This window comes from Pinus tabuliformis, chromosome 2_1 (genome assembly GCF_031772625.1).
Source record: "Pinus tabuliformis cultivar Carrire ecotype Pingquan chromosome 2_1, CPIR1, whole genome shotgun sequence".
NCBI lineage: Eukaryota > Viridiplantae > Streptophyta > Pinopsida > Pinales > Pinaceae > Pinus > Pinus tabuliformis.
Window position 1 is genome coordinate 245,781,621 of NC_142299.1, and position 144,179 is coordinate 245,925,799.

A 144,179-nucleotide genomic window follows, 5' to 3' on the forward strand; every position below is an offset into this window, starting at 1 on the left:
GGACAATGATTCCATGTCACTGACACATGTCATCTTGCATGGAAGTATTTGTTAAAATGGACATGCTATAAAAAGGTCACCCACTAATAAAAGATCTACTATAAATGGACATGCTATGAATAAAGATAACATAAATAGTCCTCCCAAACAATGAAAATGGTAAGAACATGTGCATCTACACCAATAATGAGTAGAAATAAATATGCTCCATGTGCCAAAAACATATAGTTACACAAGTGTTGCAGGGTAGTGTAGTCCCATTCAAGTGGAAATTATTATTTTAGAAAAATTGCAAATTGATAAATGAAGTGGAAAAACTTCATTTGTATTTCAACGTTACGAGTCAAACAAATGTATAGTTATAATGTACAAAAGCACTTTAATAAATGATAAGTGCGATTATTTATTTTTTCTCTTATTGATACTATTTCTACTTCAATGTTAACGAGACTCTAAAGAACACACATTTTTAATTTATTTCAACAACATATACACAAAGACACAACTATTCTCTTTAAATTCCATAGTACATTGAGGAAGATTATTTAGTTTGTGTCATTGATACCCTTTAACATAGCAAATTTCTATTTATTTAAACTCTCTTAAATCTTTTCTCTTCTTCTTATAATGATATTTAACATATGAACCCATTACTTCATTACCTACAAATTAAATGGTGGTGTATAAACTCCATGGAGGTTAATTATAATAATTCCACATTGCATACATGATCATGAAAACCTTTGAGAAGCAATGTTTATAAGTATGCTAGATTTGGTAATCAAGTTATTTGTTAGAATTGTCTTTTTCAAGAAATTGGATTAGCCTTGACTTCGGGCCAATACAAATATTCTTGTTTCCATGCATATCGAGGGGGATTTCAGTGAGTTCTCTTTAGGTCCAAAACATAACAATTAGTTGTAATGTAGTGGTGTATCAACTCCATGGAGGTTAATTAGAACAAGTCTGCATTGCATACAAGATAATGAAAAACCTTTGAGAAGCAATGCCTGTGGTTAATTAGAACAAATTTGCATTGCATACAAGATAATGAAAAAACTTTGAGAAGCAATGTCTGTATGTATGTTAGATTTGTTCATCAAGTTATATGTGAGGATTATCATTTTTAGGAAATTAGATTGCCCTTAACTTCGAGCCAATACAAATATTCTTACTCCTTTACAAATCGAGGGGCTTTCAATGAGTGCTCTTTGACTCCAGAACATAACAATTAGTTGTAATACAATATATGAGGCATTTATCAAGAAAAAAAAAAGAGTTGATATCTGTCTAGTAATATTTTTAATAGAGAAATGTCTATGTCCTAAATATATATATATAGGAGTATGGAATTTAGTAACTAGTATTTTGTAAAAAGTATGTGAAAAAAGAGTTGTGAATTATTTTTACAAATATTTTTTTGTTAATAAAGAAAGAGGAGAAAGTTGTACAGTAAACACACTCACATCTCAACTAATAAAATAAATTATTATGTTAATAAGAAGCATTATTCTTTTGTAATTACTTTCATTAAAATAGAAATCATAAAAATCATAATTTATAATATAGTGAAACTTATATAGTGAAATCAACTTCTCTGTATTAAACAACTTTAAAAATAATTTATATCTTTACCTTTTAAAACGATATATGAATCAATTCAATTTATTTTAGAAATTTGTCTCTATATAAATTAAATCAAGAATATCATGCATAAGGGGAAGCAATTCAATTTATTTTAGAAATTTGTCTGTATATATAAAGTGTTCAAAAGAAGAATGTAATACATGAGGTGTTTTTCAAAAACTTAAAAGGATGAATACCATATAAGCCAATTTTGGAAAGAAATATCTTTAAATCAATAATCTCATGTTAAGAAATATCTTTAAATCAATAATCTCATGTTAAGAATTTGTCTGTATATATAAAAAGTTCAAAACAAGAATGTAATACATGAGATGTTTTTCAAAACTTAAAATGATGAATACCATATAAACCAATTTTGAAAAGAAATATTTTTAAAGCAATAATCTCATGTTTGAGAATTTTTTTAAAACGATAAATCTTAAATGCTTAAATATATAATTTATGGGACCCAAGACATGTTTTTGAACAAAATGTGTATATCTTTAATATAATAATGACATATGTAAGGCATTTTCTTAAAAAAATATATAATTTTTTTAAATCAATAATGCAATATGTAAGGTATGTTTCATTAAAAAAAATATAATTTTTTTAAATCAATAATGCAATATGTAAGGTATGTTTCATTAAAAAAAATTGTATATCTTCGAATCAATGATATAAAATATAAGGCATTTTAGAAAATTTGCATATCTTTAAAACAAACAATAATGTCTTATATAACATTATTATTAGATATTTTTAAAATAATTGTGTACATATGGAATACTAATATAATATTTGAGTTATTTTTAAAATAAAATGGGTTTATGTTTATAGCAATGGGGTTTATTTTAAATGGTCAGGAAAAATGATTATTAAAATTATTTTGCGAAACACAAAAATAGTTTATGAAGCATAACTATTTTATAGAATAAATGTATATATTTTTAAAGTAAAATAAAATTAGATGTTTAAAACAATAATGTAATGTATCAAACTATTTTTAAAAAATCGAATTGTATATATGTAAAACAACAATATAGTTTATGACACATTTTTAAACAAAGTGCATATATTTAAAAAAAACAATGTCATATGAGACATTTCTCTAAATAAAACTATATATATTAAAAAGTAACAATGTAATCTTTAGGTAAGCAGATCTGGGCAATCTGGAAAATGTCATCATAGCAGGTGACCTGAACATCACACTGCACTCTTCTGAAAAGCGAGGAGGCTACATTGTGCGAAACCCGGCAAGGGAATGGGTAGAGGATCTCCTCCAAGACTGGGATCTACTAGATATCAAGCCTGTCTCAGGTAAGTTTACTTGGTCCAATAAAAGAATAGGTCCTGGACATATTGCAGCAAGGCTGGATAGATTCTTTGTGCATAGCTCCTTTCTTTTGCTTGGTTTAGACGCTAGCATGCACATTCTTTCTTGTAGCACCTCTGATCATAAGCCTATTAAGCTAAATCTTCGAGCTCACACTGACCTTGGCCCCATACCCTTCAAGTTTAGTCCTTTGTGGATCAAGGAACCCAGCTTCTTGCAGATTGTCAAAGAAAGCTGGTCCCAGCCAGTCAACGGATCTCCATTCTATATATGGGAAGAAAAACTCAGAAGATTGAAATCTGTCCTAAAGTGTTGGGCCAAATCTCTTGCTAATCCAGCAGCTGAAAGAAAAAATATCCAAAGTCAGCTTGACGCTCATCATTTGCTCACGGAAGAGGCATATATGTCTAGAGAAATCTTAGATAAAGAGGTTCATCTCCAATAGCATTATCATAAAACATGCATGGCCGAAGAGGAAACGTGGAGGATCAAATCGCGTTGTCTTTGGCTTAAGGTAGGTGACAGAAATACCTCATTTTTTCACAAACAAGCTGAAGCCAAGAAATGTTTCAATTCGATAACTAAAATTAAAGAAGGCGCTATCATACACAAAGACTTTGCAAGTATTAAACATGCAGCCCATCATCATTTCAAATGCCTGTATAGTGAAGAGACGAATACACACCAGAACTTTTGTCTGCTGGACGGGGTTCCCACTTCAATATCTGCTGAGATGAATCATTATCTAGAAAACAAAGTCACATTGGAAGAAGTCAAAAGTGCCCTCTATGGTATGGTCCCAGATAAATCCCCAGGCCCTGATGGTTTTTCCGCCTCTTTTCTCCAAACCCGCTGGCACATACTGGGGAAAGATCTATAAAAAATGGTTCAAAAATCGCAGGCTTGCCAGAAATCAAGAGGAAGCACTAACTCCTCTTTCCTTGCTCTCATTCCCAAGGAAAAGGGAGCCAATTCTTTCAATAGGTTTCGCCCCATATCCCTTTGTAATAGCTACAAGCTGATCACAGTAATTATTGCTAACAGGCTGAAGTATATTCTCCCTAAAATCATTCTAGAGAACCAAGGAGGCTTTATCCACGGAAGGCATTTGGTGGACAACTTCATTCTAGTTCAAGAGGCAATTCTGTCAAGTCAGCAGCGCAAAGAACAAGGTATGGCTATCAAATTGGATTTAGCAAATGCCTTTGACCGAGTTAATCATAGCTTTCTTTTGAATGTTTTGAAAAATTTTGGTTTTGGGGTGAGATTTATCAATTGGATCCGGGCTTGTATCTCGGAACCATGGATCGCTCCTTTAGTCAACGGTAGATCTGCAGGTTTCTTTAAAGCTACAAGAGGACTAAGACAGGGTTGTCCCATGTCTCCTCTGCTGTTTGTTATTCAAGCTTCAGTTCTCAGCTTCCATCTAAACAAAAAAATGCAAGAGAAGGAGATTTCAGGGATCTCCATAGCGGGGGGGGTCCAAAACATAAACCACGCCCTATTTGCCGATGATACTCTGCTTCTTAGGGCAGCTTCGATCCATTCAGCCAGAAGATTTAAAGAGGCACTTGATGAGTATTGTATGGAGTCTGGAAGCAGCCTCAACAAGAGTAAGTGTCATACTTACTGCTGGAACACTCCGCCCTCTTTGCTCAATACCATCACCAGATGCCTAGGATTTGTTGCCTCCACAGAATGGACATCGTTCAAGTATCTGGGACTACCTATTTTTCTCAAGAACGCCTATAGCAGGGATTGGTTTCCACAGGTAGAAAAATTTAAAATCAAACTCCAGGCATGGGGAATTAATTGGCTAAATATGGCAGGCAAGACAGTTCTCATTAAAGCCGTCCTTAGTAGCCACCCGCTATATCAGTTCTCAGTGCTTCTAGCGCCCATTGGTAATCTCCAGAAAATGGATCAACATATCAGAAATTTCTTTTGGAAAGGGGGTAAACACAATGAGAGGAGATTCCCACTGGTTAAATGGGAGACTGTCCTCAAGCCTCAGATGGAGGGAGGGCTTAATTTTAAGAAGCTCCCTCTGCAGAACATAGCTATGGGAGCCAAGCTCCTCTGGAGAATAATAGCACCCAATCCAGGCTGGGCCCAGTCAGCACTTTGGAGAAAATACTTTAAAGGCATGCGGATGAGATGTTTGGATGGGCCATTACCTCAAGGAGCCTCGCCCTTTGTCAACCTCTGCTCCAAAGCTGCCCCGTTGATTCGATCCAAAGCCTACTAGATTCCTGTAAATGGGAAAAAAAATAAGCATATGGAATGACCGTATCATGGACCGCAATCCAATTGGAGACTGTGCAAACGTGAAAGCGTTGAAAGACTAGTTGACGACAATTGGAAAAATCAAACTGTGGGACATATCCTCATAGAACGGATCACAATGGGCGGGCTGGAGTCTGTCGGATCTTCCTTTAGACCTCCACCAAGAATCCATCCACCTCCGTGAACTTCTGAACGGGATTGCACCCTCGCACATCCGCAGGAAAGACAGGCGAGGCTGGGGCGATCTGTCGACCAGCTATTCAGTTGCCCAGGGATATGCGCACCTTGCTTCAATCCCAAATGTGCCTTGTGACCCGGCCCCGTGGAAGGTTGTCTGGGGTATCTCCTCATTGCCCAAAATTGACATTTTCTGTTGGCTTCTATGCCACAGGAAAATTCTAACCGAGGACAAACGCTAGAGGTGTGGCTTCTACGACCCGTCTAGGTGCTCCTTGTGCAAAGAATTGCGGAATGTGCCACACACCTTTTCCTCAATTGCGAGTTCTCCATACAAGTCTGGTGAGAACAGATGGACTATTGGAACCCCAGATTCGAGCTCCCTGCCTCTATAACAGATCTGTTCGCCACTTGGAAAAACTGCTATCCCGGACCCTTCCCTAAAAATAAAGTGATCAAAGCAGCCTGGTCATCACTGCTTAAAATTTTCTACTGGAAGATATGGCTAGAGCGCAACAGCAGAATCTTCAGAAGCATTCAACACAATGCCAAGACGGTTGCAGCCAAGGTAAAGATTCAATTAAAAGAATGTTTGGGAGAACAAAAAGACGACTCGAACCTCAGCCAGCTAGACATAGATTGGGGGACCTCCTTGAACCTGCAATTCCACCAAAACATCAAAAGCATGGTCCCTCCCGAGGAATGGTAAATAAGGGGAAAAATAGCGAGGATTTTCAAAACTGGATCCCCAAGCAAAAGGTGCACTCCCTCTTCTTTGACGGGGCAGCAAAAGGAAATCCGGGCAACGCTGGAGCAGGAGGAGTTATTAAAAACATTGATGGTATATCGATCCTCCAGTTTGCCTGGGGTCTGGGAATCAATTCCAACATCCAAGCTGAGGCATTAGCCCTCTACCAAGGACTCAAGCTGCTCTTGAAGCTGGAAATCAAGGATGCAAATATTTTTGGGGATTCCGAAGTGATCATAAAACTCATGGTGACCAATTCTACACTGTGGGATTTAAGATTAGCAAGGCTGATCCAAAGAATCAGAAGCGTGGCGAAGCTGTTCCAAAATCTGAAATACTTTCACGTGCTGAGAGACAACAACAAAGAAGCAAATCTTGAAGCTAATAAACCTGCACATCTATCGGCCGGGGCAATGAAAAGAGATGGGGAAGAAACATGGGTCCCAATTCCTTAAATCATTTCAGCAGATATGTTTTTTTGTTTGATTCTAAAGCTGTTTGTTTGTATATTTAAACTTAGGCAAATTGTAGAAATAAGCTCAATTGCTGATCCCAAAAGGAGCTGGAAGTGAAATACAAGCCTCATAGTATCTCAGAAGGATGAATCCAATTGGATCGGGCCCACTCCTATTGTAATCAGAAAATTGGTATTCAGATTGACCCATTGATACAATCCATAACCGTTCTTGTGAAAAAAAAACAATGTAATCTTTAGCGTTTTCCAAAGAAAGATCATATATCTGTGAAAAAATCACATGAGAAAATTTTCTAAATAAGTTATATCTTTAACATAATAATGTAATATATCAACCATTTTTCTAAATAATGGTGTACCTTTAAAGCAAAGAGAAGCTATTGAGACTTGTTGAATGTCTCGTTTTAATCACCCTAATCCCTTATTGCTGAAAAGCTTATTAGATCTAAGTTTTCAAAATTAATGCAAATAAAACCATGTTTATCTTACATATTACAAAATATGCCAAGGAAAAACATTACGAAAAAGGCTATGGTGATATTCACCTGCTAACCTCGAGACTTGTGAAAGCACAATATGCTAATGCTTTTGGCTACCAAAACATCAAGACATGCTCAACTGTGACTGAATATATACACTTTCTCCAAAAATATTTAGTCGTAAAAGCGCATTTTAGCATACTTCAAGAAGAAGATGATATATATATATATATATATATATATATATATATACACACACACACTATTCTCTGTTACATGAGAGTTGTTTTTGCTTTGTCTGGTTGATAAAGTAAGCAGAAAGGAATCACAAACTTTTGTGATTCTTATCTACACTTCCCATAATATTCAAAGTCATATAATATTCAACAATAAACAATAATATATATGATGTCAAGGAAATTGACATTATATTGAAAAATTTAACCGCATGTGTGTACAACGAAGGCTAGATTAAAAAAAATTCACACCCCCAGCGCCGATCAAATTAAGCATATTGGCGATATACTACGAATGTATGGTAACATTGAAGGAAATAATGTATTCTTATTGGTTTCAAAATCACAAAGCTCACTAGCGACAAAGGTAGAAACAAGAGACAATGACTTCAAAGCTTCAAATTTATCTCTTGTACCAACAACTGTTAGATACGAGCAATTGTCAACAGGGTAGCATCACATCAATTAATTTGGAATGGAATATATTGAGATGGAGAAAATTCTTGTGAATAACCGTGACATCAAATCATTTGGAACCTAATATTTGATAGTTGTGTTCAATGTTTGCTAAAAAAGTTAAGAAAAATATTTTTAAATCTATCATAGATGTCACAAATGTAATAGATGAAATCGTGTGGGCACTAATTCACCCAAGACAACACTGCTCTTTGCATAGACATTACAATGCAAGACAATGATTTTTTTTTCCTTCTAATACAATTATCTTCATAATGTCCATAGGGCAAGTTATGATATATGCGTAAAAGGAAATATCAAACCCTATTTTTTTATTTTTAATTTTTATTATTATCTTATGCTAGACTAGCTAAAATATCTATTCAACAACCTAAGTGACTCAAAATTCTTTTATAGAGCATGATAAAATCAATTGTTGCAATATTTGAGATCTCTTGAAGTCACAAACACCATAAGATTCACAAAGTACTAAGATTATTATAGAAAGAAAATTGTGATAAAATGTTGCTTGTTGTTGGAAATATCAAACGGATTACAAAACCAAAACAACCCAAACCATATATGAAGGAATAGAAAATTTGAAAACTCATTGTGATACAGATAAATATTGACAGATTAAAACAACACAAGAAATGTCATAAAACACCATGTACATATATTTCACAATGAATGAAAGAACCTAATATGTTTATAAGACTTCAAAAAAAAAAACTCAAAAACCCATAATGACATGCTCATATCAATACTTACTATCAATGAAGAATCCGATGTTTTGCAATGATAACAGAATTAACTGCAATTTAAGAATAAAAAATAGAAGGACAAAACCAAAATTAAAATCTACATCCAAATAGTTAGGGCAACCATTTAGATTCTAAAATTGTAAGGCAAGGGTTGTTGGACATGACTCCCTCAACCAAGCATGTAGTATATGTGCTGAATTTATTTGTTTGGGGGGATGCTTCATTTGTTTGTCATGTTGTTTTAAATATATGAACAAAATATTATCATTTTTTATATCCTTAAAACATGATATAAAATAAACGAAATTGTTTATGTTCAAACATGAAAAGCCTTTATCCTTTAATTGCTTACTAAGGGATAAGGGCTTGCATAAATTTTTGGTGTGTAGTAACCACTACTAAGTTTTCACTTTTACACTTTTACTCCTACATGTTAAAGTGTTGATAAAACATAAATAATGGTAGGCAGTGACTCCCAATAGATATATTCATTTCCATCTTGTTTAGGTATTCATTTTTTATGCAAATACTTGCTTAAATTATTGTGGACAGTAAGTAATGGTAAATAAGCTATGTATGTGAGTATGCCCTATTTTCAAGGATTTTAATTTTAGGTGGTTTCCTATGAAACTTAACAATGAAAAATCATTGCACAAATATTTAAAATCACGACATAAATATTGCAATTACAACAAAAAAATTATCCACATAGCACAAAGATGCAATAATACCTTCAAATTATGGTCCAATCAAATGTTTGATTTTTTTCAATAATATTGAAAAATAAATATTTGTTTTTCCAAACTAAACATTGTAACTTGCATTCGTCAATGCTAAACTAATAGTGGTCAACAAGCAAATCGATTGCTAGAGTCCTGCCTTGGCAAGGACTAATAAAGAATTGACTAATAACTTAAATCACCAATTACAACTAAATCAATCCCATTTTTAAAAACATTGTTTAATTGATGCATGAATCTCCTCTTGACCATTATATCTTTTCAAAGTAATACTTGATTTCCATTAAAAAAAAATTATGAACCTAGCTAATCGTCTCGAAAAAAATCGTTAAAAAGATATTTAAAACTAAATGACTTATATTATTTTTGGAGCCAACTATCATAATGAGATTTATGATTCCCATGTTTAAGGTTAGGTGTAAATTCTATAACAAAGTGTAATTCTTAGTATAATTGTTTATTGACATCTCGAATCCTCATACATATTCAAGATCAATATTCATTGTTACTCGTACATATTCAAGATCTATATTCATTGTTTGCTACTGGTTGTGGATTTGTTCACTAACATAAATATTCTCATTTTTATTATTAATTATGGTTTTTATGTTGTGATTAGTTACTACATTCTATGGTGGGTTATGCATGTTGTGTATGTATAAATAGAATTACATTTATGTTTTTAAAGTTTTTTGTTGGGTTCAGTAGTAGGTATGTTACAAAAATGGCGGTGGTGGTGGTTAACATCTATTGAGATCAAATTTAGTTTATTAGATTTTAAGAAACGCAAAGATTTAATAGATTTATTTTAGAATTTTATTTATGTGGTAAATAAAATTTCAGAGAAGCTTTTGTAAATTACCATAGTTTAGATGAGTGGAAAATTAAGAAGGTTGTTGTTTATCAAATATTTTGAAATTATGACTTGATGTGGGTGTTTGCAACACATTGTAAAAGAAAATAATTTTCATCTTCAACCCTCTTAGTGTTACAAATATGACAATTCTTTCAACCCACAATTTGGAAATTCTCCAATGCATTGTTTCACTCTGGAGCTCATGTGAGTTTATTCTGATTTTAGTAATGTTGATTTTCTTAAAAATTAGGGTTGATAACCTCCTTATAGTATCTTAATTTTCATTTATCCTTTAATTCTTCATAGCACCACAATTTATCCTTAAATTTAGATGTAATACTATTTTTTAATATCATTGTTATTCTACAAAATGACCTCTTCCTTTATTCCCCGATGATTTAGTTAAGATTTATATCCTTATGCCATCATGTTTTGACTAGAGTTTGACGCAACCTTATGAAGCCTCTTATCTTCCATGCTATTTATCTTGTTTTTGTATATTATGTACTTACTCATAATTGTAGTATGAATAGGGAAATGCTCATATGAGGTGGATATGATGGTGAATATTGTTTTTAATTTGCTATAAAGAACTTTTGGATCTGATAAGAACTTTTGGATCTGATTTATCTCTCTCCATGATTCTTCAGAGTTAATGCAATCCCAAACTTCACAACTATGTAAGATACCAAGGTGACAAGTCTCTCACAAAGGAGTTTCTATTTATCCTTTAACCAATGATCCAATTATTTACAATTGTTTTTAAGTCCATAATAAATTCTCCACTCTCAATTTTATCTTTTTCTCAATGCTATAGTTCAAATTAAACTTGTGATGAAGATCTATTCCAAGATATTTAGATGAAGCCAATGCCTTGAATATGTGATTTATAATATATAAAAATTAGTGCAAGTAATCATTTTCCATTTAATTATCATAACCTTTGGATCTTTACTTATTTGTTGAAATCATCCTAAAGATTCCTTGCCACAAAAACAATATCATAAACATTAAGAAAAAAACACTAACTTTTAGCTATAAAAACAATATCATAAACTTAAAAAAAAATAATAAGTATTAATATACTCTACTTATTCAAAATAATATTCCTACTATTAATCATTTAAATAATATAATAAATAAAACAATATTTTTTTTACCCTTTCTTTTAAATATCTAATAATTATAATACTTGATTTAATAACAATATTAAATCATATTTTCTTTTAAATATCTAATAATTATAATACTTGATTTAATAACAATATTAAATCATATACACAATAAAATTAAGCAATGTAAAAGATCAACTTTCAAAAATTTTACATGAAAAACAAAACACCCACTAGCTTTTACTAATTTACCAAACCTTCTATTTTATAATCTATAACATTAAAATTAATTTTATAAAATAATAATTATATATAAGAGAAATTCATTTTACAAGGTTTATCAAGATACAAGGTCATATATACAAAATATAATATTTCCCTTCTCCAACATAGGTGAATTCTAAACCAACAAGCAAGTGAAAAGAAAGTGGTAGGAAAAAACAAAAACATAAATGATACCCACACACATAGATACACGATAGAGTATGGATGTTATTTTGCACATTCACAAGGAGAATTCCAGAAGAAAAGCCAAACGTAAAGATAAGTATTAAAGAAAATAGATTTATGATAAAAATGTATTTTGCGCAATAGCAAAATTAAAGTTATATAAAATTTATTATAAAATATGTTATTATTATTTTGAATAATGAATTGTTTTTAAATTTAATAAAAAATAATTATAAATAATAATTGTTTTAAGTTTTGTTCCTAATAAATTTCCAAAGTAATTTATGTTAATTATGTGTATCATTTAACATTTTTATTAAATTCACCTGGATGCGGGTGTCCACACTTGTAATTAAGAGCCCCATGACACAGCCACATGGAGGCAGAAGGAGGAGCCAGCCCATGCGCGTGGAGGGCGGTGGTGATTTTAAGTTTTTAAGCTGCAGGACGGCAGCATTAACTTCAACTCAGAGCCGACGGGACACTGCCTTCAGGCGAACGCAGAAGAGGAGTGGTGAGGCATTTATGCCTGGTATGTGGGCGCAGAGTTCTAAGGAGAGTAGGGGAGGCGCCAAAAGCCTCTCACACGCAGCAATTATGGTCATTCTCCTATTAATAGAGACCAGTAATCGATATATGGCTCATCGATGGCAGTTTCATAACCTTGGGCATTACAGTGAAGTTGGCTCTCAAGATTTTGGCAAAATGCCGCGGGATAGAGGCATCCCCAGAAGAGGGGGAAGATCCGGCGTGAGAGTTAGCTCGGAAAGGGGCAGTGTGCAGCGCATTTCTCCTGTCAATGAAGCGCCCCCTTCTCCTTCTGACACAGACAATTCTGAGCAGGAATGTTGGCTCCCATAGGGAACTTATCAGTCCTTCCGTTTTCGATTCCCAAGTCGCCTGGTTCGCCCAGAGGTAGTGGTGAATTTCTCTGTGTTCATAACGGAGGAGGACCCTAGCTGCATCAATTCGGGTTCCCCCTCCAGAGCTCATGACAGTGATGTTTTCGTCGGGGATATGGAGGGTAAAGTTTATAGAACACGCCGCGATTCTGAGATGTTTGCTCCGAGTGTACTCGCCCAGCCAGCAGAACATAGGGAGGATTCGGGAAACGATCTGTCCATCCAGGAAATCATGCAATTGCCAGATTTGAATGTTGTGGCAGAAGTCTCAGGCACCCAAGCTCCTCCTGATCCTGAAGACGGGATGGTCATCTGGGTAGATTCTCCTAGCCACGGTGACAGCGTCCAGACGGAATCGACTAGCCAGCATACTTAGTTCACTTCGGTCTGCAATCTTCTGTCTTTTGTCTTAATGTTTTCGTATCTAGTGTCTCTCTCTGATTTCCTCAATTTTCAGGCTCTCTACAGTTACTGCTGCTGGCTTCATGCCATAACAGCCAACTTTTTTTGCTCTACTCTTTATACTGTAACATGGCACTATCCTGTTAGTTGCCATAGTATCTATGTCAGTAGGAGTCTAGGTTCTATAATTTCAAGAAATCATGTGAAAGAATGGAGTTTTTGGTACCCAGCAAAGGCGGATAGACAGAATAGTCAAGCCTTCTCAGTTCATGGACTGGCCTAGGCCTACTTGTAATTTCTTCAGCTCTGTACATACTTTTCTCTTTTTAATATAGAAGTAGCATTTACTTAGAAAAAAAAAAAACATTTTTATTAAATTATATAGTAAGGAGAGTTATTGAATATAATTTACAATTATATTTAGAAGTTTATACCTAATATTATTTAGGTTAAATAGGTGTACTTACAAATTTCTCTATATATTTGATAAAAGTTAATAAATAAAATATATTAGCGTAATTATTGTATATATAAAATAATATGGTAAGTAAGTGGTTTTCTATCTAATATAACAAATATGTTATAAATCATATTGTCAATATAACATTATACTTAAAAAATTAAATATTTATATATGTATATAAATCGATATAAGTTTATTTGACACATTATATTAAAAAATAAATAAATTTAAAAATAAAATATATATATATATATATATATATATATATATATATATATATATCAATCATATTGTCAATATAACATTATACTAAAAAAATTAAATATTTATATATGTATATAAATCATTATACTAAAAAATAAATAAATTTAAAAATAAAATATTTATATATATAAATGAATATGGGTTTATTTTAAATTTAGATTTCTTATAATATTATGAAAGATTTATTTATTTTTAATTAATTAAGAAGTTTGATATCTTTTATTATTTTAATAAATAAAAATTTAAAGTGAATTTAAATTAGTATTAGTAAAATAATTTGAAAAAAAAAGAGATACTATCTTCTATATATTTAGATAATTAAGTAAATTAAGTATTAAGTAAAATAATTTAAAAAAAATAAAATAAAAGAGGTACTATTTTGTATATATATATAAGTATATATTTTCAAGTTTTTTTTTTAATAAATAATTATATACCAAATAAAAATACAAATTATAAAGATTTTTATCTAATTAAGAAAAACATAACTTCATCTTAAATTTAAAATTATTTATAATATAAAAGAAATGCAAATTTATTTATATTCATATATTATTAATAAAATTCATGAAAATGATTGTTTTTACTGATTTGAAATTGGAAAGAACTATAAATAGATCGCACTTAGGGTAACCATTTAACATTATCTACATAATGACTTTTATATCTAACGAAAGTTATTAGTTTTTTTAGCATGTAAACATGATCTAATAACAAGAATATATATATATATATATATATATAAAATTCAGCTTATATTTATCTTAAATCTAGATTTATAACATCTCTCCATACTCGTTGGAGATCAATTGGCCACATTGTGTGTAAATATGTGTAAATATAAATAGAGTTTTTATTTTATTTTTGTTTTTGATTAGTTATCAACTAATAAAAACAATAATCTTTTAATTTTATTAATCGCTTATACGGATCAAAAAGTTTTGATTCCTTTTCTTATTACAAATTGATTAATTATATTTTTTCTTTTATGACTTCCATGACTAATACATAATTAAAAAGTAAACATTTAATAATATTTTTTTTGGTAGGTAAGCATCTATAGGGGATTTGAACTAGTGACAGTGCTTTAACAATATTTTTTTTGGTAGGTAAGCATCTATAGGGGATTTGAACTAGTGACAGTGCTTTAATAGTGCACCCATTCACTGTCAATCCAAAGCTCTGTGGGCTAAATATTTAATAATATTATTAAAATTAATGATTTTTTTATTTTATTTTATTTTTAATTCTAATTCAAAAACATAAATCTAAACTTTACTCATATTTTAATTATTATTATTTTATTTATTTTATTTTAAATTTTAAAATTGATTTGTATTTTTAGCTCAACCCTTCTCCTTTGTGCACAATAACATGATAACATCCTTACTAAATTGCAAAGCATTCTACACTTGATAACATTACAATATCTCCCCATACTGAGTTAAATAATGACATCTTCCTTTACTAGATTGCATCACATTTAAACTTAATAACATAACATCCCTTATATAAAACTTGTCCTTAACATCAAATATAATATTTTCAATATTTTTCAAAGTTTTATTATTATTTTTATTTTTAATTATATAATTTTCCAGCTTGGGGGACTCATCTTCATTATGTGCAATATATCATTTTGATAACATGACAATATCTCCCCATACTAAGTTAAATAATGACATCCTCCTTTACTAGAATGCAACGCATTTAAACTTAATAACATAACATCTCCTATACAAAATTTGTCTTTAACATCAAATATAATATTTTCAATATTTTTTGAAATTTTATTATTATTATTTTTAATTATATAATTTTTTTTGGTAAACTTAGCCGGACTCATTTTCATTATGTCAAAATATATCATTTTGATAAAGAAGAAAATTGAACTGGTGACTTTACATCAAAAAATGTTTTAACAGAACACCCTATCAATCTTTAACTCAGTCAATTTATTAATTTGTATTTTATAGAAGAGACAAATAATACCCTATCTAAATTAACAAGAAATTGAACTGGGAAACAAATTGGTCATCCTCCAACTACCTTCCAGTACGTCACAAGCCACCATCCTGTGCAGCCCACCATAATCCATTGACTTCTTTATTTTCAAATTATAGATAGAGAGGCACAAAACATGATCAATTCCTTCAAATTAACCAGCGCAACTCATTGTGCGAATCTTATGGGATAATTGTCCTAGGTTCGAACCTCGAAACCCCCTCTGCCGGTGTTCTTAGACGGTACGCCACGAATGGCCGACACGAGGCGGTAAACAGAAGAAAAGAATATCTAGCCTCTTCACGCCCTTCATTGGTTCACCGTGTAAATTCAATCGATCAGATTTTCGTTCATTCTAGGGACTTGTGCACGCCACTGTCGGAGAACCCTCGTGTCTTAACGCGCACCGGATAGATAATCCTTTTATCGGAATTTTCTGTGTCTGATTCTACAGTTTTCAGCGATCGGGGATTGATTCATGCCAAGAATTTCTCAGGGAGTTATTTCAGCAGCGATCGGGGATTGATTTCTGCGAAGAATTTCTCAGGGAGTTATTTCAGCAGGTGCCATGGGCGCCAACAATATGTCGGCGAAGCTGGTAAGCCTTTTTCATTTATTTGAGAAATACATTGGGTCAGATTGCCAGGTTCAAGGGTATTTATATGTTTGCCTGTGAGAAACATATTGGGGGTAGATTCCAGTTTTGATGCGTATTTATTCTGCCACAATTGCCCGGATTTATAACAGGCGTTATCCATCTGTAAACTATATCAGCTGAACCTGTAAGAAACATATTGGGGGTAGATTCCAGATTTGATGGATATTTATTCTGCCACAGTTGCTCGGATTTATAACAGGCGTCATCCATTGTAAACTATATCATTTGAATGGGGCAGATGACAATTTTCTGGTATTTATCCTCCATCTCAATCTCTTTTTAAACGGGGTAGACCACGGCGAGAATGGAACTCTGCTGGATGACTTAATACTTCGTTGGTCTTACCAGTGAATCAAAACTTAATGGGCGGACTTTAACTCTTGAATATTATTCATGGACTTGCATCCTGAAACTTGCAATATCAATAGTTGATTGAGTCCAATAGATTAACCAGATCTAACATATTGATCATTTTGGAATCGGCCAACAAAATGCAGAATATCCTACAGTAACGGTTCAAAACGATATATTTTGCCTTGAATCTTGAGGCACACGGCTGTTTTTCCATTAAAATCATCTAGGTTGCCTTGAATTCTGAGCCAAATGGCTGCTTTTCCATTAAAGCGATCTAGGTTGCCTTGAATTCCGAGGCAAATGGCTGTTTTCCATTAAAACGATCTAGGTTGCGTTGAATCTCAAGGCAATCTTCAGCTAATTCCCCTAAAATAATTTTTGAAATGATTTGCAATTTTCAAGGCACTTTAAGGGAATCATATGCATTCAATGTTGTTGGAATTTTTCATATCCTTCAGGTCCAATCTTTATGCAATTTCATTAATTATCTTGGTAATGTTTGAAGCTGGGTCTCAATTCTTCTTATGAGCTATTATTATTTACAATGCCCTTTTCAAATTACCGCGTTGTCAAACGTCTACCTATCCTGGACTCTCAACCCTAAATACTTGTAGTGGATTACAATTTTTTTTCCATGCTTGACCCAATAGTATTTAGCTTTACATATGGCAGTCACCAGTGATCATTTGGTTCTGATTCCCAGGCTGCCTGTGTTTATCGTTTAAGATTGTCTATCTTATGGAACTTTATAGCCATAGATCGTTCACAAAGGGAAGTTTTGGTGTCTGTACACAAGGGCTGTAGCCAAATACAAAATCAGCTTGTACCATTTCACTATTTGCCATGTATAGTTTGGGTGGTGTGTTGAAACTATTCTTCCATCCTACAAGGCATTTCTGTTTTCTGTTTAGTGTTTAGGCATTAGTGACATGTTCATATGGTTTGACCATTTGCCATGTATAGTTTGGGTGGTGTGTTGAAACTATTCTTCCATCCTACAAGGCATTTCTGTTTTCTGTTTAGTGTTTAGGCATTAGTGACATGTTCATATGGTTTGACCATTTATAATTTGCCATTCATTGTCTTAGATCTGCCTAATGCTAGTGACTAAATGTTAATTATACTTGCCAGCGATTTCCTATTTTTTATTTTTGTGTTGGATGTGTTTTGAGAAACACACCCCAATCCGAGGGCTTCGCTGCATATTGCAGACTTCCTTTAGCTTAGTTGCCAGGTCTGGGTTAGCTATTTTACCCAATTTACTTGGGGATTTGCACCCAACGTCATCCGTTTGAGATTCTTGCCATTCAGGTGGGGTAGACCACAACATGAAGGGAACTATATTGGATGATGACCTCATCAGTGACTGAACCAAAGCCCCATTTGGCGATGAGATTTTACCTGTGGATTGGTTTCACATACATTTTTTTTATTAAACATTATGATTCTCAGTGCCTTTTTAATACTGTGGTGATACCAAGGTTACTCGGGAGCCAGAGCGACATTTTCAGAAGTTCCTGGTTTGGGAGCAATTATATATATATATATATATATAATATTTATATTTTTATATTTTGATGAATATATGTCAACAAAAGCATGTAGAATGATGAATTAGATATAAAAAGCATAAAAAATATAAATTGAACCATATAACAACAATCATTTAGAAGTTATAATTTTCATCAACCATGTCCACAAGTTAGTAACATAGTAACATCCAACATATTGAGTCTCATGATTCGTCAATCTTAAAGTTTCAAGCTTTCAAAATTCAATATATAACATTTATCATCATTGATCACCAAAGTTGTACTTGTAAGCTAAGTGTGACCATTACAACAAATAATATCTAACATGAAATGAAATGAAACAACTTTCAACTTTCACGAAGCATCATATTCATAATTCATTACTAATGAGTTATAATTGCCAACTTCAAACTTAAATTGTCATATATTGTTTACAAAAAATATCAAAATAAATATGAAAGAGGCAACAATTACAAAAACTATTAGAAACTAGAAAAGACAAGTAAATTTATTATCTATTGCTAATGCTTGGGCCTCTTGCTGCCACAAGAAATGTCTAATATTTTAGTCTTGTTGGAAAATGAGGATCTTTGTTATTAATATCACCCTCTAAGCATTGATATCCAGAGGTATTTTTGTCATTAATATCACCTTCTAAGAATTAACATAAGATAGAAAAAACATAGCATGTCAAGTCAAGATTTTGTTTGAGTGATGGGTACATTTTTAGTAGGGTCATGATAGAGGAGTTCGACAACCAATGTCATTAACATCAAGGTGCATAGAGGGATTGGTGCTCTTAATTAAATACGAGTTCCATACCTCAATACATGACAAAATTCAATGGAAACATTGCAACCCCCAATCCTGAAATCTTGAAAAACTAATAAGTCTGTTGGATTTTGAATGAGATCTAAAATTCTACTTTCTCCATATGAAATCCAATGAGGTCAAAACCACTCTCAAACATCCTGAGTCATTTCATGGTAATGTTACTTTAACAATTTAACATTACCATGAATCACATATCAATACTAGGGCCATAGGCTTGATCATTAGGCTTCCCCACTCAAAAATTATTTGCTTCTTTGAAAAAAAAATTGCATTTGGAATGTTACTGCAATTTTTTTTTCAAAAAAGACTAGGTAGCATTTTTTTTTAAAGGGAGCGTGCTCCTAAAATCGCTTCCCCTTTGAGAGCGATTTTGGAAGCGCGAATTGAGAGTGGCTTCGCGGGGGGGGGTTCGCTCCCCTGCAACCCTGGGTGATACATCAAGTTGCAATACATTGTCAATTTGCTTCACTCCAAAATAATGCTACCAGTGGCCTTTCAGACTTTTTCAGTCGATGGCCACTTCCTCTAGGCCCCTTCTCCCTAAAAAGTCTCCCTAGATGCATCAGGCCATCTTTACCTACTAGACAGAAATTGAATCAAGCCATCGGAGAAGACAGCTATAGATTGTATATCTAAGTTACTTAGACCTTGCCTCCAGAGGACCTAGGTGCTCAAAGATGTCTTTCTATCTAGAGCACATCTTGGAGTTGCAGAATGGCATTGTTGTTTGTCCCACATACATTTATAGACACTGGATGCATTCACTTAGGATCTGTCTAAGCTAGCTTCAAGTTGGCTCTTATAAACTTTGGGTGGACACCGCTCACCATATTCCTTGGCCAAATAGGATTTGCTAGGTTTGCCACCTTCCGGAGTGAAAGATAGTGATGCACCTCATTCTTAGGTGCCCCTTATACTATGAAATCAGAGGGCGATACCACTGTACCTATAGGGACTTAGGTCCTTTCTACTTTCTTTCAGTATTGTCACCAAAGATGCCTAGCCCTCTTTCACCCGGGAGATACTTAGCCATAGATCCCAGTTCTTGTATGCCTTGCCCTGCCATGAGATTATTAGGAGGATCATCTCATATTTCATGTTGCCTCATTGGATTGGGGCAGTAAGAGATAGAGGGATCTTCAAAGTATTCCAAACCATAGGGTGGTGAGACATTGTATCTCCCTTCAATGTTCCCCTTGGGAGGTCAATCATATCCTTGAGATTAGTTTGGAGATGGCGGACAAGCTCTCTAACCGCACATCACCATAGTGGCAGATAGACCAACACCCAATCGGACTACCTCCCAGCTTCAATAGAGTAACTAGAGTTCTATCTGGATCATATTTTTTTCAATCTTGGCTTTGTGAATAGTAGTATTGTTCATCTTATGCGTTTTGGGGATTTAAAAATAGGAAGATGGCTTTGTGCAATAGGTCTACATAACTGAAAGTTATAACTTGCGGTTTGTTTCTACAGAGAAGTTTTTTCCTGTGCAGAAACTCTTAGGAAACTTATGGGAAATAGTGCCCAGACGTGTCGTTCCTGGAAACTTTTCGGAAAGGCTTCCCAGAAGTTTTGTGCGAGATTCATGCATGGAAATGCGTCATTGATTTTAGTACGAGATTCATGCATGGAAATGCGTCATTGTTTTTAATTCTTTTTTATAAACTAATCGTTGATGGACCCCCACTGACCAACTAAAATAAAAGAAATGATTATTAATAAATAAAGAAGAGTTAAGAAAAGTGAAAATATGAGAATTCCTACCCATACATCTATATGCACGCTACGTATATAAAACAGTTTCCTTCCTACTAAGATATTTATATATAGATATCCCTTTCCTGCTTAAAATCTTGAAACTTGAAAGTGCCATTTCTGAAACCTGTATGGTTTTGTATCTTGTCTTTTTCTCTGCTTGAGGTGACAGAGAAATAGGCTGATATTCCATTTATGCTAAAATATCTACCCTATGAAAGACCACCCTTTTTTATGATATGACAGCAATTTGGTGTTATCTGTTTTGTCTAAGCCAAAGTTTTGATGAATGTGCACAGGACTAAAATAAGCAACTTGGTTATGGGTTTCTTGGTTAAAAATGATGTTCAATGCAATCACTTGGTCAAGTGTTTAACCCCCATCATATCTGTCTTGTACATACATGAATCCAACAGCATGGGTGGATGTGCATGGCAAAGGGGAATTGGGATGCATTTAACTTTGAAGTTTGCTTGCAGACCTACATTATTCTATTTTAAATTTTTATGGGATAGACTAAACAACCAAATCGTGTAATATGGCAGGTGCTTCTTGGTGATATGGGAGCTGGGAAGTCTAGCATGGTTTTGCGGTTTGTCAGAGGCCAATTTTTTGAATATCAGGTATTGCATAGATAGTATGCGTTTATCGACTGTGCACTATTTTTTCTTTTTCAAATGCATATAAAAATTAATTTCGAAGCTTATATAGGCATGTTATTGTTTCAGGAATCGACCATAGGAGCAGCGTTCTTCTCTCAGACTTTAGCTTTGAATGAGACTACGATCAAGTTTGAGATATGGGACACTGCAGGGCAGGAAAGATATCATAGCTTGGCTCCCATGTATTACCGTGGTGCAGCAGCAGCTATAGTTGTCTATGATGTCACAAGTTTGGTAAGCAATGCATTGTCGTTCAAATTGGTACTTAAATTTATCTGTTTTGTAAGTTTTATATCTCTGTTTTAGAACTTTGGTATATGTTTCTTAATCTAAAACATACTGTGAACTTACATGCCCTTTAAAGATTTTCAAAATCAATAATTTGACTGGAGCCAATGACACATTGGTTTATTTCCTACTTTACAAATTATAATTTCCTATTGTAAGCTTATGTCGATACAGTTTTGAATCTTGATCCTTATGTTTATGTTTCGAGGGGCATTGTGTTGCTCGGGAGGCTTGAACCTAGTTGAGGGCCGTAACAGCACCTTGTTTTCACTGACCCAGCGATGCAGTTTTTACTATGCTGATTGAGAAATAAATGTTGTTGTAGTTTAAAATAGTTTCTAGTAAAGACAATATTTCAAGCATTTCGACTGATACTGGCTTGAAAAGTTAAACCTGTAAGTGAAGTTCTGATTGAGGAAAGCTAAATACATGATCAGGAGGAAGATGTTTACCTTCTATAGTTAAATCTTAATTTATAGTTGTAGTCAACATTCATAATATCACCAGCTGTCATAGTGTTTGTTGAATTTTTGAATAGATATTAAAAACTATGGAAAATACCTATTTATGATTGTGGTTTTTATCAAATATAATTTTGTCTTGAGCAACCAGTCCCTGTAGTCTCCCCATATATCAACGGTATGATTGATTATATGAATTATTGATTGGATTGATGTAGTACCCTTCCTGATTCTATGCTAGGCATAGGTGCCTTTGAAATGGTAAGAGGTATATTTAAAAATTAATTTAATGATTTGATTGGAATTGTTTGAGCACTAGTCTTTTGTTTTCCTGCCTTTGTGAATTCGGTTTAATATATTGCCATGAGTCCCTGACTAATGAATTGACCTGGTTTTGAATGCTTCTGTTTGTATGGAGAGGATACAAGCAGACAAAAGTAGCTTTTTATGGCACTGTTAGTTCCCTTGCAGTATCTGGATTCTGTTCAATTTCATTCCATTTCATGGATTTACTTCTAGAGATTTGATGCTCTTTGTGACAATCCACGGGGCATCAAATGAGAGGAACATGCGAATGGATAACGACAACCAGATGATTTATATTACCTTGGAGGATGGATTACTACTCACAAAATCATCTTACTAAAAAGGGCCAATTGGTACATACCAATGTCCTGAATTATATAGGATAATTTACATGTCAAGTAATATGTTACAATATTCACACTAAAATTCTTTAAGTGCTTTACCTATACTGAAGAATAATTGAACTATTGACACTGAAGGCAATTTTTTTAACGGAATTATTTAACAGATTTTTGTTTAAAAATACATTAATAAAAAAAAGAGTGTACGCAACCTGAAGGGTTAGCTGGGTTGGTAAATGCTTCTTGCTTTTTTTTTTTTCTTTTTTTTTTTCCGCAAAATTTAATGGAGCTCTTAATATCAAATCCCATCGAGTCTGTTGGGGTTACTAGTCAGTAGGCTACATTAATAAAAAGATATATGCAACTCCAAGGCTTAGCTCGATTGGGAAATGCATTTTTTTGCAAAAGTTCACGGATCTCTTAGTTTCAAATCCCATCTAGACTGTTGGGGTTACTAGTCAGTATCTCCATTGGCAGTTACCGTTTATTGTTGTTGTCCATGGTGCTGGCAAGGTACCGGCATTCTCACTTGGAACGTTTAATACCTGGGTGGGCAAAGGACTATATTTCACTGGAAAAAAAGGGTGGACATGAATGAAATAATAAAGTCAATGGGCATGAAAAAAAGTATCATAGATCCATTTTAAATCTGGTTTTATAAAGCACTGAGAGGAATAACCGTCAACGAGGTCAGTTAGTCTTTGTGGATGAAAAACATTGAGATTTGCACCTAAAGTATGTTGCTCCCTCTTAACACATAATAGCTTTGGATTTAAGATGGATATATACTAATTATTTCAATTTTTTTGAATGTTCAAACTTCAACGAGGTCCTAAGACTCCTAAGTGAATCATTATCATTGTAAGTAAATTTAAGTTTTAACAGCATAACAAAAGCACCATAATAACTATAAATGAAATTTTGGTTGTTGTCATTAATTTGACTGATTAATTCACATTCATTAAGAATATAATTTTGTAGCCAAGTTTTACTTCCATAGAAAGTAATCCACTTTCAGGTGCTAACATTTGCTATACTGGATAAATTAAATTTAAAATTCTATCAGGCGCTTCAATCAAGTCTTAAAGCACAAAATATACTTCTGTATTCTATTCATATCTCAAATTAAATCCATTTAAATTCTACTGTGAAAAATATTTTTCTGTCAATATATATCATGCCAAGATTGCCAAGATCCAAGGCATGAGCCTTAAAATTTATTATGTAATGTCCAGTTCTGATTCGAAGGGTTTATGTGTGCAGGATTCATTTAATCGTGCAAAGAAATGGGTGCAGGAACTTCAAAGACAGGGTAACTATTTCTGTTCTCCACATTTCATCAATCAATTTACTCTCACATTGAGTTGTGACAGTAGGGCAGAATCTCATATGAGATTGCAAGTGCTAGTAGTGGTGAAATATTTCACTGTGAAACTTTTGTATTAGTCTGGATTTGGATCTCGACTTGGTTTTTGGTTTGTACGCTATAGTCAGTTAATTGGTGGAGTTGTGGTAGAACATGGATTCTGTCCATAATTGCTGAAATCTTCTGCCAAGCTGTCCAGTATTGCAAGTGCTTACACTTTGCTTTTCATGATCCATGCTTAAGTTCTATTCAATTGACTTAGCCTTGTAGTTCGTGAGTCTATTGCCAAAGTTCCTAAGCTGTTAGATCCAGGCTATGTGGCAAACATGACTTTGTAGCCATAACGGAGGTGCTAAACGTATTATAATTTATACCTAGTTCCCAAGAAATGGGTCCTATATCACTTTAATAAGGCAACATCACTTTGGTTTTATATCTGCAATGAGGTAAACAAGTAATTCTAATTCTACTTGTAACTATCTCTACCCTGGTTTTAGCTGATGTTCTTGGATGCAGGCAATCCAAACATGGTGATGACACTTGCTGGAAATAAGGCTGATTTGACAGCAAAAAGGAAGGTGGAACCAGAGGTATTTGTGAAATTTTCTCAACTGTATGTAAGCATTAATTTGATAATCAGCTATTTAAGTTTGTTAGACAAGCACAGATACACGAGAGAGATAAATTAGGAAATATATTATTTTTTGATGGAGGATTAATTCTGATCTGGGTGGTTTGTCTACCTAATAATCCCTAACTACTTCCAATACTAACAACTAATATTAATCTAACTGGTCACGTTACAGATGTGACCTTTATTACAAGCTGCCTTTTATATTAGGACTCCTAATCCGTATTATTGATTCACAATTATTATTTATCTTAACATCTCCCCTTAACACAAAATACTACATTTTATAAAACAGTACTTCTGAAAATTACTAGATTGAACAACTAAAACATGATTACAAACTTGTATCACATTTTTGTTGTCTTCAGAAATGTGATGTAGCTCTAGTTGTGGGACTTTTCCTGGTGCTTTATCTGACTAGCATAACTCTCTCTTTGAAGGTAGGCTTCCGTCTGATTCCCCTTGGCAGTCTCTCCCCTTAGTCAGCCATAATCATCTCTCTTTGAAGGTAGAATCTGATTGGACTTTATCATGATATTCATCAGCCTGTTTGTTGTTTGAATCTTTTTTGTCTGAAATTTAAATCTCGTTCTATATTGCAACCATCTTTCTGTTTTATGTTATCCTCGAGTTCATTACCACATTGGATTTTGTACTACCGGTACTATAGTGGTCGGTCCTGAAGCATTAAATCTTTTTACTTTTATTGCTGCTGCATCTACCTTTATTATGTGTTTTTGTTCCGTTGCCTTTATTGGAAATAGCATTCTCACCAACCTCCTCTTCATCCACTTGCTTTTCTTCAAACACGAGGGTTGAGTCATGGCTTCTAAAGATTGTGAGGTGATTTGGCTTAGTGTGAACACGATGTTGTTACAGTTTGATGGCAAATTGTTTAATAACATTGCTTTAGAATCATCATCCTCGATCTTGATGCCACTTTCAACCAACTCCTGACAAGTGTTTTCAAGTTATTTATGCGGCTGGACATAATTTGCCATAAGCCATTTTTAATTCCTAAAATTATTTTCTGAATATAAATTTGGCATTTTGTGCTTTCAAACCAAGAAACTTATTTATCTCATTCCAAATCTCTTTGTAACTATTAGCTATAAATAATGGAGTTGCGTATCTGACATACACTGTGTGATCATAGACTTAGCCTTGTCATCCTTCTATGTCCACTGAATTAATTTATCTGATTGTTAAGGGTTTGTTTCAACTCCACCAAGTCTAAATGTATTAATTATAGCTGTAATTTAATTTTCCAGGTATGGAGATTTCCATAAATGAATTTCTCTTATGCATATTTCCCTTGTTGTAGCCCAAATTGTATAGGAAAGATGCGGCAACGCTCAAGGCGGGGGCTGTCACTCTGATCCCCACTCTCTTCATTCTAGCTGTCTCCCAACAACAGGCTATGGGGGGTAATCCCTATGAAATGTGAAGATGAAAGACCCGTCAACTACCAACAAGTCCCGGGGACACAACTGAATGACCTAGCAACTTGGTTAATTTAGCAAGTTTAGTGATATAATTATATTATCTTGGAAGAACATTGCCTTAAATGGAGTCAAATTACTTGCTTAAAATGAATTATCTACCAAGCCACCAAATGAACAGTTGTTGCCTTAGGATGCTTCATCATCCTATATGAAATGCAATACCAAAAACTTGCATGAGAGTAGGATCTTGATTAATTTTAAGTTAAGATGCCTAACTAGATGAATCCTTTCCCTTAGCTATTTTGAAACTAGTCTCTAGAGTAGGTTGTGGAGAGAAGCCCAGGGAAAGATAACAATGACTATATTAATGATACCTCCCCTGGAAATCTAACCATTCGATGCCTCCGGCACTGCAGAGACTGTGGCTCTGACGACTGCAAGGTCGCCATGTTAAACACAAAAGAGGGTCTAAGCTTTGTTGAGAAATCTAGGGCAGCTAGGTTAGGTGATTTCTCTTTTTCGATAATTGTTTGTGATGTAATTATACGTAACTTAATTAGCTTATTTTCTCACTTGATTATAATTAATGTTCTTATCATCAAACAACGACCAAACAATAAAGAACAATGAGACAAGAGGACACAAGATATAGGCTATTAGGCAAGGCCTAAACCTCTTCTCTTGAGAGGAAAACCCACAAGAACTCTTCTCTTCTTATAGAACTTCAAATTGACGAATTCCAAGACCTATGACCCTTGGCCAAGACTCCTCCAAGTCCAAGTTAAAATTCTCCTTAAGTTACGCATAATTACATCACAAACAATTATCGAAAAAGAGAAATCACCTAACCTAGCTGCCCTAGATTTCTCAACAAAGCTTAGACCCTCTTTTGTGTTTAACATGGCGACCTTGCAGTCATCAGAGCCATAGTCTCTGCAGTGCCGGAGGCATCGAATGGTTAGATTTCCAGGGGAGATATCGTTAATATAGTCATTGTTATCTTTCCTTGGGCTTCTCTCCACTCCCTTCTCTCAAAGTCAACCCAAGTCAAATGTGCCTTCCAACAACATCCACTTCTTCTTTGACCAAGATTTCGAACCTGTAACTTTGACTGTAATTTCGGCCTCTTGCAATGACTGCTACTTCGCACGTGTGAGTTGATTAGGGCAAAATTAAGAGGCTCCTCTCCTTCTCTTTGCTTGGACTTTTCTTCTCATGAATTCAGCTTGCAAGAATGATCCTTTAATGCTAGGTTTTAACTTCTTTTGAGGTCTACAAGTTTTCACTTTAGAAACCCTAGCTACAATCCACACGTGTGAGAGAAATTGGTCCAAAAACAATCTTCGTTGCTTCGATTTTTCTCCTCCTTGGATTCTCCTCTTCTTTGCTCCTTCTAGGTCTTTCTTTCCTTTTAGATCGAACTTCTTGTGTGCTAAATTGATGATTCTCCAAAAGAAGTTGAGCTCTCTAATATAGTCTTATTGGTAGGTTGAATATCCCCTTCATAAGGCCGACTCATTCTTTCTTGAAGGCTGATTTGTTGCTTCTTATTTGACAAGGTCTTGGAGGGTCTTTGACTCTAATTTTGACTAAAATAAATTTTCTTTACAATATGTAACATGCCCAAAAGGGTCTTCCATACCTGACAATGACTCTTATGACTTGTAGACTCAATCACAAGCCCTAGAAACTCTCAATGGATGCTTGACCTATAAATCAAATAACCTTGAGCACAAAACCCATGCCTCAAGAATAACAATAATAATTTTATTCTTCTCTTTACATCAAATACATAAAATCATGATTACATATGTCATTATGAAGGCTGAACCTAGTTACATTTTTCAATAGGCTTCGCAAGTTGGATGAGAAAGGTGGTCTTATCTTTCTATCAACTAAGCTTATGCTTGAAGGTAAATTAATTAGTGCAGGATTAGTCCTAAAATGCAAGTGCAAAATATAAGTGATTACTCTTAAGGTGAAGTTTTTAAAATGTTTTAAGTACTTAGAGACAAATTAGAATGATATTCATTTTAAAACAATAAAGTAATTAACAATATGCAATGACAATATTCACCAAAATAATAGTGCTCAATGAACTAGATAGATGGCGTCAATTTTTTTTGCCAAGCTTACCAATAGACAATTGCTCACCAAATGACCATAAATAGGCAATTTCAATGCTTCTTTCAACAATGCTAGAATGCCAATTAGATAATGATGATCTTTAAACACAATTAACAACTCTTTGACATTAACAATAGAATACCAATGTGCCAATTAGATACAAACATAGTTTTAAAAACCGGAACCGGTGACTAGACCGATACACCTAATAAACCGAGTTTCAAACTGAAGTTGGTCAAACTGGGATTGGTTAGATCTCAATGAACTGGTTTAAAAAAAGCACATGAAATAATTATTTTTTATTGAAAAAAACTATTTTTAAGATTTAAAACTATGATTCCAAACCAATAGACGAAATATGCAAAGTTTACTCATATATATACCATATAAAGGTGAATATATCAAAATGGCACCAAGTGCAATACATATCAACAACAAAATATATAAAAAATTAGGCTCTAAATGGCCTTTAGAGTTCAAAAACAAAGCCTACAAACTTCGGGGCCGCTGACTTGCTACAAATCTACATATATGATATTATCATATTAGTGATCAAAATTATCACTTGAAACTTCTCATCATGATCAAACTCAGTTGGTTGAGTCTCGACCCTCGAACTTTGCAACTGCTTGATTAACAAACTTCTCTATTGGTTCAGTGACTTGTCTCAAAATTTTGAAGGTATCTTGCCCTAATATGCCTTATTAATTCATTTGGTGCTCCACATGGCTTTACATGGTCTCTTGTCCCAGCCATGTGTTGCTTGAACCTGTTAATACCCCCTCCTGCAATAGATTTTTGGCAATATTTGCAGATCATTTTGCCATCAATCACATTACAATGAGCCCATGCAGTATCGTTGGCTTTTGGAGGCTTGATGACTACTACTTAGCTCAGACTCTCCGCTGTTCCACTACTCGAGCAAAAAACTGTTAATTTTAGGTATGTTTTATACTTAGAGCAATTTATTTCAATTTTCATAGTTAGCTCAATATCTTTTCCAGATTAGCAATCACATCAACATTTAAAGTAAATTGAAGATAGAAAATAAACATAGATCACAGAAGACAAGCCAAGACAAGAGGACACAAGATGTGGCGCTAGCCAGGGACAAACCCCAATGTGGGGAAACCCTTGATCAATTCTTCTTATATGTTCTTCAATAGTTCAACAGGGAGAGAGATAGTACATTTGTAATAGAAGTCAACAATTTGACTTATCCAAATAAGAGCATAGATTATCTCTAAGAAGATGATACATGAGATAGCTAAACTCAGTTGAAGACATGCTGCTTCAATTGATTCTTCAAGGTGACTCCTTCACCTATCATTGTGCTGCACCTCGTTATCATTGCTGCACTTCACCGTGCTGCACCATGCTGCACCCATCATCACTATGCTGCATCTCATCATGCTTCATCAATCATTACTGGACCCATCGTTGTACTGCATTATGTACCATCATGTGCCATTGTTGCGCCATGTTTGCTTTACTGTCCCATGTGCTTGCTGCACCATGCTTGCCACCATGTGCTTATTACACCTGGCTTACCATACTATTGTTTCATTGTAAGCATGCCTTTTCTGTTGTCCCATTGTTACATTGCTGTCCTATGCCATCATTGTAACATTGCTGCTATGATGTTGTCATTGTAACATGCTGCCCACGCATCGTTCTTACCGTACCGCTATGCCAATTGGCAATTGCTACTGTCCCATCACAACTGCTATCCAATTGTGCCATGACAGAGCTGCTGTCCCAATTGTATTGCTGCTGTCCCATCAATTGCGCCATGCCATAACTGTTGTCCCAATTGTATGCTTTCATTGCTGGTTACACTGTGACTGGTCATGGCATCTTGTCATGTTGCAACAACCCTTAACCATCCACCAAGGTCCTCCACATATGTGCTATTGTTCTGGGCACAAATCTGACCCAAAACCTCTTCACACTGTCCCTGTTTTGAAGTGGTCCCACGCTGTCACCTACAACCCACTCAAAACAGAGTTCCCTTACCTTTTCGTTGCCCCAAACAGTGTTGCGTTCACCCTTCTTCAACTCGGCCTCCAAGCTCAGCTCTTGGGTCCTCTAACAGTAGCTCGGGTGGACTTGAACTAGACCTTAACTCCCTCGCTGCCTTGGCCTCTTCTTGTAGCATCATACGCTGCCCTTTCTTGCACCCAAGACACTTCAATATACTTGCGTCTAGGGCTTGTTAAGGCCTCTTCCATAGCTGCGTAAAATTCTTCCATGGGCTCGTTTAGGTCAACATAGATCCCTTCCATAGCTTTGATGCCCTGTCTTCTTTGCTGCGGCTAGGGCAACCTCCTTTCCTCCAACGTCTAGGGCTTCTTCCTCCTAGATTTCTCTCACATTAAAACCCAAGACAAGTGGAGAGAAATCAAGAGAGAAGTGTGTGTAAATTGACTTTCAGGTCATCTCCTTTTATACTAAAATGTTGAGCACATGTGGGGGTTATTTGGTTGTTGGCCGACGTTGACGAATTGTCCCATAACACAAATAAATTCATAACTCCATGAGTACTTATTGGAATCAGATGATCTTTAGATCAATCCTACACCTCTCGATGAGAGGGATCTAAGAAAAATATTAGCTGCCATAAATAAGATGGCCCACATGGAGTTTGGCCCTAGTTGCCAATTTTAACACTCCCTCTCAACGAGGGAGAAATCCATCTGCTAATCCATCTAAACATCGGTATTATCTCTGCCGTCAGTGCCCTGCACTGCTCTGCTGAACCATGAAGAAGAAGAATTGACCGAGAATGTCTCATACCATTCTCTGCGGACCCAAAGTCAGTTCCAATTAATCCCTGATCAATAAGAAAAGAGAATGTCTCGAACCACTCACACTGATCTTAGATCAGTTTCATTGATCCCAGATCAATGAAGGTCATCCTAGCATAGGGAGTATGGTAGATACAACGATGCGTCCATCGATAGTACTACTATGGTCCCTAACCCCATTTCCCTGCTTATTGGCGAGATGAGAGGTATTTCCCATGAGTCCCAGATTGCATGGGTAGGATGCCTCGACAGGGGAACCACTCATCCAGTCCCTAAGTCGTCATGGTGTATCACAAGGGAAGGCTGAGCCATTCACCTTGTACATAGTGCACCATTAGGGAGGGTGAGTCTCCCTATGGTCGCTTGTTGCTCCAAGAAGTACCCCAAGCCCCTGGAGCTCCCAGAGCTCAGTGCATGCATCATGCAGGACCCTCATAAGAGGGTCTCTCAATGACTCCAAGTCGTTCAGGAAAGTCAAAAATTTGACCTTTCCTCCGGGCTTCGGCAGAATGTTTGCGACTTGTACATTAGTTTCAATGCGATGGAGCCTCCTCGCTCATCGATGTACCATATCCCAGATAAGGTAGTATCTAATGTCTATATGCTGGAGCAACCATAGAATACTTGATTCCTCAACAATCGAATGCCCCCCTGGTTGACACAGAAGATTACGGTGGTATCCATCATGTGTATAAGCAACTCACTGAAGAGCGTTCGCAACTAGGCAACTTCTCACAAGGTCATACTCGTAGCTATGTATTTGGTCTCAACGATGCTCAAAGCAACCGTCTTCTGCTTCTTGCTCATTTAGGATATCGAGCAGAACCCAAAAAGAATAAGCACTCAGAAGTGCTCTTGAGATCCTCCACACTGCTTGCCCAGTCAACATTCGAATAATCATGCAGCTTCATATTTCCGGCAGTGTATCTCAATCCATGAGAGATTGTGTCCCGAAGACATTTGAGAAGATTCTTGGCACCAATTTAGTGAGGCTCAACCACTTATGAGCTCACCATGCTAACTGCAAAACATATATCCGGACGGGAGTTCACCAAGAACATCAATGCTAGTATGAGTTTGTGAAACTCAGAGGCATTTCACAAATCAGGTCCGGTATCCATACCACATAACTTCTGAAAATTAAGCTCCATCGAGGTAGTCACGGGCTTGTAGTTCATCATTCTAAATCCAGAATCCAAATCCCTCTTACTTTTGTAACTGAGAGGGTCTGCCCCTGTCAGAAAGAGGTCGTCCTCAGAAGGTGCCGGTATGAGAGGTCTATTATCCACAACCTTCAAGCAATGGTTTGGATCGACTTCACTCCTAGTGAATCTCAACTTCATTAGACAACTATCAATCCTCTCATACTACACCTGGGGTGTTTTGCTTCAAGCCATTGAGGGCTTTCTTCCACCTGCATTCATGAGATTCCTGATCATGAATCTCAAACTCCTCGGGTTGTTCCAAACCTATGGACCTGCTACATGAGGGGAATGGTCCCCTTGTAAGATTTTCCTTCAGTTCATCTCAAACATGTACCTTCATGCTCCTTTTGAATTCAGGCATCCCTGTCACCATTTGACTCACATCGGGTAGGGCCCCATAAAGTAGATCTTCGGTGCTATAGATGAGATGTGTCAACCAGTGTTGCAAAAATTGTGATATTATCGCAATAATATCGGAAAATCGCGATTTTTTGAGTTTGGCAATATTATTGCTTGATTTTTACGTTATTTTTTGTTTTTTTTCCAAAAAATCGCGATTTTTTGCGAGGACTCTTGGAATTTTTTCTTTTCTTTTCTTTTCTTTATCCGATTTTTTGATGAGGAGGATGAGCAACAGGAGGAGGAGGTGACACAACCTACCCAGGCTACCCTTGTCACCAGTAGAGGACGTGGTCTACCTCCTATAGCTCCAGTTCTTCAGCTTCTAGAGCACAGCAGAGTCCGCTGCCAACTCCATCGGCGTCTACATCTAGAGGGAAAGGGAAAGCTATTGCATTTTCTCACAAGAGGGGCAGAGGAAATCAGACTCAAGTTATTTGGTTCATTTCATTGTATATGACATTATGGCTCATGATATGAGATACATTATTATATTTTTTGTTGATATTTTGAGGCTGAGTTGGGACTAAGGAGTTAGGACTTACTATTCAGGACATGATTCACTGTTATGTGTGATGTAGCACTAGAAATGATATTACACATCTTATATATTAGTTCTTTTATCATATTTGTGTGTCAATGTATTTATTTTATGTTGTAGATGCTTTAGATATTAAAAAAATTGGAAAAAAGTGAATATTATTGTATTTTACAAATTTTTCCCGATTATTTCCCGATTTTTACGATTTTTTTCCGATTTTTTCCCTTGTCGATAATATCCCGATAATGATAACTGCAACATTGATGTCAGCTGACATGGTTCCCAATGGACTTCTTGCAACTTGATACAAATTGCCAACCCTGAACCCATGAGTAAAAGCATTTTTGAAAATTCTACTTTCAAACACGTACCTTTCCATCGATGAATGCCACCCTAAAACCTTTGACTAACATTTCCGAAATGGACACTAGGTTCTTGCGATCAGGTACATAAAGAGATTCTCATAAATGAATCGAATTACCCTCATTCAATTGAGGGGTAACATTCCCTACACCCTTTCCGGGATACGTGACATCGACTCCAAGTGTAATCCCACAATTGTTTCCATCTCTACCAAATTTAGAGAGAGCACCCTTCTATCCGATGAAGGGCCTTGAAGCACTACAGTCAATAATTCAGATTCCCAAAGAGTCTGAAGGAGAGGGCCAATACAAGATAACACTTGTTGATCTTATCAGAAACAATATTTGATTCTTCATACCTGGGGTTCCTTGCTTTCTTTGAAGAGCCGACTATTTCCTTGATGACCTGCATTACTTGTCATTCCTTCGATCATTGAAGATGTCCCTGGAATGATTTTCATTTTCATCAAGTAAGGTGTCCCTACTATTTGGACACTCCTTCGCATAATGGCTGAACTTATTGTAAGTAAGGCATTTGTCTTTCCTTCCACCTTTAGATCTAGACTTCTTATTGAAGTGATCTGTAGGCCATCAGGAGCTTCTGTTGCACCATTCTGATAATATTCTCTGCTTCGACTTCACCCTTGGTGAATTTGAAGAGGGATGAGGAACCCATTGAGCCTTTTGTCCTTTCCCAAATGTCTTCGGTGATTTCTCTTTCACTCTTGCTTGGGCTTTGTCTTCACCTCAGCTTCGATACCATGTTAATTTTAGGTATGTTCTATGCTTAAAGCAATTTATTTCAATTTTCATAGTTAGCTCAATACGTTTTCCAAATTAGCAATCACATCAACTTTTAAATTAAATTGCAGCTAGAACATAAACATAGATCACAAAAGACAAGCAAGACAAGAGGACACAAGATGTGGCGCTAGCCAGGGACAAACCCCAATGTGGGGAAACCCTTGATCAATTCCTCTTATATGTTCTTCAATAGTTCAGTAGAGAGAGAGTACATTTGCAACATAAGTCAACAATTTGACTTATCCAAATAAGAGCATAGATCATCTCTAAGAAGATGATACATGAGATAGCTGAACTCAATTGAAGACATGCTGCTACCACTGATTTTTCAAGGTGACTCCTTCACCTATCATTGTGCTGCACCTCACTGTGCTGCACCATGTTGCACCCATCATCACTAAGTTGTGTCTCATCATGCTTCATCAATCATTTCTGGACCCATCGCTATACTGCATCATGTGCCATTGCTGCACCATGTTTGCCATACTGTCCCATGTGCTTGCTGCACCATGCTTGCCACCATGTGCTTACTGCACTTGGCTTACCATACTGCTGTTTCATTGTAAGCATGCCTTTGCTGCTGTCCCATTGTTACATTGTTGTCCCATGCCATCATTGTAACATTGCTGCTATGATGCTGTCATTGTAACACGCTGCCCATGCATCTTTCTTTTCGTATTGCTGTCCCAATTGTATTGTTGTTGTCCCATCAATTGTGCCATGCCATAACTGCTGTCCCAATTGTATGCTTTCATTGTTGTTTATACTGTGACTGGTTAGGGCATCTAGTCATGCTGCAACAACCCTTAACCATCCACCAAAACGATTCTTAATCTCTGTGGCCCTACTAAGGAAGAGTCCTCCACATACGTGCTATTGTTCTGGGCACAAATGTGACCCAAAACCTCTTCACGCTGTCCTTGTTTTGAAGTGGTCCCACGCTGTCACCTACAACCCACTCAAAACAGACTTCCATTACCTTTTCGCTGCCCCAAACAATCTCGCGTTCACCCTTCTTCAACTCGGCCTCCAAGCTCAGCTCCTCGGTCCTCTAACATTAGCTCGGTTAGCCTTGAACTAGACCTTAACTCCCTCGCTGCCTTGGCCTCTTCTTGTAGCATCATACACTGCCCTTTCTTGCACCCAAGACACTTCAATAGACTTGTGTCTAGGGCTTGAATAGACCTGCGGTTAGGGGAAATTTAGGACAATGTTAGGGCTGCTTTAGAATTGTGGCTAGGGCTTGTTAAGGCCTCCTCGATAGTTGCATTAAACTTATTCCATGAGCTCCTTTAGGTCAACGTAGATCCCTACCATAACTTCGCTGGTTTGTCTTCTTTACTGCGGCTAGGGCAGCCTCCTTTCCTCCAATGTCTAGGGTTTCTTCCTCCTAGATTTCTCTCACACTAAAACCCAAGACAAGTGGAGAGAAATCAAGAGAGAAGTGTGTGTAAAATGACTCTCAAGTCATTTCCTTTTATACTAAAATGTTGAGCACATGTGGGGGTTATTTGGTCGCTGGTAGACCTTGACGAATTGTCCCATAACACAAATAAACTCATAACTCCATGAATACTTATCGGAATCGGATGATCTTTAGATCAATCCTACATCTGTCGATGAGAGGGATCCAAGAAAATATCAGCGGCCATAAATAAGATGGACCACATGGAGTTTGGTCCTAGTTGCCAATTTTAACAAAAACTCAACACTCTCCAAGCTCCCAATCAAACTCACAAAAACTCCAAATGAGATGTGACACAAATGGGACGAGTAAGCACCTTTTAAAGGCTTGGAGAGGGTGTTTTTGGAGGGAAACAACCTTATTTTCCCTCCAAAACACCTTGGAACCTTCCTAAACTGCACTGTGTGGGTCTGCCCCGACCTTGGCAGTGAACTGACTAGTTTAGTATTGAACTGGCTGGTTTGACCATAAACCGGTCGGTTTCGTCTTAAATCGGTCGGTTAGGACCGATTTTTGTGAATTTTGGATGAAGAGGAGGCATAAACCTGGTTTTTGTACCAGTTTGATCCGATCGGCCAATGAATCGGCTGGTTTGATTGGTTTCCGGTTCAAGCCGACCGGTTTTTAAAACACAAAAGAGAAAGATTGAATTCCTTATGAGCACAATTAGATTACTCAAAATTTCTCTTCTCAGAATTATGATTAGACAAGTGCTTTGAAGAGTGAATTAGGTTTGCAAGATTATAAACTTTAGTTGTGAAGCTTACTTGCAACAAGTTAGTGAATCCACAGGGAGTGCTTACGATAACGATGAAGAGCAACATATTCACTTGTCCATTAACCAATGATAGCAATGGCAAACTAGAAATATTCCTTTAGAAAAATTATCACAATAATACTAGCTATCAATGAGAGAAAGAGAGCATTAATCCACAATATGATTCTTTAGAGCAATAAGAGCGCTTATGTTTGTTAATAAGAATGCAAATAGTGATATGCTTGAGTGCAAGAATGCAATGAGATGCAAGAGATGGCAGCCAAGAGATAATTATTGCAGAAGCAAGAAAGACACCCAATTTCACTAGAAAACACGTATTCAAGATGCACAAGGATGCCAAATGAAATTAAATGACTATTAACAAATTTTGGCACTACTGTTATGTCTATAGCAGACAGATTTATATGGCAACCTTCAAGAAATGACAAAATATGCCAAGAAGTGCAAGCCCAACCAATGACAAAATATGATTGCAAGTTGATTATCATTGTTGTAGGTGATTTTAGATGATTGTAGCAAACATTATCAGATCTAGTGTTTAAAGGCTTAAGTTAATGATTAGTGAATTTAGGCTTATTTTGAATGTGTTTATGCCCTGAATACACTGCTGTCATAAAATGCTTCAGAATTCAAGATGAAAACAGTGATGACAATGAGGGATTAGGGAGCAAACCAAGAGGCCTAATGGCCTTGTAGATGAGTAGCTTGGCTTCCAATGAAATTGTTCACCTGCAACCACAACATTAGCTCCAAAATCGCTGCAAGACAAATTGTTAGAGATAATATACTAATGCAAACCAACTCAATCACTGAAGAATGACTGAATGAGGGCAAGAGGAAGAGGCTAGGGCTAGTAGAAAGCCAACGATGAGGCTAGAAAGGCTAGAGGAGGCAACGACTAGGGGAGACAAGCCCAATAGTGTTGTTGTCCAAGGAAAAGAGGCCAAAGAGGGGGGGCTGAGAGGGTTAGAGGTCCTCTAGGGCTCACAGCAAGGCCAAAAATGTCCTGCGACTTGAGGGAACAACCCTTTAAGGGCTGTGGAAGGGGTAGAGAGGCCCCACAAGGGGTTGCAGCTAGGGGCTAGGGCCCTTAAGGGTATGCGACCTTAGGAAAAAGGCCACAAATGCCTTGCGGCTCACCCAAACAATGAATAGAGGCTGACGTAAAGGGAGGAGAGACTACGACTAGGCTGGAAGAGGGGACGTGTAGGCCTTAGAGGCCTTACTTTTTTTTTAGAATTCTGCAATCACAAAAAAATTACCGCAAAATGCCAAAATTTGCTTCCTTAGGGCCAACATCTTTCATTCTGCATTGGATGCTGAGATTGGAGGAAGGCTAGAAGCTAGATCTTGCCTTCCTAGACCTAGATCAACCTCAAAACCCCAACGAAAATGCTCAATTAGGCTAGACGTCTCACTTGGAGGAGTGAAATCCATCAAACCCTAGCCTTAGGGTTAGATCTTCCACAAAAAAATCGATTTCCTTTGAGGCTTGAAGATCCACTTGCAAAATGAATGAAAGAATTTCCCAAAAACCCCAAATATATACAAAAAATTCAAAAACCCCCAAAATCCCAAGTGCTACAAAATAAAACAAGGGTTAGAAATAATTTTACAAATATTTACAAATGTACAATATTTACAAAATAAAATTATTTGCTCTCATTATCAAATTAAATCTTTTTAGCCCAAGATCAAATAAAATCTGGAGAAGATTTTTTTTGAATAAATTTTATGAATGAATGATTTCAAAAGATAGACCAACCAAAACCGTTCTACAAAATAATTCACCACAATGAAATCTTAGAGCCCAAACAAGGTCGACTCTTCTCAAGATAGACTGTTAGATCATATAGTGAATCAGATCACCTAAGATAACTCGTACCAATAGAATGTTCTTATCACTGACAAATGAAATAACAGTTAAAAAATATTTAGCACAATATAGGATAAACACATAGCTAACACATACCATAGATGAACAGATAGAAAAACATCATGAATTGAACCCCAAAGTCTTTCTATTATGATAAAAAATGGTTCCTAACAAAGCAACAACTTAGTACAAATGTTACATAATCACCTCATCGAAAGATGGGAAATATAAGCTCAATAGCTTCTTTATATAGAGAAAACCCCTTCAAGTGGAAAATAACGACTAGTTGGCTTGATCCTCGTCAAAATAATCTCGATTGTTGAAAATAACTTGATCATCTTTTAATCTCCACCGTCAAATTTTTATTTTTGAGGAAAAATTCGAATTTATCTTAAAAACCATTTTTTATTAATCCAAAAATTAATATTTTGGATTAATTTCCTCAAAAAATTGACTTTGACTTAACCACCAAGGTCTAAAGGCTCAAATTTTCTTAAAATATCCATTTTTCCCTTGGTGGAGGACTCTCCAAAATTTGACTTCTTTTTGACCCACGAATTTTTGATTATTTTCCACTTGGAGAGAAATTAATTTCTTTAAAATTATTTTTTGACTCAATTAATTAATTTTTAGGCTTAGTATTTTTATTTAATTTAGTTAAGAAAATTAATTAATTGACTCTAGTGGGTATTAACAATTTTTTCCACCCTCAAATACTTTACCCATGTTTTTTGATTGTGAGGGACTATGCACTAAAATATTTTTATATCAAAATATTACAATTAATTCAACCCTTAGAAGGGGAAATACACATTTAGACCAGACCCTCAAGACATTACCTAATTTTGCAACACAATATGATCTAGTATGCAACCAAGTGTGCTTATAATAAAATAATTTAGCCATGGTTTCTAATTGCGAGGGACCATGCACTAAAATTATTCCTAAACGCACTTTTACAATAAATTCAATAAAACAGTAGGACTCACCTAAGACCTTGTCAATGAATTCCACCCTAGCTTTAGGGTTTAAGCTAGAAGAAAAACTCTGTCAATTAGACATGTTTACAAACACACATAATATGGGGAGGGTAAAAAACTTCCTAGGATGAAATCCTTTGCCAAAATCAGAGGCTTACTTAGGTGTTGTTACATACTTAAATGGTCATACTAATATCATTTACAATAAACTTTGCAGAAATTGGGTTTACAATGTATGAATGATGGCTGTCTTTGATCTTTGAAATTTTTTCTCCAATTCTTTGAACTCTGCCTTCTTGGACAGTTGACAATGTGTGGTCAACATCTCCAATTTCAGAAATAAAAATAATGAAACAATTTCCTGTCTAGTTTTGCCCTTTACATTACTGAAATTTTTTTCAGAAAATAAAAATTACATCCAGCCTCCATGTGACATCTCTGCATGTTTATTTCTTTAGGGCAAAAAATCAGTGTGTCTTTTGGTGGTGTATGGTGCTTTTCTGCACCAGATCTGATATTCAACCTTGTAAGCATTCCTTTATTCAATTATGCACATCTTCGTTACTTCCCCTTGGCTTCTGCTGTACTCAAGGTTGCCTGACTCACCTTGAGAATGGCTTCTCCTATATATTTTAGCATTTAGTGTATTAGAATGGTTTCTGCAATTTTTTTTAGCACTTTGTGTCAAAGAATGTTGGGGTTATGGGAGGGTATGGAGCAACCACGTCTGAGATTTTATATGTTTTCTCTTCATGTTTAACATTAGGGTTTCGTTGCCTGCACAAGATAGGTGATTCTGATTTGTGTTGTTGGGTTGTCTGCATTTGTCTGTCTGTATGCCAGGTTGGGCATGCTTGTGTCTGTGTGTTGTAGGTTCTCTTGTTTCTTTGTCATTTGGGTTGGTCGATTCTCTTTGTTTAGTCCAGTTGTCATTTTGTTACATAGCAACCCCATTCTCTTTCTTTTTCTATAGTTCTTGTGGATATTAAGTGCACTTTCAAAGTTCAAACCCTCCATAAACTAACTTTTGTTAACTCCATAAAAATTTAAACATTTTAATGTTTCACTCTATTAAGACATTAAATTTCTATCTTGCCATATTTTTGGATATGCTTCGGACTTTTTTTCTACTACGAACTACACAGACTCCTTGCCTCCTCGGACTTCAGGCACAGATTCAAAGATTAATATCACTTCTCTAATACAATGTCATAAAAGAAATGATACACTATAGAGATTAATTAGGAACCCTAATATTCATTAATAGAGGAGTCATTGATACAATTCAAGTACATCCTTTTATTTGTGATCAATGTAATTGGTCTATGTTATGAATATAATTCATAACAAGTAATGAAATAAAATAAATATAAATATTAAATAATTAAATATTAATTAGGTTAAATAGTCATTAAGTTAAGTGAAAAGGCATGTCTAAAAGACATGCCCATTCACAAAAGGTCACCTGCTTAGGTATATAAATGCGGGTTCTCATTGTAAAACAATCATCACTTGTACATTTTTATATATATAATAAATTATTATTAATAAATATCTCTTGTATTTTTACATTCAAGTCTACAAGCTATCAATTTTTATGCTTCAGCGGTATCAGAGCCATGGCACATAATATAATCATGTGGATCTTTGAACGTTGTTCGCAACACAATGTGCCATTATGTTCACATCGTAAAGGCATTGAGCAGTTTAGTAAAATTCAAGAAGCATTTCAGCGTTTAGAAAACTCATGTGCAGAAGTTAAAGCATGTCGAAAGGAAAATGATCTAGATAATAATTCTGATGTAGTTGATATAGATCAAGAAGATTATGATGTTGAAAATTCAGAGGAAGTTGATCTTGAGAAGAAAGAAGACGTACAATGTCATAACAATGAAGAAGACATTGGTGATGATGAAGAGGAAAAAGTGAATTATGGGAAAGAGGAGGAAGAAAACCATGATAAAAATGATGAGAATGTTGTAAGGTCTCAAATGGAAGAAAGTACTGAACGTCATAACAATGAAGAAGACATTGCTGATGATGAAGAGGAAAAAGTGGATTATGGGAAAGAGGAGGAAGAAAACCATGATAAAAATGATGAGAATGTTGTAAGGTCTCAAATGGAAGAAAGTACTGAACGTCATAACAATGAAGAAGACATTGCTGATGATGAAGAGGAAAAAGTGGATTATGGGAAAGAGGAGGAAGAAAACCATGATAAAAATGATGAGAATGTTGTAAGGTCTCAAATGGAACAAAGTACTGAACTGAAGGATTTAGACAATGGAATAATTGAACTATTTAAATGGTTGGCATCCTCTCAAGTTGGGAGATGACTTGGCTAGAACACGAGCATTATGGGGTTCATTGCCCATAACTACTAGTGGCAAAGTTCAAAAGGATTCAAAAGTTTTAGGGGAGCAAAATTGTTCTTGAATTTGGAAAATCCAGCTAAAGTAAAAGGGCGGTCTAAAGGGTCCTTTTGTAACAGTAGAAGTGATCAAGCCAAAAAGAAGAACCCAAGCCATAATTACAGCAGTGCTTGTTTGATACAGCTAAGAAAATTACGTTCAATAGGGACTAGTTGTTCTGGTCGTGCAATTTCTGATTCTAATTTTGTTGGTAATCAACAAAGTGTATCAATTGTTAATGGAATTCATACCTTGTTTGGATTTGCACAACCTTGTGGGTGGAAAGTAAATTCAGTAGATTATGATGGTAGACTGGAGTTGCTAAAGCAGAGAGCATTCTATACGAATTCCTATTTGGCATCTTCAAGACAACAACTCATGTATTTGGACCATGTTGGGGATGATTTTACTTCATATGTCTTCTAAAAAAAAAGCAATCGTTAATTCTAGATTGTTGGAACTAACTCAAACTAACCTTAATTATCAGTTCTCTCAAGTGCCTTTCCAACATCATGCTAATGCATTTTCTAGAAGCCTAATTGAGCCAAATGGCTGGAATAATTGGAGCATATTGAGTTCTAGTGTTGAGCTTCAGCTAGTCATAGGAAGATTGGAACCAAGCCTAGTAGAAATCTCAACCAATGAAAGATATGGCAACGTGGATTCCAGATTTGGACCTATGGAAATGTTTTCAAAATCAATTTATGATGACTCCCAAGATTATGTTGTCTTATACATTGAGTGTGCCAAGGAATGCTCCAAGTGCTTGAAATGTGAGGGCATAGAGAAGCAGCCTCCTATGGTGGGGCAAGGCAATTCTGAGGGAAAAATAAGAAACCAGACAGACACCGTTGGCTCATGTATGCAGAGATCAAACGATTCCACAACGCGTCGACTATCTTCCAATCTTCTAACCAGACCTGCCAACTCATCTTTATTGGATTTCAATGATAGGTACCTTGTGTCCAAATCGTTCCTGTCCCTTGCTGTCAAAACCCCGATCACTGTTCAACACCCAATCGCATGTAATCATGAAACTTCGGCCTGTTGTCGCAAACATTTCCGACATTCGGCTACATCTGCTGAACTGCGTCCATGTCGTGCACCCCCGACAACTCCAACAACTCGGCCCCAACCATCAAACCTGCCATCCGCTGTAAAACATTCATTGCCGCATAACAAATTGGAGACCACTACATCATCATGCTGTCCAACTCGCTGTCCATTCCACTGCGTCCTCACCTCACTCCTAAATCCGTTCCGCTGTGTAAACAATCTATAGGTATGCACATACTCAGTGATTGCGGTGGAAGGCTGTCTGATAGCTGCTGTGGAACATTGTCTGAGAGCCGCAGCGGAACGCTGTCTTAGAGCCGCTGTCCAACAAAGACACAATAAATAGCGCAACCGTCAATCATCGTGTCCCGGTCGAAGGGTCAACGACGTAGGCGTCAATCATTGTGTCTCGGGTGGAAGGCTGTCTGATAGCCGCTGTGGAACATTGTCTGAGAGCCGCAACGGAACGCTGTCTGAGATTCGCTGTCCAACAGATACACAATCAATAGCACAACCGCCAATCATCGTGTCCAGTCGAAGGGTCAACGGCGTAGGCGTCAATCATCGCGTCCCGTCCGATGGGTCAACAACGTAGGTGGCTGCCTGCGTCGTTTCATACGAATGGATCAACAAATAATTATTTGCCCAGATGAATATATTACGTAGGTGCTCATTGTCATGCACTACGGTGGAACATTACAGTTATGTAATAACTAAATAAAATTTAATGACTACAAGCTATCAATTTTTATGCTTCAGTCTACCTAATTTTTAATTTTTGATCTACGTTGTTGGTCTACCTAATCTTCCCTAATTACCATTTCTAACAATTAACATAAACCTAATTGGTCACAAAATACATGTGACCTATATTACTAGCCACTTTAGCTAGGTGTGCTACTCCTAAACATTGTTATGATGATGGTGCCATATTACTCTAGCAACAACTTAGCTTGTTAGATGCAAGCATAAAAGAACAACAAAAGACATAAGAGGGATTATATCCTCACGTTAAATAAAATGTTAGATACCCCATCACAAGGCCTTCATAACATGCTACAAGGATTTTTATAATAATTAACAACATATGAAAAGTAACACAAACATAAAAGCCTCCATATGCCATGAATTCTATGCAAAAGAGGAGAACACTCCATTAAGATCCCAAATCACTCCCAAATAACCTTAATCATGCGTGAAAGCAAACCATTGAGGTAGGATGCTCAAATGATTAGCCTTCGCCGAGATAAAAATGATTAAATTAACCATTGAATGTTTAAATCAACCTCCACATGTTTGCACAAAGGATTATGCTTGAATATAACCATAGTCCACCTCCAAATAGTCATTGAATGATTAAATCAACATGAACATGTGCGCCACTAGTGTGATCCATCAAAGTGTTATACCTTGTAAATAAAAGTTGTTATCCCTAGCAAAACCTCACCATGATATCAATATAACAACAAAATAAAAGCTCTACCTATGCTTGAACCTAGGGCACACCACTACCAAAGGACTAATACCTCAACAATATATCATCAAAGAAGAAAATAGACCCACCATAGAAAGCCCATGTAGCACCCCCCTTCTAAAATACTAACATCGTCAACCCATGCAACACCCCTAGGTGATGTCGAGTGACAATGTTAAATCGCCTAGGAACATCATACTAAAGAAACATGTGTAACTACAGCATGTCAACACCATAGGACAGTGACATGAGAAAGTGCTGATTCCATCAAACATCCAGTATAGCCCCATCAGACACTCAATAAAAGGGGATCATGTAGAATACCCCTTCCTACTGATGTCGATAACAAATCACCATCATACTTAGTCACCAAAATGTTCCATGAAGAATATGATGCAACTACCTCACATCAACAACATCTAACCCCTTGGAGGGGCTACAACCATCATACATGAATAATGTGTATCACTCTTCAGATGAACATTGAACAGTTATATTAAGATAACACCATGATGAAGTGGCATAACCATCAAATCTGTTCCAAGAGGGTAATCCATCAATCAAAGGCATGCAAATGTGAGAGGACCAACCATAAATCATCAAGCATGATCACCCAACAAGGAGAAGTGAGTTCTCTCCAACCCAAAACACCAACTCAACCAAGAATTAGCATCTTACAAGCGAAGAAAGAGTGTGCACACCCAATCCGTCCAAAAGGCTCCAAGTTTATCAACAACAAGCTCCATCAATGTGGAACTTCATAGTATATACAATATGAAGTGTACCAGACCCAATTTTAAGTTTTCAAGCATTTACTGCTTATCAAGGGGTGTGATGCCCTTCAACTTATCAATGGTGACGTGTGGCTCGATATAATGGCCAAGCTCAACTGCTTTACAACAGTCCCCTTGCCAAAGCATGTTGGCTTGTAAGGGGTGGACATATCCCTGAACTAAGGGTGATATACCAATGCTCCACACTTACTGACCTGACACCCTCTAAATACGCATGCACATACCCCATGCCTTGTTTAGAAAATCTTGCAAGGTAATAGTGTCTGTTGAGAATACCAGTGTTATAGTTCAGTCAACTCTTAAGGCCAACTATCACAGCGATTCCAAAATCATATTGGCTCTCATCATACTAGGAAAATTATTAGACTTTCTAGACTTCAATTGTAATAGGTGTGCTGCTTCATTGAAGCTTTACTGGAAAGTTCCTATGGTAACATTGCCCACCTCTGTTGGAGACGTTTATGAAATGACACCCACTATATTGCTCATAAAGGAAAATTTTTCTACATATTATTTCAATACTTTTGTAAATTTTTGGGTTGATATGCATTGAGATATTTTGAATCACAACGTTACAGAATTTCTTTGAAATCCTGCAACTGCTATGATGACAAATCTTAAGCTAATTTCGTTACACCAAGACACAGGATTTCTCTACTTTAAATTTTCAGTGGAATAGAAACAGAAGTAAAAACACAGGCACACGATAACAATAATGCAATGGATTTTCTAGGGAACCCAACTGGAAAAACACTCTGCTAGTTGTATAATTTTATTAACAGAAAATCGAAAAATCAATCTCTTTACAAGGCAACACTATTTTACTAGAGAACAAGCTTGTTCTCACTGGTAACACTTAGCATGAAGTTCCCTGCAAACACACCTGATCTAGCTCCTACTCCCTTGCGCAGGACAGGTCCCTATTGTTTAGGAATTTCTTTCTAAATCCTAGTGCACTTCCTCAAGGAATTTCTCTGTTTTGATCTGTGTACAGGCTCCTCCTTGATACGCTCTTCCTACAACCAGCTCTCAAACTCATGCTCAACAATAATGGTACAATGATGTGCCTTCGTCCTCCTCTTAAGCTTTTCGACTCATGCTATATCTGGCAAGTTAAATTTCAGAACTCGGACTTGTGATTGATTTATTAACTGAGTCAAACTGACTCTTCTAACTCATCCTTGCCTCAATTAGACACTGAGGCTCTCACTCATTCTTTTCCAAATATAAACTCACACTTGGAAACAAACAAAACTGAGTCTCCAAATTCTGCACATGAGTTAACTGCTCCATGAACTCGTGCATGCTAAAGAAGGACTGGTCAAGGTCTTTCTTGACTAAGGCACAAGTCAAGAAGACCTTTCTCACTACTATTTTCAACACTCCCTCTTAGCAAGGAAGGGATTTTGTACAACTCCCAACTTATCTTTGAAATGAACAAAACTGCTTCTTGCCAATGCCTTGGTCAAAGATATTTGCTGTCCGCTCCTCTGTTGGAATGTACAATAGCTTCATAATCCATTTCGGCACACAATCTATGAGATGGTGATACCTGACCTCGATATGCTTGGAGTGATCATGAAACAATGGGTTCTTAGAGAGCTTAATGTTACTCTGATTATCACAATGTATCACAATAGGCTCCATCCCCTATCTAAAAGGTCCCACAAGCAACTTTGTCATCCAAATAGTCTCACATGCGGCCAAACTGGCAGCCATGTTCTTTGCCTCTCCTGAATTGAGTGCTACTGATCCTTGCTTCCTACTATACCAAGGAACAACTATTGACCCAATGCTGAAGACGCCACCTGAAGTACTCTTCCTGTTTGTGGGGCTCTCTGCCCAATTTGCATTTGTGAAGCCCTCAAGCCTCACTTCAACAACATGCCTTTACCATAATCCATAATCTGTTGTTCCTATGAGATACCTCAAAACATGCTTCGCGGCAACCTAATGAACTCTAGTCGGTTCCATCATGAACTGACTCAGTTGGTTGACTACAAAACAAATAACATGCCATGTGTTGATCAAGTACATCAACGAACCAATGAGTTTCTTGTATATTATTGCATCCACTCGCTTTACTCTACTAGCGCCCACCTTCCTCCAGTTTGTGACTAGAGGTGTGGCCAGGGCCTGCAATTTTGCATATGAAATCTCCGAAAAATCTTGGTAGTGTACTCCCCCTATACCACAAAGATCTCACCATCACCTTGCCAAACCTCGAAGGTAAGGAAATAGTGCATAAGCCCCAAATCATTCATCTCAAACTCCCTTGTAAGGTCCTCCTTGCAATCCTGGATCAAGCTATTGACTCCAGTCAATATAAGGGTGTCAACATAGGGTACTAGAATGAGCGGAAGCCCTCCAACCATGATGTAGTATAGGTTGGTATCCACCTCACTCCTAGTGAAGCCCAATTCTCGAAGGTAGCTATCAATACGAGTGTACCATGCTCTGGGAGCCTGCTTGAGCGCATAAAGAACTCTCTTAAGCCCGCACACATGTGTGCTTTTGGAGCCTGCTTGAGCGCACAAAGAACTCTCTTAAGCTCGCACACATGTGTTTCTTTGCTGAACTGCTCAAACCCCTTTGGTTGCTCCATATAAATCTCCTCCTCAACCACTTCATTGACGAATGTTGTCTTCACGTCCATTTGATTAATCTTCCACCCCATCTGTGCTGCAAGTGCCAGAATAGTCTTGATGGATGAATACTGTTCTATTGGGGCAAAGGCCTCATCATAGTCTATGCCCACAATCTGTGAGAAGCCCTTGGCCACAAACTTGGCCTTGTACTTCACACTCCTATTTGCTCCATGCTTCACCTTGTACACCCAACATGAGCCAATTACGGATTTGCCCTCAGGTTGTGGCACAATCTCCTAGACATCGTTCTTCATGATGGAGGAATATTCCTCCACCATAGCTTCCTCCCAAACCTATTGAGAAGCTTCCTCCTTATAAATAGAAGGCTTAATGTCCACCATCTCTGTCATCAGTGCCATATATATCCTGTGTACCTTTGTGGCTGCTTTCTTTGCCTGAACATGGTGCTAGGAGCTTCAACTTGCTCCTAGGCCTCTTGAATCAATCTATCAACCCACTTGGTTCTCTTCCTCCTTGTGATAGGTGTCTCTAACTAAGTAGCTTCCTGCGCTTACCCTGGTCTTTTCTCCTCATCATCTTGCTCGACATTCTGCTGTGCGACCCTCTTGCCACCTAGTTGAGACTCAATTTGTGATCTTGGCTGAGGCTCCTCCATCTCAGGTATTGCAACCCGATCTCTCTCTCTAAGGACTCCCTCAGAGCTCTGGACTCCTCAAACCTCACATCTTGCTTGAGAACTGTCTTCTTGAGTCCTAGTAGATACACCTTGTATCCCTGTGCTTTCTCATTGTATCCCATGAAATATCTTTTTCTACTGTGGGCTCCAACTTCTTCCTACTATGTTTGGGCACACGACAATAACATTTGTGCCAAAGATATGAGAGTGTGAAACACCAGGCTTTTTTTCCTGTGAAAGCCTCCTTTGATGTAACTCATTCAAGAACCCTGTGTGGACTTCTATTTTGCAGAAATACTATAGTGTTGCATGCCTTTTCCCACAAGAACATAGGCAGTCCCTGATCATGCAACATGGCCTTGGTCACTCCAACAATACTGTGGTTCTTCCTCTCAACCACCCCATTCTATTGTGGGTTATGGGGTGCTATCAACTCTCTCCTAATGCCCTCCTTTGCAGGAAAATCCTTGGAAGGCATTAGAGACATATTCTCCACCATTGTCACTCCTCACTACCTTTATTTTCTTCTTGGTCTAGCTTTCTGCCAAGGCCGTAAACTCCATGAACTTTGTTAAGGCCTCATCCTGCTTCTTCATAAAAAATATCCAAGTTTTCTAAGAATAATCATCAATGAAAGTAACATAATACTTGTGTCTTATAAGAGAGGGAGATGAGAAGGGCTGACATACATCTGAATGCACCGGCTCCAAAATCCCTTTGGCTCTGCTGTCTCGACCCTGAAAAGAAATCTTGGTATACTTGCCAAGTGTGCACCCCTTGCACACATCATGCTGATCAAAACTGCATGTTGGTAATCCTGTGGCGATCTACTAAAGAATCTTCAGAAGCTAAGTGCTTGAGGTATGCCTTACCTCTGCTGAAGATGACATCGTATCTCTTGCCATCAAGGGTAGCTATTGAAACAAGGTTCTTCTTCAAGCCTGGAACATAGAGGACATCATTGAGATGAAGAGGGCTCTCGGATCCCTCTCAAAGCTAACAATACCAACTCCCCTAGATGTGTACTTGCCATCATCCCCTAGCTCAATCCGAAATTGCACGCCCTTCTCCTTCATCTGGCTGAAATACTCCCTGTTTATGAGATTGTCTTTCAGATTAATCACATCATTAAGTTTTGGTCGAAGTTTTGAACCATCTAATGTGGTTCATCCTCAAGACAAAGGTGAAAAAATCAATCTATCCAAATGTTTAAATAACAAAGATGCATCCGGTTCCAGAGTTAGCAGTTAGAAAATAGCTATTAGGAGAATTGAAATAATTTATTATTATTATTATTATTTATCTGGCTCTTTAAAAATAAAATTAAGAATAATAATAATAGAGATAATAAAAATAGCAAGAAAAAAAGGGAAAGAAATTGGAGAGATGAGAGAGAAAAATGGATTAAATTAATATTTAATTATAAAATAAGAATTATATATTTATATATGTATATTAATTATTAAAAATAAGTTTAATATGATTCTTCCATTAGTTTTAAATATTATTATTTAATATTAAAATATCAGAGAATATTTTAATAGGATAAAGAGAGTAAAAAACAATTAGAGAATAAATTATAGAATGGACATATATATATATATATATATATATATAAATGAACATTCAAGAAGAGAGCAAGAACCCAACTCCTACTTAATTTACAACATTGTCCCTATTGAGATTAATTGCATGCTTCTCAATCTCAATGGCCTCTTTTAACTTCTTATGATGGAAGTGATCAATCCTAGCAATGACCCAGGAATCCTCAATGCAGACATGGTGTTTAGATTTCTCCGCATGTTCAACTAAAGCTGAGGAACGAGAATGATTGTGCTTAATGTCTGCTGCATGCTCTTGAATTATTTGGTTAATGGAGCGATCAATTTCCCCAATGTAGGGAATCCCACAAGAACAAGGGATTGAGTAGACCCCTTTCATGTCTTTAGGGTTTACAGGGTTTTTAACAAATCTGAGAGAATTTGTAATGGTATTAATGGGTTTGAAGTTAGTAGAAACTCTATTTGTTTCACGAATATGAGCAATCTTATCAGTGGTTCCTTGGATGAATAGAAGTTGCACATTGGAGATTTGATCATCATGAGCAGGATTAATCCTCGATTCTTTACAGGGTCTTTGAAAAGCTTGAGACCTCATTGCTTGCTATAGCCATTATTTTCAAAAACTTTCAGAAGATGAGAGTTTTCCTCTTCCAAGTGATTCTCATCAGAAATACTTAGAGCACAAGCGGCAAGTGTGTTAAGAACTCCGAATTTTTGCGTTGAAAAATGATAAGAACTGACATGAAGATATTGTTCCGTGTGGGTTTTTTGGTGGAAAACATGGTGAGAAACAGAACCATCATCCATTCTACAGAGGAGAATATCAAGGAAAGGCAGGCAGCAATCTACCTCAACTTCCATTGTGAATTTGATGGAGTCAGATTGGGAATTAAGATGGTTAAGAAACAAAGTTACAAATCTAATTTCTCACGACCATGGGGCCAAACGACGCATGTATCATCAACGAATCTCTTCCAATGCTTAGGGAAGAATTGAGCAGAGGCTTCGGAATCAATATACCATGTGCTACTCCCTACTGAGCTTGCCATGCAAGCTATCAATGAGAAATCTTTCTCGAACTGAGAAGCAAGCCCATCTACCTTAGCTAATGCAACCACATGATCCTTGTTGGATCTCTTCTTCTGGTTAGGACACTTAGTAGCATAGTACCCAAACTCATGACAATGGAAGCACTTAATCTTAGTCAAATCCTTCTTCTTCTTCTCGCCCTTGTGACTGGACTCGACCTTCCCTTTTTCTTTCTTGCCCTTGGCTTTGCTTGCAAGAGCAAAATTCTCCTTGTCGTCTGTCTTTTCTGATCTACCATCTCTGGACCCTCTCTGGCTCTCTTCTTGAACACAATCAATCCATAATCTTTCCCAACCAGGAAAATTATATCGGCCATTGACAACATCTTGGAACCCATACCAAGATTTATCAAGTCCTAGTAGGGCAAAGCTCACAAGGTCACTCTCTAGTACATTGACGCCCACACCTAGCTCATCTCGAACCTGAGTGAACTTTGAAAGATACGAGATGATGGGCTCTCCTTTGTTCATCCTGATGGTCCTTAGTTTCTCCTTGAGAGCTAACTTCCTGACGTCACTGGTACCCTAAAAAAGATCCAAGATGGCTTTGAATATCTCATACGGTGTCTTCTTCTCATAGACACAAGGAATGATATGATATTTGACCCTCTCTAGAATAATCCTCTTTGCCTTGATATCATTCTTAGTATGCTGGGCCAACTGTTGGGGATCTTGAGTGGCGCGATTTGATTCTTTATAAACTCTCCCACCCCATTATCCTCCAACACTATTGGGATCCTTGCCTTCCATGAAGAGAAGTTCCATGCTCTGTCTAAAGTTTAAACAATGATCTGCTCTCAGTCCTTGGTACACCATCCTCCTTGTCCAAAGAACAGCTCTTCACAAATCTGATCCTTTGCTGCTGGTCTTTACGCTGTTCTCTGATCTGATACCATGTAGAATTTCCTTGAAATCCTGCAACTGCTATAATGACAAATCTGAAACTAATTTCGTTGCACCAAGACACAGGATTTCTCTACTTCAAATTTGCAGCAGAATAGGAACAGAAGTAAAAACGCAGTCATACGATAACAATAACACAATGGTTTTTCTAGGGAACCCAACTGGGAAAACCCTCTGCTAGCTGTAGAATTTTATTGACAGAAAATTGAGCAATCGATCTATTTACAAGGTAGCACTATTTCACTAGAGAGCAAGCTTGTTCTCACTGCTAACTCTTAGTATGAAATTCGCTTCAAACACACCTGATCTAGCTCCTATCTCCTTGCGCAAGACAAGTCCCTATTATTTAGCAATTTCATCCTAAATCCTAGTGCACTTCCTCAAGGAAATTCTCTGTTCTGATCTGCATACAGGCTCCTCCTTGACATGCTCTTCCTACAATCAACCTCTTACACAAACTCGTGCTCAACAATAATGGTACAATAATGTGCCTTCGTCATCCTTTTAAGCTTTTCGACTCATGCTATATCTGGCAAGTTTAATTTTAGAACTCGGACTTGTGATTGATTTGCTAACTGAGTCGAACTTGTTCTTGCCTCAAGTAGACACTGAGGCTCTCATTCGTCCTTTTCCAAATATAAACTCGCACTTTGAAACAAACAAAACCCAGTCTCTAAATTCTGTGCATGATTTAACTGTTCCATGAATTCGTCCTTGAACTCGTGCATGCTAAAGGACTGATTGCGGTCTTTCTTGACTAAGGGACAAGTCAATAAGAGTTTTCTCGCTACTATTTTCAACAAATGTGGCCATGCTCAGGTGAGAATACACCTTCTTGCCTCAGCTTTAAGTGCTGTTCCACTCCTCGTTTGTTTGTATATATGTCTTGTTTAATTTGTTTAGTAGGTTGACTTTCTTATTACTGAAGCATTCCTTTTCTTCCAAGGAAAACATTTCAGGGAAACTGAAGGGATGACATTCTTTATATACCTGTTGGCATAGACTAGTGCACTTCATCTGGGGGGATTCGAGTGGGACACCTGTTAGCATGGAACTAGCCAAATATGTAAGAACATTGGTGATGACAGTTTGAGGTAACGCCTTAGGCTAAACCAAAAACATTCCTTTTGCAAAAGCCTAAGATGTTTACATGTGTTAAAGAAGGGAAGATAATCACTGCAATAGTTTTGGGGATATATCAAGAAATACATCAAGAACCATACTTCATGGAGACAAAGAGTGATATACAGATTACCCCTTCCTACACATGCAAGGAGAGCTGGCATATCTTTGTTGGTTTCAATCTGAAGAGTCTTTACATCTTTTCTGAAAAGGCTAATTCTGGCTGAATTGTGTGTTGCCAACTCTGATCTAAAAGTTGTGATCTCCCCAAATAAAACTGGGTAGCATCCCCATTAAAAGTTGCACGCCATTGCTTTTTCCATAAAAGGAGAGGCCTTTAATTGTGACAGTGTTTTAGATACTTAATCCAAACTGCCTGACCATCCATACTCACTTAAAAATGACCACTTTCCAATGAGAAGGATGGCCAAGAGAGTAGCAAACTCAGCAGTCAATCCATTCTCAAAAGGCATTGACAACCTTGCAGCCCCAGAACACATGTTTAACCATCTCTACGTTCTGATAAATCACACAGCAGCCATTTTTTAGGGTTGAGTAGTGGAGCCTATCTCTAACGGCTAAGCTGTTGCTAAGCACTGACCATCCAAGTACCCTATTCTTGAAAGTGTGGGAATTCTAGATAATTTGACACCACATAATACATCTGATTTAATTATCTTGAATGATCTATTTTATGTTAAAGTTGATCTACAAGTGGGCGATTTGGCCAGATCTGTAATCAAGCTCTTTAGTCTGTTGTCCATCAAGGGCTTCCTTAGGACAATACAATGTGTCATTCCTCTATTATTTATGTACAGTTCACCCTTTATGTAAATCGTGAGTTACATCATCCAAGCTAGAAGGTAAGGGTTTACCTTATCTGATAGTTATGGCAAGGACTATCTAGAGACTTGAGTATCTGAAATTTTGTATTGAGCTTATCGTACTGTGAATTTGTATGTACTTGTGCTTTTACATATGTTTAATGTTATAATGTGTTAAAATTGGTTGAATTGAGGCCATAATTGTTCTTGCAGGAAGCTCAAGCATATGCTACAGAAAATGGGTTGTTCTTCATTGAGACCTCAGCCAAGACAGCACAAAATGTAAATGAGCTTTTCTATGACATTGGTAAGTTTGTCTTCATGTGCTGGAGCTGTGTTTAACAACTACCTCTCATTCTTTCTTTGAGTAATAATGTTAGAAGTTAGAACTACAAATTAGGGATTTATTTGTACTATTATGTTAGAAGACGGTTACAAAGCATAATCATGTTTTAGTAATAGCAGAGTTAAAGAGGATGGGATTTTAGAGGAATTCAGCAAGTTTCTAAATTGTGTTGGATTATCATTAAGTACTTAGAAATTTGCTAGAGGTGAACAGCAGAGTTTCAAAGTATTGTGCATACATGTACATGATCAAGAACAAAAATCCAAGACATTGTATCATATCCTTAAAGAGAACAAGTGTACGAGGAAGACATATTGTAATATATGATATTTCGCTAACATTTAGGTCTTGTTATTGTAGTAGTTCGAACTGCTTTGCATATATGTTTTCAGTGGGTTAAGAGGTCTAAGCATCAAATTTGTTCTCTCTTCAAGTACATATTAAGAGGCCTAGAAATGGCACAGATATTCTGGAGGATGAATTTAGAGACATGAATAAACTATGCTATTTTTACAACAAATTTTGTGTAGAACAATCTTGAAATGGTTGTTATGGCCATGATGTCCAAGAATGACCAGGAGGTGGTAAAGAAGAAAACCAAGGAAGATGGTGGAACAAAGCAAGTCAGAGGCACTTTATGCTAGCTGTTTGAGACAAGTTTATATGAACCCTTGTTAAAATTGACAACTAGGGCCAAACTCCATGTGGATCACTTTATTTATGGCTTTTGATATTTTTCCTAGATTCCTCTCATTGAGAGGTGTAGGATTGATCTAAAGATCATCTGTTTCCGATAAGTATTTATGGAGATATGAATTTATTTTGATTATGGACAAATCGTTAAAGTCGGCCAACAAACTTATGTAGGCTCAGAAGCCCAACAATCACGTCTATTCACCCTCAACGTTTGCATATAAATACAAGGAGCTTCCTCCTCATTTGGACAAGTCATTCACTCATCTTCTCTCTCTCTCTCCTACACATAAAATGAGCCCCTCTCTCTCTCACACGTGTGGCTGAAAGGAAGACATCCTAGGGCAAGGAAGACACAGAAAGGAGGATGCTAGGGCAACATATCATCTCTTTGACCAGCATTGACCAAGCGTTGACCATCCAAAAGTGCGGATTGGGTGTGGTTGCCTCTCCTAAGTAGGCCGCAATTTTTGGCACGAAAACCGAGGTGATCTGACCTCTGGTTTGACCGGTATTGATTGCCCTAGTTTAGGGCTGCAAGTTGACTTCAGAAATCTGCAAATTGACTGTACTTTTGGGGCTGTTCAAGGGCTGTTCGAAGGCAAATTGACCAAAAATTGACCAAGCATTTTAGAGGTCAATTTCAACTAGTTTGACCAAGTTTGACTTTGCTGATCTAGGGTTTGCTGCTACTGATATAAAATTACAGAATTCAGATTTTGTACTATTTCTCTCTGTTGAACTATTGAAGATAAAAGAAGATTTGATCAAAGGGTTTCCCCGCATTGGGGTTTGTCCCTGGCTAGCCACCACATCTTGTGTCTCTTATCTTGGCTTGTTTTTTGTTGATCATTTAATGTTCTATTTGCACTTTACTTAATGTATATGTGATTGCTAATCTGTGGCTAATAAGAAGAAAAATAAGTAAATTGCTCTAAGCATAGAACATACCATAATTTAACATGGTATCAGAGCTGAGGTGAAGACAAAGCCCAAGCAAGAACAATCACTGAAGAGAAGGTTGGCAAGGCTATCTTAAAGAAATCATGGGGTCCTCAACACACTTCCTTGCTGAAGACAAACTTTGTGAGAAGCTTGACTATCACGGATGGAAGATGTCTCTTGATCTAACATTAGAAGAGCAGGAAGTTTTGGACCATGTGAGAGGTGGGATTGTTGAGCCTCTTGTTGAGCAGTAAAAAGGGTCTTTATCACCTCTATTTACCCTACATTAATTATCAATCCAGGTACAATTTGTTATCTCAAAGGGTACTTAGTCTGAGGTGGTCACTTGGCAAGAGTAATGCTAGTAGTATAGTGCTTTTGCAAAAGTAACTAAATACTGAAAACAAATTTCTAAATGTAATGGCAAGAACTTGAAATGCTTGTGACTAAATCATTTATTTAAGAAACTACAACACTTCATCAGTCAAGGGTGCAGTAATAATAAACTCTTCCCTTTGAATTACTTGTCAAGAGTAATGCTAGTAGTATAGTGCTTTTACAAAAGTAACTAAATACTGAAAACAAACTTCTAAATGTAATGGCAAGAACTTGAAATGCTTGTGACTAAATCATTTATTTAAGAAACTACAACACTTCATCAGTCAAGGGTGCAGTAATAATAACTCTTCCCTTTGTAAACTGATGTAATTGAAAAGCAATCAAGGAAAAAATCATCAATCTGGGAACTGGACAACAATAGTCAATGTTCACTACAGTTTCAGATCGTTTTGTTCACACCAAAGCAATGATAATTCAAATAACAGGAAAGGGAACAACAACTATTCTATTAAAAAGATTGAACAACAAAGCTTTAATATACAAAAATGGATGAAGTAGTAGTTGTAATCTACAGGAATTAAGCAACAATCTTTACCTCAGAAATGATTTGAACAACAAACGGAAAATGGAACAACAAATTAAGGTAAGCTATGAAATATAGAACAACAACCTGAATCAAACGTAAACACATAGCAAACTAAATCGAATATTACACACAACACGTCTATATTGGAGGAAACAATAATTTGAGTTTTGGCATAGCAATTATTAATCACGGTTATGAAGAAAGAGCAATTGTGGTCACTATGGAACAACAATCCCTATGAACAACAATCACGCTCAGAGGTAAACCGTAGATAAATAAACAATAGTACCGATTTATAAATACACAACACTGTTACTTCGTCAACGAACAGTAATGGTAATCTGCAAGGAACATCAATGTTAATAATATCAACCTGTGAAGGAACGACAATGCGATACAAATTCATAATGAATAGCAGATGACCTTACTATTGGAAATGAGTGAAATATAACAGAGCCAATACATGAAATAATAAGGAACAACAGATTACTGAACAGAGTAAATAAAACAAATCAAACCACACACGACTTGGAATCAGAATATAATGTTACAGGAAGCAAGTGATCCACCAGGGCCGGGCCCTTAGCCTCCAGGGACGCACTGCTGTGATTACTCTAGAATCAAAGATGGAATGGCAACAGAATTTATGTATTAAGCATCAAAACAGAGTTACAGTAATCACTCTTTAAAAAGAGTCAATGATCAAAGTTTAAGTTACAACAACGAATTTCATAAAACAACAATAATCCCCCCGCTGGGCTAGCAATGTTGTCCCTTTTTTTAGCAGCCAAGCGGAAATATCAAAAATACAGATAATCTTTAAGGTAGCGATTCCTCAAGATCAAAGGATCTTGAGGGATTCGCCATATCGTTATTTCCCAGTTATCTCTTCATTCTCTTGCGCCGATTTGGTATCTCCTCTTCCTTTTCTTGGCTTATATGCTCCAATCTGGATTGCCTCGTTTGGATGCGGTTCCCTGTCAAAGGGACAACAGTTGATTTTGTCTTGTCTTTTCCTTTGGAGTGGCGATCTTCCGTTTTCCTCTTTTTTTGCATAGGAAAAGGTAATTATTAGTCATTTTACATTGCTCACAAATCTTTTAAACTTTATCATAATCTTTCACCATATGCCCATTTCATAATGCAAAGAAATTATGAATTTAAGGAAAAGATAACAAAATAAGTGGTAATTACATACCTTCTCTAATGCTCAACACACTCCCTTGCTCACCCTTTTTCATGCCCTCACGAAATTGTAATTGACATGCAAGGCAGTGAGGGAATAGGTTGGAGAAGGGATCTCAGTAGTTGGTCTACAACCATGATGCCTAGCTAAGAATTCAAAAGGATGCCCTGTCTGACCTTCAGGCATTTCATATAAGGCTCCATATCCTGGTGCAAGATGCCAAATGACTGGAATTCGGAACCTACAGCCTAACCAAGACGAGCCTTCTCTCAAAATGAGGTCACCATAAATACCCAAGCGATCAGTAGCTAGCTTAAAATTCTCATAATTGAATGGTTCTCTGTTTTGGATATTCCAATTAGAAGTCTGGTATCGAAATTTGGCTGCTGCTATGGCAAGGTCTTTGATGGTAAAGAAGTATTCTACCCCTTGCCAGATGACTGCTGTGTGAATAGGTCCCAATGCCTCGATCACTCCTTGAGTTCTCATTAGGCTCCTATGTTTATTCCATAGTTGCAGTGGGTCTCTAGGTTCACCCCTCACCCATAGATCTAATCCATTCTCCTGTCTTTGAAAGACATTGTAGGCTTTAAGCCACTTTATTTGATTAACACCAAAAGAAATAAATGCCTACAGTTGGACATCACCCACAAAAGGGCTAGGGTTCTGCTTTGTTTCTCCATCTAATACAAGATTGTGCAAATAAAATTCACATAACAATCACTGAACTTTCACCCCGTAATGCTTACAACAGTTTATGAAGTCATCAATGGTTTTTATCTCTATAGGTACTCCTGCCTTGACAACTTTAATTTTCAATTGTAAATATCTTTCCATTAAAAACAAAGCATAGTTTCTAGCAGGTGCTCTACACGCTGGGACATTAGTATACAGAGAACATAAGGTATCCATTTGTTTGATGACTATGTCTAATTTATGGGTTACCTTTTTGACACTTTCTTCTGCCTTTTGCCATCCTTCAAAGGCCTGGCTTTCTGATGCGTTAATGTTCTTCAGCTGTTGTTGTAATTTCTCGTATTTTTCTTGAGGAACGGTCTGCTTTGTAAGTTTCTCTATTGTTTGCTGGGCTTGTGCCAAATCTTTTCACAAAGTTACTATCCTCGGGTCATTATCTAATATGATACTCTTGGGCTGGATATCTACTTGGATCTCTTTATTACGACATCTTGTCTTTATGGTCTGAGTTTCCTTTTCACTAGAGGACAATGTTTCTGTCTGGATTTCCTTATCACAACTCGATATGTTATCTGTTTGTACTTCTACATGTGCAACAACCAGATGCTGCTCCTTTCGATTCTGAATGACAGATTGGACTTGAGTCCACTTGGTCTTTTTCTTAAGGGGCTTTGCCTAGGTGGTTGCATGCTTTACCACAGAGGTTCCTTTTGATTTCTTCCCCATTTTCAACACTTTTATCTGTTGTTGAAGTTGCTTAATTACGTTAAGCAATCTCTGTTGTTCCTTTCGTAATCTTTTAATTTCCTCCATTTTCTTGGAAGGAACAACCGTTCGTTTACTCAGGCTTGGGCTTTGTACCTCAGGTATTGTACCTTCGCCTTGGCCAATTTCCTTATTTTCTTCTTGGGGTGCTTCTTCAGTGTTCTGCTGATCAGGTTGTTCAGGGGTAGAAACCCTAGTTTGTCCTGCTGTCTCCTGGGCAACTTCTTCTTCTACCTCCTCTTCATCGTGGAATTCTTCGGGCGTATTCTGACTAGGAACAGATTGTTCCTCTCCCTCATCCTCATCACTCTTCTCCCCAGATACACCCTCATCATGAGCAGAGTGATCCTCTTCTTCTTCCTCCTCATCACACAGTTCCTCAGATGCACTTTTATCATGAGCAGAGTGCTCCTGCGGTCCTTCTTCGGTATGGGGGTTGAGTGGGCTGTGAGGTTGGACATATTCGCCCATATTGGCCAGAATTTGGGCCAATTCATCTTCTTGCAGAGGGTTTTGCAGTGGACTTTCGTTGCATTGCTCTGTTTCCTCTCCTTCTTCCTGACCGGATTGCTCAGTCTCCTCCTCTGGTTCTCCTTCATCATTTTCCTCCAATTCTTTTTCGTTCTCCCCTCCTTCCAATTGTGGGGGTTGTTTGTCTCCTGAATCATGTATCTCCACAGGTTGACTACTATTTCCTTGGAAATTTCTCAACATTCCTCTGATCCTCGCCAATTTAACAGATTTTCTTTGTTTCAGTGGTCTGCTCAATGTACTGGCAATATGTTTTCTTTTTGGGGCTGGCAAAGCCAGTTCTTCCCAACTGCTTTGCTGTTGGGCAAGACTGTAGCTGATTATCAGCCATATTAACTCGTGGTGGCTTACTAGTGACTCTACATGGCGAGATTTCTTCATGCTTCGAGTAACATCATGTAATAAAGAATTTAAAAACGTAGGCAAATTCACAGCACATTTTTGCTTTAACACGGCTAAAAGTTTGAGATGGCGTGGTCTTACCACGTCTTTCCTGCCATTGCAAGTGATGTAGCTCTGGATAATTCTCGCCAATTTTTCCCATGGCTCTCCCAAAGTTGCTGGCAGAACTCCTTTCCCTTTTACAGTAAGGTTTTGCCCTTCATCCTGGAAGATGGTCATGGCGTCTCACAGTCTCACCTTTTTCAGAGTCCACACAGGTCCAGTGGCTGGCAGTCCCAAAACTTCTGCAATTATGTCATCAGTGACTGCTATCTGTCTCCCTCTCACCATGGAATGATGTTCTTGCAAGTTTTGCAGAAACTCAATTGCCACCGTCTCATTGGATTGCTGTAGACGGTTAAGATAAGCTATCCATCCTGCCCTTGCTAGGATTTCTCGTGCAACATTGGAAACCATCAACACATGTGGCTCGTTGCAAATTGATCTTCTTCGTATCTTATTCACGCTTGGCACACTGTAAAAAACACAGAGACAACAATGGAACAACAGGCTGTTCAAAATTTTAGCTCACTGTTAAAAACACAGAGAAGATGACGGAATAACAAGCTGTTCAAATTTCTAACTTACTGCTAATTTTTGCAAAGCAAAACACGGAAATGGCTTCGGAACAACAAATCATGCATATTGGGAAACAAAATACCGTTAAGTCTTGCTATTCCCGAGTCATAATTCTTCCAAATGATGAGTTGACACGTATGCTAGCGAATTATGGAGATCATCGTGCCCCCTTGTAATGTGATAGGTCGTCCTCGGTCGTCAAATAAAGGAGCAGCGTGCTGAACTGCCATAGTACAGAGTAATAAAGGAACAACGTATAGAGAAATTCCATGTTTACAAAGACAAGCGGATTACTGAAATCGAGGCGTATGATAGAATCGCTAATAAATATGGAAATTCCGTCATATGATGCGAGAAATGGAGGATTGGACAGTTGACGTGAATAAAAGTTCTTATGCAGTCATTATCGACTTTTATCGTCATAATTGATTGATAAATGATTTTCATGTATCAAAGGTTCGAAAGTGTTATATACATAATCTCATTTGAACCACTTATAAAGATACAAGAAGAAGGGTTTTATAGTTACTATTGGTGTATAAGAAATATGACTTCAATATCATCAACAAAGCTCTGTTGCTCACAGGTGTCCATAACCTTGACAGAGTTGTTTATTTCACCCTTGGAACCATAATCCTTTGTGTATGCCTAGGAAAGTGTTGTGCAATGTCAGAATGGAGGCCATTGTGCTGGCTTGGTAACTAGTTGAATCACAATGCCATTCACCAGGAAGGAGTGAAAGGTGGGCAGACTGGCTCGTGATGAGACCTCCGTTCTAAGGACTTTTTATCTTTGTGATGTGCCTCTTGGATCATATCCCTGGTGTGGTGACCATAATGGGAATGCCACTTCACTTCCTTATGATCATGGTAGGCTGGCTCTTGATGAGACCCCCTACCCTTCATCTGACAAATCATGTTAGCAATCATATAAACATTTTTCTTTTTATTTTATATAGCACTTTTCCTATTTATATACAGAGGGTGGTTCAACACTCTTTAAGAGTAGGGATGGTGGAAGAAGTCTAAACATCTCAATAGAGAAAAATATGCCCTTATTCTTATTCAATAATAATGATCAAAGAGAATTATGGGGATTTAAGAAGAACCATCATGATAAAAATAATCAATCATATTGGTATTAGTAAAATAATGACAACAAGGTGATAGATAATTGTGTCCTTTCCTCTTTTCTCTTATCAATTCAAATCAGTTTCTTCTAAAGATAACGATTTTTATGTAATTTGCTGATTTCAGTATCCTCTAGTTTTTGTATTGTTGCATAATGTATAGCTGTGCCTTAAATGACCATTACTCAAAAAAATGATCTAAATGGTAAAACACAAAAAAAAGAAAAAAATGCACTCCAAAAGCGCTGTTCTCAAGATGGAACAGAGACTGTTTCTTTAGAGGGACAACGAAATAATATTTACACACAAAAACCGCAAGCAAAAGGAAAAAAGCATGCTCGAAACTGCTTTTCCTTGAGAGGAACAACAACTGTTCCTTAATCGGAATAGCAAAGAAAGCAAGCGCAAACAAAAAATGCGAAAATGCTGTCTCTTCTGAAAAGAACAGCAGGAAACGAAAGTGTTGTTCCTTCGGAAAGGAACAACAGAAAACGAAAGTGTTATTCCTTCGGAAAAGAACAACAGAAAATGAAGGTGTTGTTCCTTCGGAAAGGAACAACAGAAAAATGAAAGTGTTGTTCCTTCGGAAAGGAACAACAGAAAACAAAAATGCAGTTCCTTCGGAAAGGAACAATAGAAAAATGAAAGTGTCGTTCCTTCGGAAAGGAACAACAGAAAACGAAAGTGTTATTCTTTCTGAAAAGAACAACAAAAATGCAGAAGTGTTGTTCCTTCGGAAATGAACAAAACGTAAAAGTGTTGTTCCTTTGGAAAGGAACAACAAAAAGGTGGAAGTGTTGTTTCTTCGGAAAGGAACAACGGAATGCAAAAATGCTGTTCCTTCGGAAATGAACAACAAACGATGAAAATGCTGTTCCTTCGGAAAGGAACAACAACCGGTGAAAAAGCTGTTCCTTCGAAAAGGCACAACAAAATGGTGGAAATGCTGTTCCTTCGAAAAGGAACAACAAAATGCAAAAGCGCTGTTCCTTTAAAAAGGAACAGCGAAGCGGTGAAAACGTTGTTTCATCCGAAAGGAACAACAAAATGCAAAAGTTGCAGAAATGCAGAAATCTGTACAGAAAGTAATTTACACAGGCAAAACAAAAGAATTATGTACAAAATTTAAAAGCAATCAAATCACATAGTGAACCAAAGGTGAGGAAGAGTTCTCTTCCTTAGCCAAAATCTGCATGTCAGAGTCTTTTCGGAGTTGCTAGTATAAGGATTCCCAAGTAAGTGGTTTGCAGTACAATCGAACTCGGTGGCCGTTTGCATTAAAGGTATGTCCAAATCTATCAATGGTGGTTAAAATAATGGTGCTATTATCATGCACCTTCTGGATTTCATATGGTCCCAACCAGCGAGTTTGAAGTTTCCCCGGAAAATCCTGAAACCTGGAATCGTATAGGAGCTCCCAGTCTCCTTCGCGAAAGACTTTCTTTTTGATGAGGGGTCGTGCCATTTGGCTCTCTGTTGTTGGATTAATGCGGTATGTTGAAGAGCGGAGAGCTTGATTTCATCCAGCTCATTGATTTGTTGTAGTCTATTAATCTGGATCTCGTTTAAATCTACACTGACTTCTTGTGCTGTTCTCAAAGTTTGTATTTCAAATTCAATTGGAAAGATGGGGGTTCCTTTCCAAATACTAGATATAGTGAATAACAGGTAGTGTTTCTCCATGTTGTTTTGTATGCCCCCAAGGTTTCCGACAATCTTGTAGCCCAATCGCGTCTGTGTGATGCAATGGTTTTTGTTAGTATTGTTTCTATTACTTTATTCGTGCTCTCTACTTGGGATTTGCCTATGGGTGGTATGGAGAGGTAATTTTATGCTGAATATGATAGTTTTTTAGTGTTGCAGCAATTTTATTACCAGCAAATTGTGGTCCCCCATTTGCCCATGGGTGGTATGGAGAGGTAATTTTATGCTGAATATGATAGTTTTTTAGTGTTGCAGCAATTTTATTACCAGCAAATTGTGGTCCCCCATCCGTGATTATGTCTCTTGGGAGGCCATATCGCACAAATATCTAGAACAAGAAATGAATGACGGAATCCTCTGTAGCTCTTGGCAGTGCCCCTGCTTCAACCCATTTGGTCACATATTCCGTTGCTACCAAAATATATGTTTTCTGGTTTGATGATGGGTTGATCGAACCAACAAAGTTGAGTGCCCAACGCTCAAATGGTTCAATGACTGGCTGTGTGTTCAAAGGCATTTCGTCGGACTGTCCAGGGCGTCTTGCTCTTTGGCAACTGTCACAAGCTTGAACAAATTTCTTTGCATCTTTGAAGATTGTGGGCCAGTAATACCTTGTTTGCAAAACTTTATGACCAATTCTTCGATCTGCGAAATGTCTGCCACAGAGTCCGTCAGACAGGCTTTCAGAATGTCAAAAATTTCATATTCATGGACGCATCTTCTAATGTGCATATCTGCTCTTGTATGAAATAGGTAGCCTCCAATCCAAGAAAATCGGGTACTACATTGGACAATCTGTGTTTGTTCGTTGGGAGTTAGATGTTTTGGTAATTTTCCTATTGCTAAATAATTCGCAACATCAACGTACCAGGGTGTTTTGACAGTAATAGCGAACAAATGTTCATCTATAAATTTATCTTCGACTGCTGTTGCGTCCACTGGCTTTGGCATTCGTGAGAGAGTCAGCTACAGGTTTTTCTTTCCCAGGTCGATCTTTTATTGTGATGTCGAATTCCTGTAATAAAATCAACCATCTTGTTACTCTACCGTTCGTAATTGGTTTATTTGCTAAATATTTTATGGCAGAGTGATCTGTATATAAAACAATAGGATATCCAGTGATATAATGCCTAAATTTATTTACAGCATGTATTATAGCTAAAAATTCTTTTTCAATAACAATATAGTTTAATTCGGCAGGAGACAAATTCTTGCTAATATAATAGATTGCGTATGGTTTTTTGTCTTCTTCCTGCCCAAAAACTGCTCCAATAGCTGTGTCTAAAGCATCTGATGAAATTTGAAATGGCAGGTCCCAATTTGGACTTCTGAGCACTGGGGCTGTTGACACAAGCTTTTTGAGATCCTCAAAAGCACGGTCACATTTATCTGTCCAAACAAAATTAACATTCCCCGTTAGTGCGTATAGAGGTGTAGCTATTTGAGAAAAATGTTCTATAAATCTCCTATAATAACAAAAAAATCCAAGAAAACTGCATACCTCTGTCTGTGTAGTAGGAGTAGGTATTAACAAAATTATTTGAATTTTGGCCGGATCTACCTGTATTCCAACTGCTGAGATATAATGACCTAGGATGAGTCCTTCAGTCATCATCATATAACATTTTTCATGGCTCAGGCAGAGCCTGGTGGCAATACATCGTTGCAGCACCTTTTCCAATGTGTCTAGTGCTGGGTCGAAATCATCTCCGTATGGTGTGAAATCATCCATGTATACTTCGAGCCCTTCATTTATTAAATCTGAAAAGATGCTGAGGATAGCCCTTTGAAATGTGGCAGGGGCATTGCATAGGCCAAAGGGTAAAACTCTATAGGCAAACGTTCCCCAAGGACAGGTAAAAGTAGTTTTGTCTTGGTCTTCAGGGGCAATTTGAATCTGATTGTATCCACTGAAGCCATCCAAGAAAGAAAAGAATTTCTTTCCTGCTAATGTATCTAATACCTGGTCAATGAATGGAAGGGGAAGTGGTCTTTCTGGGTTGCTTTATTTAATTCTCTGTAATCTACGCAAATCCTTCACTTTCCATTCTTCTTCGACACCACCACAAGTGGAGAGACCCATTTGCTATCGAAGATAGGATAAATAAAATTTACATCAAAAGTTTTTGTAATTCAGTGTTCACAATGTCTTTTAGATGAGGGTTAAGTCTTCTTTGGGGTTGGCAAATAGGTCTTGCATCTTTTTCTATATAAATGTGGTGTGTACATAGCTGGGGATCGATTCCCTTCATGTCCGGATAATCCCATGCAAATGCTTCCTTGTATTTTCTCAATAGTTGGATCAACTTCTCTTCTTGTTCAAGAGTCAAGTTATTATTGATGTTTAAAGTTTTTCCCGGCTCAATCTCTATAGTTTTGCTATTTGAAACAGAGGTAGTAGGTATTGTTTGATCATGAGTGTCTTTGAGAGGATCTTTTTCTAATTCATTATCAAATACTGCCTTTATCATGTGACATTGTACGTGGGATCTGGCTCCCGTTTGGTTAATAAAGTTGTTAATAACATCATCCTCTGTTTGATCTTTGAAATTGAGGGCATCTTCTATAGTTAATGGGGATCTAATGTTTTCGGTAAGTTATGATACAAGATGTTTGTTAGTTTTTATTATTGTTACACTTGGCTGGGTTGGAGGGTATAGGGCTAGGTTCTTGATATTACTCCCTCTAGTTATGGTCATACTGCCTTGTCGGCAACCAATGTAAGCATCAGCTGTTGCAAGCCAAGGTCTTCCTAAAATTAACGGATGTCCATCAAGTCGATTTTTGGGGTTTATTAGCAGAAAGTCGGCAGGGTATTCCTAGGAATCAATGGATACCATGACATCATGTAGTGTGCCTTCCGGCCTAACAATTGATCGATCAGCCAGTTCTAATAAAGTGGAAGTTGGTTCTACTGATGTAATGCCTAGTTTTTGACAAGTGGTGGTTGTTAAAATATTAATTGCAGCCCCTAAATCAACTAAGGCATTTGAAAAGGCTTGTCCATTGATTTGCATTGTTACGATTGGATTTCCAAGGTCTTCATATTTGACAGGTGCTTCTCTTCCTGATAACAGGTCAGATAAGGTGCCAACTACTTGGACTGTTGGGTTATTTGTTATTCTCCTCCTTGGTTTTTTTATACATAGCTCTTTGATGGTCTTTGCATATATTGGGATATCTTGGATAGCTTGGAGGAGTGGATTTTTTATGTACAAATTCTTAAGTTCTCCTAGAATATCAAAATCAGGATGTTCTATAGGACGTGGTATAATTAATCGTTATGGGAATGGGGGAGAAGATGTGGTTGCTTGGTCATGAGTCTGTTTTCTGACCACATCTTTTTCTTGTAATGGTTTTTCTGCGGGTAACTGATTTTCAACTTGAACATTTTTATCTCCCTCAGTCTCTATAATGCGTCCAGACCTTAATGAAGGTCATTGCACTCCCTTAGATCGGTTTCTAGCTCTGGTGTTTCAATTATTTGAACAGATTGGACCGGTCTGTTATTTGGGTTCGGGTTGGGTTGGGCTGGGAGTTGCGGTCTTAGATTGGACTGGGGATTTTGTTGTAGTGCTGGCAGTGTAGGTTGAGGGAGTGGAATGGTTCCTACTACTGATTCATTAGTCTTTGCCAGTGTGTCTGCTAGGCTTGACTTTGCGAAGTGGGAGGGGACCATTGTGCTGGATACGCATTGTTTTGCCAATATGGTGGGGCGTAGGGAAAATTTGGCCAATTAGATTGGCTTGCTTGATTCAGCCATGGTGATGATGAAGGAAATGGTTGTTGTGACCAATTTGAGAAGGGAGGTTGATTTTGCCACATTGTATTATATTGCTGAGCATGATATTGTGGAGGCTAGAAAGAAGAAGCTGGATTGGGGAACATACCTGATTGTCGCGGCTGCCATTGACAGCGTTGATTAAGTAGGTACACCGGTTCTGGTTCTTCTTCCGCTTCTTTGTATACTGCTTTCAAACCAGGAAGTGAGGGACAACTCTCTGTAGAGTGGTCTTTTGTACAAATGGCGCAAACTTGAACCGCATCTAATGGGCACTCTTTGTGGCTGTGTTTCTTTCTACATCTAGGACAGAATATTGCTAGATTTTGCTCTGCCTCTGCTTGTTTCTGTTTGGCTTGCATAATATCAAGCTGCGTTGTCAGAGCCCCCAATATATCAGTTTTGAAATTTTCTAATAAAGTTCCAATTTCCGTGCGAGTTACTTTTTCTCTAGAGATCTTGTTGTCCCTTGTAAACCTGTCATGTTCCACTGGTTTTAGCCTTGTGCTTCCTCGTGAGCTCTTGATACATAAATCAATGATGTTAAGCAAAATCTTCTTGATAGATGTCTCATTTTCCCATAATATTCAGTGTTTCAATCCTTTGAAACACTGATACCTTTAATTAATGTTGTTTTTAGTACATTGTCAGGTAAGGGTAATGATGCATAAGGGGATCTTTGAAGATTATATTGAAAACGTTCAACATATTCTCCTAGTGTTTTATTAGGTCTAGCTACCAAATGAAATATTTCATCTTTTAACTCTCTATATCTACAATAATCTTGATATTTCTTTCGAAAAGCACTTTTCATCTGATCTTAGTCATTTATAACACCTCCACCCAACCCCATAAACCATCATAAAACAGCTCCTTTTAATGTAGAGGGAAATAGTTTCAGCATTTAGGGGTCGGTGGTATAGTCATATCCTCTGCACATCACATTGAATTCAAACAAAAATGCATCTAGGTCTTCCGATGTTAGGCCATGAAATGTAGGGATATGCTGGAGAGGAATTGCCTTCATAGGTGCATTGACTGCAGTATCTAAAATGGGATATTGCAGTGTGGAGGTTTGGGTGTTTGGCTGGTTATGGGCCATTTGGTCAAATATGTGCCAATAACCTTTCGAGATTTCTAGGATGGTATTCCTAGGTTGGTTAGACGGAGCAGGGATGGCCTTAACAACACTTCCTTCGTCTGGGATGATGAGAGTTCCTAATGTCTGGGGGGATTTTAGCTCTTGAGGTTCTTCAACTTCGTTCTGAATGATTTTTGCAGCACTTTCCTTATCTGGGCTGCTAAATGGCTGAATTACTCGAAGAGGAGATCTTGGTTCTTTAGTTTCCCCTGTTTCACCTTCTCCCTTCGCAGAGATTACTAAGGTTCCCTTTTTGCAATGATTTTGGGCTAGAATTCCCAATTTCTTGAAAATCTTGCTCCTCAGCAAAGGCTACAGATGGTGATCCTGTGGCCTGAAGGGAACTAGTAGGTTGTCTAGAAGCAACTTTTCTAGGTCCTACTGAAGGCTGAGATTTTGCTTTTTTGAGGATTTCGTCTATAAAGGTCGATTGGCCAAGGGTCACCGACCCCTTAGCTTTATCAGGCTGGGGTAGTGGTTTAGGATTCTTTTTAGGTTTTTTCTGCTTAGTCATGCACACAAATCAAATGCTAAGTTTTATCCAAAACAACAACAAATCTGCAGGAAAGCGGGCAAGGGAGCAGGGCTGTTACATGCTCTATACGCAGGTTCTTACCTTCCGTTTTTAAAACCCAATTCTTTCCTATCAGGTACTTACACTACTCTGAAAAATGGCTACACTCTTCCCCGATAACGACGCCAAAATATCGAGCAGTAAAAATGGTCTTTTTCACCTCTATTTACCCTACATTAATTATCAATCCAGGTACGATTTGTTATCTCAAAGAGTGTACTCAGTCTGAGATAGTCACTTGTCAAGAGTAATGCTAGTAGTATAGTGCTTTTGCAAAAGTAACTAAACACTGAAAACAAACTTCTAAATGTAATGGCAAGAACTTGAAATGCTTGTGACTAAATCATTTATTTAATAAACTACAACACTTTTTTTCCCCTGGGAAAAATCGTAATTTTATTAATAATAACAAAATTACATTTTGTAGATGCAAAAGCGCATATGCGATAAGCAGCACAAAAGTCTGCAGTCAAAAACAGAAAAACCAGAAAATATAGTACAAATGGGGAGGAAATTATGTTTTCCTCCCCTTTTTCTTCTCAACCTTTCGCCACTCCCCCAGAGTCTGTGAGGATGAAAAAAGTATGAGAGAAGAGTCCTCCATAATGCAAGGATTATCCTTGTATGTATTAGAATGATCAGGAGAATGCTGTCTTTTAGCTCCGCTAGTGTCCACTAAGTCTGGTATCTTCTCCGGTAGAGAGTCCATCAATTCCTGTGCTGCAATTTTTCCGGATTCTAGGGACTTGTGTATTTGATTGTTAGCTATGGGGATGGATGCCATGGCATCTTCCCCAATAGGATCATCATCCTGTTCAGGTGGGGGGTTTACTGCCTCCACGTCCTCTGTTTCTTCTTCTGGATTCACTGTGCATTGCCAGCCTCTTGGTTTATGTTCTTGTTTCTTGTTCCTTCTATTTTCTCTTTTGACTTGTGGACAGTTATTACGGAGGTGTCCTGTTTGTTGACAACCTCAACACCTGTAGGCCGTGTTTTCATAATCTAGTGGCTGTTTCCACTGAGTGTTGTTATGGTTCAGAATTATGCTGTCAGGTAGCCCTTGACTAAGATCGACCTCAACACAGATTTTGGCAAATGTATGTATGCACCTTGCAATTCTTTCCACGTCTTGCTTGATGTATTTACCTATAGCATTCCCCATTACTTCAAAAACTTTGGGAAACCAGAAGTGTAATGGGAGGTTGCGTAGCTTGATCCATACCGACATTTTGGAAACCACCATAGAGGAGGGGTCAAAACCTGGGAACTAGGGGGTGTAAAAATTTCTCATTTCCCACCCCGGTTTTCAATTTCACCTTATTTCTCTCATATAGTTAAATGCCCTTTCCCATATCCATACATTCAACAGCTGAAAAAATAAATTTTTGTTGAAAACACAAATTCTGGAAATTTTTACAGAATGCTGGAAAATGCAGAAATAAAAATCAGAAGGTACAAACAGCCATTTAACACATTTGAACACAGTGATTTTTGGTCAATGTGACCCTGGAAAAACCCCCTACAACTTTTGGGGAAAACCAGTTCGAGAGCTCTTTCTTATTTTTGAAAAATGCTTTTACAGTGAGAAATATTCAGCAAAAAAATCAGCAAACAAATTTTACAACTTATCTCGTTTTCCGTGCCTCAGCCAACTGGAAAATACTAGCAAACAACAAAACATGACAGCGATAAATGCTGTACAGCCTCCTCGATTTTTGTGCCCACTTTCAGCCTTAAATGCTGCTGTACGACTTGCAATACATACGCTGTACGGACCTCGATTTGTGTGCAGAAAAACAACAATACGTTGTACGAATTTCCTTGGAAAATGTGCCAGCAAACTGCTCCTCGATTTCTATGCAAACTTCTCCTCTATTTATGTGCAAACAGCCGTACGGATTTCTAGAAAATCGTGCCAAAATTTGCCTTTCACTGTGTGCTAACTCAGCTGTATGGATTTGCTAAACTGCTGCCTTGGAATGTGTGCCACGCTGCTGTCTCCTTCTCCTCCCTTGTCCAGAAATCTCCCTTGCTCTCTTGCTCTCCTTCTCTCAATCTGCTCATGAAAGAATGAATGACCTTTTCCTCCTTTAACTAACCCTAACTGACTTTTGGGTGATCCCTAAATCCAATGGCTGAAATAGATTGAGATCTAGGGCTGAGATTAAATGCTCATTTAAATCTCACTTTTTATTTTTTAATTCACCCCACTTTAATAAAGACCCACTTAGTCATTTATTTCCAAAGTCATTTTTCCTTTCTAATTTTTCATTGACTTTAATAAAGTCACTTTAAAATTAGACTTTAGTAACTTTATCACTTAAAGTCACTTTTAAATTAGATTTGAGTTTATAAAAATTATAAAGTCACTTTAGGAGAAAAATTAAATTCTTTTGGACACTTTTCCTTAGGTCAAAGATCAAAGCCATAGGGAACCACCTGTCCTCCGGTACCAAATTTCAACAGGGGGTCATGAAGAGTCCAGCATTGCCCCAGAACCATGGTCCCTCATGGAGGACATATTCTTTTTCCTTGACCGTGTCGAATTTGACAATAAAGAACCCCTTGGAGCACAAAAGGATGTCACAGTTTGTAGTCCATGTGGAGAAGATCCATTGTCTTAATGCATTTGTTTTAGGCCAAAAGCCATTGAATCTGCATATGACAGCCAAGGAAGAGAAATCAGTATGAAAATTGTTTACCTCAGGCAAATCGATTGTCAGTACTGGAGTCTGCGATCTTTGCTCCACAATATAGGGTCCAGGTAGATCTTGTGTTGGTGTTGGCTTGTTGGTGGCTTCCCCCTTCCCTTTGACGACATCCTTGAAAGAACCTGTGCCCTTTGAGCAAGATCCAAAGCTTCCACCTCTCAGCCTTGTGCTTAGTATAATGGTTGAGTCTCGCACAATGCTATAGTGCTGCACTGTAAATTTATCCTGTAGAATTTGACCTGCATATACCAAGCTTTGCAGGTTTGCTGGGATGCCTAAAACTTCTTGTATTTCATCCTTTATATTTTTTATCAGCATCCCTGTCCAGATTTTCTTGCAGATAGTATTCCCTGACAGGGTTCTGATGAAAATTTGTGTCCGTTCCTGGTCGGGGTCCTTGAGGGCTAGCTTTGTTTTTTTCCCCTGAATCTTTTGCTATTTGGGTCACCGAAGCAATAAGGGGAGCAGGCTCACCGAGGTTATTTTTCTTTTGTTCTCCACAGGTCCTGTGTGTATCAGGGGAACCTTGTGCACTGGACGAATGGCATTTTTGATGGGGATGGCCCGAGTCTTGTGTTTCTTCTCTGCCTTGAAATCATGCTCCAACTACAACACTTCATAAGTCAAGGGTGCAGTAATAATAACTCTTTCCTTTGTAAACTGATGAAATTGAAAAACAATCAAGGAAAAGATCATCAATCTGGGAATTGGACAACAATAGTCAATGTTCACTACAGTTTCAGATCGTTCTGTTCACACCAAAGCAATGATAATTCAAATAACAGGAAAGGGAACAACAACTATTCTATTAAAAAGATTGAACAACGAAGCTTTAATCTACAGAAATGGATGAAGCAATAGTTGTAATCTACGGGAATTAAGCAACAATCTTTACGTCAGAAATGATTTTGAACAACAAATGGAAAATGGAACAACAAATTAAGGTAAGCTATGAAATATAGAACAACAACTTGAATCAAATGTAAATGCACAACAAACTAAATCGAATATTACACACAACACGTCTATATTGAAGGAAACAATAATCTGAGTTTCGACTTTTAATTATTAATCACGATTATGAAGAAACAACAATTGCGGTCACTATGGAATAGCAATCCCAATGAACAACAATCACGCTCGGAGGTAAACCGTAGATAAATAGACAATAGTATCGATTTATAAATACACAACACTGTTACTTCGTAAACGAACATTAATGGTAATCTGTAAGGAACAACAATGTTAATAATATCAACCTTTAAAGGAACAACAATGCGATACAAATTCAGAATGAACAACAGATGACCTTACTATGCAAATATGAGTGAAATATAACAGAGCCAATACATGAAATAATAAGGAACGATAGATCACTGAACATAGTAAATAAAAGAAATCAAACCACACACGACTTGGAATCGGAAAATAATGGTATAGGAAGCAAGTGATCCACCAGGGGCTGGCCCTTAGCCTCCAGGGACGCACTGCTGTGATTACTTTAGAATCAAAGACGGGATGGCAACAAAATTTATGTATTAAGCATCAAAACAGAGTTACAGTAATCACTTTTAAAAAAAGTCGATGATCAAAGTTTAAGTTACAACAGTGAATTTCATAAAACAACAATAATCCCCCCACTGGGCTAGCAATGCTGTCCCTTTTTATAACAGCCAAGTGGGAATATCAAAGATACAGATAATCTTTAAGGTCACGATCCCTCAGGATCAAAGGATCTTGAGGGATTCACTATATCGTTATTTCCCAGTTATCTCTTCGTTCTCTTGCTCTGATTTGGTATCTCCTCTTCCTTTTCCTAGCTTATATGTTCCAATCTGGATTGCCTCATTTGGATGCAGTTCCCTGTCAAAGGGACAACAATTGATTTTGTCTTGTCTTTTCATTTGGAGTGGCGATCTTCTGTTTTCCTCTTTTTCTGCATAGGAAAAGGTAATTATTAGTCATTTTACATTGCTCACAAATCTTTTAAATTTTATCATAATCTTTCACCATATGCCCATTTCATAACGCAAAGAAGTTATGAAATTAAGGAAAAGATAACGAAATAAGTGGTAATTACATATCTTCTCTAATGCTCAACACCTCCATCAAATGTATCTGCCGCTGCTAGGAACAAATGGACCAAGGGAGAAGTCAAAGCAAGGAAGATCATCCGGGACTCTATCGACAAGCGCTTGGTGGTCTATGTTTTCGAGCTGAACACCTCCAAGGAAATCTACGATAGAATGGTGAGTTTATTTAAAGTTTATGATGCAAATCAAGTCTTGTTTCTTAGAAATAAGCTGAAGGAAATTAAGAAGGGCAAAGATGAGAGTATGCAAACATATTTCTTAAGGATCATCGAGATCAAGAACGATCTCCTATCTATTGGGGAAGTAATTCTTGACAAGGAAATGACACTCACAACTCATGGAGGACTGCCATCTGAATGGTATGTATTTAGGACTACTCTTCTAAAAAATAACGTAATTCCTGGATTTGAGGAATTAATGGCCAGATGCATTCAAGAAGAAACAAGGATGGAAGAGCAAGAAATGCCCATACTTAAAGGTCATCTCTCTGCCTTTTCTTCTCATGCTAAAAGAAGAAACAATTCCGGGACTAAATTCAAAGGAAACGCTGGACCAAAGGGTGGAAGAAAAGGACGATGTTACAATTGCAATAAAACATGTCACTCTGCAAGGGAGTGCCTTGATAAAAGGGACTCACACTGGAACGATGATCAAAATCCCTCTCAAGGCAATCAAAGGGATGGCAGGTCAAATGGCAGAGGTAAAAGAAGTGTCGGAAATCAAGGAAGAGGACAACCCTTCAAGAAGGCAAGAAATTCTAGGTATGAATCTAACATTGTTAACAATAAGCAAGATGAATATTATCTACCAAAAGCTCTATCTACTACTGCTCCCTTGGACTTGTTGGGAAATTGGCTTATTGATAGTGGTGCCTCAAGGCACTTCACTAGTTACAAAGAAGCTCTCTATAATCTGATAGAGAAGGAAACCAACCTGGAATTGTTCTTGGAGATAATTCAAAATATCCCGTGAAAGGCGTAGGAAATGTCACTCTTCAATTGAATCAGGGTAATACCATCCACTTACAAGATGTATTATATGTACTTGATCTCAAAAAGAACTCGGTGTCCATTTCGGCAATGGATGACAAAGGCTACAAGGCGGCCTTTAGCGATGGCAAGGTACGTGTATGGAAAAAAGAACTTTAAAGATGCTTTTACTTTTGGGTTTCGAGTTGATTCATTATATCAGGTTGGAGGAAGTCCGCTGGGTGTTATGTCTTGTGACACCTCTTCAGTCCGAACTATGGCATTGGAGGTTTGCTCACCTTCATTATAAAGCTTTACCTGATATAAGAAAAATAGTGACCAGGATGCTTGAGTTCAGATTAGAGCAAGAAGGTGTATGTCCAGGATGTGCCGAAAGAAAACTCAAAAGGGGACCATTCCTCTTGAGCCAAAGCAAGACCTCCGATATATTGCAGTTGGTTCACTCAAACATATCCGATATGATGCCTGTGAACTCCTTGGGAGGATATTTATATTACCTCACTTTTACAGATGATTATTCTCACAAGACTTGGATATACTTCTTGAAATAGAATGATGAAGTGTTCTCTTGGTTTCGGCACTTCAAAGCTTTGATCGAGAATCAAACCGAAAAGAAGATCAAGACCTTAAGGATTGATAATGGGACTGGATATGAATCCAATGAGTTTCATTACTTTTGCAAAGACGCTGGCATTAAGAGGGAGACTACTACACCATATACTCTTGAGCAGAATGGTGTGGCGGAAAGGAAGAATCGTACAATTGTGGAAACTGTCCATGCTATGCTCCATGATCAAATACTTTCGAAGTTTCTATGGGCCGAAGCTGCAAATACTGCCGTATATGTACAACACTGATGCCCTCATCAAGCATTGGGTTCCAAGACTCCCGAAGAAATGTTCACCAGTAAGAAATCCGACATATCTCATCTTAGAATTTTTGGAAGCCCTGCATATTTTCATGTGCCTAAAGCGAAAAGGAATAAATTGGGTGCATTTGGAAAGAAATGAATCTTCGTGGGCTATAGCGAAAATACTAAGGGCTATAGAATCTATGTAGCTGGTCAAAGGGAAGTCGAGATTAGTCATGATGTCACCTTTGACGAAGATATGGCTCTTAGCAAAGTAGACAATCTTCCTACTTTAAGGGGATCAAAGAAGCTGACACCGGGGAACCGAAGGAAAAGAAAGATGGGACGATGATCCTATTGATCGTCCTCCGCAAGAGCCTTCCTCTTCTAGGAAGTGGCCTTCATGGCTTAGGGGGACACTTGATGATGCTGAAGGACACATTGCACCCAGAGGAACCTTTTGTGAAAGTAATAAGTCAAACAAGTATCAGGGATACTTGACCATCATGAGCACGATCATCCAAAATGAGCCTTCGCCATTCACAGATGCTGTCAAGCATCAAGTATGGAAGGATGCTATGACCGAGGAATATGGGTCCATCATGAAAACTGATGTTTGGGATGTGGTCCCCAGACCCCAGGACAAAGCAATTGTCACTTCAAAATGGCTTTATAAGATAAAGCATGTAGTTGATGGAAGTGCGGAAAAATATAAGGCTCGTTTTGTCGCTCGTGGCTTCACCCAAAAGGAAGGTATAGACAATGACGAGATATTTGTACTTGTTGCTCGATATACCACCATTCGCTCGATCATAGCCCTTGCTGCTTTGCAAAGATGGAACCTACATCAGATGGATGTCAAGACTGCGTTCTTACATGGTTCGATCAAAGAGGAGGTCTATGTGGAGCAACCCGAAGGATTTGAGATTTATGATCGAGAATCTCATGTGTGCAGGTTGAAGAAGGCCCTCTATGGGCTAAAGCAAGCACCTCGAGCATGGTATGAGAGGATCGATAGCTACTTGATGAAGCTAGGATTCACTAGGAGTGAAGCCGACCCTAACCTTTACTTTAAGGTTATAGATGACAAGCCTCTCATACTGGTGCTATATGTTGACGACCTCTTTCTAACAGGTGCAGACCCTCTCATTCACGAATGTAAGAGGGAGCTGGCTTCTGAGTTCGAGATGAAAGACGTAGGACTTATGCACTATTCCCTAGTAGTGGAAGTCTGGCAAAAACCAGGGGAGATTTTCCTATCTCAAGGAAAATATGTGGTGAAGATATTGGAGAGATTCGGTATGGTGGACTGCAAGCCCGTAACTACCCCGTTGGAGCTTGACTTCAAGAAGTTAAGCGGTAGTGCTGCCGGACTTGTTTTACGAAATGCTACTAAGTATCGTCAACTCGTCGGAGCATTAATGTTCTTGGTGAACTCCCATCCGAATATATGCTTTGTAATCAACACATTGAGTCAACATATGGTTGAGCCTCACCACTCACATTGGATTGGTGTCAAGAATCTGTTGAGATATCTTCGTGGCACAATCACTCATGGGTTGAGATACACTGCCGGAGATGTGAGACTACTTGGGTATACTGATGCTGATTGGGCAGGCAGTGTGGTGGACCGAAAGATCACTTCCAGGTGCTGTTTCTTTTTGGGATCTGGGTCGATATCGTGGAGGAGCAGGAAGCAAAATTCGGTGGCTTTGAGCACCATTGAGGCAGAGTACCTTGCTGCTAGCATGGCCTCCTGCGAGGCTGTCTGGTTGCGAAAGCTCTTCAGTGAGCTGTTTGGATTTAGATTGGATACCACCGTGATCTTGTGTGACAACCAGAGTTGGATACGTTTATCAGAGAATCCCGTATTTCATGATCACTCCAAGCATATCGATATCAGGTACCACTATATTCGAGATATGGTGCAGTGAGGAGCAATAAGGCTCCAACATATCAGTACAGATGAACAGGTCGCTGACATTTTGACAAAGCCCCTAAGAAAGGTCAAATTCCTGACTTTCCGAGAACGACTTGGTGTCGTTCAGAGACACTCTTATGAGGGTCGAGTATGATGTATTGAGCTCTGGGAGCTCCAGGGAGGTACTTGTTAGAGTGACATGTGACCATAGGGCCTGGTGGTGCACTATGTACAGGGTAAAGGTTCAACCTTCCCCTGTGACATCCCTTGGCGACTGTGGAACAGGATGATTAGTTCTCCTGTGGGCCAGGATGATTCGTTCTCCGCGGCGACTGTGGAATAGGATGATTAGTTCTCCTGTAGGCCAGGATGATTAGTTCTCCGTGGCATCCACTGGACATGATGATTAGTTCTCTTGTCGAGGCATCCTACCCATGCAGTCTGGGATTCATGGAAAGTACCTCTCATCTAATCAATGAGTAGGGAAATGAGGATAAGGACCATAGTAGTACTATCGATGGATGCATCGCTATATCTACCGTACTCCCTATGCTAGGAATCAGGATGACCTCCATTGATCTAGGATCAATGATACTGGTTTGGGATCAGTGGGAGTGGTGCACTCGCCGAGACTAACTTCGGATCAGTGGAGGATGGTATGATACATCCTTGACCATTTCTTCTTCTTCATAGTTCGAGCAGAGCAGAGCAGAGCAGAGTGGGGTCAAGTTGTGCAGGACAATGCATTTGATGGATGGATAGCAGCGATGGTTTGACGGATTGCAGATGAAGTTCTCCCTAGTTGAGAGGGAGTGTTAAAATTGGCAACTAGGGCCAAACTCCATGTGGATCACCTTATTTATGGCTTCTGATATTTTTCCTAGATTCCTCTCATCGAAAGGTGTAGGATTGATCTAAAGATCATCCGATTCCGATAAGTATTTATGGAGATGAATATATTTTGATTATGGACAAATTGTTAAGGTCGGTCATCAAACTTATGTAGGCTTAGAAGCCCAACAGTGATGTCTATTCACCCTCAACGTTTGCATATAAATACAAGGAACCTCCTCCTCATTTGGACAATTCATTGACTCATCTTCTCTCTCTCTCTCTCCCTCTCCTACACAAAAAAGGAGCCTCTCTCTCTCACATGTGTGGCTGAAAGGAAGACGTCCCAAGGCAAGGAAGACACAGAAAGGATGCTAGGGCAGCATGTCATCTCTTTGACCAACGTTGACCATCCAGTAGTGCGGATTGGGTGTGGTTGCCTCTCCTAGGCGGGCCGCAATTTTTGGCACGAAAACCGAGGTGATCTGACCTCTGGTTTGACCGGTATTGACTGCCCTAGTTTAGGACTACAAGTTGACTTCAGAAATCTGCAAATTGACTATACTTTTGGAGCTGTTCAAGGGCTGTTTCTTCAGGCTATTCGAAGACAAGTTGACCGGAAATTGACCAAGCATTTTAGAGGTCAATTTCAACTAGTTTGACCAAGTTTGACTTCGCTGATCTAGGGTTTGCTGCTGCTGATATAAAATTACAGAATTCAGATTTTGTACTATTTGTCTCTGCTGAACTATTGAAGATAAAAGAAGATTTGATCAAAGGGTTTCCCCGCATTGGGGTTTGTCCCTGGCTAGCCGCCACATCTTGTGTTTTTTGTCTTGGCTTGTTTTCTATTGATCATTTAATGTTCTATCTGCACTTTACTTAATGTATATGTGATTGCTAATCTGTGACTAATAAGAAGGAAAATAAATAAAGTCCTCTAAGCATGGAACATACCATAATTTAACAGCCCTGAATTCTAGCACATGGTCAAGTTATCACCGGAGTTCTAGTTCTAAATATTTAAATGTAATTGTATATCAACAGGAATATGGTGTAGTGTCCTACTGATCACTTACATATATGGTTCCACAATTTTTGGAAATCTTGTTTGGAAGTCAACAACTTGGTAAATACCCAAGCATCAGCAATGAATCTTTTATGAGTTGAGATGCATCATGTTATGGATGGCTATTTTCTTGCTATTTTGATAGTGGATGTACTGTTCTTTTATCTCTTTATGCTTTCTTTTGTTATAAATTTTTTTTGATAGGATTTACATGGCAAATCTTGAAAGAATATTTGGATTACTGTTTGCCACAATGGCTGAAAAATAATTTTATACTTGGATTACTATTTGTGACAATGCTTGAAGAATACTTTTTTGTGCCAAAAATTAATTTAGGTAGATTATTAATATTTGTATTGTCATACAACTTGATCCAAGCCTCTAAAGGTATATTAGTCTCATTAAAAATATACTTTTCATTTTCATCTTTACAATCATAATTTCCTCAAGTGAAAACACTTAATTGAGTTGCAAGAATGTTAGTTGCACTTTTGTTCTTCGCACTGAAAACCATAAACAAATGGTTATAGTCGTGGTTAAAGTGGCAAATGTCATGTTGTTGATGGCATTGAAGTAGATATAAGATATGAGACGTTCTGTACTTTAGTGTGTCACAACTTGTTTTGATTCTTTGCAGAACTATTTCATCTTCTCCTATCTAAACATATTTATGTTTTTCTTTTCTCATCTTTTGCAGCAAAGAGGGTACTAAAAGCTCGGCCAGAGCGATCTAATCCTGGCTTGCTTCTTGGGAATAGATCTGAAGAAGGAGCAAGATTTAGTTCATGTTGCTTAAGATGAGGTTATGAACTGTACAGATTCAGGTCAGTGCAGATTTGATGTGGATATTTTTCTGTACAAGCTACTGGAAAAGATTCTTCTTGTCAGCTACTGAAAAGCCATGATTGAAGTTCTTAAGATACTATCTGTAATACATTATTATGTTTCTATTTGTCTCATTAATTTTACAAATTACCTACTGCTGGTCCTTGTCTGATCAAGTTGTTTTGTGAATGGTGTATTACTAAGGTGGCAGATGGTTTTGCATATTCAACATGGTGCTCGCAAAAGAAATCTTGGTTCTAAGATGTAAATATTTGTAAATTTCTTCTTTATGGATGTGTAAACTGAATTTATTTATATTCAAATTGGGGGAGCAATCAAATGTAAGACATAATTTGGGTGAACTGTTCTTAGTTGGTAATTATATATGGAAGTGGTTATTCGATTTTGGTGCTACATATTTAAACACTCATTAATGCGTGAACACTTATCCCTTCCATCGTTTTGCATCTTCAAATTTTAACCACCTTTTCTAATCTCAGTTTCAAGGCAGGAAAAGTTCTACGCACTACACTGTTAGGGTTTCTGTTTTCATGGGCAATCATTTTTTGGATTGTATTGGGTAATGGAAACTTAACCAAATGATGCGTTCACTTGCATTCTATTTATACGATGAGTCTGGATGAACAATATAATTCTGTTAATGAAAGCCCAGTTATGTAATAATCCCGCTGGCAAATGATGACTATTCTTAGTTACTCCAAGCTCCCTTACCTTGCCGGTAAGAAAGGTTAGAACACTATTAGCAAAACATAACAAAGCACGACAGAGGACTCGATGGATGGAACGATACATGGAATGAAGCATCATTTGATAGGGCACTTTATAATGCATTTATTTTAGCTACTTAATTAATTCTGCGAGTATTTGAGAATCCTTTTTAGATATGATCATGATTTTTTGATATTTGTTTCCTCACATTTTAATAAACACGCCAACCTCCTTACCTTTTTAAATAAATGTGACGAGGACCTCTATAATATTTTATTTAAATATTTCAGTACCACCCTTAATCAGTCTTTTCTTTTGTTTGACCGACTTTCCCCTTTGATCAATAGTTTGGTGAAGTGATATGTCATCTGATCTTTGTATGCGACAATAGGACAGTTCAAGCTGACCTTTCTACCCCTTCACTCTGAAAGTGAGGATGAGTTTGAATATGCTTTGCCCTGGTAGGGAAACAAGATGCTTCGGCTTAGTCATACTTTCATTGTCACAATATAAGGTTGTTGCTGAAGCTGTATGAAGGAACATTATATGGCTTTCTGTTTTCCACCTACTCAACATCATAATGTTCAATCGATTTAATATCACTATTTGTTTCAAATTCATTTCCACATTCTAAGCTTCTCTTTACGGATTTCAATGCCCTTTTATCTACTTTCCAATGAGCAACCTTAGGCTTTACCATAAATCTTTATATGACAACTATTGCAAATTGAAGGACATGTCTTTTTGTGATAAATAAAAAATTTCAAATAAAGGACATGTCTTCTTCTGATAGGTTAAATAATACTTCCCACCACCGATTGCCTGTACAAAGTAGCATTTTTTTGATAAATTTTGTACCCATTTTCATGGATATTGACATGTACTTGCAATTCTATGTTGTATAGTTTTGAAGACGTCATTTAGATACTCCACATGGAGATTATCTAATAAATTTTATTATGAAATCAATATTGCTGGAATATTCACTATTCCTTGCGTACCATGCCTTGAATGCTTGCTTGAATTTGAAGGGCCTTTTTCAATTTTCAAAGCAATTTTTCTTTACCTTCAACCTGAAAACAGTAGGTTGCCAAATGTCAAAAACAATTTCTAATGCCACTAAAAAAGTACTTTTCACATCCATTTGATGAATACACTATTAAATTGTGACGACATCTTGACCATCTATGTAATGGTGGCCATTTTAGCAGTTGTTTTAGGGAACTCCTAATAATGAATACCATCTTTTTCTGCACAACCTTTTTCAGTTAACCATATTTTATGTAAATTGTATTATTAACATTATTTTTGAATCTATAAGCCCATTTGTAACCAATTGTGCTCTTTCATTTTAAGGGTTTGAGTTGCGTCCATTTCAATATTCATTTATTCACTTTCCTAATCAAATATTACATCTTGATTTGTATTACATATTACAGAGTTTTGTTTGCTTTTGGATTGTTGTCTGTATCCTACAAGCACTGGCTCAGCTTTATTAACCCCTAAATTTTCCCTTTGCAAATTTGGAGGGTTAAAGACTGGTACATTTCAAAAAGCTGGAATTTAGAGATGTAATTTTGCTTAGGATGGGAATTGGTTCACAGGGAGATTGGTTCCGTGGTGGATTCAATGATTATTCAGCTTTTGCACAGATTACTATTTATAGCAAGTCTCCTACTTTGCGACCAGAGTTTTGGGGCTTGTGTGGTGGTATTTATTACATATTTAGTCTTTATGAACTCAAGATTCCAATGAGGCTTCTCTCGGTGACGTTCGTCTCACTTACTATTTTAGCAGGTTTTGTCTAGAGTCTTGCATGCCAGATATAATGGTATATTTAGAATCCTTGTGAGATTTTGAGTCTATTGAACTACTTTCAGGGGACACGCAAGCACATTATATTTTTAACAGATGTTGCATGTTGATTTTGATCATGGATTTGGATTCTTTACAAAAATATGAATCCAACGAGTATGGTTTCGTGAGAATCTGAGCACTTTCTATTTTTAGCATTTCGAGTTCGATGAGGGTGATTTGATTAATGAGCTCATTATCAGCTTAAAGGAGTCTACAAGATTGGTTGTTCGTGTGGTAAAAGTTATATCAGGGTGTGGTAAAAGTTATACCAGGGAGACGAGTTATTCCTTGCAAAGAATATTAAAGGAGCATGAACCTAACATTAGAAATGAACAATCACACACCTCAGCCCTTGCAGGCATTTGTCGAAGACTGAACATCATATTGCTTAGAAAATGCTAGAATCATCGCTAGAGAAGACCACTATGATAAAAAGAAAATCATGGAAGCCTTGAAGATTATGAAACATCCGCATAATCTAAAGAGGGATTGTGGTAATGGTATCGAGATTAGTAGCAAACGATTTCCTCTTCAAAGGATGAGTGTTTTTTCTTCGTCTTAGGTATAACTCTATTTTTCCCTAGCTTATATAATTCTAATTTACAACTATACTATTTTATTAATCTTAATACTAATTAAAACTTTTATTCTAATTTACAACTATACTATTTTATTAATCTTAATAATAATTAAAACTTTTTTTGTTATAATTATTACAGGATAAACTATAATATAATATTAATTTTAATAGACATTATAATTAATATATGTTAATTTTAATAATTAACATTATTATTATTAAGTTACCTTTCACATAACTATAATATATTAAAATTAATTTAATATAATATGATTTAATTAATTAATATATATCTTATTAATTTACCTTTATATTAATGGGTAACATTAATTAATACATCTTATCATTTCTTTATTATATATATTAATCATTAATATTAATTAATACACTTTATTATTTCTTTATTATATATATTAATCATTAATATATGACTTATAATTTATATTAATATCATTATTATATAATTTATAATTTTCATGATACATGATATTAAAACTATATATATATATATATATTCAAAATATTTGGATTATCAATTCTATTTATTTGATATTTATTTGATTTTTCAGAGTTTTTAGGTTTTATTTGTTTTGATTTCTTAATCATTTTTTTTAGGTTTAATTAATTCCCTTTTTCTCTTTTATCCCTTTGCTTGGCTGCTTTTTTTTCAATCTTTGTCTTGAAGATGGATCCACTTGTGGATTCGAAACGTCGACAACTCTCGAACATTGCTGTGGGAAAATTGGATTCTCTATCTATGAAAACAAACCTCGATAATTTAAAATCTACTAGAGTATGTGATATTCCTATTTTTAGCAATCTTTTCATGGCAATGGTGACAACTTATTTGGATTTTCCATGAGATTTTGAGTCTAACAAGTATAATGTTGTGGACATGTAGACAATCTTTTATTGTTAGTAGTGCCTATTTTTAGGTGTACTATATATGAAAGGGCTCCCTTATCTATTTTGAGCAATTTTATTTTATTTATTTATTTTTTAGTAAGGGGGATTGTTATTTTTGGCATGTCTATTTATAGCAAGTTGATGTGGCAGTCTAAGAGGTTTATGCATGGTAGTTTCTAGAATGGACTATAGATGAGTCATCAATGATGGGGCAAAGCATTTGTGTAGATGGAGGTGTGATATGACGTTACACCAATTTTTTATTTTATTTTTCTACTCTATTTTTCTCTCTTAATGTGTATGGCATTTTTTCTCCTTTAATTAGAATCTCCCAATTTTCTTCAAGGATATTTCCAATAGGCGTGCCTATTTTGGAATAGGGCTTTTAGAATTTTAATTTAATTATCGATGATTATCAAGTGGATGACATGGATTTAATTTCATTGGAATATTCTAGAATTGTTTTAGTAGTAATAACAAAACAAAGGTTGAGATTTATCTCAAAAGTATGATCCATTTTTCAGATAAAGTTATGTACCTTTACCTATTCTTTTATGGTTTCTCTGAAATCATAGCAGAATAGGTGAAGGTACATACCTTTATTTGATGAATGGATCCTACTTACTGGAACTGTTGCAATTCCCAACTGTTTCTTGATTTTGCTTTAACAACTCTTCTTCTTGACTCCGCTTCAACAACTTCACAATGAAGGTGTGGGGGATAACTTTGCTCCCAACTGTAGGTTCATCTCAACAACTGACCACCCTCTAGCCTTATTATACTTTTTGCCAAAATTAATAGTCTATTTCCTCTTTGCCTTAAAATATGCCTTTTCTTACTCCCCCCTTTCTTATATAGAGTCCTTCCATTATAAAGGATTCAATTCCAAGATTCTGCTTGTCATAATTATCTTTTATCATGAATTTTCTTTCCCTATGTCTTTATTTTTTTGTGTAGTTTGTTATTTTAATTGATTTGGGGCATGGCATACTTTCCCACTTCAAAGAACATTGTCCCAAAGTTAATCGAGGCATGAGGGGGCCTCCTTATGTTATCTCATCCCTTGATTGGTCTTTCGACATATGAGACTTGAATTAGACACAAACACTTATCACATGGAGAGAACATATTTTTATAGACTAGTACTGAGGTTCGGGGCATGAGAGGACCACCTAATGTTTTCTCGTCCCTTAATTGATTTTTTGACATAGTGGGGATCAAAGATAACAAAATTTTTACAGGCTAGTATTGAGATTTGGGGCATGAAGGGACCACCTCATGTTATCTTGTCCCTTCATCGGTCTTTCGACATATGGGGACCCAAATCATACATAAGCACACATCATATAGAGAGAACAAACCCACAATTCTCATAAACATTCTTGTCATGATTCATCAATTTACGAGATATCACCCTTTATCAAATAAATTTGCTTTACATGAATTCATTGAATAAATTGGCTCTCTTTCGGTCATTGTAATTATATCATCATTTTTGTTTAGAAAATAAATAACTTGTGTAGAAGGAAATTCTATAAATTTGTATGTCATCACAAAGAGACATATTATCATTGTTATCAATACTATTTACATTGATTTGGTTACTTTTGTGCATAACTCATTGTTAGGTCTTTATAATACTGGTGTATTCCCTCATTGTTATTAATGTAGCCCCCTTATTGTTATTGTTGTGTCCTTACATTATTAGTGTTATGTCGGCTCTGATTATATTGTGATCTCTTAAGACTCTTATATATAGAAATGAGGTTTAGTCATTTGAATCATCAAAGAATTGTTCATATGTGTAATGTAAAGGAGGTTGCCTCCTCGAAGAGGCTGATTTTGAAGTCGTTGATCTATATTTTATTTTATTGGAGGTTGCCTCCTCGAAGAGGCTGATTTTGAAGTCGTTGATCTATTTTATTTTATTTTATTTTGTGAATTGGTTGCATAACATTTTATACATAAGCATCCATAACTACTCAAGCGTTGAGGACAACACTTTTTTTGAAGGAGAGGGGCATGTTAGGTCCCTATAATACTAGTGTATTCCCTCATTGGTATTAGTGTAGACCCCTTATTGTTATTGTTGTGCCCCATAGAAGCCCACTATTGTTATTGTTGTGACCTTACATTATTATTGTTATGTCGGCTCTGGTTATATTGTGACCCCTTAGATCCCTATATATAGAAATGAGGTTTTGTCATTTAAATCATCGGAGAATTGTTCATTTGTGTAATGTAAAGGAGGTTTCCCCCTCAAAGAGGCTGATTTTGAAATCGTTTATCTATTTTTTCTTCTATTTTGTGAGCTGATTGCATAACATTCATTAAACACCTCATCATATAAATTTGTACTTTTAAAACATAATAATATAGTTTCAACTAGACATAATTTAGCCATCAAAAGAATAATTGTTGAAAATTCTCATCTTGAGTCTAAGTTAATCAATCTTAATCAAATAAACAGGGAAAATCACGACACATAGTGTTTGTTGTTCATTTTATAGTGCTAATTAGGTAAACACAATTTTCTACCACCGATGACTACTTCCAAAATATGATATTACTTTAAAACACTCTAGAATATCATTATGTAATTACATAGAAAATTCAACTGGTCAAACATTGCCTGTCTTAGAAATTGAACTCCTTAGAAACTTTAGCCTCTTCCTCAAATAACTTCCCACGTGTTAAGGAGAGAGAAAATGTGAATGATGAGTGAGCAATGAGTGTGTATGAAAATGAGAAGTTCAAGTGTCTTTATAGTGATTTTAGGGTGCCCAAGAGGCACACCACTTTGAAAATTAAATTAAATTTTTGTTTTGTTTTGTTTTGTTTTTAATTTAAAATTTATTCTTTCTTTCTTTTAACTTGTGTAACTGGGGAATACCTCCCACAACTAGCCAAAAATCAACACTACCTCTTAGCTAGGGAGGTATTCACCTTGATTTCCTCCAAATGTCTACTTAGCCAAAAAATTTCTCCATCACAAGAAAAGATTGAATGAACCCACTATGTTAATGTGTCCATCCACTTCATGCTCCATTCCAGAACCACATGGAAAACATATTGCATCAACATTATGAAAAGGATATAGTCACCCACTAACCAAATACCCTTTGGCGATATGGTCAGGTACCCCATGATCGGGGTAAAAAACAAAACTAGGCCCAGTCACCAACTAACCAAGTCATCACTTGGAACCAGGTCAATTTTCCTTGACCAATTGTGAAACCTTGGGCCCATTTACCATTCCCCCATGTCGTCACATAGCATTTGAATGGTAAAAATACTTGCCCGATGCTTTGAGGCACTCACTCTACCCACTAGCCAATTAACCCTTGGCAATATGGTCATAACCTTCTGACTGTGGGAGCACTTTGAGCCTTAATGATATCTGAGCCATTATCTCGAGCCACATGACATGGCACTCGATCAATACCTTTGACCTAGGGAGAATGTTTGCCCTGATGCTTAAACATTAACAATTCCTCTCAACGAGGGGGGCATTCTTAACCACTCCAAGCTTGTCCCCGCAGTATACAAACTTCTTTTGAGACAAATGCTTTATGAAAATGTCAACAACTATCTTGTCCGTAGAAATGTATTAGAACCTTATTGCTCCCTTATGTACCCTGTCTTGGATGTAGTGGTACTTGATCTCAATGTGGTTCAACTTGTCATGGAAAATTGGATTTCTTGAAGTATACAAACTTGATTCAGGACAGAGGCTTTGTGAGAATGTCAACAACTTACTCGTTTGTTGAAATGTTTTGGAGCCTCACTTCTACCTTTTGTACCATGTCTCAAATGTAGTGGTATTTGATCTCAATGTGCTTCAACCTGGCATGGAAAATTGGATTTTCCGAAAGCTTCACACAACTTTGATTTTCACAATGTATCATGGTTGTCTCCAACGCCTATTCAAACAATCCCGTGAGAAACTTTTGAAGCCACATTGCTTCATAACTCAACAAACTAGCTCCAATATACTTAACCTCTGTAATGCTGAATACGACAACAATCTGCTTCTGGTTCATCCATGATATCATAGCAGAACCAAAATTGAAGCAACATCTTGATGTGCTCTTCCTGTATTCGACACTTCCCGCCTAATTAGAATCCATGTATTCCTGTAGCTATACTTCACCATTTGAGACCTATCTCAATCCATAACTGACTCCACCATGTTGATATCTCAACATATGCTTTGCTACAATCCAATGTACATTCCTAGGTTCCACCATGAATTGGCTCAGAGTGTTCACTATAAAGCAAATATCAAGTCTGGTATTAACCAGATATATCAACAATTCGATCAATTGTCATCAGAGCCTCTCAACTTCTTCAGATTGGTCACAATGGGAGTGGCCATGGACTTGCAATCCATCATCCATAATCTCTGAAGGATTGTAATAATATACTTCCCTTAACCAAGGGAGATTTCATTCAGTTTCTGCCATACTTCTAATCCCAAGAAGTGATGCATCAAACCTAGATCCTTCATCTCGAACTTAGAGGTCAACTCCCTTTGACATTGAAGCAGGGCTTCTTGTGGTAATCATGATTTCTTCCTCTACCACGAAAGCACATCCTCTTGCCACTATTGTTCTTTCTGTCACGTGGGCAAGTCCTTTTTCTCTCGTCAGAAACACGTCATCAACATATAAGAACAACATCACAAACTCACTTTTAACAACCTTGTAGTAAAGATTGGGCTCGGTAACACTCTTGGTGAAACTAAGACTCATAAGGGATCCATCAATCTGAGAATATCAAGCTCGAGGTGCCTGCTTGAGTCTATATAAAGCCTTTTTCAATTTGCAAACATGAGACTCCTCACGTATGTTGGCATTATGGCTAATTCGTTGTCCTTGATGGTAACTGACTTGACATATAAGTCCTTGATGTCAAATTGGTTATAATATGACGAATGCATGTAACATGAATTTTGGTACAGGAAGTGTGTTGGCAGCCTTGTTACAAGTTTCACTTGAGAGAATATGAAAATGCGAAGTTTGAAAAAGTATACACGACCCCTATGAAGAAGAGTTGCGTACATATGCAAGTTATGTGAATAATAGTCACATACATAATTCAAACCATGGAAACTTGGATACCAGGGGCCATTGCCATAGTAATTATCCATTATATTGTGTCGACAATGTCTATTTGATTCCGTCAACAAATAATAACACCATTACCAAGGGATTTGCTTGTGGTATTGACAAAGAAAAACTACATAAGGAGAAGGAGATCATGGAGTTATGGGTGCAATGTAATGATTTATTCTTGTGTGATCTGATTTGGAACACGTGTGCACTAGGGAGCAAAGAGAAGGCTCACATCTGAAATATATGAAGTTGTATTGAATATATGCTTGATTGGTTCGCTTGTTGAAGAATATTTAAATGACTAACAATCCAACATCTATGATTATGATAGAACTATGATCATGGATATATATAATTGCTAACTTATAGCTTTTGACAGTGTGTGCACATAGATTTGGGATTTGCAGCGAAGTTTTGATTCAATAATTTAAAGATATGTACGTAGTTTTGCTTTTGGATAATTGCGTACATACACGGGTATGCCTCATAGTAGTCACATATATATTCCGAAATAATTTGTTTTAGATTACTGCCTAATTTGGGTTTTGGTATTCAGAATTTTGAAATACATACTTGGGTCTTATGCATGATAAGTGCATATATACCTAGATCTAGTTAATTGAAGTCTCGTATATATTCCAGGGTTTGAATTGCTATGTGATGATAGCAATTAATGAATTTTGTTTTATTTGTTGTTGTTCCTCAATGATGTCTTGATCAAAATGGTTTGTATTTGACAGTGTGGATTTGATTGATCTCGTTCTGGTTCGGTATGTTGATTAGTAATAATATTGCAAACTTGTGATTGGGTATTTAATGATTTAGTATTAGTATATATGTGACTGGATGTTGTAGTGATTTAGAATTTGTACTTAGTGATTCAATGGTTCAGTGATTCAATTGGTATGCATTCAATATTGGGTGAGTTGAGATCTGTACGTATGTTTTGTGCACAATAAGCACATATATACATGGGTTTTTGTTAGAACAATTGCGTATATATTATGAAGTAAATTTGATCAGGGTTTGCAATCACTGCATATTGCTTCCGTAATGACGACTTAGTATCTAACAGTGTGATTAATCAATGAATGATTGGATATTAGCTTGAATGGTTGATTGGCCTCTATTTGATCAATTATTGGTTGATTCGTAACTTGGGATTGGTTCAGTGATTCAACTACTTTAGTGATTCAATTTATTAATGATTTACATTTAGTGGTGATTCAATGATTATATTCAGATTTTTTTATTCTATTTGGTATCTTAGTTGGGCTTATTGCTAGTGTGGGTCCAGTGTGAAACATTTTGAAACATGGTCCACAAGGTGCCGAGGATTGTAGCCTTTAGTGAGGGGGTAGGAGCTCCCTTCTGGTAGGAGTTGGTAAATGAGATCAGGGGCCTGTAGCTCCCTTCTAGTGGGTGCTAGAGAACAAGTGGAGGTTGTAGCCTCCTATAGGTCGGTGTTTCCATGCTGGGTTGGTACAAAATGTAATGAATATTTCTTTATATAATAAGAAAGAAGACAAAGATGACAACAATGGTGGTTTTCTCCTAAATTGGGTTTCCATCTAAAATCTCAGCGACTATATGTGTTGATGTGTTTCTTATGCGTTGATGATTTATCTACTATTTACTTCTCATGGATACTACATAATGAATGACTAAATAAATAATGATGCAATAATTAAGTTAAATCAATTATGAAAATTATGAAAAATTAGTAATCTGGATATATGTGGGTTTAATTCACTGAAGGCGCGTACACACGTGGTTTGTTTGAATAAAAGTAGCGTACATAATTCTCAATATAAATTTGAAAGTTAAAGTGAATTAAGAAACACTGATTCACCCCCCTCTTAGTATTTTTCCTATTAATTGGTATCAGAGTAGGTTCCTTGGAAGAAACTTGATCGCTTAAAGGGAGATCTATCAAGATGAGTAGTCAAGAGGGAGTATTTTCCACCAAGCCACTTTTATTTAATGGAACTAATTTTATGTTTTGGAAGGACATAATGGGATCGTTATTGCAGGAACTAGGAGTTGATGTATGGGCACACTAGTATAAATGGGGCCAAAATACGATGGCTATTCGTCGGATATGCGACTTATTAGCGTCTGCTACCTAACAAATTGGAGCTGAGCAACTCGTCGCTGACATTGTGTCGAATAGGTGACACTTTATTAAGCTTCAGATATTCGACGGGACTGACATCGATTATCCGACGCCCAAAATGGATTAAATTGTCATTAAAAATCTGATGCTTTGAAGTCGGTTTTATGACGTTCACATCTGTCAAATATCTGATGGAAACAATGTCAGTAGAGACTCTCACATGTGTCTAATATCCGACGAGACCCACGGTTTGTTTCGTTGCCTTGGAAGCCAAAAATTGCGACACTTTGCCGTCATATATTTAACGATTTGTTAGTCTAGTTCAATAGGAACGTCCAACAGTGTGGTTTCAGATAATCTATGGTAGAACAAGACTGTGCGACGAGAGTGTGCTCTCCGACGCTTCCTTCCATCGGTATGGGGCAATAAGTTCGATGTTTCAATGTCAGATAATCGATGTTAAATTAGTTCGATGAGAGTTTTATATCTCAGACACATCGTTATGTCAGTATGGAGTAGCAAGTCCAATGGTTTAGTGTCGAATTTTATATCTCAGACACATCGTTATGTCAGTATGGAGTAGCAAGTCCAATGGTTTAGTGTCACATATTCGACGCAATAACAATTTTGTCCGACTAGAGTGTTATATGTCTAATGCTTTCTTCAGTTAGATATTTGACGGTTGCCTCGTCGGATAAGAGTCGGATATGTGATAACTTCCATGTACTGTCCAATATCCGAGGGGTGTTTGTGCATTGAAAAAAATTGATGGCTTTACATGAGGTTTTCTTGCCTTCTCCATGGCTCCATCACATTGTTTTACAAAACGGCCGAATCGACTCCGACTCGGCCGAGTCGAACCGAGTCAAAGGCCTGGGGAGTGACTCGGCCAGCTACCCGGTTCGGTTGACCGAGTCACATATGACTCGGCCGAGTCATCCAATGACTCGGCCGAGTCATATGTGACTCGGTCAACCCGGCCGGGTAGCTGGCCGAGTCACTCCCCAAATCACAATATAAGTGTTATTACTGAAGGTGAAGATTTGCTGAAGGTTCAAGGTGTATAGTGTTATTACTGTTGCCAAAGTTTCACGGTCATAGTCACATATCAAAGTAAAGGTTGTCTCGTTGTCAAGACTCAATACTAATAGGTCACTGTCTCACAATATAGAAGTCACTGGTGTCAAATTTCAATAGGGTGACTGCTAGTGCTAATGCTGTCACATACCAAGGGCATTGTGATGTCATGTAGATCAATGGTATTGTCTAAAGGTAATGTCAACATGAACATCCAGTCATACATCCATGCAATGCATCTATATCAAGTCAACTTTATTATATACTACCATACTATTGATAGTGTCATTGTCACTGTACTCAGAACTTACTCCTGTAGAGTTGTAGTGACTGTGAAACCAGGGTATTGATAGTGACTACGGTAGAGTCAATATTTAGACCTAAACCTTCACATGTGATGAATCAAAAGTTACAGAAGAGAAGGCTGCATCTTCTGTCTATCACAGTATGGACAATGATGTTTATGAAAATACTCATATCAACAATACAAACCCTTTCAGAAATTCTGATCAAGGATCCAAAGATCAATGCACATGTATGTGCTCCACCACCATACTGTTACCAAGACTTCTTCAATCACCTTAATGCTGCAAACAATAGGACTGGTTAATTGTGTAACTTTTACATGCTGCTGTAGGATGAAGAGTCACCAACAAAACTGTTAATGCAAACATTGTCATAACCTCAACAGAACTCATACTTAGCATGTGCAATGAACATGGAGATTCAAGCATTTTATGTGACTGCTCAAGATTATAGTTCCAGGTAGCTTCAATGGAGCCACATATACTTCATAATACATATGTGGTCTAGAAGAAAGGGCCAAGCACCTTCAATAAATTCCAAAACTGTCTTCACCCACTGTGTGTTTGGAAACATGAATGAAAATCTTTAAAATTATGTTTAAAATATTTAAAATTATGTTTTTTAATAAAAAAATAAATATTTAATGTATTTTTTTATTTTACAACGACCGAGTCATTGAAATCGAGCCGGCCGAGTCATTACCGAGTCGGAGTCGGAGTCGATCCTCGGCCGAGTCGGAGTCGGAGTCGGAGTCGTAAAACATTGCTCCATCATATTGATTCCAAAGGTGAAAGAACAACATCTCTATTCAATAATTCAACCACTATGATCAATAATCTATGAATCAAAATTAGTCACAATATACAACAATGTAATTTTCATGTTATTATTATTAGAGTGAGAGAATGATATCTCATCATTTTTTAGATTTGCACCCCAAAGCCAACTTTTGAATTGACAAACAATGATAGATCCCTTATGACTCATCCCTATATCATAATTGTTATATATCTAAAATTATACATAACACACTCACTTAAACGACAAAGTCCACAAAAATGAGGTGATATCTGCTATGTCTTGATGCCCTCAAAATAAATCATGTTAACATGGAAGGAAATTTTGCCACTTTGAGTAAGTTTGTATAGTCATCAAACTCAAAGTTTCAAGTGATGAAGCAATGCTCTAGATCGAAAAATTTAGAAACTTTTTGCTAGATTTCTAAAGTGGCTTAAAAACCAAGAGTTGAAATGGTTTCTATAACACAAATTGCGAAGCCTTCCTTTGCAATACAATCCCAATTCTTAATTAGGTATGCAATTCATTACTCTTACTTTTGTCCATGATATCTACATGCATATTGTTCTCTTGTACTATTCTTCATAGTTTTCTCTATGGAACTAAAGTTATGAGCTTCTCTAAGGCACATAAGTAGTTTGCATGTCTAATGGATGCATTAATATACCACGAGGATGTTTAGAGTTTTCTTTAATGGTTGGTAGGTGTAGAGATAATATACCATTGTAATGATATGAACTTTTTTCCACACTAATACTCTCTTCCTTTTGCATTTATGAGTTTGGGAAGTGACTCATTTTAACCTTTCAATAATAAGCACATAGGTTCCTAATAGATGTGATTAGAAGTGTAAGTATTGCAATGCTAAATTTATAATGAGAGAGGATAATATCACATAGCTCACATATATATGTGCTAAATCAAACCTACAATCTATAATGAACTTCAATTGAACAAAGTTTTTGATGTATGCTTTGTTAGGCCAAACAAACCATAATATGTGATGCTTTATGGCTTGATACCATCAAAGAGTTAAGAGAGGGAAATTTATTAATTTGCGATGTAGGGATTATTAATGTGGAAAGAATCTAACACCTAGAAGGTCAATTTCAAATTAACAATTTTTTTTGTGCATGCTTCACTATCTCGAAACAATTCTCAATATGTAAAACTTGAATATTTAATATCACCAAATGATTAGGAACATGTTGTTGTGATAAGATAATTTGCAACATCACATAAACATTGACCATAACTCAAAAAATGTAGGAATTTACAAGGTAAGTTCCTTAGATAGAACACCAAAGGACACTGCTCACAAACAGATCACAGATCGATACACTAGTATTCTTGATGTGGTTAAAACCCTCAAAGAGGGAAACAGTTCATGACCTGAGCCAACGTGGTCACTTCAGGCAATTTATTAATGTAAAAAAAGGAAAATTTACATAAGATTATCTCATGAACGGTCACCTAACAAATGACCCTCCATGCTCTTTAAATAGAGATCATGGACCAATCGGGTGTTAAGCCATGTATCAAGTGTTGGTCATGCCGAGGAGATAATGAACCATAAGATCATTTCATGTCTAGAACATATCGTGACCGTCATATTGTAAGTTACAAAAAGTACATACTAAAGAAACACACTTTACCTAACTATACACTAGACCAAGTTGTACTTAATTATTTCCTATGTGTCGAAATATCCTAACATTCCCCCTTAAGAACAACTTGCGATAGGATTGAAGGATGTACAAAGATGACACAATAGGAGAAGGAAGGAGGCATTAGATCCTATCCCCGTTTAGTGACAAATTCCTAAACTCCAATCATAAATCGAAGTTTAGTAAACTTCGCCTCTATGAGAGCCTTTGTAAAGATATCTACAACTTGATCATCGGTTTAACAATATTGCACTTCAAGAACATGGTCATGAATGAGCTTTCTGATGAAGTTCATGTGTAGTTCAATGTGTTTTCTGCGCTGATGTTGGACTGGATCTTTTCATAGTTGAATGGCACTTTTATTATTGGTGGGCTCCAGTATTGTAGCAATAATGCTACAACTCCTGGAGCTTCCTTCTCTAATTTTATCAACCCCGTAGTTCGTACAAACTTGGAAGCGACGGTGCTGTATGCACAAGTACTAGCTCTTGTTGCAGCTGTCACTTGGTCAGCTGGCACAAGTCCGCTAGGGCTCAAGCCAACTTCTATGAGTTCTCAGAAGAAGCTTTTTAACCGATGAACGAAAGTTATCTCAAAGGAAATTAACCTACTGTAGGAAGGAACTGAAAGCCAACAAGAAATGAAAACCCTAGCAAACCCTAATTCTACCAGCTAGTCCTACTGATGCAAAGGTGGGAATGCAAAATACTGAAAGAGGTGCCATTACTTCTAGGAAGGTGAGATGCATGTGTCTAGACTACTTTGATCTAAAGAAAGCATATTTTTGTATTTTTTGTTCAAGTTGTTGGAATTATTATGTGTGTGCTTCTAACTTGGTCTTGACTGCGCAGGGATAGATCAAGGAGGGAAATGCTTGGAAAAGGTCAGGAAGGCTCAGAGAGGGTCTAAGGGATCCCTAGCATCCTTTCAGAGAAGTTCATAAAGTTCAGATGCTTGGCAACTGTGTTTACAAGCTTCTACAGAAAGTCTGCAGGGGTTCTACAGGATGTTCAGGATTTCTACAGGAAGTTCACTAATTCCTACAGGATGTTCTGCAATAGGATTTTTCGGTGATGGATGAGTCGAAGAGGCTATTTGGATGGTCAAGGAGGTAGGAGGGGAGCTTGTGATGGCTTATGGACAGAGAGATGAGATGAAGAGGGGGTGTGCAAAGTTGGTTGGCCTAGAGGAGGTTAGAGGAAATGGAAGGCCGAAAAGGTAGAGTCACGTGGGTGGTAGAAGAGTTAGGAGGTAAGTGGTCTAATTGAGGGATGAGTGGATGGCCTAGGCACGGCTTAGAAGGATAGGGGAGTGAGGGAGTAGTATTGCACAGTGTAAATGAAACAAATCATCCGTGTCTTGCACAAAACCGAGATTTCATCAACCTATTCAAATTGTTTTTATAAAACCATAGAACAGCAACGTGATTTTGTAAGGAAACTCTTGCATGGCATTGAAGCAACGATTCATTCCACAAGACCTGAACACATGGATGCTGCTACAACCAAGAACATTGCATCAAAGCTTGCATGAACATGTAAAACAACGTTTTTGGTGGGTGGCACGGTTTGCAATTCCAGTCTCTAAACAGAGGTGGAAGTGAGCGTGCAGTCAACCCTTTTTGGGACTCTGATTAACTCTAATCTCCTTACGCTAATCTAAACTACTGAAAGCAACCTTGTTCATAAAACTAACCTACTTAATCACACCAAGAAATTCAACTCAGCAAACTGTGTTTCCAAATGCATGTAAAGGAAAAGAAATACAATGCTGAAAGAAAAGTAACAATACAAAGAAAGGAGGCCTATTGCTCTCAGGTTGGGCCCAACCCCGAGAGCTATGGCTCCTCTAAGAACTCAGAACTGAACTCAAATCTGCCTGCTTTTCATTAAAAGATAATAGTCATAAGTCAAATAACATGCCAAAAATGGTTTACAAAGAGCAAAACAGAGCTATCAGCTCGTAATCCAGAATATGCAACAAAGTTTCAAAAGTCCCCATCGAAGGCTACAACCTCATCATTTATACATTACAAGGGCCAAGCTGGCCTCCTAAATTAGTGGGGTTTGGCTGTCCAAACTAAGAGTAATCTGCTGTTTCCTCATAATCCGTTTGGCTGCCTTCTAGCTCGGTGGTGGTGGCTGTTGGAGCTCGGAGTTGGGGTGGAGATCACGAGGAAGGCCATTCAATGCTGTGGACAACCTTCCTACAAAACCTCAATCCCATCTTGGCTGTCTCCTAGCCCTCATTTGCGTGGTTTTTCTCCATTAAATGTCAAAAAACCTGAAATAAACATGTGTTAGCCACCTAGGAATAGTGACTGCCCTCATTCGTACAAATGACATAAATATACTAAAAAATGATGCATAAGTTATGAAAAATGAAGGGTTGAGCAAGGGTAGTTAGGCCAAATGAGCCCAAAATGTTACCAAATTTGGGGCTCATCATCACCCCCCAGCTAAAATGATTGCTCATCCTTGAGCAACTAATCCAGCTCCTCGTCCTTCATTGCCTTTACTGCCTTCCTCACATCCCAAGCTTCTGCAGTAGTGTCCTCCTTACTAACATGGAACCCAGCCTTTCTTTCCACCTCTTCCCACTGTTCATGCTCATCTTTCTCTGTGCTACCTTCCATCAATCCTAACAGCAGAGGTGGGCTTAGCTTGAGGCCAATCCAACTGGCCTGGAGGTTCTGCATAGATTTCTTATAAAGGGGCACCCGTACTAGAGCTTCCCTCATTCGAGTTGGAGTATGATACTCTCTGATTTTTAAACTGTGGGCCAATGTATTCCATCGGCGGGTGCAAGCATGAACACAGTTGTCCCCTAGCAGTATCTCCATATCCTCAAAATGCGCTATGGCCTAGGCTTGCTGATCCATATATTCAATGAAGCTTGAGGGTTGGTGGATAAGTGTTGGTGTGCTGATATTAATGCAGTTGGATCCCCTGGTTCTGCTCTAATTAGTAATGGCTCATTCAGCTCTCGGTTCATGACCGCTTTGGCTTCTGCTGCTCTTTTGTCTTCATGGTTCAACCATGAGGCAAGTGCCATTAACTGCATGTCCCCTAAGACCGTGTTGGGATCCCATGAAGTCACATTAGGAAGGGCCAAATTATGGAGGTAGAACTCCGATAATTTGGCCTTATCCTCTGATGAACTGGTATTGCATAATTCAGTGAACTGCTGCGGGTCTTGGAGCTGAGAGATACCCCTTTGCGCCAAGGTATTGATTTGAAATTGTAGCCATTGGTCTCTCAGGTACAGGCCATAGGATTTGGCCGACTGTCTGCATTGTATAGCATCCATGGCCCAACTGGCCATGCAGGCCAATTGTGCATCTTTCTGCTGCAGCTGTTGTTTGAGAGCTTGCACCTCAATTTGTACTTGCAGTTCTGTTTCCTGTAGATGCGTGGTTGGCTCCCCAAGAACGATTTGCAATTCCTTTCTGCCTTGTTGTTCTGCTGTGATGTCCCCTGAGGATGTGCCTGTTCCTCTCCTCAGCTCCTGTAGCTGCAGTCTAAGTTTTTCGTTTTCTTCCTGTAGGAACACCCGTTGGCAATTTGCCACGTGTTTAGCCATAGCTAATTCCCTTCTAGCCTCCTTGAGTTGCTCTTCCAAGGGGCCTATGTCCGCCACACCTTTTGATTTGGCTATTTTCATCCACGTGTGTGTTCGTACTCTCTCTTCCTCCAATGCAAAGAACAGTGGCACAGTGAATTTCTGTGGTATAATTTTACCAGCTTCTAAGAAGTTATAGTATGAGCTCAGACTTGGCTGAGGGCTAGGCTCCGGAATATGCTCTTTTTCTTCTTCTCTTGGTGGCTCTACTTCGCCCTCCCTCGGTGGTGATGAGGGTGCTTCTCCTTCCATTCTCTCTGTTTCCTTAAGCCGGGCTAAGGTTTCCTGTAGAGCAGCCTCAGCATCCTGTAGCCGGGCTTTTGAAGCCAATTGGTCTAACCTTTCCTTCCAAGTAGTTGTTTTCGGGCTCCCCCTTTCATAGGTGACTGATATCTTTGAGGGGGACCTCTCCTTGGGCGAAGTAGGGGCATCCTCTATAGTGATTGGGCTGCTGGATGGAGGTTGTGGCTTGCCCGTTTTTATTCTCACACTTCTCCTGGCTTTAAAATATAGAGGGGCCTCCCTCTTTCTCTTTTCTTTTGTCTTAGAAGGTGTACTGAGGGCGGTGAGCACGGCTGCTGCCTCCCTTGCAAGAACGTCGGCTTTCTTTTCCTTGGGTTTTCTTTTCTCAGGGCTTCCTGTAGAAGGCCCTTTTCCAGCTGATTCCTGGCTTCCTGTAGAAGCCGGTTTTGGTTTTCCTGTAGAAATAGGTGGCACCACTTTAGTTTGCTTTGCTGAGGGTGTTTTTCTTTTTGACTTGGTCGAGGCTGCTGTCGAGGTGCCTTTGCTGACGTGGACCTGGTCCGTCTTGTCCACCCTGCTTTGCAATATTTTCTCTCTGGGCGTTAATACAGGTGCGTCCTCCTTCTCTTTGGCACCCTTTTTCTCTTGTTTCTCCTTTTTCTCTGCCTTTGGTGCTTTGGTCGTGGGTCTCTGGCCTTTTTCTTTCTTCCCTGCGGGTACTGACTCCTTCTCCTCGCTGCTGGAGGAACCAAGCTCTTCAGTCAACATTTTTATATCGCCATCCTTGGTCAAATTTCGGAAGGCTTCCCATGAGAGAGGGACTTTGTATGTGTGGAGTGCATCCTCCACGAGGAGCTTAATAAGCCCGTGATGAGCTACCTGGTCTGGTGTGCCTTCTCTCAAATTGGTGGCACATTTGGTCATAGACTACAGTAGAAAGTAGGGAATACTTAATTTGTTCTCCGCAGGTAGGTCCATCTAATGCCTTAATTCTGTAAGTAGCCGAAAATGATACCCATACACAATTCTAAACCGACCTTCGCAGGTGATGTATTTCATAATTTGGAGGCTAACTTCGCTCTAAAGTGGCAGTAAGCTCGTCCTGCGAACCCCGTTCTTATCCTCTGAGAACTGCTCCTCTGGTGGGAAGAATTCCTTCTTAGCCTGCTGGCCTGATTTCCTCTCTTCTTTGTCCCATGGTACCCCCATTGGGAGCTCAGTAACTCAGCTGATGAATTGTGGGGTGAGTCTGAGACTCAAACCCCTGAAATTAACAGTGGCTAATGTCTTTGATTTTGGCTTCAGAGCCCGCAAGAACTCCTCTGCCACCTCATCCTCATACCCTTGCAATTTGTCGCAGAACGACATCCATTGCGCGCGAGTAAACAGCTCTACCACCTCAGGGTTCTCTCTTAGTCTCTTGGAGTTGGTTGGTTTCTTTCTGATGAACCCACCCGACATGGTGAAAAACTGCTACGTTGGCTGGAGGTGGCAGATGCAAAAAACTAGCCTTTTGGGACAGAGCGTAGAATTACACCTCTGCCACGCATACAATTCACGAAGACTATCTCCAGATGAGCTTTAACAGGGCTTAATTACAAATTATATCCTGTAGGAGACTTTACATACACCTCGACGACAATTCATGCAAACGACAGACAACACTTGCAATTCTTTTATGAGCAGACTGTAGAACGTCGACTCCGCCACCCTCGAAACCAATTGCATGGAAGGCAAGGTTCAGGCTTACCTTTTTAACTCGCCACCTTTGACGTGAGGAGCCCAATTTTCGTTGTGGCAGTGGGCTTCCTGTAGGAGCAGCTTTCCTGTAGAAACAGCGCACGGGGTCTGGAGAACACTGCAGTGGTTCTGCGCTCTCTGTGCTGCTATCAGACGTTCGAACGGCCGAAGACTTGGAGTGTCGAGCTTCAGAGGAATCTGGATGCTCACTCGACTTCTAAACGGTTGATGATAAATGCGTGGGGTGGCAATCTAGCTGATAGATTTGAATCCGGCGGAATCCGTGGCGCGGGGGTGAGCTGTCCCTGCCGGACCGTTGGACGACGTCACTTAATCATTCTCCTGCAAGTTCCCTGACTGCCGCATCATTCTCCGCAGATCCGCCGCCGTCATTTCTGTTAAAACGCGCTTCTCCCCGACTGGATGGCTCTCACGTGTCCACTACCCGTTCCTTTTTGCCACGACCACCTTTTACACATCCGACTAGACCATCTGACTGGTCGACGTGGCCAGTCGAATGGCCATACACCCGCTCACCCCATTCATTTCATACTTGCAAACATTTCAAAGTAATATTCATGTAATTCGACGAAAGAAAGGGCGAGGCACTTACCTGTGCGGCCGCGACACGATTTCTCAGGCTTCAGGACGACGATGACTATATTTGCTTGCTGCTGCTTAATTGCACAGGCCCGGAGGTTCCTCTGCGCAGGCTGCTGACGATGAAGCTTATGACTCGGCTGCATGTGCCCGCGTTATTATTGCATGTTGCAGGCGATTGAATGGTGTACACTCTAGTTGGCTTAATTGCTACGGGACTCCTGCAGGATGTCCTGTAGCAGTTTTTCCTCCTCGGGTGCATGCTAAACGATGAAGACAGTGGCATCACGATCACGCTCACAGGGCCCTCGGATAGCTGTGATGGGTATTGCATGGCATCTCAACATCTTTTTCCATTTCATAATCGCTTCCTCTTGATAACTCAATGATCTATTTTGATTGTGCAGGTACTTTTATTACATGTCAACTGGGGTGGTAGAAGGAGGTGACAACAGTGTGTGATGGAGGAAATAGTGGCTTGCATGCCTCCATGTCGAACCTTGGTCGTTAGATCTCCCCACACAATGAATTATGGGCCGTCCAGAACTTCTATAGGAAGTTTCCTGTAGAAATACAGAACTTCCTGTAGAAAGTCTGCAGCTTCCTGTAGAAGACTAGGCTGTGATGAAATCGTGCCCATACCTCAGAGAAGATGAGTGTTTTTGGAGGAGGTGCTGGTGAGGTCTCCTGGTAGCATGATAAGGACCCTTGACTTTGAGTTGAGAGACCTCCTCTCCTTCATAGAATACCTGCAACCTGCATGCATTTCCACATTGTAAACTTGTTGTCCCTGTCTTTTTTGCTTATTGTTTATTCTTCTTTTTTTTTCCTTTTTTTTTTGAAAGACAACAGGGGCGCCTCAATGAGGTTTTCACCCTTTCCATCTGCCTTAAGCGCCTCAGAAAGGTTTTCACTCAAGGATCTTTTTCAAATCTTTTTTTTTTTGAAAGACAGCAGGGGCGCCTCAATGAGGTTTTCACCCCTACCATCTGCCTTGGGAGCCTCAGAAAGGTTTTCACCCAAGGATCTTTTTTTTTTTTTTTTTTTAAGATCTTTCAAGGTATGCCCAAAACAGAGGCATAACCCTTCTCTATGACCAACATTGATTTCTCCACAGTTTTGATGAACTCTTGTCTTGAGAGAGGTTTCCTGTAGATCTTCAGTCGATGCCCATTGACAAGCATGGGGATGGCCTCCTCATCAATGGTCCGAATAAGAACAAATCCATTGCCATGACATTTTTCCACTGCATATGGTCCCAGCTATTTGGTTCTCAGCTTCCCCTTGAACTCTTTATGCTTGCAATCATACAACAACGCCTAATCTCCTGGCTGAAATTGCTTGTCATTGAGGTGTTGGTCATGCCACACCTTTCTCTGAAGTTGAACCACTTCTGAGTGAAGGAGGGCCTGCATTCGGTGCTCGTCCAGTCCATTCAGCTGCAATAACCTTTCTTGTTGGGCATGGCTGAGATCTAGGTCCAGCTGAGCTGTCATTCTCAAAGTGTTGTATTCAAATTCAATTGACAGCAAAGCTCTCTTTCCATAGACCAGCTCATAAGGTGTGAAGCCGGTTGTGGTCTTCCAAGTGGTGTTGTAAGCCCATGTGGCCTCAACCAGGCGATCTGCCCAATCTTTCCTACTGCTGCTCACCACCTTAGTCAAAATCCCTTCCAATGCTCTATTGGTGACTTCCACTTGCCCATTTGCCTGAGGATGATAGGGGGTGGAAGTCCTATGCTTGATTTTGTGATGAGCTAGTAGGTCTTCAATCAAGTTGGATGTGAACTGGCTTCCTTGATCGGTGACTAGCTCTCTTGGGTAGCCAAACTTGTAGAAGATGTTTTCCCTTAAGAACTCAGCCACCTTTTCTTCTGTCGCTGCTTTGATTGCTTTAGTTTCTGCCCACTTTGTCAGGTAGTCGGTGCACACAATGATGTAAGACCTTTGCCTCGAAGGAGGGTTGATTGGACCCACAAAATCCATACCCCACTTCTCAAATGGCTCAAGAGTCACTTGAGGTTGGAGAGGCATCTCATCCCTTTGAGTCGGTTTCCCCATTCTTTGGCATCGGTCACATTGGCTGATATACCGTCTGACATCTTGATGAAGTGTGGGCCAATAGTAACCTGCCTGCAGGATTTTGAAGGCAGTCCTCTTTGCTGCGAAATGTCCTCCACAAGGCCCATCATGACAGGTGAGGAGGATATCAAAGACTTCCTCCTCCCTTACACAACGCCTTAAGATATGATCAGGTCCAAGCTTGAACAGGTTGCCCCTGATCCAAGTGAATGAGGCACTTTTTTTGATGATTTTGCTCTTCTCTCTGGAGGATAGGTGCGGAGGGAACTGTGCTGAAACAAGGTAGTTTGCTATATCAACAAACCATGGAGAGAGTACTGAAATAGCAAACAGATGTTCATCAGGCATCTGGTCATCCACTGTTCCATCCTCATCTGCAGATAAATCCAATCTAGATAAAAAGTCAGCAACAACATTTTCTTTACCTGGTTTGTCAACGATAGTCAAATCAAACTGCTGCAACAAAAGTAACCATCTAATAATACGAGCATTCACATCTGGTTTATTCATTAAATATCTAATTGCAGCATGATCAGTATGTACGAATGTTTGATAGCCAGTGATATAATGTCGGAACTTGTTCAGTGCATGGACCACAGCCAAGAATTCTTTCTCGGTTACAGTGTAATTCAGTTCTGCTTTGGATAAGTTTTTGCTAACAAAGTAAATGACATACGAAAGTTTTTGTTCAACTTGTCCTAAGGCTGCTCCTATGGCTTTGTTCGAGGCATCAGTGTGGATGTGGAAAGGTAGGGCCCAGTTTGGACCTTTCAAGATTGGGGCGGACACCAACTTGTCCTTTAATTCATTCAGAGCCCTCTGACAATCGTCAGTCCATTTAAACTCCACATCTTTTGCCAACAGGCCAAAAAATGGCGAGGCTAGCTTGCTGAAGTCTTTAATGAATCTCCTGTAATACCCTGCTAATCCTAAGAAACTTCGAACATCCATTACCTTTTGAGGAGGTGGAACCTTCTTAATGAGGACAATTTTGTTAGGATCCACCTGTAACCCTTGGCAAGAAATGGTATGGCCTAGCACGGTCCCTTCAATCATCAAGAATTCACATTTTTCAGGACTAAGGGACAGGTTCATCTCAATGCATTTGGTTAGGACTTTTCCCAGATTGGACAATGCTTCCTGGAAGTTGGACCCATAAGGAGTGAAGTCATCCATATAGATTTCCACCGCATCATGGACCAGCTCAGAAAAAATGCTCAAGACGGCTCCCTGGAAGGTAGTAGGAGCATTGCATAGCCCAAAGGGAAGAACTCGGTAGGCAAAGTTACCCCAAGGACAAGTGAAGGTGGTCTTATCTTGGTCTTCCGGGCTAATTTGGATTTGGTTGTACCCGCTAAACCCATCTAGGAAAGAGAAAAACTTCTTTCCTGCCAGTCCATCCAACACTTGATCTATGAAAGGTAGAGGGAAATGGTCTTTCTTGGTAGCTTTGTTCAGTTCTTGGTAGTCCACACAGCTTCTCCACTTCCCATTTTTCTTGGGAACCAACACTAGACACCCATTCGCTATCTGAGATGGGGTAAATGAATCCGGCATCCAACAGTTTTTGCAATTCTTCCTTGACAATGTCCTTAAGGGTTGGATTCATCCTCCTCTGGGGTTGCCTAACCGATTTACAATCCTCTTTGATGTAGATGTGATGGGTACAGACCGAAGGATGGACTCCTTTCATCTCCTTATAGCTCCAAGCAAAAGCATCTAGATGACTGGCCAACAGACTACACAGCTCCTTTTCCTGGGAAGGAGATAGGGAGGAGCTGATGTTTAACGTTCTCTCAGGGCTGAACTCCACATTCTTGACTCTGGGAGTGACAGGGTTGCTCGCACAAAGGTCCACTAAGGTGCTGGCTTGGGCATCCTCCACCAATTTTTCTAAGGACAGTGCACTGGGAGGTGGATTCTGGATCAAGGTCTCAATCAACTCGTCCTCGGTTGGGGGGTCTCCCCTAGTGGTGTCTAGGGTGCACAAAGGTGCTGAGTACACCTCTTCCTCTTCTCCTTCATCCAACCAAAGTGGTAAGTCATGCTCTAATGAGGGTTGGGCAGGAGGGTATAGGACTAGCTGCTTGGACATAGGACCATCTTTGATGGTCATGTTTCCTGCACGGCAACTTATGTAAGCATCCGCAGTGGCTAACCAAGGCCTTCCCAAAATAAGAGGATATCCAGTTAGCTTTGCCTTTGGTTGCAGCACCAAGAAATCTGCAGGGTATTCCCAAGAGTCAACAGAGACCAAGACATCCTCCACAATCCCTTCGGGAGTCACGGTGGAGCGATCTGCTAGTTGTAGGATTGTCGAGGTCTTCCTCAAGGAACCCTGAAGGTTGAGTTTGAGCATGGTATCCCTGGTCATCACATTAATGGCAGCCCCCAGATCAATCAAGGTGTGAGGTATGATGGTGCCATTGATGTGGACATCTACTAAAAGACTCCCAGGATCTAGATACTTTGGGCAGATGACTTGTCCCAACATAAGGTCAGACAGTTGTCCTATGACATTGATGGTGGAAGCATCCCTCTTTCGCCTGCCTGGGTGTCTAAAACACTTTTCCTTAACCAGTTTGTTGTATATTGGTACATCCTTGATGGCTTGGAGAAGTGGTATTTTCACACACAACTGTTTGAGCTCTCCCAGAAGCTCATCCTCCTCTGGGTTGGGTTGTGTGGTGGCTGTTAGTCTCTCAGGAAAGGGTGGAATAGCCTTTGGTTCAATTTCCTGTTTGTCTTCCTCGTCCTCTGGGGGAGGAGGTTGGCGATCCGAAAGAGTCTTTCCAGATCGCAGATTGATCTCCTGGATCTCCACAACATAGGTAGGGCATGATGTTTCCCCAGTATATACCTGTTGGGTCTGTCTGTTGTTGGGGTTCGGGTTCGGTTGAGCAGGCATTTGAGGTTGCCTTGGAGGAGCAGGAGGTAATGGTTGAGGTTGAACTGGTGGTGGAGGAAAAATGGCGGGAGGAGTGTTGTACTGGGGCCTCCACCCCGATTGAGGTGCATTCCACTGAGGCTGTGGCTGGGCATGTGAGTGATACGACTGAGTAGTGGGTTGAGTATGGTACTGAGGTGGGTAAGACCATGGAGGAGGCATAGACCAGGAAGGATGAGCAGGGGGACCTCAGGAAGGCATAGGAGTAGCTTGGTTGGGGTTGTAATAAGCTTAGGGCGCCCCTTGCATCCCTTGCTGGTAAGGTCTAGGTCCTTGTGGCCTCCATTGGTTGAGGAAATAGAGAGGTTCGGTGGGGGCTTTTGTCCCTTGATACATGGCTTTAAGCCCAGGTAAGGTTGGACATTGGTTTGTGGGATGGTCCTCCTCACAAACAAAACATACTTCAACCGAATGTAATGGGCATTCATTCTTAGGGTGTTTCCTTGTACACCTAGGGTAGAAGATAGCCAAGGCCCTCTCAGCTTCTTCCTTCTTCTGCTGGCTCCTGAATGTATCAAGTTGCATGGAAATGGTCTGTCTCACCTCACTCTTGAGATCCTCTAATTGATTTGCAAACTCATGTTTGGAGAAAGGAATACCAGCTGAGAGGAGGTTTCCTCTACCTCGTTTCCGGGCTTCCCTAGGGTGGTTTTTAAACACAGTCTTTATGTCCTCATAAGGCAGTTGGTAAATATCTCCTCCAGCTAACATGTGAAGGGTATCTAAGAGGTCTTCAGGGACTCCTCGGAGCAGGACCAACTTGAGCGATTCAGGGTCAAGTGTGCACCTGGCCTGTTTATAGCTAAGTTGGAACCTTTCCTCGTAATCCTCTAAGGACTCATCATTTCCCATGGTCATCCGAAAGATTTCTCCCTTGGTTTCCTTGGACCTACAGTAGTCCTGGTACTTGGTATTGAAAGCTTGCTGCATCTGAGCCCAAGTGGTGATACTGTTCCCAGGTAAGCCCATGAACCAGCGTAATGCTGCATCCTTAAGGGTTGAGGGGAAGAGTTTCAGCTTCTGTTCATCTTCAATATAGTCATAGGTTTGACAAAGGACAAAAAACTCAAACAGGAAGGTATCAAGATCTTCAGTAGTCAGTCCATGGAAGTGAGGTAAAGCGGAGGGGCTAATGTTCTTCATTTTCATGTCTCCATTGGTCTCTCAGATGGGGAAGGCACCTTCTATTCTCTCATCTTCTCCCCTATTGTCAGCCATAGCTTCAGATGGAATGGTCTCTAACTCTTCTTCTGCTATAGGATATTCGTATATCTCAGGAGGTTCACCTATAGGTTCTTCTGGATCACTGTCACCGAAGAAGAGAGAAGGGTGACTCAGTGATGTAGTGGAGGTGTTGGGTAAGAATTTGCCTGTTTTATCTTGATTCCTACGAGGCATGAAATGGAAAGACTTTTGATTGCTTTTGTTTTTTTCTCTGGTACCTGCAAAAACTGAAACAGATTGATCTACAACTAACTATCTTGCTGAAATGAAAATGCAGAATTGAAATGAAAGCAGGAAAGAACTAATCTACTTTGCTCAAATGAAATTGCAGGAATGAAAATGCTAGTCTACGCTTGCAGAATTGAAATGCTAATCTACGCTTGCAAAAATGAAATTGCGGAATTGAAATGTTAATCTATGAAAGCAGGAAATGTCTATGCTACTTTTGCAGAATGGAAATGAAATAAACTACTTGGCAGAAGGCGAGAGTAGGAAAATAGAAGAAAGACAATAATTACTAATACTTTGACGCTTCCCCGGCAACGACGCCAAAAAGATGGTGGGCTCCAGTATTGTAGCAATAATGCTACAACTCCTGGAGCTTCCTTCTCTAATTTTATCAACTCGGTAGTTCGTACAAACTTGGAAGCGACGGTGTTGTATGCACACGTACTAGCTCTTGTCGCAGCTGTCACTTGGTCAGCTGGCACAAGTCCGCTAGGGCTCAAGCCAACTTCTATGAGTTCTTAGAAGAAGCTTTTTAACCGATGAACGAAAGCTATCTCAAAGGAAATTAACCTACTGTAGGAAGGAACTGAAAGCCAACAAGAAATGAAAACCCTAGCAAACCCTAATTCTACCAGCTAGTCCTACTGATGCAAAGGTGGGAATGCAAAATACTGAAAGAGGTGCCATTACTTCTAGGAAGGTGAGATGCATGTGTCTAGACTACTTTGATCTAAAGAAAGCATATTTTTGTATTTTTTGTTCAAGTTGTTGGAATTATTATGTGTGTGCTTCTAACTGGGTCTTGACTGTGCATGGATAGATCAAGGAGGGAAATGCTTGGAAAAGGTCAGGAAGGCTCAGAGAGGGTCTAAGGGATCCCTAGCATCCTTTCAGAGAAGTTCATAAAGTTCAGATGCTTGGCAACCGTGTTTACAAGCTTCTACAGAAAGTCTGCAGGGGTTCTACAGGATGTTCAAGATTTCTACAGGAAGTTCACTAATTCCTACAGGATGTTCTGCAATAGGATTTTTCGGTGATGGATGAGTGGAAGAGGCTATTTGGATGGTCAGGGAGGTAAGAGGGGAGCTTGTGATGGCTTATGGATAGAGAGATGAGATGAAGAGGGGGTGTGCAAAGCTGGTTGGCCTAGAGGAGGTTAAAGGAAATGGAAGGCCGAAAAGGTAGAGTCACGTGGGTGGTAGAAGAGTTAGGAGGCAAGTGGTCTAACTGAGAGATGAGTGGATGGCCTAGGCACGACTTAGAAGGATAGGGGAGTGAGGGAGTAGTACTGCACAATGTAAATGAAACAAATCATCCGTGTCTTGCACAAAACCGAGATTTCATCAACCTATTCAAACTGTTTTTATAAAACCATAGAACAACAACGTGATTTTGTAAGGAAACGCTTGCATGGCATTGAAGCAACGATTCATTCCACAAGACCTGAACACATGGATGCTGCTACAACCAAGAACATTGCATCAAAGCTTGCATGAACATGTAAAACAACGTTTTTGGTGGGTGGCACGGTATGCAATTCTAGTCTCTAAACAGAGGTGGAAGTGAGCGTGCAGTCAACCCTTTTTGGGACTCTGATTAACTCTAATCTCCTTATGCTAATCTAAACTATTGAAAGTAACCTTGTTCATAAAACTAACCTACTTAATCGCACCAAGAAATTCAACTCAGCAAACTGTGTTTCCAAATGCATGTAAAGGAAAATAAATACAATGCTGAAAGAAAAGTAACAATACAAAGAAAGGAGGCCTATTGCTCTCAGGTTGGGCCCAACCCCGAGAGCTATGGCTCCTCTAAGAACTCAGAACTAAACTCAAATCTGCCTGCTTTTCATTAAAAGATAATAGTCATAAGTCAAATAACATGCCAAAAATGGCTTACAAAGAGCAAAACAGAGCTATCAGCTCGTAATCCAGAATATGCAACAAAGTTTCAAAAGTCCCCATCGAAGGCTACAGCCTCATCATTTATACATTACAAGGGCCAAGCTGGCCTCCTAAATTAGTGGGGTTTGGCTGTCCAAACTAAGAGTAATCTGTTGTTTCCTCACAATCCGTTTGGCTGCCTTCTAGCTCGGTGGTGGTGGCTGTTGGAGCTCGGAGTTGGGGTGGAGATCACGAGGAAGGCCATTCAATGCTGTGGACAACCTTCCTACAAAACCTCAATCCCATCTTGGCTGTCTCCTAGCCCTCATCTGCGTGGTTTTGCTCCATTAAATGTCAAAAAACCTGAAATAAACATGTGTTAGCCACCTAGGAATAGTGACTGCCCTCATTCGTACAAATGACATAAATATACTAAAAAATGATGCATAAGTTATGAAAAATGAAGGGTTGAGCAAGGGTAGTTAGGCCAAATGAGCCCAAAATGTTACCAAATTTGGGGCTCCTCAATTATCACATCAAAGTGTAGTCGGATGCTGCTGCTGAAAACCAAACTCTAACAAGATCTGACGAAGCCACATGGCTTCCTTACTAGCTTCAACGACGCCACGATAATCTGCTTCTGCTGAAGAAAGAGAAATGGCACTTTTTTTCTTGCAAGCCCATGTAATAGGTTTAGAACCAAGAGTGAAGACATAACCTATAGTAGACTTCCGATCATCAGGGTCACCAACCTAATCAGAATCAGTGAAACCAAATAATAGAGGAGATGCTTCTGCACTGTAATGAATCCCAAACTGAACTATACCTCGAACATAACAAATTATTCTTTTAGCTGCTTTCCAATGACTTTCATGTGGGTTTTGCATAAACCGTGCAATAAGGCCAACAACAAAAGAAAGGTGAGGACGAGTATGGGTCAGATACAAAAGTTTTCCAACAAGATGAAGGTATAAGGTAACATCAACTTTAGGGGAAGTACAAGTGACTGAAAGTTCGGCTCTAGACTGAAAGGGAGAAGCGGTTGGCTTATAGTCTTCCATGTGAAAGTGGCGTAGAAGATCACATGCATACTTGGATTGGGAAAGAGAAATGCCTTCTTTGGATTGCAAGACTTGAAGACCAAGAAAATAATGCAAGTGTCCTAAGTCTGTCATTTCAAACTGTTGTTTAAGGCTAGGCTTCACATGGTTTATAAGGTTGGGATCACTACTAGTAAGGATAAGATCATCAACATAAAGAACAAGAATGATAAGAGACTTACCCACTTTCTTGGTGTAGACAGTATAAACCAGTGTCTAAAAGAAAGCTATCCATTTTGGAATACCAAGCCTGAGGGGCTTGCTTGAGACCATAAAGGGATTTCTTAAGCCGAAATACAAGGCTGGAGTTTGTTTGTAAAAAGCCAAGAGGTTGTTCCATATAGATTTCTTCATGCAAGTCCCCATGCAAGAAGGCAGATTTAACATCCATCTGATGGACTTCCCATTTGAAAGAGGCGGCAAGGGAAAAAACAAGGCGGGTGGAGTTAATTTTGGCAACAGGGGAAAAGGTTTCATTATAGTAAATGCCTTCAACTTGTGAAAAACCCTTAGCAACAAGACGAACCTTATGTTTATCAACTTTTCCATCTGGTCCAAACTTGGTTCTGTAAACCCATTTGCATCTAACAAGTGTTCGTCCCTTTGGAAGAGGAACAAGGTCCCATGTATCATTTGCCAATAATGAACATTCTTCATTCATAGCTATGTTCCAATCTGGATGGCCTAAAGCTTCTGCAAAGGTGTTAGGATCATAATTCGTTGAAGCTTGAGCCAATAGAGAAGAGGCTCTATCAAACTGAGAACAGGTACGACATTGATTTGTAGGACCACCTGCAAGAGCACTTGCTACATCCTGAGTAGCACAGACCCATTTTGGAAGTTGAGGAGCTGAAGGAGGATCTAGAGAATGTTGGGGAGGATTTTCATTTTCACTGTCATCATTCGAAGAAGAAATATTTTTAGAAGTATAAGGGATAGAGAGAGGTGGCACATTCGTCGAAATAGGCTCGTAGGCTGATATATTTTCAACAAACTTTACATCTCTTCTAATGATAACATTTTTGGCTTTAAGTTGAATAAGCCTATATGCTTTGACATCTTTAGAATATCCAACAAAAATACATTTTTCACTTTTAGGTTTTAAGGCTTTATGTTTCTCACTTGGAATATGGGGCCATGCTTCACTTCCAAAAACACAAAAGTGACTTACATCTGGTTTAATTGAAATCCATGCTTCTTCTGGAGTAATATTCTTTAAAACCTTAGTAGGAGTGAGATTTACTATGTAATTTGCACAATTAATTGCTTCTGCCCAAAAGTTAGGACTAAGTCCTTTAGATTGAAGCATACAATTAACGATTTCATTTAAGGTGTGATTCTTCCTTTCAGATACACCATTTTGTTGTGGAGTATATGGAACAATGTGTTGCAATTGAATTCCATGCTCAGTGCAAAATTTGATGAATTTGTTGTTAACATATTTTCCGCCATTATCAGATATTAGCTTAAGAATTTGATGTCTAGATTGTTTCTCAACAAAGGCCTTAAAGGCCAAGAACATGTTAAAAACTTCACTCTTGAGTTTTAAGAAGTATACCCAAGTGCATCTAGAGAAATCTTCAATGAAAGTTAAGAAATACTTGTAGCCATGGAATGAAACAACTGGAAGTGGACCACATAAATCTTTTTGCACAATCTATAAAGGGGTTGAGGCATGCCAAGAGGCACGTTTTTCAAAAGTATCCTGATGATGTTTTCCGAGTACACATCCGGAACAAACGCCATCTCTGCAAGATACCATAGGAAGACCTGTCACCATATTTTCTTTATATAGATTTTGAAGGGAGCGATAGTTTAAATGACCAAATCGCTCATGCCCAAGTTTTCTCACTTCATCATTATAAGCAAAAAATACCGGGGGAAGAATTGATGAACCAAAGTTGTTAAAACTTATACAACCTTGTAGAATCATCAACAATTCCAGTAGCTAAAATATGTCTAGGATCTCTTAGGTCCTTAATTACAATATCATGAGGTGAAAATTCTACGATTTTATCTTCACCTGAATGAGTTATCTGATATACAGATAGAAGGTTACATGATAAGGTAGGATCACATAATACATCATTAAATTGACCATTGTCTAGATGAATAGTTCCAGTCCCTACAACGCTAAGAGATCTATCATCACCAACATATATATTTTTTGTGTTACAATCATTTAAAGAAGAAAACATGGCTTTATTTTTGACCATGTGATAAGAAGCCCCATAATCAATGAGCCACTCATGAGAATGAGAAGAAGAAGATAGATTTAGTGCATAACCAGACCGAGATGCTTGAAAACCACATGCAGAAAATGCTATTCCTGAAGATGAAGTTGAAGAGTGCTCCAAATGGATGTTATGATTCTTCATTTCTGCTTCTAAGGCTTCCATCTTCTTAAAGCATTTGGATTCTAAGTGGCCATCACGATTACAAAAGTTGCAATTTCTATCAATGTTCTTCCCTTTGTTTTTAGTGCCTTATCATTTTGTTGAGTTGATTTTTCGTTGTGAGACTGAAATTGCTTAGGACCCTTGTTTGGTTTAGGACCATTCTTTTTAGGATGCTGTTTCTTAGGATTCTTTGCACTTAGTTGCTGTTGGGCTGCTAAGGCTTTCTTAGAAGAGTTTCTAGTATTAAAAAGACCAATATGTAAGAGTTTTTCTTGTTCTCTTATTAAAGAATCACAAAAGACATCAAAAGAGGGGGACTTGTAGTCTTGTTCTTGAGAAATAAAGGCTTCTCTAATAGAATAGAAGGTAGAAACAAACACATAGTAGACTGATCATAACTTAGTAAGAATGGAATAGATAAGGTCACCATCTTCTTTCTTAACCTTAAAACCTTCCAAGAGAAGTCTAAGGGTCTTGAATTTGGACAAAAAATATTAAATGGAAGAAAAATTATTGGGGTCCAACATAAGCAACTCATTTTCAAGTTGATGGGCTCTAATTTCATTTTTAATTCCATAAACATTTTGGAGTTGTTTCATTGCTTCATCAGAGGTATCAAATTCTGTGATATGGAATCTAAGGTCTGAAGAAATAGACATCCCTATCAACCCACATGCCTGATCTTGCTTATTTTCCCATTTGGCTTGCTTATCTTCATCTTTGGGTTTAGACTTTTGGCCTGAGGCTATTCTATAAATACCTTTACTTCTAAGTAAATCCACAATGTAGGATAACCAATGGAAGTAGTTGGTGTTGTCAAGAATAACTAGGCATGGAATTTCCATTTAAAAAAAACTGAAGTTGTAGATGTTGAAACCAAGTGTTCCAATGGAAAGATCTCAAAAAGTTAGACTGATTAAAAAACATGGCTTTGACAATGGATTTCGGATCAAGAAGTTATGGCTTTTTGAAGAAACATTGTTGAATATGCTGACAAATCACATGAATATTGGGAAGTGAATGACAATGCTATATTTAAATAAATTCCTCCACATTTTTTTTCATTTATTATGTAACCCACTTTTAAAAATAATTGCAAGTCACTTTTACAATCGTAATTTATGAAATATCCACTAAATTGAAACTTAAATAAAGTGACTTTAGAATTAGAAGTGACTCACTTTTTATAATGAGTGAGAACATTTTTACATAAAGTAACTTTAAAATATAAGTTACATGTAGTTTTTGAAAAAGTAACTCAACAAAAAGAAAGACTTGAACCCAAGACCCCTATTCTCATAAAGGAACTTTGGACCAAGTGAGCTAGTTTAAAAAGTTAGTAATTTTTGGAAAAAAAGAAGGGGTTTTTTTTGCTCACTGAAGCTTTGGAGTGCGTACTTACTTGAGAAACCCCTTTTTGCCTACAAAACAAAAAAACCATACAAACCAAACGTATTCGCAAAAGTAATCCAAGCCTTACGACGTAAAGTTAGATTTTGCTTAAAACTATATATTTTCCCTTAATGTTTCTGATTTTCCGAGATCACACTAAAGCGTAGTGGAAAATAGCATACACACAAGAAAAATCATTTCTTTCTGTTTTTGATTTGTCCAGATCACACAGAGTCATGGGGAAAATAGCATACGTAGAAATGAAAGGTAATTTGGTAATAAAAAAATTATAGAGGACTATAAACTGAAATAAACAGAGAGATAAATAACTATAATCACAAATAAAGACTGTATACCTCTAGATCTTAAAAATGACGTAGCTAGGGCTACCATAAACTTTTTCGCGTGAAACGAAAGGGGTTCCTCGTTGCAACAGATGCTCCTAACACAATACAATAGTCCTCTTAGCCCGAAAGCAGTAAAAAATAGTAGATCTAGGAAAAGACAGTCAGATGTAGTTATACCGCTTCGGATTTGGATCACCAACGGATGCAGCCCTCGAATAGCTCCGATACCATATAGGAATTTACATGGTAAGTTCCTTAGATATAACACCAAAGGACACTGCTCACAAACAGATCACAGATCAGTACACCAATATTCTTGACGTGGTTAAAAACCTCAAAGAGGGAAACAATTTATGGCCTGAGCCAACACGACCACTTCAGGCAATTTATTAATGTAAAAGAATGAAAATTTCATAAGCTTCTCTCATGAACGATCACCTAACAAATGAACCTCCATGGACCAATCGGGTGTGTTATCTCAAATTCCAAACCCTGATAGGCTGCTGACCAGGAAGACCTTGTGTAACTCTTCCAAACCAACTTTTGGTTGAGGCTTAGCCTCCTCAACCTGAGAGGGCACTCTCACTAGGTTAAAGATTTTGATAATGGATTAGATGGCTAACTCTATGAAACAAATGAAGAAGTGTAAATGGTTGAAACACAGTCAATAAACATCCATTGGGCTTACGGAGTCAAGAAATGCTTCAATATGAAAATAATATTAACTTTACATGGAAGTCAGGGTATCTGGAGTTCAACATATCAGTAACACATCAGAAATATGTAGGAAGACACAGTCTACAAATACATGAAGGAAGTTAGAGCATAGCCAATGAGTTCTAAGTAATCATGCATTCATACTACTGCAAGCAATGAAATGAAGACAACCATAGGAAAATTTAAACATTGAACTCTTTCTGAATCCTGAGGAGCAAAGCCAAATCATTGTATTACATTAAAACACAGTCTTACACAAAAGCATAGTATGAGTGTTCTTTGAAAAATTTCCAACCCTTAGTGCATTACATCTCTTGTCATATATAGAGTTTCCTTACAAGCTTGAATTCCTTCCTCCAGCATGAGGGGAATTCGAATTTCTCTAGACTTGACACCTACTGATCTTTAAACAAACTATTAATTACAACTAGCTGTTAACTAACAGTCCTAGAGACCTAATACAACTAGGAGTGTAACTCCTTATTATGATTAAAACAACCTTATCTAGGAATTAAAAATTCCTTTTGACACCTATAACTCCATGAATTCGAATTTGATGATGCCCATAAAACTAGGAGACTATTCCCTACTCTGTTCTGGCTGAAAAATAGGTGTTGGGACAGAGCTCATATCTCCTATCAAAAATGTATTTTAAAAAACTGAAGGCGGATTTTTTAGAACACTTGGTGCTGAACAAAATCCTCTCTTGGGTTTTTGCAATACCTTTCTTACTGCCCATAAACTGTCTTTGAATATTAGGTGTAAACTGGAAAATTCAGATTTGTGAAAAACTGCTCCTACAACAATTTCATAATGGAAGTTGAGTCATCAACTTCTCCTAGCTCATAATTAATTTGAAGAAACTGAATGAGGTTTTTGTATTTTAGTATGTTAGGAATAAGAAACTCTTTCAGTTGCTCAAAAAACCTCTTGGAAGTTGACTACTTAAAACAATTTTTTTGCTGAAAAATGGCTGCTTCAGTGATTTCATAGCACAAGGTTTGGTATGAGTAGGGTTCAAACCTTCTTAAGTGGTCTTCTTATATCTCTGTAGCAGCACCCTTTTCAAAATAATCTCCTTTTTCCTTTGAAGATTAATTCAAAAACAAAATTGCAGCTATAGCAGTTTCGTAGCGCGCTACAAAACTGCTGTGTGAATCAAAAAACACAGTTTTTTCTCAAAAATTATCCTTCTTGGGATTTCTTCATAGCTTCATCTTATGCTAATAGGCCACATATCTTTGACATAATTCATCCATAAACATCTTCAAAAAGGTAACGTTATAACCAAAATTTTGTTAAGGCTCCACATTATGTTCTAGACTCCTTAAACAAAACAATAAAAATGACGTTGACCAGGACTAATCATAAAACTTTGGAACCAAACTAGTTGTCCAATTTTTTTTAAATTTTTTCCAGTGATAACAGTGGCTCCACTTGGGATAGTGTGTCCTTGCAGTACACTAAGAACCTGCAGTTTCAGTGCTGCTATCCATCTTTTAGAATAGAATCTTGAAATGCTGCCCAATCTGCTTTCCAAGCTTTAATGATTTCCGCAAGAGGGACTCAACCTGCACCTACTAAAGAAAAAAAATGCTCAGTCAACCTACCCTGAGCTAATTTTCACATCCTAGCTACCCTTCAGCTGCAATTTCCACTTTAGGTTCGGCAACATGATATTTCCAATAAAGCCAATCAATTGTCTTTTCTGATATTTGAGGCTCTTGACTGCATTCGACCTCAAAATAACCATGATAGTGAGATGACCAAATCAACTTATAATGCACCTGATCTTTTTTTTTTTCTAAATAAGACTGAGCTATTATATTACAGCAAAAGCAAAATTACATCAGCAGTATTACAACAGAGCCGAGGCCCTGTAATTCCTGTCGAGGGACTGACAGTAGACTCAGGAATATTCATTTCCAGGATTACAAAAGACTGATACCAGATCGACATTCATGAGATCGACATACATATTTAGCTGAGACTGAAACACATGGAGTCTGAAACAACTATAGATAGCTGACACTGTAACAAAGAAGAACAGAGGTACAAAATGACAAAGTGCAGACACATATAAGATAGCGGTGGGAGCAGACAATGAGAAAATTCCTTGCTTAGAAACCTGAAGCGAAATGCTGGGCGTACTATTCATCATCAGTGGAGTGCGGGTCGTCCTCCATCTTGCAGCGGGGAGGCTGGTGGATGTCCTGTTCGGTGTGAACGTTGCGCTGCATAGGTTCACTTGGGCCTGCTCCAGGATCTGGGGAGAGGCTGTCTTGAACAGGGCGCAGAATGTCAATGGCGGGAAGTTGCATATCAACTGTGGGTGCCATTCCAAGAATCCGCGGAGGGCTGGCACGAGGAGCCTCATCTTGACCCCAAGGATTGCTGCAGTGCTCCACCGAAACTGTTACATAGAAAGTGGAATTAGACAATGTACATGGAATGCGGTATCTTACCATTGGGTGCTCAGAGTGCCCACATTCCATCCGCTCTTGGAATTCCGCCGGTCTTCCTCTGCCCGGAGGCCTTCCCCTGGTTCGTCTGCGCTCAGAAGAAACTTCAATTGAGGAGGAGGGAGAGGGGGCATGCCTCTGAGACGAGGCCCTGCCACTATAACTTCCACGCCTACTGATTCCTCGTTGGCGTTCTCGCTGCATGCTGGAATTGGGCGGGTAGCAGGTATGCTCACGCGTAGCTTCCCTCAGAACCAGACTCCCAATCCTTAAACCAGACTGCGGGTAGCAGGTATGCACCACCGCCAAGCTCCCAATCTCTTTACCAGACTGCGGGTATGCCCCCGAATTGCTCGAATTGAAGGCCTCTGAACCGCCACAGTCGCTCTCAGAACCCGAATAGGAGCCAATACAGTGAGCCACCGCCACCTCCCTCAAGACCAGAGCAGGAGCAAACGTGAAATGCGGGAGAATGTCCGAGAACCTGTGGCTTTGAAGCGCCATGTTCCGGTTATCAAGGCGAGCAATTAATGCCGAAGGGACGCTTCTGCCATGAGCCATAACCTTCATTCTTAAATGCTGCGTGCTGCGACAATTAGGGCGAGTCCTCCTGGTGTACGTGGCTTGTCCGAGCGGACACATGCCCTTCTGACAAGCCACAAACCCTCTATATCTAATAACCACCCGCATCCGGGATAATGCACCTGATCTTCATAATGCAAATGAAAATGAAATACTGGTGTGCAAAGCTTTGCCATGTATTCATTTATTGGGTCAAAGAGGACATGGTTATTTTGATGATCATCATAACATTCTACATCTTCAGACAACTGATTCTCAGCCACACACGATTTCTTTGATATGCTATCCAACTGCTTTTCTGAATGATTCCCACAAACAATGTAATTTTCCTCATTATTAAGATCATTCATTGACGTAAGTTGTTGCAAAGTATGACATAAAAAATAAACCTTTTCCTTTGCCAGAGGGTTATAAAAGCTATCTTCCAGTACTTCTTCTTGGTGTTTGCAATTATTTTCATCTTCATTATGATTCGAAGATTGACAAGTTTGCTACATCTCTACATCAATCTCAGAGGACGTAAGATGATTTTCATAAGTATACTCTTGTTGATTTCTATGCTGCATTTCATGGGATGTTATCCTTTCTCTTAGTTGTTGAAATGTATTGTTATGAAGAGCCTCTAAAATTTCTTCATCCATAAATTCATCATCATCATAACAATCCTCCAAATACTGAATAAGACTCAAAGAATGTTTACAACAATATTTGACCAACAATAAGGAAGGATGACATTCTTTATACATCTCATAGAATTCATCATGAAAATTAGCAAGCGAATATATTGAACCATTTTCCAAACTTTTATACCAAGACCATGCTTTCCCTTCTAAAGTGGTCATAAACGTCTTCATGAGACAATATTCAGGGAAATGTACCTTAAGACTGTGTACATGCATATCGAACCTAACCAAATGAAGAGCAACATTGTCTTTCTTTTCATCTTTGAATATTGGAAGATCATCTAACCAATCAACCTTTGGCATGGGATTTGGAAAACTAGGGATATGAGACCAATTCATAGGGGCATACCTGACATTCATTCTTGTAATGGAAATCATCTTGAAACTTCATCAAGCTATTGATCTTCTAGTAGTGGAGTCACCTTCTAATTTTTTATTTGATGTGTGGAGTCGCCAAGGTAGATTGCAGCCTCGAAAACTTTCTGAGCTCCTGCTACCTTCAGAAGTTCAACGTTCTTGATTTCGGGAATGAATAATCTTCAGACTCTTGGTAGATGCACCAAATTGTTATCACAAATTCCAAACCTTGATAGGCTGTTGACCAGGAAGACCTTGTGTAACTCTTTCAAACCAACTTTTGGCTAAGGCTTAGCCTCCTCAACCTGAGAGGGCTCTCTCACTAGGTTAAAGATTTTGATAATGGATTAGATGGCTGAGTCTATGAAACAAATGAAGAAGTGTAAATGGTTGAAACACAGTCAATAAACATCCATTGGGCTTATGGAGTCAAGAAATGCTTCAGTATGAAAATAATATTAACTTTACATGGAAGTCAGGACTTTTGGAGTTCAAGATATCAGTAACACATCAGAAATATGTAGGAAGACACAATCTACAAATACATGAAGGAAGTTAGAGCATAGCCAATTCTAAGTAATCATGCATTCATACTACTGCACACAATGAAATGAAGACAACCATAGGACAATTTAAACATTGAACTCTTTCTGAATCTCGAGGAGCAAAGCCAAATTATTGTATTACATTAAAACACAGTCTTACACAAAAGCACAGTATGAGTATTATTTGAAAAATTTCCAATCCTTAGTGCATTACATCTCTCGTCATATATAGAGTTTCCGTACAAGCTTGAATTCCTTCCTCCAGCATGAAGGGAATTTGAATTTCTCTAGACCTGACACCTACTGATCTTTAAACAAACTATTAATTACAACTAGCTGTTAACTAACAGTCCTAGAGACCTAATACAACTAGGAGTGTAACTCCTTATTATGATTAAAAAAACCTTATCTAGGAATTAAAAATTCCTTTTGACACCTATAACTCCATGAATTCAAATTTGATGATGCCCATAACCCTCCAGCTAGCCTTTAATAACTTCTCCTTCATCTGTCCTGAAAACTAGGAGACTGTTCCCTGCTCTGTTCTGGCTGAAAAATAGGTGTTGGGACAGAGCTCGTATCTCCTCATCAAAAATGTATTTTGAAAAACTGAAGGAGGCTTTTGTAGACCACTCGGTGCTAAAAAAAATCCTCTCTTGGTTTTTTTCAATACCTTTCCTACTGCCCAAAAACTGTCTTTGAATATCAGGTGTAAACTGGAAAATTCAGATTTGTGAAAAATTGCTCCTACAATAGTTTCATAGCGCAAGTTGAGTCATCAAATTCTCCCAGCTCATAATGAATTTGAAGAAACTGAAAGAGGTTTTTTTATTTCAGTATGTTAGGAATAAGAACCTCTTTCAGTTTTCCAAAATATTCTTTAAGTTGCTCAAAAAACCTCCTGGAAGTTGACTACTTAAAACCATTTTTCTGATGAAAAAAGGCTGCTTCAGTGATTTCGTAGCGCAAGGTTTGGTTATCCTCCAATTTTCTATCATGTTTCAACATTGCGGCTTGCAGACTCTTCATTTCCTCTTTCAGGCTCAGGCACCCTTGCGCAATCTCAGTCATTTCTTTTGCAATCTGTTCCATTGCTTTGGCCAGCAGACACTTCATCACCCGTACTGGGAGAGGCGACCCCTGGTGTTACCAGGATCCGACATAAGAGGGCTCCATTCATTCATCTCAGGGTCCGAGGCCTCCTCCAGGACTCTCTCTTCCAAATTCTCTATAATTCTTCTTATCTCCACATTTCCCTCCTTGTTGTACACGCGCTCCGCATCTCTGGCCATCTGGTTCATGGTGCGGCGACCTCTTTTCCGTTGGTTGGGAGACTGAGGTTCCGAAACATAGTCCCCAGCATGCCCAGTATTTCCTCGTCCCCTGCTTCCTCTGCCCTTGCCTCTCCTTGAAGGCCGACCACGGATGAAACCCTGGCTGCCTTGTCCGACCTCGAACCTCCCTCTCCCCATGCATTCCTCCTACATATTCCTCATTTCGCCTTCTCTGTATATTCCCTCTTCTGCTGGCACCTCCTGGTCCTTCCTCCTGAACCTCTCCTCGCTTTCCTTTACGTTCTGGTGGTTATCAGTCCCCTGAGAGCTATCTTCCTCCTGTATCCTCTGCTGCCTCATCGTCCTCTTCCTTCTGCCATCCTCTTCACTATATACTCTAGCCTGCCTGCCACCCTCAACCATAGTCTCTTGCTTTTTACGAAAACTGTTTCCAGGAAATTTACTCTAGGTATCCACCGTCCTCGCCACCTTGCATGTCCTTAAATTCTTAGCATCAATGTCTGCTGCTGCTCCCTTTAAATTATTGCCACCTCTTCTATCCACTACCGCCTGATTGCCGCTGTTTCCCATCCCTTCTACTGCCATGATGATCTTAGAGCCATGTCTCGAGGTGCTCTCCACCCAGTGATCTCCCTTCACATCCTTTATTATGATTGACCAAAAGTGAGGCTTGTACTGACAAGCCCTACCCATTATCATTAGGCTACCCGGAGTCCTTTCCGTCACCCCGATCGGGGATATTTTATTATATTTTTATTTCGATATCAAGTTTTTAGTTTGTGCGCACTTAAGAAACCTTTAAGTTCCGATATCTGATAATGAATTATTTTGTGACTATTTGTTTTTGACCTAAAATCGGTCTCCTTATACCTCTCGCCTCTCCTCCATTCATTTCCATTCACTTGTGAATCTTAAAGCCAAGTGGATTTGTTATATTGAGTTTATTTTTATAATATATATTATATTTTAATTATAATTTTTATATAACATAATATAATATAATTATACTTATAATTAACTTTTAATCCATTTTAATTTTTAATTAATTTTTATTTTAATTATATATAATTAGTTTGTAATTAATTTAAGTTTAATTTTGTAATTACAATTATATTATTCTATTTAAGAAATAATTGTAATTTAATATAGGATTATATTTTAATTATAATTTCTTGATTTTAGCCTAGGCAACAAATTTTCCAGAATTTTGGCAATTCTAACATTTCAACTTTGGAAGCTCATAAGTTGAGTTTTACTTGGCCAAATGATACCCAAGATAGCTCATTAGATAGATAAAATCACGAAGAATATTTATGAATGGTTGCATGACCAGATTCGGTAATTTAACGAGTCTAAAATTTATCAGAAGATTAAGCTTTGAATTCATAAACAAAATTAATTTTCTGAGCTTAATTTTTTGCATTTTCATTTGCTCATAGCATCTACTGAGGGCAGATCCATTCGACTATTTTCTCTTTCACGAATAATATGTTTACAAAGATTAATGAAAAATTCATATTTCCTTTTATTTATTTATTTAACTAAGTTTTGATCGGAAGATGTTTTATTTTCCAGATTTGGTATTTTTGATTTTAAATTGTATTTTAATTAAATCTTGATTGGTTTTGGAAGGAGAACTGTTGAAGAGATGAGGAAAAGAAAATGAATATGGACTAATGAAAATTGTTGGAGCATTTTTGTTCTTCAACAACTCTCCTATTTTGAATACATTTTGTAATTATAAATAGTAGTTTGGAGAATGGAGTCACATGGATTCTCATACAATTTTCGTAATTCTAAAAGCACTATTGTAATAGGGGTTTCATGTTGTAGGTAGAGAGGATCAATCTCAGATATGAGAATTATTGGGTTTTGTCTCTTTTCATTATGAACTATGTATGAGAGACAAAGATTGCATTATTGCAACTCTTGCTTTTAGCAGCAGAGTTTATGCTTTGGAGGAGATTGTATGAGATCAAATTTAAAGACTAGAGCAGGAGAATAGGTTCAAATAAATTTATATTGGAAATACTATTATTTTTAATGTGAATTTCATTCTTGATGTTAGAATTATGTTGATTGGTTTTATATTTTGCACTATTGTCGATTTGAATTATTGTCTTACAGATTAGTTATCTAATTTGTTTGTCTCATGAATTTGGCGTTAATTGTATCTTTTGCTCTAATATATTAAAACCAAATTTTCGAGTAACTATTTATTCAGAAATTTTCCATCTATTTCTGATTTAATTTCCATTGGTATTTTGTGAACTGCTTCCTAATGTTATTGGTTCATCATTCATTGTTAATAGTTCTCTGAAAAACATGTTTGGTAATTATAATATTAGTTAATTGAACTATTTCAATAGCTACATATTCATCTTAAGCAAGACATGTTAAAATCCAAATTATGTTAATATCTTTCTCTTGGTAGAAACAAGGACTAATCCTTCTTTCCATCAAGATAGTCTTAGCATAGTTTTCCTTTTACTTGCATTTAGATTAAATCTTGCATTCTAGAGTTCCTTTTCTAAAAGAGGCAAACTTTAGTTGTGACTTCACTAAGCCCTAGATCAGCTTAAGGATCACTTTCTTGCCTGAGCTCAACAAGAGGAATCATCTAATGGCTCTTCTCTATTGGTAAGAAAAAGAATACTTTAAGCCAGTAAAGATAGAGAGAAGGTAACTGGACCTAGTTTAACCAGTTGTAACCACCATCACAAATGGAAAAGGAGTTGCTTTAAGTTCTCGATCGGGTGGTCCAGATCTTTGAAACACATGTTTGGTAATTATAATATTAGTTAATTTAACTATTTCATTAGCTACATATTCATCTTAAGAAAGACATGTTAAAATTTAAATTATGTTAATATCTTGCTCTTGGTAGAAAGAAGGACTAATCCTTCTTTCCATCAAGATAGTCTTTGCATAATTTTCCTTTTACTTGCATTTAGATTAAATCTTGCATTCTAGAATTCCTTTTCTAAAAGAGGCAAACTTTAGTTGTGGCTTCATTGATCCCTAGATCAGCTTAAGGATCACTTTCTTGCCTGAGCTCAACAAGAGGGATCATCTAATGGCTCTTCTCTATTGGTAAGAAAAATACATACTTTAAGCTAGTAAAGATAGAGAGAAGGTAACTGGACCTAGTTTAACTAGTTGTAACCACCATCCAAATGGAAAAGAAGTTGCTTTAAGTTCCCGATAGGGTGGTCTCCCTTATAATGTTGAGACAAAGAATTTTGAGCCTTCAACAAGTCCCTATCCACTTTTCCCAACTCATTGGCTAGATGAGAGGTACTTCCCATGAGTCTCAGACTACATGGGTAGGATGTATGTTGAGGCATCCACAAGAGAAGGTGAACCACTCATCCTATGCATATATCATCAATCATATGGGAAGGTGAAACACCCACCCTACACACGTGTCATCAATCATAGGGGAAGGTGAACCACTCACCCTATGCACAAGTCAACCATCATGGGGTATCATAGGGGAAGGTGAACCACTCACCTTATGCACAAGTCAACCATCATGGGGTATCATAGGGGAAGGTGAACCACTGACCCTGTACACAACGTACCTATAGGGGAAGGTGAACCATTCACCCTATGGTCGCTTATAGCTCCAAGAAGTACCCCAAGCCCCCAAGAACTCTAAAAGATTGATTTCCAATTCAAGTGAGACCCTTATGGGAGGGTCTTTCCACGGTTCCAAGTCTCTATTAGAAGGCTAAGAATTTTACCTTCCCTAAGGACTTCATGAGGATGCCGGTAGCTCGCTCATTAGTCCTGATGTGTTGGAGCCTTATTGCTCCATGTTGCACCATATCCCAAATAAAGTGGTACATGATATCAATGTGCTTGGAGCGGTCATGGAACACGAGATTTTATGAAAGGCGAATCCCACTCTGGTTGTTGCAATAGATCATGGTGGTATCCAAAATGTGCTAAAATAATTCACTGACAAGCTTCCTCAACCAGACAATGTCACAACAAGCCATTCTAACAGCAATATATTTGGCCACGACGGTGATTAAAGAAACTAATTTCTTCTTCCCACTCATCCATGAAATTGAAGAAAATCCTAATGAGAAGCAACATCCTAACATGCTTTTTTATCCACCACACTACCAGAGTAGTTAGCACCAATATATTCATGTAGCCTCAAATTCCTGATAGTGTATCTCAAACCATAGTTGATTGTGCCACATAGATATCTTAAGAGATCCTTAGCAAAAATCCAATGTATGTGAAGAGAATCAACCATAAATTGACTCAACATATTCATAACGAAATATATGTCCGGTAGGGAGTTTACCAAGAAAATTAGGCCCCCCACAAGTTTTCTATATTCATAAGGGTTTTCCAATTCAGGCGCAACAACACTTCCACCTAGCTTCTTGAAGTTGAGTTCCATCAGAGTAGACACATACTTGCAATCGACCATCCCACATCTCTCTAGCAACTTCAAAATGTATTTTTATTTAGAAAGGAAAATCTCACTTGACTTTTGCTAGATCTCTAGGCCTAGGAAGTAATGCATCAAATATAGGTCCTTCATATTGAACTCGGAAGTAAACTCCCTCTTACATTGACAAATGAGAGGGTCCTCACCAGTCAGAAAGAGATCATTAACATAAAGGACCAAAATGAGAGGCATGTCCTTTTCAACCTTGAAGTATAGGTTTGAATCAAAATAGCTCCTTGTAAATCCCAGCTTCATAATATAGTTATATATACTCTCATACCAAGCCCTAGGGGCTTGGTTCAACCTATAGAGGGTTTTCTTCAACTTGCATGCATGTGTCCTTCAATCTTGTACTTCGAATCCTTGAGGTTGTTCCAATTAGACTTCCTCCTTAAGTGAGCCATGAAAGAAATCAATCTTAACATCCATTTGATGTAGGTTCCATCCTTGAGTGGCAACAAGAGAAATAATAGATCATATAGCGGTATATTAGGAAATCGGTGGGTTAGCACTCTGTAAATTTCTCTAGGCTGGGGGGATAAATACCATAGGTAACCAAAAACCTCTTTTAAGGCTAAGGTCGAACTCCCCTAGCCTTGGAGAGGGCTCTCTCGCTAGGTTTTTTCTATCAATCAACTAAATAACTGACATGGTTTAGATTTTAGGTTGGTTATGATGATCGGAGGATGTTTTGATTTTTATTTGTTTAAGGTGGGTGCAAAGGGAAAGACTACTTAGATCATAGCATTGTTATAGGTTTGAATGAATCAGGGATATGGTGCAATTCACACAGTGGAAAGGTAGGCAGACCTATGGGTGAACAATCAATTTCGTTGTAGTAATAGTATGAATGGGAGGAAAGGGAAAAATGACAACTTGAGAATCCATACAAGGATGAATTCAACTTTCCATGGAAGAAAACAACACACATATAGTGATCAACTGAAATTTGTCAGAGCAAATTATTGAATTCTGAGAAATATTTCAAACATGAACATGAAGAAAATTACTGTATGAAATTAAAAACTATAAGCAGATCTAAAAATAATACATATCAAGTAACAAGAGGAACAAGATACCAATAAGCCAGACACATGTATCACTATATAAATATGCACCTTCTTTCTTCAATTCATTCAACAAAGATACAAAACTTATAGAAAAGTAGTCTAGCCTTTAACACTCTCAACCCAACCAAACCATTTTTCATGTCTTATCCTCTTTAAATACAATAGGGAATTCAAAATTACCACTAGGTCATCGAATTCACTGCATGGAAACTAAAAGACTAGATACAATGTATCATTTATCCACTAAGTGGATCGAATCAATTCAAAATTATCCACATATTGTTTTTTAAACCAAAACTAAATAAAGCTAATCATAAAAGCTATAGTTTGTCTTTTTAGAAAAAAATAAAATATTTTATTCTATCCTATCTAGATAACATCCCGCTAATCCTATCTAGATAACAAACTTGTCCACTAAGATCCTTCTCGATCATGATAATGTAGTTCCAGATTCCAGATAAAAGTAGAAACAACAAAGAGCTTGTGTTGCACATCGGTTGTGCAACATAATTTTGAATCTGTGGTTGCACCATGTCTTCCTACCCCAAACCAAACAAAATAGTGACTGAAAATCATCTAAGGTTTTGTGATATACCAAAAACATCCAAAACTACAAGAATGTATGCTGAATTCTCCTCATCCACAAACTGAATTCCAAAAATTGTAGAATTCCGTCAATAGAAATTGCGAAAAAGGGTCTCCAAGCGACAACGGTAGATCCCAAACAGTAACTCCTGTGTAAACACTGAGATAGGTTTTTTTATGTGAACTTGTCTTGGAGATAAACCTCTCTCTGTTTATTCAAATTATTCCCCAGATCCTCTAAATAGGTTCCCCAAAATCATGACTAAAACAAGAAATTACACAGTCCGAAAAATATGCTTTAAAGATGCATTCGAATATCCCGATCTATGACACCTGTTCAAAAACTGGAGGAGTTTATTGTTCTTTGGTCTTTTCTTGAGAAAAATGTCTTTCATGTTTTTGAAATTTGCCTCCATGTGGTTGGAAACAATGTTTCAAATGATGACTAAAACAAGGTATTTTGCGCAACAATTGTGTAGCAAGTCAAAGTAGCCCTCCATGCTCTGTATGGTTGCACACATCCTCTGGGAAAATGGATCAAATGGGTAGTATTGAAATGTATGTGTGATGGTGTATAAATATTTAAGTATATTATACAACTCATGCAAACCTCCTAAATGGTTGATACCCACTTGTGCACCGGTTGCGCAACGACCAGGTTGGGTAGCACTTGTGCACAACAAATTTTCCAGAGTGAAGACGAAGTCAATTTCTCATAAACTGTTAGCTCAGAATCGATCTGTGGTCTCCTGTAGGGATTCTATGTGCTCAGATTAGGCAGATTTTGCATGAGTTTACAGTGGCATGAGAATAAGGCGACATAAAAATTTGAATTACACCTTGTCTTTTGTCCAGTAATGCAACATTTGAATTGATTACTTTTAGCACTCCTGACTTGATATGAGTATAAAGGTATGGCGAATCATTAAATTTTTGCGAGTATGTTGTTTCTTAGATATGGGGGTTGTGTATTATGTATGAGGGTTGTACATGTGATGAGTATAGGGAAGTGGTAGTGGTGTTATGGGGGCATGTTTAGAACGAAGGGGGGGAAAGGAAATGTAATGTGAATAAGATGTAAATGATATGTGAAAAGGGGATAGAATGAAGATGATATATGAAGGTATGTATAAAGGGAGATGGGGAAATAGGGTAGGAAATAGGGAAACATGGGGTAGATAGGAATAGGGGACAAGAATTTAAAATATATTTAATGACCATACCTCATGACCATCAGAACTTTAGATTGACAAAACTTCATTTTGGATGGTTTTGATCGATGAACCACTGACATATAACCCCTTTTGACTTGAATGTATAAACATGTGTGACCTCATGAATCCCACCGACTTGACACTCTTTCATGCTTTAGATGAACTCTATATGGAATAAATTCAAGGATGTCGAACAATTATATCGAGACTATGACAACAACTGTTGTCATAGGCTCAACCGCTTCAAAAACTAAAAATCAATGGACAAGGAAAATACATTTGACGTAAAAAAACCTAATACCCTAACATGGTGCAAATATCTTGTCATAGTTTAATCCTTCCTTTTGAGAGAAGCCTCGAGAAACAAACTGACCTTATATTTTTCAACACTCCCATCAACTCCATGTTTAATTTTGTAAATCCATTTAGAAGTGACCACAAAATTGTCCTTGGGTCTAGGCACCATGTCCCAAACATCATTATTCATGATTGACTCATACTCCTCATTCATCGCATCTTTCCAAACTTGGTGCTTTACAACTTCTTCGAATGTGCATGGTTCAACTTGAACAAGAGTACTCATAGCAACCAAGTACCCTTGATACCTGTTCGACTTCTTACTTTCACGAAGTGTCCTTATTGCATGAATGTCTTTCAACATCTTTGAGAGTATCTTTGATCCATAAAGGTCTTTTCCTTGAGGTGGAAGAATCATAAGGAGGTGGATCAACAAGATCCATCGGGCTATCAACATTAGGCATAAGCTCATCCGTTGGAGGTTCATCTTGTTTTTCCACACCATCATCATTGCCCTTCCTTGGGATAGGGAGACGTCTTGCTTTCCCAAGGGAAATGTCTTCATCAAAGGTAACATCATGACCCACGTCCACCTCTCTTTTACCAAGCACATAGATTCTATATGCCTTTGAATTTTCACTACAGCCAACGAATATACCCTTCTTCCCAGATGCTCCTAACTTGTTTCTTTTCTCTTTAGGCACATGAAAATACACGAGACAACCAAATATTCTAAAATGAGAAACATCAAGTTTCTTACTAGTGAACACCTCCTAAGGTGTCTTGAAATCCAATGCTTGATGCGGGCTTCTATTTTGAACATACATGGTAGTGTTGGCAAATTATCCCCATAAGAAATTTGGTAGGCCTTAATCATGGAGCATGGCACAGGTGGCTTCTATGATTGTTTGATTCTTTCTTTCAGCAATGCCATTCTGCTCAAGAGTGCATGGAACAATTTTCTCCCTCTTAATCCCAACATCTCCGCAAAAGTTATTGAATTCATTTGATTCATATTTGGTTCCATTGTCAGTCCTCAATATCTTGATCTTCTTTCCTATTTGATTTTCCACCAATGATTTGAAGGAACAAAATCATTTGAACACTTCATCCTTCCCCTTTAATAAATAGATCCATAATTTACGAGAGTAGTCATCCACATAGATTTCATAATATAATTATCCTCCCAACAATGTTACGGGCAACATACTAGACAAATCAGAATGGACTAATTAAAGAATATTGGTAGTCTTTCTTTCACTACAAGGGAATGGTCCCTTTGTAAGTTTTCCAGTTGCACAAACCTGACAAACACCTTCATGATTAATGTTGAACTCGATCATACTTGTGACCACATTCCTTACCCCAGGTAAGGATTTGTAATATAAGTGGGAAAATCTCTGGTGCCACAACTCAGATTGAAGTGAAGTATCGATTGCTAAAGCTCCTAAAGGAATTCCACCAACTTGATAGAGACCATTAACCCTAAATCCAAGAGTAAAAGCATCCTTAGGTTTTCTTTTCCAAACACGTATCTTTCCATCAACGAATTCTACCTTGAAGCCTTTATCTTCCATTGCTGAAATAAACATCATGTTCTTCTCCAAATCAGGCACATACAATACTTCTTGTAGATGAATAGTTGGACCTTGATTCAAGTGAAGAGTGACAATACTTATGTTGGTAAAAATACCTTGGGGGGGGGGGTGAATTAATAGTTTAATTCACTTTAAAATTTTTCATTTCATATTTCGATTTCTATATGCTACTGTCATTCATGCAACTAACATAAGTACATGACTTCAGTGAAGGAAAACAACATATATTTAGTTAATTAACTTTTCATATATTTCATCATCTTTAACTAGTGCATGATTACTTCATTATTCATTCATTAAGCAGAAACCATGAGCAGTAAATAACAGATAGATCATCAACACACATGAACACCAAGATTTTAGGTGGAAACCTAATGTGGGAGAAAACCACCATTATCGTCGTCTCTTTCTTCTTCTTTCATTATTAAGAAAACTTAATTACATTTTGTAATGGCGTAGACTCTTAACAGCACAAAGAAACCCAGCTACAGAAGGCTACAACATTCTCTCATTCTACAGCACCCACTAGAAGGGAGCTCTAACCCCCTGATCTCGTTTACATGCTCCTACCGGAAGGGAGAACCTCCCCCTTGCACAAATTTACCAACTACCACTGGAAGGAATTTCTGACTCCCTTACTAAAGGCTCAAGCCCTTATCTCCTCTTGTAGAACATGTTTCATAATATTTCATACTGGATCCACCTGACTCAAAACATCAAACTTGTAGGCCACCTTTCATCATATTTTCAGACTGGACCCATTTCCAATACTAAGTACAATACCAAGTAACAATTTTGAAAGCAAACACTGGACCAATTGAATCATTGTATCACCATCAAACCAATCAATGAATCTCAATCATCCATTGCAACAAGATCAAATCAATCCATAACAGAAATAAACCATTAGATCATACCAATGCACCACCATTATACAAAACCATACATTGTTCATCATCATAAAAAAAGTGTTGTCACTGCAAACATTGATCAAACATACATTATAATGTATATGCTACTTGCGTGAAACAGACTCGTGTATGTATGTGCTTCCTATGTATCATACTGGCGTACATATCTCAAATCACTGACAACTAAATATGAAGCATTGTATCACTAAAAATACCATTGAATCAATCACAGATCACTGAAGCAATTTCATATCACCACATTGTAGCATCATCACTAATCAACATTCCATGCCATAACCAATTCAACCCAATAAATATTGTTAAACACAAATTATCATGATAGATACATCATCGAAGGACAACAACACACAAAACATAACTGATCAAATGTCATCAACAATCTATACTGCAAAACACCATTATACATACACGACTTCCACAAAACATGTCAACGTATGCATGTGACTACCATGCATAACACGTGCATACAAATATCAACATACAATATAAATTTGCAGAATTTATATGCAACCCTGCAAACACAGATCCAAGTATGTATGTGATCATTTAGAAAAAAACAAGCATACAAATATGAAATCACTGATTTATACTTTTCGCCACATAACACAACATTTGTCAAACCCAAATCTCGACATACATATTGTTACAATCACACATCATTATATCATCATTGATCTATCAAAACATAACACATCAAGGAATATGTATTCATTTTAGATCTATTAGATCTGAACCATATCCATGCTCCCTGGTGCATCCCTGTTTCAGATCAGATTACACATTGATAACCCATAACTTTCACACTTAACACCTTGATATCCACCTCCTTATATATATTTAGCCTTAGCTAATAGCTTAAGAAAATCCCTTGATAATGTCATTAGTATTCTTTAACGGGATCAAATAACCATTTTCGTTCCCTTTACTATGGGCCAATACCATGGTGAGGATCATTGGTATCCAGATTGTCATGGTGTGGATTTTGTATGCGACTTTTCTTCACAATACATGTGTATGTACGTGACCTTGCTTCTTAGGACTCACGTATACTTCCTCAAACTTTACCTTTACCATCCATATGTCTTTGAACTGACATTCCTTTGTCCATATCACCTATAACGTCTGTAACAATCTATATAATCATAATGATATCACAATGTTGACATCCTTATCAAGCAAGTTTCCATCAAGGACAACACATTAGCCATAATTCCAACAATATCCCCCTTTGGACTTGACGGAAACCACTTTTGTTTTAGTCACCACTTGTAAATACTTGCAAACACACCTGCAAATACCAAGTATTCTCACTAAGCATTATTCTCCAAACACCAAGATTCTCTCCCGCTTTGACATCAAGGGGAAAGGGATGACCAATGTTGAATGAATGCTTCTCCCCCTTTGTCTGATATGATTTCTTGAATATGAAAATTTCCTATTGACCATGCTCCCCCTGAGCATATGTTGAGATGTTGAAATATATTCAATTGATGACTTGAACAAACATGACCTCTCCTATGACCAATGACTCATGATTACATCAATCACCCAACATAGCGGGGTTACATATTTGACCCAACATTACACAAATAATCCAAAATAATTGGATTACATACAAAACATGACTTGATCCCAATATCCCATACATGAATGAATATTACAATGACTACAACATGGGTCTTTTTCATGAACTTTACATTAAGAGACATATACGACACATATAACCAAAGACAAGAACCTCAACCATGAGGTAGCAAGACCATAATGGTCATCGACAACCATCATTCTCCATATAGGAATCTGCAACATAAACCTCTGATAGAAACAACATGGGCAACAAAATGAACATCCTCATCATCAACATGTAAGATAAGACAATGTAGCTCCAATATCATCAAACTGTGACCAAGTATGCAGTGTATCCAAAAATTAGCAATAAACTGTAGTAGTAGCATATCAATAGACATGCTCTCGACTTTATGTAGCATGCTTTTTCCACATATCAATCTCTTGAACCACAATGGCATCATATTATCTCCATGCATCCATCAAAGACCGGGAGAACCTTCAACATCAATAATGACCATAACATATACTTTATCAAGTGTATCAAGTAGAATTATCACACCATAAACATCTTCAAGAAAATGAAACTCAAATAATCATCCATAAGATCATTATCCACAATTCATCCATCATTGATAACCCATGACATAGTGACAACAATATGTATATATATTCTCATCAATGAGAGATGTTAATAAACAATGAGTAAATCATGAACTCATCATCATCAACCAATCGTAGCATAAGATTGTGTAATCAAGCTCTGTTAGTAACTCATATCCTAGATCTCATATCATCAAGATCAACATGCTTTCTTCACACATAAGAAGAGACACAATCCTCAATAAACAATATCAAACACCATAGATAGCATGTAAATGCATCAATAACATGTGTAGACAAAGAGAACCTTCATCATAACAACATAACCAACACCTTCAATGGACATAAAATATATATCATTCTTGTCAATATTAACCATGATTAACTAATTTTCACCAAGTGCATGTCATCATCCATAACTTCATCTCATGCAAACCATGCATCATTGATAAATCATGACAACAACATATGTATCTTCAACAACAACCCCAGTAACAATTATACATAAGAAATGATATGTATTCACCATAAACATCATCATGCAACAATGAATGCTTAAGAAACCATAATGCCAATAATGGACCATTTAAAAGCATAACAAATGCTCCCCCTAAAACTGTGCCAACCTCATTAATCAAGAAAACCATAAAAGAACCATAGCAACAATAACATTTTTCAACAACTCATGAACCATCATGAACCAACATCATTCCCAAGCATCACATGGGCATTATTAAGAGTCTACAATAAGCCAATGTCAGTGGCAGAAAATCAATAACCAACTAATAGAAACATATGAGAGACTCCCGCTGAATCTGTGCCACAATTTATTCATCACTAAAAAATATATGCAACTATATGGACCCAAAACAATGTATACACGCAATTTTCCTTCATGTGATCCATGTACAAAAGGTAAACTACTGATTTTTCATAACTACAATTCCCCCTGAACATGACATGTCTGGTTCTATTCACTACTACTTCATCAATGCAATTTCAGTAGTATAAGCATCATCAAATGAATATCATAACAACATAGGGAATCATCATTAAGATATACATATGTATAGCTCCCTCTGATATCATTCCTTATTGATCTTGTGGACCTAATAATCATCACCTGCTCTTCATAAGGTTATGTACCTCACATTACTTTTGTAGTCACTGTTATAAGAACACATTAAGAAAAATAAATTGCAATGGTAACCATATTCTTTTACTCTGAATATGAAGGAGAGGAACTATAACTCTTATTTTTTTTTCCTGAATTCTTCTTTGCTAGCGCATATAATTTGTCTGTATTCCTATATCTTCTTGCTATAACCTTATGAGTTTCTTCGTCTATAACTTTGCATTTAGTTGATGTAAATGCAACTATACGTCATTTGTCATCTATTTGACCTACACTTAGAATATTATACTTTAGCCCTCAACTAATAATGCATCACCTACTTTTTCATGCTTCTCAAGTTTGATTCTACCTTTTCCCATAACTTTTGCTTGAGCACCATTTCCAAGAATCACCTTGCCATCTTTGTTTTTCTTGAGAGATTGAAACTTATCCTATCTCTAGTCATGTGATGAGAGAATGCATTATCTATGTACCATTCATCATCATCTTCAAATGAAAAAAGATCAAGACCACACCTTATTTGTTCTTCTTCTTTCTGTTTATTATGAGAAGTGTTCGTGGATCCATATTTCTTAGGTCTTTTGGTAACAATATTCTTATCTGATTGCTTTCCATGTTGTATGTGGAGGTCCATTGACTTGTTCCTGCATCCCAAACTTGTTACAAGTATAACATCTTATATGACTAGAAAAGGGAGCAGAGGAATTATAATATTTCTGTTTCATATTCCTCCTATTGCAATCAATAGATTTGTGACCAAATATGTTGCAAGCAAACGAATATCCCTTAAAGAAACTTGATTATCTAGGAGTTAATGATCTTCCTGCGAAGTGACTATTTTCTTGACATTGATACAATCTGCTTCTGCAATTGGTTGCAACATGTCCATAATTTTTCAACATTATTGATCAGAGGAGAGAATCGATTAATGCTTATATTATTTGGAGCAAATGATTTCTTTTGAAAATTCATCTTCCTTAGATGTTGATTTGGTTGAATTCTTATTTATTTAACATGAATTTCAGATTTCGTATTGTTATCCTTCAAGATCCTTGCACAAGCCTGTGAACTAGATTCTCCTTTTACAGTTTCATGAAAACCAAGGCTAAATTTAATGGAAGGAGACCTCGACTACTAAGAATATTATCCAATATCATATTACTATATTGAAATCTCAAGTGTTTATCCTTTTCTTCTAATTTACCTTTTAGAATGTTTACCTCAACTTCCATTCTTTGGTATTGTTCTTCCTTTTCCAGATATTGCTTCCTCATTCCTTCTTCAAACTTTCTTCCTTCTTCCAATTTCTCCTTTAATTCAATAATATCTTCCTTCAACCCAAAATCTTGTTCTTTAAATACTTGAAGTAGGTTTTCATTTTGCTTGTTTGAATTTTCAAGATTTTCTCTTAGAGAGATGATCTCAACTTCAAGTCCTTCACAATATTGTTTAGATTCTACTGCAACATTTACCGATTTAACATGATCCCTATTATCATATGCCTACAACTTATACTTAAGATTGTTATTCCTTCTTCCTCTTGCACTGCTCCTGTTGCCCCTCTGATGCGAAGGCCACATTTTATTCTTTCTTCACTTGCTTGGAACCACTATTGTAGTTGGTGCCATTAATGGCGCTCTTCACCAAATCTCACCTCATCTCCTCCTACTACAGATCAACCCACGTTCGATCCCAATCTGGCAACTTTTTTCTACCTAGAATAATTTGGACGCAGACCTGCCATTCTTCAAAAACATTGTTGAGAGCTAACCAGACCAATTCTATAGGTTAGGGTGTTGACCTTACTGCAAACAGCTAGTCTCGGATATCCTAAAGCCTAGTGAGGAAGGGGTCTATGCGCTCCCCTTTCTGCATCCTCGTGCATCTCAGCTTCTCTTCAAGATACATCTTCTGCTGCTCGGAAGATCCCTCGTATATCAAAGCAAGTGCCTCCCACATTTGTCAGGCAATATCTTTGCCATCTATGTGAGACACCACGTGATCTTGAACCCCATTAAGAATCGACCTCTTTTCTTTTGCCATCTCTTTCTTGTAGGCTTTTAGCGGATCTGCATCTGCGGGTACATCTACCACACTATTGATGTAAGTTTTGAGATCGTATTCATCTAGAAGACAAGAAATTCTTGACTTCCAGGTCACATAGTTGGAGGCTCCCTCCAACTGATCTTGATCTCTCAATCCTGTTGATGCCACCCCTGAAGAAAGTCGAATTCCTCCTCTTCTCCTCTGCACAATTGTTGATTGGATCCATGCAGTCCCTGATGGAGTGGGAAATTCTACTCACAATTACTACTGATCTGCTAGGAAAAATCACACTTCTGGGCTAGAAGTTCCCTGAGGAAAGAATTCCCTTAGTGTGTGCTCTTCCTTCCTCCTGAAGATATGCTCTGCAAGGAAAAATACTACGTCTCACTCTGCCTCTGGTAATCTCTAATCTGGAAATTTTTATTTTCTGTTGACTCTCTCAGAGAAATAAACTTTCCTAAAAAATTGATCCTCACGGCCAAGGACTGCGCTACCTCTGAGGGTTTTGAACTGTTATCTACGTAAAGCTTCGAAATTCCTCTTTCCTTCTACTACTAAACTCTCCAGCTTATGATATGTGTTGTGATACCTTGTGAAAATTCGGAAACCCCAAATCCTTCTGCAACAACTGATTAAGTTTCTTCTATTTGTTAAATAAATTGAACAAATTATTTATTTCATCCTACGGTAAATATCAAAATAAAACATTGAAACCTTCACAAATACAATACTGCAGATGAAAAATAATGTTGGAAGAATAGATGCACACACACACTGTTATTTTTGGACCAATGTCCCCGAAAAACCCAACTTGGGAAAACCGGTGCAAGAACTGAGGGTTTTATTGTTATGCAGTAGTAAATCTGAGTACAAACCTATGGATGCTCAAATTAGCAATCCATATAGATAAATGGCTGACAGAAGTCTAGTGAGAACAATATCACTCTCACCGGTGATCCAACACTGACCTTGGCTCAAGATGAGCTATTCTTTGCTACCTCTGCGTAGTCCATGCATCAGCCTACGCAGTGCTACATCACACAACTCGGACCAACGTCTCTCTCACTAATTAATCAATTGTTGTCTGGAAGATCGATTCTTATGGCATCTGGTCTCCCACTCCGACTTTTGGCACTGAATCAATACGACTTCCCCTCTGAAGTCTGAAGCACTACGCTACCTCTCTGCTCTGCGTTGCCTCCCTGTGGAACTCACTGTCTCTCTGCTATGCCCTTACCGGACTAGAAAGTATCCCTCCAACCTTACTATCCCTGCCCCTCTCTCATTGCTTCGATCTTACTGAATCACCTCCGGCAATAGATAACTGCTACTCTAGAAATCGATTTCCTAGCAAAATCAAATTTCTTATGTCTCCAGTGCATTCTCCAACCCCCATCGGATTTCGTCTTATAATCTCTTGTTGAGACATCAACAACCAAGATTAAAACATAATCGATGGATAAGGTTAACTAGAACTTGATCCATGTCTTCTTCTAGAAGATTATCACCATGAATTAATTAATACCCTTTAATTAATCAGTTTTCCTAAGTTTAGACTTAGGAAACATTAAAAAAGATTAATTATTTTAATTAAGTTGTCTCTAGGTGGAATTTCTAGAAACGATTTCTAGGTTTTGGAGAATTCATGTATTCTAGCCTCTCCACCAAATTTCGTGGCTAGAACACATATGATGCTACAAAAACTAAAAGTTTGAGCTTCTCAGCTCCCTTCTGCTTTAGTGTATAGACTGTTTGTATGGTTAGAGAAGCAAGAAAACTAAGTCTTCAACCTCAATATGCCTCTCAACATGGTGCCTGTATGCGTACATCTTATGCTAGTTCTGCACCGTCTACAAGTTTTCTTTGAGAGCCTTTACGATCTCCTAACTCTCCTATATCCAATCTTTTGCCCCAGTGCCTCGATTGTCTCCAAAAACCATGTTAGCAAATGATAATGAATCATAACTATAAAGGCCAAAGAAAGGTGTCATATCGATGGACATATGGTGAGTGGTGTTGTAGCTATACTCTCCCAAGTGAAGCCACTTCACCCATGTGCGTTTCTGTGCAGTCACATAATTCCGTAAATATCCCTCCAACCACTTGTTCACAATATTTGTCTGCCCATATGTCTGGGGGTGGTAGATAGTGTTAGGAGTGACCTCAATTCCGACCAATCTGAATAATTCCTACCAAAATGCCCCCTTAAATCTGTTGTCTCGGTCATTGATGATGGTCTTGGGAAGACCATTCAACCTGAATACCTCCCTAAAAAATAGCTTGGCTATCTATGAGGCTGAGGATCTGGATGGAATGGCAAAAAAATGAGCGAACTTGGTCAATCTATCCACCACCACATATATATAATCACACCCCTAAACTGCTGGAAGTTTGGTGATAAAATCCATAAATATTCTCTCCCACTTCCTCTCTGGAATCGAAAGGGGATAAAGTAAGCCAGCTGGAGGTGTTTTCTCCCCCTTGTTCCTTTGAAAAACATCACACTCTAGAACATGCCTCATAACATCCTCCTTGAGGCCTCTCCAAGTAAAACTCTCCTTGATGGTCCGATAGGTTTTGAAAAACCCTTGATGCCCAGTGAATAGTGAATCATGAGTGGGCTATAGGATCTTCCACCACAACTGTGATTCTGGCACCAAATAGATCATGTCCTTGTAATAAATCACCTCATCCATCACTCTGTACCTGTCATCCCCTACGGTCCAATCCAAGATGTCACATGCATGTTTAACCTTGGAGTCCTCCACCAATAAATGTGCCTTCCAATCCTGAGTGATGTCCCTCAGTGAGAGTGTCACGGGCCTCCTTGACAAAGCATCGACTACTATATTATGCTTGCCTTTGACATACTTGTAGTCCTGGATCTTGCTGACCCACTTTTGCTACCTCTCCCTCTGCTCCCTCTACTCCAAAAAGAATTGAAAACTATTGTGATCAATGTTCACCTTAAACCTGTTACCCACCAAGTACTACCAGAACTTGGCCAGCATATGCATTATGGCCAACATCTCCTTATCATAAATGGAATACAATCTCTCAAGAGGTTGCAACTTCCAGCTCTTAAATGCAATCAGTTGGCCCCCCTGCGTTAGAACGGCCCAAATACTCTATCCAGATGCATCGCACTCCAACACAAAGGGCTGTGAAAAATATGGTAAAGCCAAGACCAGACAACTGCTCATCACACTCTTGAAGCACTCAAAAGCCTCCTATGCCACGTCTGTCCACTCAAACGCTCCCTTCTTCATCAATTCTGTGAAGGGTGCTGCCAACTAAGAGAATCCATTCAGAAACTGCATGTAGTAAGTACATATACCCAGGAAACCTCACAACTTCGTTACATTCCTGGGTGTAGGCCAATCCAAAATGGCCCTGATCTTCTCTTGATGGACCTTGACTCCATTCTCCCTAATCACATGTCCTAGATATAACATCTTTGTCAACCCAAATTCACATTTAGATATTTTGTCATAGAATTATTGCTCCTCCAAGATGTGCAGGACCTCCTCCAAGTGCTACAAATGATCTTCCCACATCCCACTGTATATAAGAATATCATCGAAGAATACCAACACAAACCTATGTATATGCTTGCGGAACACATTGTTCATGCAAAACTGGAAAGTAGTTGGTGCGTTGGTTAGCCTGAAGGGCATCACCAAGAATTTAAAATGGCCATAGTAGCATCGAAATGCAGTCTTCGGGATATGTTGCTCTCTCACTGGAATCTGATGGTATCCCAAATGAAAGTTTATCTTAGAGAAGTATTTAGCTCCTCTAAGCTCATCCATCAACTCATCGATGCATGGGATCAGGTACCTGTTCTTCAATGTCTTCTAGTTTAGGGCCCTATAATCAATGCACATCCAAAGTGTCCCATCCTTCTTCTTCACCAACAAAATTGAAGAATCAAAGGGACTAGAGTTGGTTCTAATGTGTCCTAAGATCAAAAACTCCTATATCGCTCTCTCGATTTAATCCTGGTATGCCTTGGGATGTTTTTAGGGAGTAGTGATGATTGCATGTACACCCTCATCAAACTCTATAGTATGCTCAAACCCTCTATCAGGCGAACGGACTAGATCAATATCCCTAAACATTGCCTCATGCTTCTCTAATAGTGCCAAGATATCTGGATGTGGTTGTAGCTACTTCCCCACCTCTAAAATATGCAACTCTACTACCCACGCTATGTCCCCATGTCTCAAATCAGCCTCCATCCTGTGGGATGACATGGTCTGCAGCGGGTACAAATGCATGCCCTTCAATACTAATAGCTTCCCATCCGGTCCCATGAACTCCATCTCTAACTTCTTCCAGTCAATTTCGACATGCCCGAAAGAATATAGCCACTAAACGCTCATCACCATATTTGTGTCTGACACATCAACCACAAAGAAATGATCTATCATTGAATAATTCCCCATGGTCAGGGTCAAGTTGGGAATATATATTGTGCACTACATGGTCCAATCTCCTAGTACAAGCATTGAAAACCCTCAAATGTCTCTATATGTAATATGTATGCATTGAAACATGATGTCCTTGTACTGTGCCCCTAATCCATAGTGTCAGATACTTCAAAACTACCTGAAGCAAAGAAATAACCCCTTTAGTTGGAAAAATCGGTCCTTGTCCTTGTGGTGTTGGTGGTCTGCCTCCCATGGATTGGGGTCCTCCATCTATTGTGTCAACACCCAACTCAATCTCATCATCAGGCTCAGTGTTGGAATACACCTCAATGTAATGGGCCTTTCCCTTGGTGCACTTGTACACCGGTGCCCATGGCTCCTGACAAGTGAAACACAACTGCCTCCTCTGAAGGTCCCTCCTAGTCACATCATCAAGTTTTCCACACCCAACCTCCTTATGTATTTGTATAGCATCTCTTCCCCCTTGGGGTGTAGTGTGTCTGATGGGTAAAGGGACCTTGGTCTTGGGCAAAGAGTCAATCATGTCTTTGGATCTAGAAATGGAATCCAACAATATCACCGACCCTATAGGCCCTCACCCAACCAATTAAGGGATCAACTAGCTCCTCCAGAAACAACATAATCAACCGAGTCTCTAAAATGTCTGTGTTGACGACACTAGACCCACCAACATTCAAGGGATCTCCCTGGTATGAAGTCCCAACTAGACCTCACACTGTTTGGTGTAGGAGTCCCATCCGGTACGATGGCCCGATTGCCATTATCTTAAAGATATGCCTTAGCTCTTGCTTGTTAGCATGTGAGAGTGGTTTTCTTTGTCTTGAAACAACAAGGTTCGCGTGCTTGGTGAGTGCTTAGTGTCGCTTTTGTCAAAGTTATTTCACTGCAGAGGGAGAAGGTGGAAGTGAGTCTCAAGGAATAGTCCCAACTCTGCTAGAGACACACAACACAACAGGACATGCATAGTTTCCGGTGGAGTAGTCCACACAGATGCAGCAGTCACAAACACAAGGTGAACATATAGCACGTACAACACCTAGCGGAATAGTCCACACGAGTGCGACATCCGTTATAACAAGTTTACAAGAATGAATCTATCGAGTGTATGGCGGGATAGCCCACATGAGCAAGACAACATTTGCAACTGATACAACACATTTCCATTAACATATGTACTAAAAAAACCGAAATAGTTCAATTGTCTTAATACAAGTTAAAGCAACATGCATTACAAGCATCCAAAGAATAGTCTTACAAATGAATATAATACATGTGTGAAAATGTGCTGGCTTGTTAACAGGCTTCTGAATTAAGCGAAAGTTCCAAGACACATCCGTACACCATTACATCAATAATCCCGATAGCGGGGCATTGGAGCCACTGCTCGCTCCTCAAAGAAAAGATTACAGACTCTCAAGACTATGTGGGAGGAGCCAAGGTGAAAAAGCCTTTTGCATGTACAAATGAGGGATATTTATAGCCAAGGATAAAACTGGCCCTTGTGACTGTTCGACTTCCCTCATGACTGTTTGACTTACATGACTCTTCAACTTTACATGAATCTTTAGATTTACATGTGGGTCTCTTGGACTTCCACGTTACATTA

The 144,179-nt window shown here is 38.0% G+C and overlaps 1 protein-coding gene across 3 annotated transcripts; it reads left to right on the plus strand.

The window, feature by feature from the left end:
* Nucleotides 1-15,943: 15,943 nt before the first annotated feature.
* Nucleotides 15,944-81,419, plus strand: LOC149199605 (ras-related protein RHN1-like). Of its 3 annotated transcripts, XM_089402505.1 has the most exons (9): nucleotides 15,944-16,377; nucleotides 16,554-16,689; nucleotides 21,461-21,538; nucleotides 21,644-21,811; nucleotides 24,237-24,285; nucleotides 24,856-24,929; nucleotides 54,492-54,585; nucleotides 80,876-81,002; nucleotides 81,208-81,419. In XM_089402505.1, exons 3-8 carry the CDS (start codon nucleotides 21,476-21,478, stop codon nucleotides 80,977-80,979), a joined length of 552 nt encoding a protein of 183 aa, XP_089258631.1. In that variant the 5' UTR covers nucleotides 15,944-16,377; nucleotides 16,554-16,689; nucleotides 21,461-21,475; the 3' UTR covers nucleotides 80,980-81,002; nucleotides 81,208-81,419. The 3 variants fall into 3 exon arrangements, with proteins under 3 accessions (XP_089258631.1, XP_089258630.1, XP_089258629.1); XM_089402504.1 differs by lacking the exon at nucleotides 16,554-16,689 and having other exon boundaries at nucleotides 15,947-16,377; nucleotides 81,215-81,419; XM_089402503.1 differs by lacking the exon at nucleotides 16,554-16,689 and having other exon boundaries at nucleotides 15,948-16,377.
* The last annotated feature ends 62,760 nt before the right edge of the window (nucleotides 81,420-144,179 follow it).

Coding starts and splice junctions, on each gene's coding strand:
- LOC149199605 (XM_089402504.1), top strand. CDS start 16,348: ATGGGCGCCAACAATATGTCGGCGAAGCTG. Junction 21,812..24,236: donor TCTATGATGTCACAAGTTTG/GTAAGCAATGCA, acceptor TTATGTGTGCAG/GATTCATTTAATCGTGCAAA. Junction 24,286..24,855: donor GCAGGAACTTCAAAGACAGG/GTAACTATTTCT, acceptor TCTTGGATGCAG/GCAATCCAAACATGGTGATG.